The following is a 144,179-nucleotide window of genomic DNA, read 5'->3' as shown; positions in this document are numbered from 1 at the left end:
GAATAGAGCATTAGCTTTCTAATCAGACAAGATTAGGTGGGAGTTCAGTGTTGAAGGTGTTGAAGCTCCTCATGATGATTGCAAAAGTCTTCAATTTGCCTTAAGTGAAAATTGATGAAGAAATATGAAGAGGTGCCATAGCTATCACACAGAACATAGCTCTACTTCTTCTCAAATAAATGGCAATATAGCTGTTGATACCAGCAGGAAGGAGAACTGAGTCAATATTTTTTGAACAGCAAAATTTCTTCATAGAATTTCTTTTACTTTAATGTAGCTGGCACATATAACTACAAAGAAATAAAATTTACAGGAAATATGATGGACCAGTAAAAATTATCTTTGATCTAGGGCCAAAAACATGAGGAACAAACTAAAAATATTTTAGCCAAAAAAATTTCTGATGTTCGTCATTAAAAAAGTAGGACAACACTCTCTCCAAGTTTGAAGGTGACACCTGCTTTATAATCAGTGTATATCTTGTAGTATTTAAGCAGAGGAACACCAGTGCAGACTGCAATAATACTGAACCAAAGTAGCGCAAGACTAAACTGGTATCAGTCTTAACTATGAAAAGAATATTGTGACATCTCAGTGTCAGTTATTCTTCTGGCAAATAATTTGGATTATGAAGTATTGTGACTTTTTGGAGGGAATAAAATGTTGTTTAGGGGATTGGTTGAGATGCTTTGTGTTTATACATTTTGCTGTAGAGCAGAAAGACCAGTTAATTTAATTCAATAAGCTTTACCAATTAATAGGCACGCTGTATGAGAAACTAAAGCATGCACTTGGTTGCTGAAAAACTATTTATCTTACTAGCTTTTTGAGTTAGTAAGTAGGTTAATTCACAATGTACCAGCAAATACAATATAGCCTGGAAAATGTCAGGCTATAAACTGAAGCAGTGGAAATACCGAAGATTTCTGAGTGTGTTTATGACATAACTCTTGTAGGTGAGATATGGAGTAAACTGAAAGGAGACCCAAAATCAATCATATACACTTTTCAGTTCCTGCTACCCAGCATGTCATTTTTATGCAAGCACATATGCAAAATCAGTATTATTATTTCATTTCTTCTGATGTATCTAGGCCACAAGTGAGTACCCTTTCTGTATAACTGCATCATTGCCATTGTAATCACAAGTTAAATTCTACTATTTTGGACAACAGCTGACTGTTTTCCTAAGTACTCTTCTGTGGATGCAGAACATTTATTCTCCATTCCACTCCTCCTCAGACACCATCTCAGTAACGTTTCTTTCATCTTCATTCATAAAGATGCAAATATTGGACTTTTCAGAAATAGCAGAGAGCCTACACCAGCGGTGAGAAAGACACTGAAAAAATTGTTGTGATTCAAATTATGCTCATCTTCCTCTCCTTGGTTCTGAAAAAAAACCCACCATGAGTTTCACTGCATAGTTTTGGTGTTCTACAGTTGGAAATGTAACAAGCTTCTGTGATAACATACTTCTATGCTTTGCTTGCATATATACATTTGCTTTGCTTATTTGTTTCTGTAGGATCTGCTGGGCAACATGGTAGGATATACTTAGGAGTGAAATCTTTTGACAAGTTGAACAGACACAGACAGGTGAAGCTCAAGATCCTGTGAGAGATTCATTTTGCTGATTTTAATCACATTAGGTTATCTGTGCTATGTATCCTAAACTGTGATATTCAGATGGAATGATGTTAGTGATTTATGCCACAAAAGGCTGTGCCAATTTACCTTTGTATTCGAGATCTATATGTGATAAGGAAGAGTAAACTACTAGGATTATAGCAATAAACTGTGAGACTAAGATAGCTTTTTGCCTTTGTCCACCTGAGAATTACAGAAACTATCTGATTATTGCACATGTTGAAATGACTTACAGTTGTTATAGTGAATCATCCTTTCATGTGGGAGAAAGAAAATGAAAACTGAAATTATGCATGTGATGGTCACCTCCCATTTTTAAAATATTTACCATTTGTATTCGCTGTTTGCCAAATGCAGCCATTTGGAACAGAAGTTGTTGCACAAAATTCAGTAGAGGCCTTTTATTTTGTAGCTACTGAGAAGTTCCAAGCAAGGCAAAATGTTTGAGCAGATCACAAAGTGCTGCTGAACACCTTCATGGCATGTTAGTATCTTCTAAATATTATATTGGTTGTCTGTTCATAATCCTTCTGGGAACATAATCCTGTTCCCAGATCTTACTTGGCATTACCTTCTCCTTTTCTCTGCCTTATTTTTCCCTTCTCCTGCATGTACATGTTTGCATACACTGGTGCATGATTTCTTATGACCCACCTGAGCAGGGTTGAGGATTTATACACAACTGGTCAGGAATCAGGATGTGGTTTTCTAAATTCATTGTGTGTGTTTGTCTTTTCAGGGTGGTAAATCAGAGCTTGTGGTTTGCACTGGAAATCTGATAGATGTATTCTGGTGTGATGAAATAGGGTTACATAGGAGAACAGTGCGTGCCAAACTTCTGTAGCTTGGGCTTTCACCATTTACTTTGCAGATTCAAGATCAATTTCTCTCACAAATGGTTGCTCATTGCTTTTCATTCTACAAATACATATAAGTTTCAACATGCATTGTACACGTGTGTTCAGTTTTCTGAGATCTAAAGCTGGAGTTTTGCCAGGTCTATTTACATCCACAAAAGGTCTTGGAGACTGTCTTTAAGTCAGTTTGTAAGAAAGTTACTGACTTGCACAAGAATAAATGGAGCCTTTATAGGATCCTCTCACAGACTCCCATTTTGAGCTTGAAAAGAGATATTTTTGAAAAAAAAATTTATTAACTTTTTCAGGCATCACGGAACCACAGATTCATCCATGTTGGAAGAGATCTTCAAGATCATCAAGTCCAACAGCACCACCATAATCACTCCTAAACCATATCCCAAAGTTCCTCATCCAGATGCCTTCTGAACACTTCCAAAAACAGTGATTACATCACTTCCCTGGGCAATTTACTCCAATGCCTAAGCTCTCTTTCAGTTTAAAAAATATTTATAATATCTAATCAGAACCTCCAAATATTAACCTTAGAAAGTAGTATTTAACAACTTTCATACAATGTGCTTAAATCCAAAGATCAAAAGAAATTTTGGCTAAGTGCGTAGTGCACTTACTTGGGGTGATGAGGCATCCTGACCCACCCACCTGAATAGGACAGTCCCTCTGCAAAAAAATCTGTGGGAAACTCTGACCAGAGGATGTAAATTGAAGCTGCAATATACGTTAACATTGAATTTGAAATCAGACTTTTAAAAGGGCATCACTATTTCTTTAAAGCTCGGACCACAATACAGTTATTGGGGTCTCTGTAAAGATGTCACTTTCTGTAGGTGTCCCTGAGATGTACCCAGCCATATTCAGAGCTGAACCTTTACTCTTCTTGAACACTTACTGAGGTAAATTGGTAGAAATGAAAGGGCCCCACGCACATATGAATCTCTGAGACTTGTACAAGTACAAAAGAAATTGCTTTCAAAGAATATATCAGAATTGAAGACAAAAGCAGTTTCAAACTTGTTATATGAAAAATTTAAATAATTAATTGAATTATCCTTGAAGTTCTGTTAACAACTTAAAAAGATTCTGCCCATTCTGCCCTTGTCATGCATCCCAGTGGGAGAAGAATTCTAGGAGTCCCATGTTCTCCATTTGTCAGTCAAAATGAGAGTATCCTATTTTATTGATTATTACACTTTTTGTTACATAGTAGTGAAGACACTTTTGTTTTTGTTTCAAAGTGGTTTACTCTTCCTTATAATTAAGTGGTGATTAAAATACACTTCATATTATGTCACTATTTCTTTAAAGAGTGGCACTTACTTTAGGGGTAGGAGAAGCCCATAAAATAATGACAACCAGCTGTGATAGGATCATTCCTCTAGTCAATTCCTTTGGTATCAAAAGGTCATTTATTTTTCTTTGTTCAGGAGTCACACTGTAAAAAGGCAGTTCACATCTACATAGTATACTGTAGATTGAGAGCTTAAGGAAGGCATACAAGAAACAGACTTTGTTATTATTCTCTTAGAAAACACAGCTTACTGATACAATGTAGGAACCTTCTTGGCATTCTCAGCTGTTTTATGTGGGTAGGAGTTTTCCCATGGATAACAAATTTTTCTGTAATAACTTTTTATAATTACTCAATAAGTGATAATTTACTCATTATCACTTATTGTTACATTTATACATCTTCTACATTCTGCATGTGCTAGATACAAGATATTTCATTTCTCCCTCCCCTTCCCCTTTTGCTGTAAGGCACTGTTTTTAAGTTCAGACAAGATACTATCCTAATAAAGATACATGCACTTGGTTGTAGACTTGAGCTTTCCAGACATTGATAAGCCTCTGATTCAGTTACAGCATAGTGGAGACAATCTACAAAGATTTGTTGGCACTGTACTAACACCGCAGGAGCTGGCAGTGCAGAGGAAGGAGGTATGTCAGTTTTCCCACTCGTCATTCTGTCAGCTAGGCAGATCACAAAGAAAATGTGTGTGGGTATTCAGGGAAAGAACTGATCCTGATTTGGTTGCTGTGCTTGTATCTGCCAATAATTTCCTACATGAGCTTGTCACTCAAGGATGACATTTGTAATACTTGTGAGAGTTTCTAATTAAGGTCCTAAGTTCACCTTTCTGAGGGGGATTAAATAAGTCCTTGGCTGGAGAAAGCTAGATGGAGACAAAAATCTAGTATGTGTTTGTCTTCTACTGCTTTTCTCATGATTCATATGATCCTTAGCAAATTTGACTCCTTGCCTAAAAAAGTCCTGTAAGTGTAATTCTGGGGCTCTTGTGGGCTGCTAGAGGTCTAATTCCTCATGTTCTTACCACTTCTTCACACCCACAGCCCATTGATGGGGCTGTGTAAAAGCATGTGCCTAGCTGTCCACAAAGCAGCTACTTTTAACCTGCATCTCTGAGGAGCTATAGTGCTGGCACAAAGTAGCCTCACCAACCTGATGTGAGATTAATACCTGTCTGGGCTGTGCCTTGGTAGGGGTCTCTCCTCTGCTGGGAAAATTCCCAGGCTATGGTATGAAGATACCAGCTTGAAGTTGGGCATCCTCACATACACTGACAAATACCAAGTTCAGGAAACTCAAGGCTAGTAATGTGTTTGCAAAGAATATAAGGATTCATCTTACCTCCCAGTTATAAGCTGTATGAGGTACTCAGCAAGGAGCTGAACTTGAACTTCTGACTGTTTAAAACCATGTGAATTTGTAACATAGGGAGCTGACTCCAAGGAATCCAAGGATGTAGGGGGAGGGATCCTTATTGCCAAGCCACCACAATTCCCACTGTCATTGTTTTGGCTGTCAGAAAGATTGGAGGGGTTTAGAGCTAGGCCCTGCTCTAACAAGAGTCTAGATTTCTTTAGTATCTATTATGGCATCCCAAGAACAATCCTATTCGGGAGAGTGGATCCTGGCAAGAACTTCGGCAGCAGGTAACTGCAGGCTAGACATGACAGCCTAAGGAACATTTGAGCATGTAACTCCCAAGTCCAGTCCATGAATTTCTAGGATATGTATGTCAGATTACCTGACACAATCCACAGGATTCAAATATCAAATCTATTTCCCAGAATGAATCAAAAACTGCTTTTCTGAAATGCTGAAATCTGGCAAATAGTTTTGAGTGAAGTTTCCCATGAAACTTAGGTATTAATATAAAAATATAATACATAGGAAAGATGGACATGGATTTGGAAGTAGCAACTACTTGCAAGGATAGTAAAAATTCTGTTTCACAAATAAAATTCTGAGAGTTTTAGAAAATAAAGCATTTGCTATTTAAAGCAGAACATGAAAGAAAAATGATTGACTACAGGGACAAGTATATTTCATTAAAAGATCTCAACACATTCAGAGATGTTAGGCAAGAGCATTGTTATGTCATTTTTTTTTTAATAAAAAGAATGCATAAAACCACTAACTTTTCTTCAGAGTTTTCCAAGAACTGCAGAATTCTTACTAAGCAAAAAGACAAAGTCCCACTAAGTCAACAGCAATGAAGACTTGGCTGGTTTCTTGACAGAGATAAAAATTTGACTGAAGAGAAGCTTGTGACTCCAGAAATAAACTAACTGAAACTGAAGTAGGTGGTTTCAGTTGGCTTGATTTCAGTGGAGAGATTCTTCACTTTTGAGTGGAAAGACTGGGGCAGAAAGATGGAGTATAAAGTATTTACCATTCCACTATTTACCATCACATCTAGAAACTGCCTAATGACCTTGTACATGGTACAAAAAAAAGCTTTCGTGACTGGATGACTTATATAAATCAAGATACATTACAGATGATGTCTCCTACCCCCATGTATTGCAATAGAATATAAAAATAATTTTGAATTACTGGACTTTCACATAGCACCAAGAAGGTAATTATATTCTTCTATTATTATATTCTAGGTGGCAGGAAGAAATGGATATGCCTTTGTGTTTGCTATGGTAGTCAGATTGTTATTAAAAATATACTGCTGGATTGCTGGACAATAATTATGATAAAGCCAGAGAAGTTGAGAATTATTACAGACCTGAGTAAGGTCCTTAAATTTAAGCATTACATGATGAAAATTGTTCAGGGAGAGATTTTAAACTCTGCATGCCAAAAAAGTTTTGATAGCATTGGTTATATATTAAAAAAACCCCACAGGAATACAGCAGTTTTCTTTGCTATGTTTCTATTTATGGGACTTTCCTTCAGTATAGCCTTGGTAGTAAGGCACACTGATATAGGTCTTTCAGAGAGAAAGTAAGTATTAGTGTGTTCTTCATTTATGATGAACTTGGTGACAGTGGTGGGCTGTATAATGCTGTGGTAGGTATGAAAGAAAAGAGCTTGCCAATGAAGGGAAGCAAATGCCAGACAGAACTGAATGAGATTAATTTGAGACTCAATTATTAAAAGAAGGCACAAGAGAAAGGTGAAGGCACACATGTGCCAACTGAGAGGTTGTGAAACCTTCCGGATACTTAATAGCATATTTCAGTCAATTAATCCTTTAATTGCTAAAGCTAAATGTTTCCCTTAAAATTTGCTAGAACTAAATGTTTCCCTCAAAATCCCTGGACTGACATTACAAAACAAAGTGAAACTGATGAGGAAGAGAGAAGCTGGAAGAAATAATGTTTTAAAAATGGACAACAGGAATGTATTCTGAATTTGCTTCTAAATGAATCCTACTATCTTAATCACATGCCATCTGGAATTCCTTTTTAAAACATTGTCTAATTGTGTTTAAAAAATGGTGAATAAAGGTTTTAAAAAGGTTCAAACAGGAAAACTTTCAAGTGGCTGCTTGGGTCTGAGGTCATTGGGAGTTCCATATAGTCCTGTAAAGTAAAATTTACATTTTAGAGAATGATAATACTATTACAGAATTGATTGTTAAATGTGAAAAGCAAGCACAGACAGAAACTTGTGAGGCATATTTTTGACAAATGACACATAGTGAAAGCAAGGAGCTGTTTGAACAGGATTCTGAAGGTAATACTACCCAAGACACCCAAGTTTTTAGAGCAAAATTTGAAAATCTCAAAAGAAAACCACATAATGATGCAATATGAAGGTCTTTAGAGAGAAATTGTAGATAGTTGCTTAACAGATGATTTTCCAAGCAGCTGGAGACAGGGAAATATTCTGGGGTTAAAGAGATGGAATTGCTCACTAAAATGGCATTCTGTACAAAGTGACATTCGCATTTCCTAATTCCCAGGAAATAGTTCTAAGCCTATGTTACAGTCACAAACCACTTTAATTCCATCAGATTTAGATAGGCAAGTCAGAAATTTTCTGTAGCAATGAATGATTCAGATTTATCAGTCTGATTTCTCTAATGGATTCTTATCTCTTCTGACAATTAAACTGGGAAAACTACTGGAGAAGTGGAATAAAGGATTCTCTCTTCTCAAGGTGTGCTGAAAATTGCTCTTTAGAATTTATGTTTGCACTCTTCTAAAAAGGATTCAGGAAATCAGTCAGATGTAAAAGTTCCTGTGTTAGAAATATGCTTTTAAGTTCAAAACTGGAATAATTGTCATTTTCAGGGTCTTGTTTAGAGGATTTTCTGAACATCAGATTCATCCTTTTAACACCCAATTTTGCCTTTGTTTACAGTATCTACACTTACATCTGCACATAGCAGTATATCTGTATATATCAATATAAATGTAAATTACAGTATCTACAAATACATCTAGAGATATACCTGATATTAGTGAGATATGCAGTAGGCAACATGATCTATTGCCTCTTGCTTCTCTCTTTTTTTAAAAGTTGAAAATACCATTTTCCAATTATTTGAATGGAATCCAAACAGTGGTGAAGGAAACTCAGGGGAAGAACAAAGAGTTTACTCTGGGGTCTAAAGTACTCACTCCTCTACCCATCTTTTCCCTCAATAGCAGTGTTTGGATGTGAAACCCCTCCCCTTTCTCAAGTTTGCACTTCAGAAGTGTCAACTTCATGTTCCTCCTTATTTTTTAGCTGTGTATTAGAAAATGCAAGTGTTCTTGAGGAAGGCTGTTCTTTGGCTGATGCCTTCCCTCTGTGTACCACGATATTATGGCAGCAGGGTGGGGAAGCACTTCTGTGTTTGGAATACATTAGGTGCATCCTGCAGATTTTCATGCTTAAACTGCTTAGGAAAATACCACAATGCACAGGGAGCACCAACAGAAATAACATGTTTTTTCGACAGACAGGGCATCAACTGCTGTTTTTTATTTTTCACAGCCATGTGCGCTATAGTACCACAGTATATGTGTGTCACATGCTCTCCTGACATTTTGAAAATTAAATGTTTATAAATTTAAAACCAAAATTTAAAAGGTATATCAACCTTTATCTAAATGGTAAGCAGCCTACCACATCCACATCAGTCCTCCACAAAGGCAACACTTTAATATGCTGTATGCAGGAGAGTTTTCCAGTAAAAATTCTGCTTTTGGATACTGCTACCATCTCCAGACAAAGGAATGCCATGCCACTGATAAGCCTGGGTGTTTGCAAGTCATTTGTGCTGGGAGAGGAAGGCAGTTTCGTCACCTGAGTTAAATGAAAGAGTTAAAATGTAGTCTTGATAGATAAACCTGTTATGGGAAAAATTGAAAAGTATTTAAAAACCCTGCTTTATAATTATAACCTATTCTATAGGATTATATCTAAGCTAAATACTCAGATTTTGTAGACAAAATTTCCTCTGTAGGTTCAAAAGCTTCTCAGAGTCCTTTTGTTTTCAGATTATGTATATTTTTTCCTTTCTATTATCAGAGCAAAATATGATATGTTTTTAGGGAAAAAAATGGGATTTTAAAGAGAAATACTGAAAAACATTTTATTATTTTTGCTATTTCATTTCAAATACATAGTTGATTTTCTTTCAAATTTTAAGCTAATTTATGACTTTCTTGAGAGTCAAAAAAATGACTGGAAGTTGTTTCTTTCTACCAATTGTAATGAAGGCAAGTACCTTTCTTAGGGAAGCAAATCCTCAGGTGCCTGCCTGAAGCGAGGTTCTTTTTTTACAGGGGAGCAGAGGAAAGAGGGGCTCAGGAGCTTCCCCTGCCTCGGGCAGCTTGTGAAAATACCAAGAAGAATTGCAACCTTTTTGTGGATGGAGCTGGAAGAGCCTGCTTTGCATTCCTGATCCTTTGGAATGATACAGAAACTGTTTTAACAGATTAACTCTCAGTGTTACCTGAGAACTATGTCAATACTTGATCTATGCTAATAAAGAATTAGTCAGTATGTAGAAATTACATTATTTTTCAGTACAATTCTGCATTCCTTACTAGAATAATAAAGATTTCATGACTAAGTTGAAATCTGAACAAGAATTCTCTTGAACTTTAAATACTTGAGGCAGATGTAGGGTGTGTAAAAAAGGGTACATTTAAAAATAAATTATTTTAAGATTAACAGGAAAAATCTGCTAGTTGTTTAAAACCCTTAGTTTGTATGAGTCCTAATAAAAAGTACTTTTCACATTTTAATGTGTCTCTTTCAAGTACCTTAGAGCAAAATTGAAAACTAGCAATTCATCAGAACAAAAATACCTGCAAGAAAGATACTACCAATAGCAGGTTTCATGTTTTGTTGTGGAAATTTGATAAATGGAACTTTGAAATATACACTTGAGATTGGGATCAGATTTTCAGAAGAAGAGTCTCATGCAATTTGGGCATTTGAAATTTGGAGAAGAAAAAATTATCTATACCATAATGTTTTGAGTATTAACACAAAAGTGCGAAGTCTGGTTCAGTGGAAACTGATATATATGTTTGAGCCCATGTACTTTACATGGGCTCAAAAAAGCTTATTCATGATAGACTGGATTTATTTTACTTTGCTGGATTAAAGGCAGTACTAGAAACAGCAGTCAGAGTTTTTGCAAAGTCAGGTTCTTAGATAGGAAAGCAGGTGTTTTCTACAGCACGTGAGGAATAAAAGTGAGAGCTGGGGAAAAAAGGGGAAGGTTTTTCTGGGTTTAGAGATGCCATTCCTGTCGTGTAAATATCCAGCATCCGTAGGTATAAGCATTTGTAGTGGAAAATGTTAAGATACTGAAAATCAGAAAAAACTTTGGAACAAGAGATGTCAACAATAAGTGAAACTACTTTATAAGAGAAAAACCTGAATCGATGACAAATCGATAGAAAAATAATTTAATTATAGACCCTACAGTTTCTGTATTGCATTCATAAGAAATATTTTCGCCTCCTCTTCCTCCTCTTTTACACTTATGCTCCTTCCTTGCTTTGCTTCTTTTTCTTCCTACCAAATAAATATTATTTTCTAATATGTGATTGTTTTGGCATAACATGCTCCATATATCATCTTAGTAATATATAAATGACTATACTTACTGAAGCTTTATATTAATTATCTTTGTAAAAAACATGTATTGAGAGATGGATAGGAATTTGGAAATTAATGTAAAATTTAGAAATTATTAAGCTCAGAAGAGATTAGATGGAAAGAATGCTGTCAGCACGCTGGGGGATGGCTGGTTTCCAGCAGGAAAAAAACTGGATCCTGAAACCAGAGAGCTGCTACTATAGCCTTCCACTTCAAAATAAGAGAGACAATATAGAATGCTTTTATGAGCTTAAGTGCTATGTTTCCTGCAAACTTAAAGCACAGAGGTATAGCGGGATACACCCAGGAACAGTGGCAAAAATTGCAGAGCTTCAAAGAGGCACCACAGTGTGTGCTTTTCTGTGATTGCAGCTACCCTATGCTTTCACAGCCTGTGCATAGAGGCTGACACGGAAATTTCAGTCTCTTCTCTCCTAAAAGCTAGTTGCAAACCAGAATAGAAAAGGCTCTATTCCTACCACTCTGCCCTCTCCATGAAGAGTGAGATTTTTCCAAGCACTTCAGGCAATATGAGAGCAATCACAGAATTTCAAAGAGGACAAAGAAGGCATTGAAAAGAGGAGTGAGAAGAGCTTCAAGAACACTGAAAAATGAGTGCAAATAAGCTACATTGACCTGTAGAATAAAATGAAGTGATTCAGCTGCTTCCACAATGTATTTTTCACTTCTGAATTGGGGTCTGAAGAGAGGGGTTTTTTTGGAGATTTTTGCTTCTATAATGTAGAGCTTTGAGGACCAAAAGGAAGTGGCATGTGTAACATCACTGAAAACATTATGGTAAAAAAGATATGTAAACATTTAATTTCATTGTAAAATAACTCTTTCCAAGTACTTGACTTAGGATAACAACCTCCTCAACAATGATTCCAGAAGCTGCTGTGCCTGCTAGATTTACAAGTTTGTTTCAGTACTCAGAGTGGAGATGTTTGGTGCATAAGGGATCTGACTCTCAGGGGAAACTGACACAGATGCAAAAGGTAGGAGTCAGCTCAGATCCTGATAATTTTTCACTGAAAGCCATGCTCTGAATTGTTCATGCTGAATATCTCATTCTATATGAAGACAATGCAGTGATTAGGAGCGCCCTCAAGGCTTTCATAGGTGGGAACACGGACCCTGTGAGCAGTTTCTAAAAATACAGACCTCTGGCACTCTGCAGTGCAAACCGAACACTCTCAAGCTAGACTGGAAACAATATTTTATTGTTTGGTTTTCCTGATGGAATTGTCTTTCATTGAAGCTAGGGTGAAATTATTTTTCCAAAATACAAGGATTATGTCACTGTTACAATTTTCAACAGATTTCTTGACAGTGCAGTTACAAAGACAGCATGGAAAGAAATGTGTATTCCTTTCTTCCACAGGGAGCAGGGAAGATAATCTAGAACTGGTTGGGAAAGTAAAGTAAAGTGGACACTTTACTTTTTTTTTCTTTGATATCTTTATAAAAGTTGTATCATACCAAAAGTTCAGTTAGAGCAGACTGCTTTAGTTCCACTGAAATCAAAGGCATAACACAAAAGCCTCTGCCTCTATATATAGATATTGTCAAAGAGTCTGCTGTGTTGCTTAGTTGTTTGATGCTGTTTGCCTTATATGAGTGATACACACAATTTACTCTCTTCCCCTGCCCCCTCGGTGGTAAGCAATGAACCTACACAGCCCCTGAAGGCAGAGGCAGTGAGAGATCAGAGGGCTGGGAGTCAGAACCTGACCAAGTGATTGTTTCAATCATTTGCAAATTGTTCCACAGTATTTATTGCTTTCTTTGGAGTTTCTTGGATCTTCTTACAGCAGTCTTAATTTGAGATAATTAACATTTAAGGAAGAGTTTATCAGATTTTGTTTATTTGTTTCAAAGCTTTTTCTTGTGGTTGGGGTTTTTTTCTATTTAAAAAGTTACTTTATTTGTAATATTCTCTATAACAAATGTACATTGGTTTGCTTAGTAGAATCAGTGGTTAGCTGCTATTGTATTCTGCCTGAGTTTGCTATACCATTCCGTAACTTAGTATAAAACTACTCATTTTAAACAGCACAAGATAAAATTGTCACCTATACTAGGGTATTAAAATATCCTAAAAAAATTAAAAGCTTACACTGGTGCATTTTATCCTCTTGAACTGCTAGCTTGCCCATTACCTGTGGTGCAAAAAACAGGGAGATACAAGACATACATAATTTTAAACTCAATTTTTTCCCTCTTCCTTCTCTCCTGTCTCTGTCTTTCAGAAGACAAAAGATCAAAAAAACTTACTACAGAAATACAAGCATCTCAGTTAAGAACTTCTGAAGTTACAGCATGAGCAGGAAAAGACTTTGAATGAACTTCCTGTTCTGCTTGTTTTCTGCCAAACAGAGACAATTTTATTAGGATATATCAAGATGAAGGATGGAAGAATCTGGATCTTATCTAGTTTCAAACCAAAGAATTGACTGAATGAATTAACCTTGAAGATACTATAGTGATCCTAAACCATGTATTAAAGCATGACTACTCCAACATTTTATTCCAACATATCGAGGTTTTTCAAGTGAGATAAATAAGGAGAAAATAAGCAGCAACTAACTTACTGAGATAATAACTGGATGAAACATTTATTGCTGTGAAATGAATCACACAGGAGAGTTTCAGAAGCAGAACCTGGAAACAGGTCTGTCTTCATATACATGGTGATTTATTCGAACGTTCAACTGAATTTCAGACCTTCTGAAAGAAAAAGTGGACTGTTTTTTCATTAAAGATATGACTGTATGAAGTTATAAAAATAAACTTTTTTATTCACTTATACTAGATTGACAATATACTGAATATTTTCAAAAAGAAATTATTCAACTCAATTGGAAAACCTGATGGAATGGGATGGAAGTATTTAAAATATTACTATCTGCTATTCAGTTTGTAATAACTCTAATTATTATAAATTTTTTAAAATATTTGTTGGCCATAAACTTCATTCAGTACCCAAATCCTGTATACATCTATATTCAAAAAACCATTTTACTTTGGAGGAGTTCAAATAAAATGTTAGTGAGTTAAGAGAGATGACACAAGCAAGGCATTTCTATTCAGTTCTTCCTTTCTTAATTTAATAGATTTTTTCTATAATTAAGATAGCTTTTACACATGTTTTTTCACCCATAGGTCTTAGAGGATGTAATAAAACAGTATTATTTATATATATATAAATATATTATGCAATTAATTACATGGAAGACATGCTTGGTCAATCACAAATGACTGGACTTAATATAATGGTCCCTTTGTTCTTAAAAATCTTGGTGTATTTTCACTTAGTTTACAAATGAAGGTACAGAGGATGGAAATTAGTCAGCTGAGAGAGATGCAGCACAAAACAGAGCAGAGGTGACACATCTCTTTTTTCTGCATTGAACACTCTCAATCTCTTGTAGAATTTTGACAAAAATTGTGTGTTCTAGCAAAAGTTAGCAGTGTGGCTAGGGTGCCTGAGTGTCATGGACAAAATCAGAGTAGGTGCTTCTGCTTACTGAATTAATAACTCTGGGGCTGGTAAGCAGCACTTGTTGCAGTGCCAAGTCCCCCGTGGTGACATTTGGGTTGCAGATCAATAACTTAGAAGACCATAATTACTCAGAAGCCATTGCAGTGGATCAACAGAACGTTATTTTCTGGCAGGAGAAATTTTAATCTGTTGTGCCAAAGGTGATTGCAGCACTGACTTTATAAAGTTACCTGAACTCTATCAATCTATCCAGTCAGTGACATCCAGAGATGAATTTTGCTATTGTCCACATATTTGTGCACATTATGGGCTAAATATTGTGTATATTTAAAGATGAGTCCTGGTGCTACCCTGTGCTCCAGATAATCCTTTGCACACAACTATTCTCCAATAGGGCTGTCCTTCTTTGCCCATTTTAGCTACTACTTCCAGTACTTTTCCCATTTTTTTAGGGAGATCCATGCTGCTCCATGTGGCAGCTAACAGGCTGCACTAAAAGCCAATTAAGATTTTAGGATGCTTTGTGGCTAAAGGGGAGAGTTCAGGTTTCCCAGGTGCTCCTAGTATGAACATCAAGGTACAAAATTCAAATTGTCAGAAATGGTCATTGTCAGAGGTGGGCTTATGCATGTAGATATTTTCATTTTCCTCTTTGTCTTTCCACTCAGTAATGCACAGAAGTCCTTTTTATAGTTAATTATTATTGTTCTTTTAATTAAGCAGTAACTATTGCGAAGAGATACTAATAACCTGCAAAAAATTGCCATGCAAAGTAACAAAAGCAACAAGAAGTCTGCTGGAATGCTGCACTCTGAAACTTAGTTGCTTAATTTGTTGAGAAATTTCCTCTATAGTAAAACCCTAAATTGAAAACAACTTTCTTAATTTTTTTTTTTACTTTTTTTAAACTTTTTTTTGTTTCGGGAAAGGCTACTGGAATTTAGATAAATCACATATAGTTTGCCCTTTTCTGAGGTAAAATTCCTGTCCAAGTATTTGCAAAAGATAATCCATTGAGAAGCAAAAGAGAAGTCTCTCACTGAGTTTAGAAATCAACAAAATGTGTTAGTCAATTCAGAAGCTTATATTATAAGTGGGAGTCTTTTATGATGAATAAATGAATAAGAGTATCTTTTATGTCTGAATAGAAAATTAAGTACGTTAAAGAACTCTCTGACTTCATTGTCATGTAGGTTGGTTGCTGAGAGATGATCCCTTTAGACTATTTTTTAGGTTGTATAGACCAAAGCTTCAGTGTGGAATCAAAAAGGAAATAATTGTAGAAGACAGCAATTGAAAAATCATTGTAGCTTCTACTCATTATAAAAAAAATCATCTAGTAAATATTCCATTGTGTCCCTTTTGGACTTATTGGTTTAGTGTTTTAAATTGCATTTGATGCAGAATCACCTGAAGTGAATCAGTCCAGATGCCAGAGGTAACTAAGGGAGCTCTGTAATGGGAAGGAAATCCTAGAAGAGATGACAAGATGTGGAAATAATTTATGCCACTTTTTATTTGAGAAATAGCTTATATCTAAAATCATATTGCAGCTCAAAACAATCACTAATGGGAGCTACATTTGACAAACTGTGCCCGTCAAATGTGGAATATTCTTCTGCAAACTTACGACATTGGTATAAATCTGTTTGTCCTATCCTTCATCCCTGTTGTGCCTTTTCATTCAGTCATCCTTAGCAAAAACTTTTTGACTGACTCATTACAGCCAGTCCCTATGCTTTCTCAGGAAAGGAAAAGGTCTGTATTTTAGTTGGCTTGCAGCATGGCTGCTGGACTTTGGTCTGTTTGCAGAGTTCTTGCAGGCAGAGACAATTCACGAGCAGCCACACAGCAAATTGGCTCTATGGAGGTACTGGATGGTCCAAGAGCCATCCAGCTGACTCAGTGTGGAAGGCAGACTGTCCCAGAAGTAATGGATAGACTGTCCCTAGGGTGATACTTATAGTATCTAAAATAACCATTTTAGACACTCATACTCTCTAAAATAACCTATTTAAATGTTCATGAGATCTTAGCTACTCTCCAGTGTACTAGAAATCAGGATTATAGAATTATTTCTGTAAGTAATGGTTGAGCAGTGGCACAAACAAGTTGTGGTAAAACAGGATGACATTGACAGGGAGGAATAATGCAAATATATATCTACTTGGTGTGTTTAACATTTAAAAATATTAATAAAATATTGCTGCTTGTAACGCATAGATATGTCTGTTACCTGGGATCCATCTGTGCATTTCCATCAAGGAAAGACTGACCTCTCCTATACAGCATCTCTCAGACTTATCTGTTGGCAAGAAGAAAGTAAAACTGGTGGAATATATTAGCCTTTTCTTGCTTAGTAAGAATCTTTCCATAATACACATTCACAACATGGCTACACTTTCAACTTCAAATGCAAATTAATGCTATTTGTTTTTTAGGTTGCTTCTCATCTCTGTTAACCTGTGGAATCCAGCACACACTTTTTTTGGTGTGGCGAATTTTGTCAAGATGTCTGATTGTTGTCAAGATGTATTCTACATCTAATTGTCAATTTTATTATACTTTGCATCTCTAGAAATATTTCCATTCCTCTTCCATCATTTCCTCCTCACTGTGAGGTTTAAGCAAGCACAGGTGAAAATTAAGGCTGTCATTTACAAGTGAAAAAGGTGTATGGCTCTTCTTGACACTAGAGAAGAATAGCCATTAAATTGCTCCTAAATGCACAATACAAAGTCTGTGAAATTATATGCTGGTTAGGCAGCTGGAGCATTTGCAACATCTTCATAATAGCTTAAAAATTTCATTACTCTGAATGAGAAACTATCTCTATGAAATCCAAGCATTTAAATCAGCATATGTTGTAAGCAGGCTTGGCAATGTGGCTCAACCTATTTAAAGCTCAATATCTCTTTCTTCTGGGTTCTAAATCCAAAACCTGTTAAAAAACGCTGTGGGCTACCAAACATCACACAAATATATCAGCAGTACTGGTCTTAGACATTCTAGGAGATCAGGCAAATCACTTCCATACTTTGTTCCTCATTCCCATATCTACTATATATATTCTTTTCCATTACATTTTATAAAAATCTTTTTTTCTAGTAAGAGCTACATTTCCTATATGTTATAAAAAGGAAATACCTTGCAACTACAAAAAAATTGTCCTGTTACATGGAGAAAGGTCTTCATTCAGTGTTCCTACAACACATTACCTTAGTGATAGGAGGTGTTACTAGTTAGTTTTCCCAATGATCCCTAGGATGTGGACCTGAATATTTAATCCTTAAAGGGAGGATTAGAGTCTGCATTTTCAGTGATAAGTAAAAGAAATTAATTATTTCCTTGATTCTATCAGGCTCTTCCATGATACTCAACAGTAAAAGCAGTTTTGTAGCAAGACTTCTGCAGTTCGCCAAGTGGTCATCCAGATTTCTGCTCAGGTAGCCTGGAAGCTCATATAGCCCATGGACAGAATTCAGATATTCAGAATTCAATTGACAAATCAGAAATTTTTGCTGGGGCACCAAGGATTTTCTGTTACCCGTCCATGATGGGTTGTTCCCACTGTAGAGAGGTTAACCAAAATGCTCATTTCTTTGTTTACATCTGGGCCACAGCCTAAGGCCCTTATTCAAAGTGAGTTTGTCTAAGGACTAATTAAGGGCTAAGCTGAGAAAACACTAAAATAACAGGGAGAATGAAGCAAGTTTTCTAAGCCCCACATTTCCTGTCCACCTTATGCCAGACCAGCAAAAGGACTTGTTGTGTTGGTCACATCTACTCTTGTAGCTTTCAACTTTATTAACACTGACTAACTCTTTTTGTTAGCCACAGATGAAATTTTAAAACTGGCTGGTGCAAAATGTTCCTTTAACTATGTTACTTAATAAACCCCAAACTGAAATGTTTTATGTCTTGCTGCTCTTGCTTTGGAAATAGCTTAACTGGTCAGAAACTCTGTACTTATAAAATATCCAATGCATGGATTGGAAACTGTGCAGGGATTATCTTTCTTCTTTAGCACACTGTTATTCCATTTGAAATAAAAAAATATTTTTGAAACACACTGGTAGATCTTGTGTTATTGAGTTTTTTAAAACACATAATCTGTAGTTCCATTTAGCCTAGCAGTCTCTCATTAAAAAAAATATTTAATGAAGTGTTTTCAAAATTTGGTTGGAGAGGGGAATCTGATTGTTTGGACATTGTTATAGCCATGTAAATGTGCTGAAAACATTTAAAAGAAAAATTACCTGATCTTGCAGGCGTTTAGAGAGCAATATTACCTGAGATAACAAATGTCAAGGCTTGCTGCTGTTGTCTGAAAAAGAATAGATATGCTATTGCTCTGCAAATCTCAAAGCTAATTTCTAAGACAGATTCAGGCAGCAAATGTGTACTTTTAAAAGGAACAGAATGAGCTGGATCATTTTTTCATTCTTTCACTCTTTTGTTTATGCAAAGTTCTGAATGGAGAAGTCTACAGCACAGGCCTATGTGAGAGATTCCACAGGAAGATGTCTTGGCTTAGAGGTCACTGAGTATCATTGTTTTTCCCTTTTCAGTCACAAATGCCACAACACAACTCAGCAGCACTCTAAGGCTGGGACTGAAAGAGTGTTCTAAGAAGAAATAAGTACAGATGGGTTGTGGAAGTTTAATTAAGCTAAATTGATGCCATGGGAGAGCCTTAGAAGTGCATTTCTTAAGTGCTTACTCAAATATCCTTTAGGGTCTGTCCTTGAGAGGTGTGGTGATCCTGTCAAGACTGTGAGAATATGTTGGGAGGGGTAAACAACATAAAGGGACTTAAACACCAGCTGGTACTTAAAGCAAAGCAGTTAAAATCTGAGATAACTCATCATTTACAGCTGCAAGTAGAGGATTTTTGCAGATTTAAAAAATAATACTAGTTTTGAGCAGAAGAAACTGGTAAGGCTTGTTAGTTTAAGATTGATTAATTTATTTGTTATAAAAGCAGGATTTCAGAATTAAGGTAAGACTTTGAAAGAATTAAGTTCCTAAGTGAAAAAGCAGTTGAGATCCTGTGTATTCCTGGTCCTACTATTTGTAGTCCTAGTGTATTTTTTGTAATTTTACATAATTGTCCTCTGAAGTGTAGTACAGAGAGTTACATAAACTCAAGTTTGAGCTACCAATTGTATTAGCCATTGTGGGACATGCGTAACTCCCTTCAAGTCAGCACAGTTTAGATGATGTTTGACTGACTGCCTGAGAGATTGCTAAACTTGGAGCTATAAATACACGGTGTGTTTGTATGTGACTGTAAGTGTTGGCTAATTTTCCTTTCCTGCTAACCCCACAATCTTCCTGTCACTGACACATAATCTGTCTTGGAGGCACTCTTCTCTCCTCATACTGGTGCTGTGACTCGAGCTCTGACTACTGCAAGGGTCACTTTGGGAAGAACTGTGCTCAAGTGCGACAGGATCGTGGCCACATTTACAGATAGCAAGTCTTGAACCTTTCCAATTCTGGTGATGGGCTGCTTATGTGGAAAGAACAGGCAATGATGCAAGGTCTAGACCCCCTTTATGAATTAATGGTCTACAATGTGTGTCTTTCTTTGGCCCTAGGTGACCAGGCTATGAGAGACCTAAGACATACTTCAAGAACATTGAGTGCTTCAGGTTAGGAAACTGTAGACAGTGTTACAGATACAGATTTTTCCTCCAAACAGACTTAAAATTAATAAAAAGCAGGTACTGTCAAACTAATTCTTACAAAATCAACAACGTATGGAAGACGCAGCAGTTGTGCTCTGCTGAGTTGTGAGAGAATTCCCATTTACTTTAACTGTCCAATACTGCACCCCAGAGGTGAAAGAGCATTGCCAACATTCCAACATGAAAGAAACCAAAGCACAGTGCTCCAGTGCACTTTTGGCCTTCAGTGCTTACTTTAAGCGCCATTGAGGAAAATTCTGACCATTCAAAACCATTCTGTGTATTGCCATTAAATTCCTGATTTGCATTTGAGAATTAATACTGTGCTTTGTTTGGGACAAAGGAATTAGCTGCTGCAAGTGCCACTGCATTGCTAGTGAAACCCTGACTAACTGGTGCCAGATGGTTAAAAGTGGGGTGTGTCAGTAGCTTCTCATCAAAGTGTGTCCTGAAGATGTATCTCAGCTCTGTTTTGACATCAGCCCGAGTACTCAAACACCAAACAATGGTGGAATTCCAGCTAGACCTGTGTTTGTAAATCACTTTCATCTTTATTCCCTTCCTCATCACATACTCTTTCAGGGCCTCTGAAGTTTGCTGAGTGGAACTGAAATCCAAAAGCAGCCTGGAGACCAGAATATAGGTCAGATTCGTGTTTGAGTCTCAGCGAGTTTGTGATGTTTCAGTTGTTTGTGGTGCTGGATTTAGCTGCTCAGAGACAGATATCTTCTCCAGACATGGCACTGCAGACTGCTTGCAAGGCCTGTTGAACCTGGTAGTCTGTGCAAGCTCTGCCAAATCTGCTGAAGTTCAGGCAGTGACCAATCTGGAAGCTAAATGCACCTGTGTTAGCCCCAGAATTAACTGGAATATATGTATCATACTTACTAAAAGTAATAATGAACATATATTACAAATAAAGATGAAACAGAACCTCCTGATGGATGTGATTATGGCTGGTGCAAAAGAGAGTTCCAGATTACTCTTTGTGAAAAGACCAGTGCCATGTGAAAACAGTGCTTTTAGCAAGGTACGTAGTAAATATTGTTTGGGGAGCAGAGCAGGTGGTGTCAGAGGTAAATTTTTGTTCCTAGGTGTTTGATTCACAGTGTGGCCTTGGCAAAATTGGATAATGCCTCTTTATTTTCTCAGGCATTTTCCCTCTTTTTGATAAACAGTCTTCTTAAATGGAAGATATAATCTAAAAGCAAAGTATCAGCACTGCTGCCATTCTGTTGTCTTCTATTATTCTTTTGATTCTCTCTGGTGAACATACTTCACTGCACAAAGCTTGCAGTCATTTTCATTATCTGTCTTCCTTTTGACTGACAAGCCATTTTCTAGAAATGTCTGTCTCTACAAAATAAGCACTTACTATATCCAATGTTCATAAAATGTAGTTAATTTTACCAGGATTTGGGAGCCCTGCAAACTTGTGGATGGGACGTGCCTTCCATCCTCACTGATAGCATCCTATTCCTGTACCTTGTGTTGCTCATTTTATACTGCATGCATGCAAGTAATGACTTCCTAAGTTTCAGGGAGGCATGCCAGCCAGGTCCTTCTGCCTTAATTAGATAAGTATAAATGTTACCATACTGAAACCAGGGAGAGTGTAATTTCTGTAATAGTTTTCATATGTGGGAAAACAGTCAGTTCCTTTTGGAACTAAACAGTCTCAAATGTTGAAGAACTCCAAAGTGGGGCTTTTGTTCATAATCCTTGGTAACCCCGAGGTTTCAATGTAAGAAGCTGAGAACTTGCTACTGTCATGGATATTGGGGTAAATATCTTCCATTCCTCATTCGGCCTAGATGATTTTAAGTGAATATCAAGACTGTCTAGATACTGGTTTTGCATAAAATCCTATTTTCTGGATTAAGGAAATTCTGTCTTTAAAAGCATCCTCTTACAAATTAGCCTTCAAATGGTATTTCTTTATAATTCACCACTGAGTTTTATTTAAAACCTGAAAAAATAAGCAAATTACTTGGAAGGAAAATGACATGAAATGGAAAGTCCAGACCTATTTTGTAAGAATAAATATAATCTCTGAAATTGTCCACTCTTTTTTTTAGCTATTAAGTAACCTGTAGCTGTCTTTCCCTCGTTTTGGAACACCTACACATCAGCCTTCTCCAGTTTAACTCAATTGTCAGTTCTTCAATAAATACAGCTTCAGGTTTCTTCTGTAAGGCATTACTTACATACACAATATAAAGAGATGCTGTATATAAAACTCTTCCCAGCATAGTAAAGACATTGTGTGCAGTTATAGCTGATTGTAACACATCAACGGATGTTCAAAATCAACTGAAGTTTGCCCTTAGTTACAGTCAGTTAAACATTATCCTCTGCCTGAAAAGATACCAAAAGACCGTAGTTCTTTCTCCTAGATCCTCAACTTTCCGCCTACCTTGGAGTAAAAAGTCAGTGAGTCGGAATAAGAAGAATGTTATTGATGGTCTGTGCTCTTTTTTGTAATTTTCTTCTGAAAAGAATGCCTTCTTTCACACATTCTGGTTTTATCTTTGTATTTTTTCCTTTTGTACACTGATGCACAACACAGTTTCTTCCTTTTTTTGAAAATTTAAATGGTGAAAAAGTTGAATAAATGAGGTAATGTATTTAAGTTTTGTTAAATTGTATTAATACAGAAGACAGTTTTAGAGCTCAAGGCTTTCTTCCTAATATAAATTGTAGAATCGAACTTATCATATTGCCCTCTGGTGGTGAAAGTCCCATGAAATGGGAGTTTAAAATACCTTTAATACCATGAGGGAAATACCATGTCAAGGAATTAAATTGACAAAACACAATTATTGCCACAATGATATTACAGTTCAATATTAAACAGCATTTTCTGCTCTTGTTGAATACAACATCGTTCAATTGATAGAGATTTGGTTGGAACAATTGCAAATATAATTTTGAGATAAACAGTAGTCATTTTACCGTCTTAAAAACTTCCAGTATGATCATTTGTCCTTATAGCCTTGCAGTATAATCATTTACAAGAGAGGGTTTGATTTTAAAGAGGAGATAACAATATAGTCATCTTTCTTATGACACAAACAATATGTCTGCAATAAAACATGAATAGATATAATGAGAACAGTTTTCTGCTATTTGTATAAAGGGCTATAAACTGTGGTAATCTGGTTTTTGCAGATAGTTTTCCAGTCTCCAGCAGAACTCACTACAGATTGCAACTAGAAGATCAATATTTTAAATGTACTCACTTGTACTTTCCTAGAATGCATAAACAGAAATAAATGATGAACAACCAACAATAAGGTGCCACATTTCACACTAATATGCATTTTTTACTCTGCTGTGAAGCTGCTGGAATGTGCTAGGCTCTGCACCACTTTAGGGAGCAGGCACCTCTCACTTAAGCAGACTACTTACATTACTTTCTGTGAGAAAACAAAATAGAATTTTCTCCCTATTAGTCAGTGTATAAATTTTTAATCTTGCAGTTGTGTATTTTTACATATTTATTTGCTCCCGGCAGTGGAATTCTCTTTCTGTGAAAAGAAGAACCACAGATGATGGTTTAAACACATCTGAACATGGAAGAGTTTCAAAACATCTGGCTCCTAAAATCACTCCTGAATGTCCACCTCTGATTGAAAGTGAAACCATCAGGGCAGCCAAGCAAGGCTATGATCAAAGAGATGCCACCTCCATTTTGTACATAGTTCAGATAGGAAATAAGCTTCAGATAAGCAGCAAGCTACTTTGGTATGCCTAAATATAAAAAGAAAATTAATGTGTCATCTAAATGAAATCTTTAAAGTGGAAAAGTGTGCTGTTTGTCAAAACAGAAAAAGTGTGCTGTGTGTCAAAAGCTTTCTTTTTGAGGCTTTTCTGGTGGGTTTTTTGTTTGTTTGTTTTGGGTGGTTTTTGGTTGGTTGGCTGGTTGTGGTTTGCTGGTTTGTTTTTTTGTTTGTTTCTGGTTTTGTTGTTGTTGTTTTATTTTGTTTGTTTGGTTGGTTTTTGGGTTGGGTTGGGGGTTTTTTCCCCTCTCCCACTGTTATTTATAAATATGTATTTCCAATTTGACTTTAAAATTAGAGAAAATGAGGTGAAACGCATGTGATGCTTATGTCTGCAGTCAGGTTGGAAGTTTGGAGCGGAGTGGACTCCAGTGTATTTTGGGGTTTTGTCTCTTCTTGGGTCTCTCACCCATCCAGTCACCACAAACTTTGTAGTGGGGATATGGTCAGAGCAGCCTCATAGCAGGTGGAGGAATTAAATTCCTGCATGCCCTGGTGGAGAATGTGAGCACCAGCCCACGGCTGCTGTTCCTCAGGAACTCTTACACACGACTCACCGAGGACGTTGTGCTTTCCAGTGTGCTTCCAGTTTAAAAGTTGAAAATCTGAAGGTAATGGAAATATCCTTGAAGTTGCTGGGCATTTTCAAGGGCAAGAAAGGTCTGTTGACGTTCCTCATAAAGCATCAGTGTTGCAATGCAGCTTATTTCCATCTCCCTCTATTACACACATTTGGGTAGTTACAGAGTATACCTGAAGTAGGCTGAGGAACCCAGCAGTGTTGCATCAGATGTAACTAGGAAAAAAAATATCTGCCATAAAGCTAAGCTTTTCAGAAACTCTGTTGAGATTGTTGCTTTAATTTGGAACATGTCTGAAGGTACATCTTTGCCTGTCTAGCACCTACCACACAGGAGGCATTTAGCCCCCAAGGGAAAGAGCCCAACAGCCGAGCTACACTGTTACACTGAAAGCCCAAGTAAAGTTGATTTAGTTGAAGTTGTAAGTGCAAAAGTAGACCAAAATAAACAGCTACCTCAGTGGCAGTCATTCCTTTTTTTTAACATTTGTGTCCTGCTTCATCTGTTTTGTTTCCTCTCCTGAACACTAAGCACTGTGGCTGCCATTGGGCTTAAAGCCAGCAGGAGATTTCCATTGTACAACAACTGGCTATATTCTTATCACTTGGCCTCTTGTCATTCCTCTCTCCTTCCTCACTCTTCCTTATTTTCCAAGAGCTTTGCTTGGCCTGCTGAATGCTCAAAGCTTTGCTGGCAGCTGAACAGGGGAGCCTGACCCAGCCCCAGCCTGAGAAACAGCAGTTCCTAAAGGGCTGCAAATGCCAGCTGCCCTTCTTGTGACCCCTGTAGCATGAACATACTGCCTTGTGTCTCATTTCAGCCCAAGTGCCCCAGGATTTACTGTAGCGTGAGATTAATCTTGCCTCTGTGTAGAAAGGCTGGGGTTAGAGTGATTTATGGTAACAGGACCCTTTGAAAAGACCAACAGAACAAGAAAAACCACATTGTTGGTTTCCTGTACTCTTGGAATTTTGTGTACCACTTGCATTGTGTTTGGGTAAGGACAATCAGTCTGACTACCACATTTTGACACTAGGAAATACTTCTATTTTCTTCAGCAGCCATGCAAGAGAAGAACCCCGTGGGCTTTTCCACAAAAGACATATTTGATGCAGCGAGCTGCATGCATTGGGAGTGATGCCTGCCCATTTCTCCTCTTTATGCTGTAAGAACCATGCATGCTCAGTGCCCAAAGGTTACTCACAGAAATTAAGTGGAGACCCAACTGTGGACAACTTCCTATACAGTGCTAGCAGCCATTACTCCGTGGGGCTAAAGATCCCAGAACTGAGTTAGAAGAGAATGACACATGAAGGAGGAATGAGACAACACACATATGAATCCTTTCATTTGATCTGAAGCAGACATGCAAGCTCAGTCTGTCTGCATAGTACAGAAGGTGATAGGCAAGAATTTGCATTTTTGATTTTTCTGTGTGTGATACACACATCTTTCCTCTAGGTGTCTTGCATGGGTCTTATCCCTAGTGGAGAAGCTAAAAACTTACAGTTGGGAATCGGGAATGGATTGTGTTGGACTACACTCTGCTCAAACTTTTCAAAAATAATTCTCCCTTCCCATTGGAAACCAGTCTCTCTGTAGCATTCTGCTTACTTCCACAGACTTGTCTGTGGTGTATTTTTCCTGGAGAGGATACAAAGAGTTGGAAAGGAATCTGGAGAAAGTATGTGTTGTACATCAAAGGGATTTGGAAGTGACATACAGTGATCATCTAGTCCAGCTGCCAGACCACTTCAGGGATGACCGAAAGTTAAAGCCTGTTATTAAGGGCAGTGTCCAATGCCTCTTGAACATTGACAGATTTGGGGCATTGACCACCTCTCCAGGACGCCGGTGTTTGACCACAGTCCCACTAGAGAAATGCCTCCTGATGTCCAGTCTGAACCTGCATAGGGCAGCTTTGAATCAGTATAGTCCTTGATTACCAGTATAGTCCTTGATGCCCTAAAAAGTCTTAGCTTTGAAAGAAACATTTTAGAGTGATCTATACACAGAAACTGGAAATTCTAAATTTTGCAAATTTACATAAAATTAAACCTCCCCATTTCTAGATGCTGCCGATCACCTTGTTCTCTGATGTGTTGAACAAGTTTAGCAAGAGGTGTCTTTTTCTCTCAGTCTCTTCGAAGAGCTACAACTCTGTTGAGTAAAGTGATAAAACCAGTTTTTTAAAACTGCTCTTTGGGTCTATGAGTACATTTGTGTATTAGCATGGGTTTGTCAGAGCTCTTTTATGCTAATTCAGATTATTTGTGAATTTCATAAATCTTGTTTCTACAACATAAGAACTTTATAACTCTGGTGAAAACTCAGCCTGTAGTGAAAAAAGGCAGATTCAGCTGCTTTACCTTACAAATGTTGTGCACTCAGAGCACTCAGACAGAAATTTCCTGTAGTTCACACAGTGTACAAAATCTGCTTTCCTTTGTCCACAAGAATCATATTACTAAAATGTTGATCTAGAGGCAAAGTGTGAATTGTGTTTTCCTGCACAAAGCCTTGGCAAAGGAACTTTCAGGGCAGCTAGACATAGAATTGAAAAGTTAGGCATAGAGCTGCACTGCAATAACTATAGATTCACATTGGGTCCAGCATGAATTTTAGTTTCTCTGTTCAGGTTTTCTAATACGGAAACCAAACCCCCAAGGTGATTATCTGTGTAGCTTTCAATCCCACCATCTCTCTGATGTGAAGTAGCCTACAAGATCAATCCTGTACAGAGGTTGAAAAGTAGAGAGAGAATAATGCTTAAACCATTATTTGAACAGAACAGCTGATTAAACACCTGTCAGGGCAGAATATATACTGTAATCCCAAGAAAATCAACAGAGGTTGAAACTGAGCTAGGCTCTAGGTGAACTTGGTGTTTTATGTTTGGAACATTCTAATTTCTTAATTACATGAGATGATCTTAGCTCTAAGCTGGCACCTTTTTGTGATCTGCATGCCTCTTCATGTCTTTATACTGATAGATCACAAACTGAGTCCCTCTGATCCACCCTCCTTGCATACATTCATTTCTCTCCTTGCTCTCTTATGAAATTCATTGATCACATACTCCCACCCAAACCACTTTATCTTTGTTTCCAACACATTGCTGAACATTTCCAGGCATTACCACTTCACTACTATTTAACCTTTCACTGGCCCATAGAGGTAGGTGCTGGTTTTGCTTTGCTTTCAGGACTTGTTGTTTCTAGTTCTGAGCAAGGGATGTTCCACCCAGCTAATAACAATATTCAGAATTTGAATATCACCATGTTCTGTTCTGTGGTCATCCCAACTCTTTGCCACACCAGCCACTCCCTTGGCTCCAAATCCCCCAGCCCCCTGTTATTTTGAATTTATGTTTGTCCAAAAACCCCTCTTTTGCTCTGCACCTTAGGTAATTTTAAAGGCACAGCACAGTTTTATCAAGCTTTATGCATAATTTAGATTATAGGAGATTAATGGCATCTCCTGTCATATGTGGGATGCAAAATTGTTGGATGCTTGGGGTGAGGCTGATTAGCATGAATACATCATCTGTAGTTTCTTAACATTCAATTCTGAAGCCAGTAATAGGGTTTTTTGTCCCGCTAAGGTGAGAGGAAATGCTGCTGGAAACACAGACCTGCTGAGGTCTTTAGGGACAGACAAAGTTGTATCTGCTCCCTTGGCTCATGAGACCTATATATCCTGCCACCCTGAATGCATCAAGGTTAAAAATGGCCAGAGGCAATTTTTGTGGTGATGAGGAGGGTTGCACTTCAGCAACTCCCTGTCTCTGCTGTATGTTTTAGTTTTCCTGCCTTGTTTGTATTTTGCTTCTCAGGTTTTCAGGAACAAATCAATCTCTAATGTTCAGAAAGCATTTCAAAGATGCCAGCACATGACTGGCACTTATCTGTTGCTATTATAAAAATGAGTTTTCCACCTCTGTCAAGCATGGCATAATCAGCCCCCACCCACTCCCAGGGCACTCCCGCCAGTGCTGGCCTCTCCCAGGTGGCAGAGCAGAGAGCTCTGCCCTGCTGGGCCTGCTCACTGAGCCACCCCATTCTACATCTGACTCATGCATTTTTATGCTGGCTGAATAATTACTCTTTGAGATTACAAGATTCCAACCTATGCATGGCACAGATTTCTTACTCCAAGCTGACAATAAATGTTGGATGCATGAATCCTGTATGGACTGGAAAGGGAGGGGTGGGGTTGCTTTGTGGCACTTGGTTCCCACATCTGATGATACAAAACTTATAAAGCATTTGGTGCCAGAAGCTGGATTTTCACAGAACAGCCAAAGGTGCCATGGCTGAGCTTCTCTGTGGGGGAAATGTGGTTGTAAATATGACTTGGACACAGCAATCTATGAAGACAGTGAGGTATTTACTTGAGTAAACTTGAGTGAGCTTGAAAGGATCAGACTGAGTCAGATTTGTTATTTCTGGCAGAAATAGGTTCCCAAGGTGAATCTAGTAATTTCAAGGCATCTGCTTGTAGATTTAGACAGCACAATTTAGCATATCCTTAGCCTAGAGAAATCTTCCCCACCTGATCTCCCCTGTTATAAATGGCACTTACTTCAATCAGGAAAACAGAAGAGCTGTGAAATGTGCAAACAGCCTCTTCAAAGATCTAGTTACTTATTGCTCAAGAGGACAATAAAAGTTTAATGGAAAATGTCAGGATCCATGCAGAACAACAAGCTCACTGTGCTGGCTTAAGTAAGGATGCTGGCACATCTGGCATGAGGGCTGTATCTGAGTTTGCTGATGTCTTTTTTAGGTAAGTGCCCTATTGTGAGCAGTTGACTGGTTGCTGTGGCCTTTGGAAGCTCACAGGTAGATCCTGCACCTTTAATCCTGTGCAGGTCAGAGCACAATATCCTATTGTCTCCTCACCACCTTGCAGGAGTAACTCTGTGTCCGAACCAAGATGATTTATTTCCCTTATAAAATCACTCAGGTGTGAACTGAGAAGGTCATTGATCATGTGAGGGAAATTCAACATAGTCCACTTCTATGGCACTGACTCTCTGACAGAAAATAAACATAATTACATTCCATATTCTTTCTTGTGTTGGAAGATGTCCTGCAAAATATTACTGCATTCTCTTTCTCACTTTCCCATCCCCCTCCCTTTTTTCCTTTTCCTCTGTCTGACACTGAGTTTTAATGAAGATATTGTTTCCAGTAAGATGGTGGGTATATTTGTTTCATGAGCCTGTTCCAATGTGCCATTTAACTGTTCTACTATTTTCTTTTTCAGCCTCTGGATAACAAAGTTATTAGTATTTGACAAATTTTTCATCCTTGGATTAAAATATATCAGTAAATAGAACGTCAGCTGCAAAGAGGAACTATCAGGAATGTACTGGGATTTAGAGACTTGGTTTGTTTCTTTTTCCCTTTCCCTGAGCAGTAATTACTGAGGTAAGTGAAACTTCTGGGAACTGTTATTTCAGATCGAATTTTAACTACTTGGGGAAGATACCAGGGAAGATATCAGGCTCATGCCTGACTGAAGCATAAACAAGAATAAATATGGAATACTCCTGGGAGTGGAGGACTCCCAGGGAAGGCAGACAGTAAAGTGTTAATGCTAGGTTTTATGCCCCTTACATTTGGGTAACAAAACATTACATAAATAAAGTGATGGCTGCTAATCTTTTTATCTGGGACAGGGTAATCTCCTTCCCTGAGGAGGTATACTCAAAGGACATTTCAGGTCCAATTTTACTTTCCTTTCTGGAGAGAGAGGTGTTTACAGCACTATCACTGGGAAAACAGAGCTCAAGTCTTTAAGGGTAAAATATACCCCAGTCCCTATGGTCATTGCTGTGAGACCATTGCCATTAGACCTGGCTCCTATAGTGTGACTGGGGGGGGGCAGGAGGGGAGGAGAAAGGGAAGGGGAAGAGGAGGAAAATCTGATTGAATTCCACCCTGAGCTTTTCATTACACCTGAAAGCACCCTGAGCTTTTCATTACACTGAAATCAGTACTTCTGTAAGCAGTTAAGTTCAGAGTGTGACCCACAGGGATCTCAAACTATACAGTTGTACTCAGAAATGAGTGGAAAAAAGCAGCTGAAAGGTCTCTTGGATTTTTGCAAGAAGATGCTTTCAAATAGGACAGATTCTGAATTCTCACATGACAAAGAAAGAGAGTTTCTGTAGCCTTTTAAGCTGCAAAAAACAGAGGTTTTTCCTTCTGTGTTGCCAAGTGAGCCTGGATTCCTAAAACCCCGTGAGACAACCTGTCACTGTTTAACATGGAGTGTCAGAAAGTGGGAAGCTTAAAAAGCTGCCTGGAACTGGAACACACCCTCATTCTAACCTGTGATTGTTGCAGGACAACATCCTTTCTATCTTGTTTCTTTTAAACACAGGGTAGCAGAAGGTGAGATGAGAGCAAGTCGCTGAAAGTCCTCCTGTCATTGAGCAGCAGAAGAGAGTAGGGGTGGGGATTGCAGCATTTGCTGAGACAGATAAACAGAGGGGTTAATGTTAACAAGTGGCTAATAAGGTACAGCTGCCACCTGGGGAGTGTCTCTTGCATCAGATATTCAGGCACTTTCATCCTGGCTGCTCAGACAACAAGACTGGAATTCAAGTCTGTAAACTGATGCAACAATGCTTCTGGAGCTGACAGCAAGGGATTAGTGTTACCTCTTTGATGGAAGGGAGTGAAAGAAGAACTCCAAAACATATAGTTTAGTATCTGAATTAGAATACAATGTGGACCTCAGGAATAAATCAGTGTTGCAGAAAAATGTGTGAGATAGGTGAAATTTGCTGGCAAAATGATAAACTGACCCTTTAAAAAACCCCCCAAACCTAGAAAGTGCTTGTATTTTACTAGGGCTTCTACGTGGGGAAAGGCTTAATGAGAAAAAACATTAGGAATCCCTTCAGCACAGGGTGTGAGATCTTGGAGCATGACAAGGCTCGGATTTCCCAAGCAAAGTCTCTAAGTGTTTGTATTCTAAATTTTTTTATGTGAGCATTTTTTATGCACTATCTTCTGAACATCTCTTTTGTTTATTGCATATGGAACCATGGGATAAGTATTTATCTTATCTTACATGGAATTATGAAAAATTTGTGGGCAGACAGTGTTACACAGCTGCTCAGCAGCAATTTACAGGGATCTCTCTCCTCTAGAAAAAACAGGGTACTTTGTGACCAAGCAGGCAGTCATGGCTGGTTAGCCCTGTGATGGGTTCTTAAAGGAAGGCTGGAAGTGTAAAGTTGTGTATTAAAACCTTATTTGAATTTTCTTTGAATAATTTTGGCTGCCTTAGAAACTGTTAGATATTTTGTGCTGTTCATAAATGAAACAAGTGTATTAGCTGCCTTATGCACTATTTACAAAATGTAAATTTGCCTGTGTTAATAATAATTCTTTTGAAGTAGTAACCATGAAGTAGTAATAATGAACTCTGTAGAGTGGTTGAATAGACTTAAGTTTTCAAGTCTGTGGCATCAGGGCTTCAGATATGTAGACCAGAGGAAAAAAATAAATACTTCAAATGGACAGCTGGTCAATCTATTTGATCAGTACCCAGTTAAATATTTGCTTCATAATAAGGCTCATTTTGTGTATATTTCTTTGTATGAGCACATATGCCCCTGTGCACTTGTTGTACAACAAATATTCACTGTACTAGTTATCATGTTTCATTCATGTTTCAAACAGGAATTACCTGTTTTTAGATAAAACATAATAAATAGATTGCTATTTAAAATAATTTTATTGAATAAATTAGAGAAAATCCCTGAAAGATATGAAATAAAATGCACACTTGTAAAACATGCTATTAAGAGGGGCTGAGACAGTGGGGTTGTTTGAATGTCAAGGAAGAAGACAGTGAAACAGCCACAGTCTATCCATGTAGCAAGACATTACAAAATGTTGATCAATAATTTTCTCTCTTGTGAAAAAAAAAAACCAAGATAAACCAGCACTTTTTGTTGCAGAGGGAGCTTGGAATGAACAGTAGGAGACACTTCTAACTGGAGTATAACACTGGGTTAATTTTGAAGATTTTTACAGCCATGATAGTTTTTGAAAGCAGGTTAATCTGTCAAAGACAGTGTTGGTTGTGCTGATCTTGTCTAGACTGCACAGATCCCTCTGAAGCCCCATGGATGTGACACCAAGCCCAGGCTGTGCTTAGGACAATGTAAGACTTGGCAAACTTCAGAAGGAAGCCAGATGAGATGAGATGAGGTGTGAAACAGGATAAAACGCAGTGTAAACTCAGGAGGAACAGATCAATCCAAACTTGACACATCATTTTCTTTCTAAATACAAGTAATTTTCTTGACAAGAATAATTTACTGGATCTCTTTTTTTTTTTTAATATTCAATATAATGTCTGATCTTAAAGAAAACTATTAACTGCATTGAAGAAGATTTGTTTGAACTGTGCAGGAGTTTGAGACAGTTTTAAAGAGGAAAAGAGTGACATTGAAGGCGAGGGAGGTACTGGTAAAGTATCTCATTTGCAACCAGTCTTAACAATTCTGTTACTGACTTTGAGATAAAAAGAATTCAAGTACTGATGCAATGCAATGAAATTCATTTGAGCAAAGTGCAAAGTCATTGCTCTTAGGGAGACATAACAAGGATTTCTGCTATATATTTGGAGATAATTAGTTGAAAATGTTTAAAGGATGACTACGTGTAGAGAGAATGAGATGCTAGTAAAACAGTAAATGAGATTTTGGGGTGTGTCAGTAAAGTATTTGGTAGCTATTAGAAAGAATATGGTTTTTTGTGCATCCTAAACTTCATCTGAAATACCATTTGCAGTTTTGGTCACCTATATGCAAGAAGGGTCAGGACTCAGAAGCACAATCAGGGGAGCAGAGATACATGGGAATAATCTGAAAAAGTTTGCTTAGTCCAGAAAAAGGCTGAAAGGGAAACCTGTAAGTCAACAAAGGAAGTGAGAAGAGGTACTTACAGGCTAGAAAGCATACAGAACAGGAACAAATAATTTTAAAAAATAGGATGTCAAAAGGAAATTCCTAACCATTGGGTACTTTAATAAACAGCTTCCTAATTATAAAGGTGGAGGTAAAAAGTGAAATCCTAACTGCTTTTAAAACAGAGCTTGGTAAATTCATGACAGGAGATATATGGGTTGCTATCACTGGTAGGAAGTCTCCTGCTTCCTTGACTTCCTGCACTCCATTAATAAACAAAAATGTCTTTTGTTTCCCCATGCTGCTGTGGTAACTGGGATGAGGGCTGCCATCCTGGATCAGACCTCCATGGTCCGTCTCATTTGGTAATTTGATTTTGGCAACAATTGCAAGCTAAAGTTTCAGACAAAGTACAAAACTTCTAAACACAACATGTGTTCCTGGGGGATTTCTCTCCTACTCAGCATAAGGACAATAGTAGATGTCCCGAGGGAAAAGAATTTCTACCTCTAACAAAAACTTATATGTGATTCTATCTGTTGTGAGTAAGACAGTTCTTTGTGTCTTTATAAACTGGAATTTTATAAACATGGATTCAACAGAATCCATGGAAACTCCTGGATTCTGCTGAAATCTTCACCTCAATATAATCTGAAGTAACTAACTGCAGTGTGTGAATTTTCAGCCTTTCATTTCATGGACTGCAACTTTGCTTCTTCATTGGAGGAGGACATAAATGATGCATCTTTACACTTAATGGAGGCCTTGGCCTCTTCTTTAGTAGCACTCCAGTTAGGTCTACTCCTTCCTATCAGCTGCGAGGAGTCTTTCCATTCCTCCAGTACAATTTCTCTTCATAGAATTCACAGCATCACAGAACACCCTGAGTTAGAAGGGACCCATCAGGGTCATCAAGTCCAACTCCTGCCCCTGCACAGCACACCCCAAGAGTCACACCCTGTGCCTGAGAGTGTTCTAGAACTCTCTCAGGCTGGTGCTGTGACCACTTCTCTCAGGAGCCTGTTCCAATGCTCAGTCACCCTCTGAAGAACCTTTTCCTGATACCCAACCTAAACCTCCCCTGACACAACTTCAGGCCATTTCCTTGGGTTTTTCACTACTCACCACAGAGCAGACATCAGTGCCTGCCCCTCCTCTTCCCCTCATGAGGGAGTTGTAGCTGCAGTGAGGTCTCCTCTCAGTCTCTTCCAGGTTGAACAGACCAAGAGACCTCAGCCACTCCTCACACAACTTCTCCTCCTCACTCTTCAGCATCCTCATGACCCTCCTTTGGACACTGTCTAATGGCTTCATGTCTTTTTCATGGTGTGGCACCCAAAGCTGCCCCCAGCACTCGAGGTGAGGCTGCCCCGGTGAAGAGCAGAGCAGGACAATCCCCTCCCTTGCCTGGCTGGTGATGCTGGGCCTGATGCCCCCAGGACAGGGTTGGCCCTCCTGGCTGCCAGGGCACTGCTGGCTCGTGTTCAGCTCACCACTGACCAGGAGCCCCAGGTCCCTTTCCACAGTGCTGCTTTCCAGCACCTCATTCTCCACTCTGTCTGTGCATCCAGGACTGCCCTGCCCCAAATGCAGAATCCAGAACTTCCTCTTGTGAAAATAAACGTGGTTGGTGCTTGTCCACCTCTCTAATTTACCAGGTTTCTCTACAGGGCCTCTCTGACCTCAAGGGAGTTTTGCCTTTCTTGAAAGGCTTTTTTGCTGTTGTATAGTTTTTGAACTAATATAGTGAAAGATGAACAATGAGGAGTTTTTATTTAACCCACTGAAAAAAAAAAAAAACCTCCACAACTATTTTCTACTATTATCCATCCTTTCAGAGTTTGGATTTTTTTGATACTGCATTTCATACTGCTAGTTCTTTTTTTTTTTAGAAAATTGTAGTTAAAAAAGATACTAATTCCTTAAATCTGAATAATGAAAAGTGAAAATTAGGTTCATAAATTCTGAGCTGGATTTTCACACATCTCTTGTACTGAGTGCCGTGTCCAAAGGTAACACAATTAGTCAGGAAAATCTGTACTTTTACTACTTTTAAAAACAAGACAATTGTGTAGAAACCATTATTTTGCAGGTCATGTATCAGGGTTGTCCTTCCACAACACTCTTATACACATGAGAAAGGCCCACGGCAAGTAATTGTCTTAAAAATCAATTGACATCTCTATACTTCATTTAAGTTTTTTGCTTCATTTGAAAGGTAAGCAGAATTCAGATTAAAAGACTGACACAAATAATCTTCAGAGGAAAATGCTAGGAAAGGTCATAAGTCAGTAAATTTTTCTCATGACTGAGCATGTACTATCCAAAGAGGAAACTCGAGGAAAAGCTGTCTGGAACTGCTGACGATGTTTCAGTTTAGGACCACAAGGTGTCAGGCAGAACGCAGAATTCACCCTGCCTGAACAATGTGAATTTCATCCTGGCAAAGACTACAAATCCACCTAAGGAAGGGATGTGGAAACAAGCTCCCAGCTCTGGACTTGCTTTATCTGCAGGGCTGTGTGTCACATCTATTGCTCAAGCTTCCTTTGCACATCTCTGTGTTGTGCAGCTTCTGGATAAAAGCACTCTGCTGAAAGCAGAGCCTCACTGGTTTAGTGAGCTTAAAACCACAAAATCTCTAGCATGTGGGAGCTAACAAATTCTTGTTCTAGCTGCTTCTCACCTCAACCAATTTCATGACACAAGGATAGATATCTACTGCCCAGTCTCTGAGAGGGACTTCCAGGAGCTCTCTTGCTTAACAGGCAATGTACCTTAATGTACAAAACCCATCAGTCTGAGCTCTAGAAATAAGAGTCAGGAGAGAAAACTGTGTAAAGGAGGAGAGAGACAAAAGGGAAAGAAATCAAATGAACAGAGCTGCTATCCTTTGTACTCTGCTATAAATTAGTGCATTGTTCTGTGATGTCAGCTGAAGGCATGTTTAATCTTGGCTAATCAGGCCAATGAATGATGTCTACAAGACTGGGTTATAACTATTTACAGCACTCACCTTCTCAGGGGAGGAAAAGGGATTTCTCAGGGAAAGGGATTTCTCGGGAAGAGGGATTTCTCAGGAAATCACAAGTCTCACAATGTCCCATACACTTGGCACATTGGTTAGAACAGCAGCATCACATTATGTATGCCATTTCTACACATCTTAATGCTAGGTTTTCTAAGTATCCTGCTTTTAATCAAGTGCTTTCAAAGACTTACTACCCAAAGATGAAAATCCACAAAATATTTGAACAAGAACATTAAAATGATAATTTGTGTTGGAAAGTAATAATAATAATTTGGTTTATTAAAAATAGTTTGTATTAATGACTTTTTAAATGGAGCTTTGCAACAATTGGTTCTAACAGTACTTTCATTAAGAGATTAATTACTTCACCAGGTTGCTGTCTTTCTTTATCTATTTGCTTTCTCCAAGCAAAGAAGTGAAATTCTGAAAAAAAATCTGGCTTCTGGAGAGGTTTTTTTTCCCACAGTCCCAATAATTGCATGAGTTCTTTAAGAGAATTGCATATTCTTTAAGAATATTGCATACAGTGGAGGAAGCATAACAGAAGTAGTGTTTTGGGAAACTGCATGTAAACGAGTTGAAGTCCCCCTGCTCCAGACTTTGAACTTTGTCTGCATAAATGGACCATCTGGAAAACAGCAGAATATAAATTTACATCTGTGTATTGTACTTACCAGGCTGCTCCACTGGATTTTCTGAAATTAAGGAACTGCAAAGCAAGAGATGAGAAGATGTGATATTTTATTCAGCATCTCACCTGGTATTTCTTGCATGATGGTGCATACTGGCAGCTCTTGGGAGTGGGTCTTGCTGCTCCAAGCCTAGAGGAGAGGTCTGTGCTTGGGGAAGTCATGTCAGTTTTGTAAAAGGTTTAAAAAAGGAATTTTGAAACATGCTGCAAAAGAGAAGGATAGCAGATTTACACATGAACACACACAATATCACAAGTGGGAAGGCAGAAAATAGTTTTTCCCAAAACATATGAATCATCAATTTGCAGCTCCAGAATGACTGCTTTATGCAAGATGCATAACTTTCAGGAATGTGTCAGTGAAGTGGAAAGTGACTGAAGGAATTACTGTGTCATAGAATACTTATTAGCAGATAACAGAATGAGCTGTGCTATGTTGCCTAAATTCTTGCTGTTGTTTGACAGATGGAAAAATAAACACATTAGAAATCTCCTGCAAGATCAGACCACTGTTTTGTGAAAGCATGTGAGCTGCCACTTCTCTGGGTGGCTTCAGTACCTTTCAAAGTTGTTGTATTAAGGGTGCTGGGGCTTGTGTCCTTCCTTAGTACTATTTTAGTACCTCTTTTAGGCCTGTTTCTGAATGTATATAATCTCTTTTTTGAAGCTGTTGATACTGTTGCCTCAGAGTTCACTACCCACTTTGTAAAGCTGTACTCCTTAACCAGTTTAAATTCTATTTTAAAGTACTTGCCCAGGTCCCTCTATGACTAGTGTTGTTTGATATGGTGATTAACAGTTCTACCTTTACTTTATCTGTTTCCTTCTTGTTTTTGTTTTACTTCATCATACAGCTTCTGCAGTTAAGAACTTTTTGTATCTCCCAGATTTTTGCATCATCTTTTGTGAATGTTTTACTTTGTATTCATGTCTATGCAGTTCTCTTAATTTCTCTACATCCTCCTTGAAACATCCTAAGGGATTTGAGGTGTGTCTGCACCAAGGACCTTACCTAGAAGAAAAATTATATCCTCTTTTTTCCTTGTTCTGAATACCTTGGCTGGTGATTCCCAGCATCTTGCTGCCTTATTTTGGCTGTTCATTGATTCCAGCAAACAGCAGCAACTCTGAGATCCTTATTTTTAGTTTTGTGTTCAGCATTCTGTTGTTGCCATTTAGAATTTTTTTTTCCCATAAGGGCGCAATTTTGTATTTTTTTCTTAAGGGAAGATGACCTGGAAAACTTTCACCCATTCAGATTTGTGGACCACTTCTGGAATTTGATGCCGTTGTCAAGGAACACAACTACTTTAGAGAAGCAAGATGTTATTTTATCACTTACAGAGATTGGCACTGCAAATTTCTTGTCCAAGGAATTGACAAAACTGTTCAATAAAATTAGTCCCCAAACATTTTTTGTGTGGACTCACTTTAAATGCTTCTTACTGAGAAGTGTTAGTTAAATGCCACCACTTGTTTCTCATCTTATAACAAGGTTTAAATTTATAAAGAACCTATCTTTCAGTTCATGGCAACTTATTTTCTCTACTAGCCTTTGATGTAGGACATTATCTGTAGCTTTCTGAAAATTTAGATACTTGCATCCACTGGTGCAACTAGTTTCCTTCCTAGTGCACCCAAAGAAGTCCAGGAGGTCCATGAGACAGATTTTCCTGACACAGCTTTTCTCTTTGTTGGAATTCTATCAGTTGCTTAGCAATATTTTCCTATGTTTGCTCATGTGCTGAGTGGGTTTGTGTTAATATCTTACCATGGCAGGGAGTCAGAGTTGGTGCTCTTGTTCCCAATATCTCCCCTGCACCTTTTTACCCTTTCAATTCTCCCTCTCTTGTGTTCACAGCTGAGCTTATATTTGGAGAATGCTTTACCCACCAGACTAAAGTATACTATGGAAAGTAATGAATTGAAAGGAAAGAGGGAGCAAGCGAAGCTTGACTGCAGTTTATTGGTGATGGCTCTGAAACAGAAGAGCTGCTTTGTGCTGGCAGTGAACAAAGTCCAGGCCAGGTTCTTGGAATTATATTTACAATTTTAAAATACTTATTTGTATTTTTAGCAGACAGTGCACTTTTTTAATTGTGGAGTTTCATGGTAGTTTGATAAATGCTGAACTGTGAAAAACCTGCTGCCTTTGACAAAGAGAGTAATTGCAAGGAAGATCAATATTTTATGGACTAAATTTTGAGGGGTGTAATTTTAGTAGGATTTGGTATTACTGATACCTAATTTTCAAAATCATGACCTGAGTCCTTTTGAGTCTGTCTTAAAAATAGTAATTTTGAACTCTTTTTCTTTGTATTCTGGTCCTTTGTGTCATGGGATGTTTTTAGATGGTGCTAAGTGCTGGGAATGAATCTGAAGACAGTGTAGGCTAAATTCTGCCAATTCTGTCTCTAGGAGTTTGCAATACACTACTAGCACTGCAAGTATTGGCAGTGCTGCTTGTTTGTAAAGGAACAGCTTAGGTCCCAGCCAGAGGCCACACAGCATTTGCTTCACAGAATCACAGAACTGTTTAGGTTGGAGGAAACCTCTATGGCCATCGAGTCCGACCCTTAAACCAGCACTGCCAACTCCATGGCTAAACCATATCCCCAGGTGCCACATTCACACAGCTCTAAAAAAACTCACAAAGTGACTTCACCACTTCCCTGGCAGCCCTTCTAATGCTTTGCAACCCTTTCCATGGACAAATTTTCCCTAATATCTGATCTAAACCTCCCCTAGTGCAACACGAGGTCATTTCATCTCATTCTGTCCCGTGTTACCTGGGAGAAGAGACCAGCCCCTCCCCTTCCACAAGCTCCTTTCAGTTGTAGAGAATGGAGCCTGTCCTGAGCCTTGTTTTCTCCAGGCTAAACACCCCCAGCTCCCTCAGCTGCTCCTCACCCTTTTGACATGAGTTGTATCTAAGGTACACTCTACACGCTTCAACAGGGACATGATTTGGCAGGTACAGATTCCAAGTGTGCAAACCTACCATTTTCATAAAACCTTGGGGTTCATCAGATTACAAGAGAGAACCCTTCAAAGAGAGACAACTGAGACTGGAAGGCAGATTAGTACTGTGTGAAATCTGCTGTGTTGGCTGAATAGGCCTTACACACGAGGGAATGTTTTCGGAACTTTGGCACACATTTTCCCCAAGACACCTTCATCTTGCCTGAGAGGTGCTCAAAGAAAGCAGACACAATGAACACAAAAACCAAAGAATCAGTGTGAGAATGACAGTGTTACACTAAACCTCTTAGAGGCTGTGTAAACAGAGGACAAGATGAACGAGTATATCCTTTATGTGACTAAGCATAATAATAGTAATAATAACAGCAACAAGAAAATTCTGCATCTGAACAAATGTTAAATGTGGCGCTCAATACATTAAGTGCTGTGTTCAAAAGATCACCAGAGCATTTAGCTTAATTTTTTTACTTGGATGCAGAATGTGCCTTGTAAGAAACATTTGCCACACGATGGCAGCATAATCCAGCGAGACAGAAAATTTGGCTGTCATTGCTGGGAAACTGCAGTTTTTAGGCGGCTGATTGTTGCAGAGCCACAGTACATCTCAAAACGAAGTGCTGGCAGCCGCTGAATAGCTCCTTTGCACTGTGCGGGCTAAGTGGCACAGTGGGTTAGTACTGTCGGCTTTTTCTTCTGGAGACTCGGGCTTACATCCTGGCCGAGCCTGCAAATGAAAGCAAGTTGGGTGGTCTCATCCCAGTCCCCATTTGTGCCTATCACAAAACGACCGAGCAATTTGGCATGGCCAGGGGCTGCTGCCTGGGAGAGGAGCAGGACTGGAATAGGAGGGGGACTGCAGGTTACGAGCAAGGTGAACTGGAAGACTTGTGAAGGGAAGAATTACAGTCACCATCTGCCAGTGTTACTACCATTATTCGGAATATATTTGCAAAGTAGGGCTTGAAATCCAACTCAGATCATTATTTTATCTTTCTCTCTTTGCTACTCATGGTGGTTTTGCCAGTGGAAGGAGCCAGGGAGCACTACATGATTTGGCCTGTTTTCAGGTATAATTATGAAGAATTAATTAATCTAATTTCTGTTTTGAAGAGAGGGTAGAGTAAATTCTTACATTCACCCAAGTAACTAGAGCACAGGAGATAGAAGTGCAAGAGTACTACACAAAACTTCAGGGTCTGGATGATCCCTGAGATATGTCCCAGGTATCTGTGTCAGCCCCATTGTACAGGCTCTCCACAATCTCAGTTCCTCTGGAACCCTGGTGCCAGGGCAATGCTGTTTCCATATTTCATTGGTCAGGAACCAAAACTCAGAAAGGCTGAGTCATTTTGAAAACTGAGAATACTCCTGAGACATGAATCTGGGTATGTGAAGACCTATTGTGGGGGACCTCTTGATGGAGAAGCTGTGAAAACAATGAGTAAAGCCATGAGAGCAAGTGGGACAGCTGGAAAGAGGAATGTGGTACTGTAGAAAATGGGAAACTGATTCAGATTCTGAAAAAGAAATGATGCAGAAAATGAACACAAGTTTAGGAGCCTGAGAAATAGTAACAATAGTGGACAAATATCAGAAGAGAGTTCATTTTTTATCATTTTAATCAAGTATCAAAGCTCTAAAAAAAGCTAATAGTACAATGAAGAATAAACTCCAAGTAATCGGGAAAACCAGAAAAATGTGCAGTGTCTGGAGAAAGGAAGTTGTAAAGAACAAAGAAAAAGCATGAATATAAAAATATACTGCTGAAAAATGCAGTTTTTGAGGCAAGTACTTGTGAAGCTGTGCCAACTTCTATAAATACAATTGGCTTTAAAGTGAGGAGATATTATAGAAAAGTTGAAACATTTCATTTTGGTATTTTCCTAACAAAATGATTCAACATTTTATTTCCAAGTTCAGTTCATTTTACAGCTGAGTTTGTTTTAATTTAAAAAGAGTAAAAGCAATCTAAAACTGAGATAGTTTTTTTTTTAAGCAACAAAAAGTTGTTTCAATGATTCCCTGGAAGAATTATTCTCCCCAGTTTTTCAGTTCAATCACTGAAGTGAAAAATCAATTATTTGTGCAGCCCTAGTTGTGTAATGAGGCATGTTCAAGTGAAACTTTGGTTAGAGATGCGGGTACTCCTGTCTAAAAATTTGGAATTTTAGATATGTCTGTGTGTCTCAGAGACATCTGAGGAGCTGGGTGGGGGAAGTGGAAAAGGAAAGGGCTCATCATGAAGGGTTATATCCCCTGACTACTGCTCTGTTATCTGTAGAAATCTTGTTGCCTCTCTGATGCTGCAAATCTGAGTTTTCAGTTTTTCGTGGACATGTGGAAGTCTTCTTCCACCTTATCCATGCTTCCAGAATAAGCCAATCCCTTTAGAAAGAGGGAAATCCAAGCAGGTAGTGATCTCTCAGTTAATCTTAGAATTTTTGTCTTGTCCTGGGAAATGGCTGGTCACACCAGAACCAAGTTGGTCATGCACTGATATCCCAACTAGGACACTGTTGATCACATGAGAAGCAAGATACGCTTTTCAGTACCATTTCTGTTGTAACTTTATTAAAACAAGCAAGGGTTAGCTGAAAAAAATTGCCTTAAATTTCTGGTCTGTTGTGCCTGCATTGGAACACAAATGTCACTTGTGCGAATTCAGTCCTTCAGAAGAAATACTCTCCTGTGCCAGGAGTTCATTTTCCACATGCATAATCACTTTGCTTTTCACTGGCCACACACCGTTACAGAGACATGAGTTCTTGCCTGAGAATGGCATTGCTGGTTTGTTCTGCAACTTCTAAATGAAAATATTGCTGGAAAATTATGGAATACCAGAGATCTCACATCGGCATGAGGGCACGGCAGAGTAAGCAAGGCCACTGTGCCACCAACATCTCCAAGTGAGATGCTGGAGCATGGCCAGAGAAGGGCGGTGGAGCTGGGGAAGGGTCTGGAGGTCAAGTCATGTGAAGAGTGTCTGAGGGAGCTGGGAGTGTTTAACCAGAGAAGAGGAAGCTCAAGGGGAATCTTATCACTCTCTGCAACTCCCTGAAAGGTAAGTATAGCCAGGCAGGGTTGTCTCTCCTCCCAACTGACAAGTGACAGAATGAGAGGAAATGAGAGGAAGCTGAGGCAAGGGAGGTTCAGGTTGGGCATCAGGAAATATTTCTTTACAGAAAAGGTTGTCAAGTATTGGAACGGGCTGCCCAGGAAGATGTTGGAGTCATCATCCCTGGAGGTGCTCAGGAAAAGGATGGACATGGCACTCAGTACCATGGTCTAGTTGACAAAATATTGATCAGTCAAAGGCTGGACTCAATGGTCTTGGAGATATTTTCCAACCTAAATGTTTCTGTGATACACTAGTCCTCTTTCTTTACACTCTTTCCATCATGACAGTAGTTCCAGAGACACAAATATACCTACCTGGATCGGGTGAATGAAAATGCATGTAACTAGAAATAAAATTGTTAAAGGTAATGTTCATGTGCCCTGTAACACCATGCCTTCTCTGAACCTTTTTCATCTCCAATTTTTTCACAAAATTTGTTTACACTTAAAACACCACAGATGTATTCGTAGAGGTCATTGTTTGGTGTTTTGCTGAAGTATGTTCAGGAAGGCAGGACTTCTCCCAGCTGTCTCCATTTGCTCCAAACAACACAACTTCCCAGATGCAAGTGGTTCAGCTTGTATCTTCTGTACCTTTTCAGTGCCTATGATGAGATATTCACTTCCATTAGATGATAACTGCTAGCTGAAGGTTTTGCCAATGAACTCAGTATCATAAACCACTTTCATGGGCATAATAGTGGATTGTCTATGAAGGTTGTAATGTTATAAAGCTGAATTTCGGGTTTGGATCATCCAATTATGCTTGTTGTTGTTGTTGTTATTGTTGGCTTTGTGGGTTTTTTAGTTTTCTGGTTTTTTTACATTTTTCAGACATTAATACACATTTATAAACTTGAATTTGAATGAACTTTGGTGGGGTAAAAACTGGTTCCTTTAATTCTTAATGTTTCTGCCTCCCACCGTTTACTTCTTTATTTTTGATCATGAAACTAAGTAAGTATTTGTAGTGAAGAAGCCCTGTTCAAAGCCCCGTTGTACAAAATGGCCTGTAATTCCTGAAATCCCATACTATGAGTTCCTCATCTCTGGGTTTGTGCAAAGCTTGTATTACAGAGCCTTTGAAAGAAGTCTAAATCACAATAAGAGCAGTAATGTAAAACTATTTTTATTGAAAATACATCTACAAAGTAATGTTTCTCAATCCACTCTGGGTGCATACCAATGCAGAACCAGTGAGGGATGGGGAAGGGAATCTTTCTATAATACCTGATTTCCATAAGAAACAAAGTTAGTATAAAAAAGATCACATTCTTTGTGACACAATTCATTTTTCTCAGCTGATGTCATAGAAAGACAGCCTTTTACATTGTCTTTGCAATGTATTTCCAAACAAAATCTTAACAAAAATTTAAAATGTTATGCCATAAATTCTACAGTTAATGTTTATACACACATTCTGAATACAGTATCTATATAAAAATATCTCTAATTATATATCAGAAAATGCCTGTCTGTATCCTAGATTTGCATTCTGTTAGCAAAAAAAAAAAAAACCAAAACAAAACCAAAAATTAAAAAAAAACAACCCATATTTTCTTTCTGTCATTCATTTAGAGATTCATTTAGAGCTTTCTTGGTTTGATGCTTAGTAACCTATATTAAACCCTGCTCACTTCATTCACTTGAGAGTTCTTGCTCATATTTTCTGAATTACTCAGCTGGAGAAGATTGACAGGAATTTTCAGTCCCAAAAAACCAATCTTGCCAGGGAAAAAGTTTGTCTTTGACCAGCATGCTAACATTTCCACTACAGTTACTTGTACACCTTATTGATAGACTTTAAGTGAAAAATGCAACATATTGAATGTTTTTTGAATGGCAGCTGGGACAATGCAAAGGGATCCTTCATTTCTGTCATCAGAATTATTTTGGCAAGGGGGCAAATAAAGAAGAAAGCTGAATATTTCCATAAAACAGATCATTGAAAATTATTGTGCCTGTCCATGTATTATTTTTCTTGCTCCCAACTGCATCTTCATTATAAAACTTTCTGGTTTAACCTCTCTAATAATGCAAGGAAAAAGGAAAAAGTACATAATTTGTATTGCTAGAAAAGGACTTTTTCAGGGAATAATCTTGAGCAAAAGAGCCACTGTATTACAAGTGCATTGTTTTCTTTTTTTCATTCTTTCCTTATCTATTGTCTGAAATTTGCCTACAATATTTCATTTTAAAAATCCTTTCTAATTAAAATTTCAACATATATTATAGTATTTATTATTTTTCAATTTTCATATCTTTTCCTAATAAAATACGAAAACATCCATTAATTTTATTTTCTAAAGGCTTTTATCTTCTTTTTCAGGTGCTACTGGTAAACTCTCTAGGAATTAAAAAATTCACATTAAGACAGGGAGCCTTCTCCAGATGGCAAAATGTAAATCCAGTTCATACCTCTATAATTTATTAGTGGATCATAATTTGGGAGGTTTCCAATCAGAAAACCTCTGCTGGTCTCAGGGATTCAGATTCAGAATGCAGCCCATTTAGGAGCTGAACATCTCACCCTCTGCACCTTCTGTAGAAGGCTGGCATTGCCTTCTTATAATTGCTTATTAAGTAGCTCATTAGTGCATCCAGAGCGTGCAAATTTTTTCATCCAGAGATGAAGACACATTTTCTGTCCCAGACCAGGGCCTTGCTCCTACAAACACACACACAGATTGTTTAACTGGGTTGTGATGTTGAAATTAAGGGAGCAAATCCAGATTGGAAGTACATACATGCATATGTAAATGTTTGTGAGTCAGTGGGAGCCAACTAGGCTAAATTTTTATAAAGATCAGCTGAATCTAATTCAAAAAACTGTCTAGATAAAATAACTTTCTCAGAAATATTTCATCTCAGCTGGTAAAAGTGCTGATTTGGGGGTATTTTCTTTTCTTTATTTATATATCTTCCCCCTTTTTATCCCCTCAATTAATCTCCTGCTTTTGATTTTCCTGCTACTATTTGAACAATAATATAACACTAGAGAAAAAAAAATCAGATAAAATACCAAAAGTCCTGTTAATTTACTTAGCTGGATGCAGTTATCAAGTTAGAAGGGTCGATTGTGTGTTTATAGATGTTAGGAATTTTGCAACAGGTATTTAAAAAAATAAAACCATTTTCAGGCTCTGTTATCTGTTTTTACTTTCCAGTTCATAAAAAAAAAAAAAGAAAAAAAAAGATTCACAGGACTGAGTAACATATACACAATCTCTTTTTTTATCCCCAGTTAGCATATGTCTAGCAGGACCAGTGTTGTTGCCTGTTAATTTTTTTTAAGTGGGAAGCCAACATATACCATGATCGCTGCTAGTTTGGAATATATTTTCATTAATTCTTTCCAGTGCGAGCATAAAGGGAGAAATCAAGGAATGGATGAAGTTGGTGAATTCAAGATATAAATCGCCGGAAAAAGTGTGTGTTTTCCCACACTTGTAGTGTTGAACTCACGCTTTTTCTAGCCTACATCTTGGTTTCAGTATCTATTGGTTTCTCATTCTCATTTTCTTGCGAGATCAGTTGGTATGGTTTCTTCATTTCATTCTCCTCTATCACGGAATTGCCCATCTCAGCATCCCTATTCTTCAGCTCGTGCCGTGATAAATGTTCAACAATTCCTGCTCCAATGGAGTCTCCCAAGACGTTGGTAGTGGTACGAAGACGATCCCTAGGGAAAAAGGCAGTGAGTGACTCCATCCCTTGCTCAGGGAAGCAAGCAGACTAGGTGCTAAAATGGCCCTCAAATAGGTACCAGGTGAGTCACCTCTTTTATATACATTCGCTCATCTGAACTCTTAACGTCATGATTTCTTCTACAGACATTTACAAATACAGCGGGACATGGAGTCACAAAGTGTGTTAATACTGTTAGCAACTTCACAGCAAGAAATGGTCATGTGGTGAGGATGGCAAAGGGAGCATATGGGTTCTTGGAGGCATTTTGATACTCTTGGGTATCAAGAGTTTGGGTTTATATCCTCTAAACGTGTAAGCCAGCAAGAATTTACCTTGTTAGTCTTTACCTTGTTTTACCTTGACCTTGTTTTACCTTGACCTTGTTTTACCTTGACCTTGTTTTACCTTGACTTTGTTTGTCTCCTGACCATAAAATATGATATATAATTCAGGGTGGAATTGTGCAGGAATGACTCAAATTAAAACAAAAAGTCATCTCTCTCAGAGGGCTGTGCCCAGCAGTTGTAGAAGGCAGCTTGACAAGGAGTGACTGGCAGTGTCACTAGGAAAGCACCCACCAACATCAGGTGGTTGGATAACCATTGGAAGGCATTATGTTCTGATAACAACACAGGGAACTTCTTCCAGGGATCACTTGAGAAGATTGAAAGGTAAAAGCCCCCAGAAAGGCTAAATAATAGCTGTTAGATGAAATAGAGGTTGGAAAAAGATTTCCTTTCATTTATTTCCGGGACCTAGGTATATATATTTAAAGATGCCTGTCATCTACAGATAGATGAATGGAAAAACTGAGGGGCAATACTTTGTGCTGTCAACTACACAATTATTTTTAATTTCTGCTTTCATGGGGTAGACAGATGAACCTTTCCTAGATTAGATAGTCAGCAAGGCTGTAAGGAATTGGATCTGATTCAGTTCTGAGTCTGATTTAGTGAAAAGTTTTCATTGTCATACTACAAAAAATAAAAGAATAAAGCAATTCTTTGCTTATTTAATTACAGTGTATCTGAAAGTTTTCTTAGTATCTGAACAATACAGGTTTCCATGTAAAAAAATTTGCATGCAAAAGGAACCATAATTAAGCAATACCCCTCACCATCTGCTTTAAGAAAATACCTTACTAGCAAGAAATAGTGATTCTTTTTAACACTTGTTTAAAAAGTGTTAAACTGCCCTCCAGAGCAAAGCAGTGTAATATAGCCACAATGTGCCTGGCTATTTCACTTCCAAACATGTTCTAAGCCTTTAACAATAAAAAATACTTACAAGAACCAGTCCACTGCGATGATAAGAGTGATATCATCCGTAGGCAAACCTACTGATGTGAGAACAATGACCATGGTGACCAGTCCAGCTTGAGGAATGCCTGCAGCCCCAATACTGGCAGCTGTAGCAGTGATGCTGTGCAAAAAGATGACAAGAACAATTAACTGATTTCTGCAATTAAACTGTAATAAAAGCTCTCCTTATCATCTGTCAAACTATAAAACGAGATATAAAGCAAGAAGGCATTTACTCAGCATTAAATAAAAAGATGAGCCTAATCCCTTATCTGAACACCCTGTAGCTGCAGGGGACTATGACCCTTGATCCAAAGTGTTTCACTAAATCTCTATCCAGAAACCTTGAAACATAATTTTGTTAGTGATAAATTCCCAGCTAGATGCCAAGGGCCAGAAAAAACCATTATAGTTACATGTCCCCACCCACTGAAAAAACTCTCTCCACAAGCTCAAACGTGTTAAAAGAAAAGTTGAGGAGGTAGTTCTGTCCTGGCGGACCTAACACATGAACTTTGCTCTCTGTCCATCTCAGTATAACTTCATGCCAGGTGAAGTCTCTGTGCTCCAGCAGGTGCTGTTCTGGCATCAGAAAACAGAAAGCTGCCAGAAACCCTGAGTCATACAGTCCAGTGACTTCATAGAAATATCCTTGTTCACACCTGGTACAGGGGGAAGTTGTTTTCTCAGGTGGTTTGCCAGGAAGCAGCCCTAGTACTAATGAATGTGAAACAATTTCCTTGGAGGGTGAAGGCAGAGTTTTGCCTTAGGTTAATGAATATTGAAATAAACTGGTGGCTTTTATGGAGCACTATATCTGAACTTTCAGTGCTCCTATGTGATAGATATGTGTCTTTGTCCCACAATGCCCACTTGACCCCTTGCTGATTTTCCTTTCTTCTGCACAAATACCCATCACCCTTTTTCCTTAAGTTGTGATAAACAGAATGAAATTAAAGCAGATCAGTTATTATTGAATGCTATAAGTAGTGGGTTGTTTGCTGTTATATTTCAAACAAGAAGGGTTGTGTGCATGAAAACATAACCTGTGTTCACCATTTCCATCAGATTATGTAATAAAATTGTATTACTGTTCCTTACACAGCTAGCCCTGATAGTCTTCTGAAAACAGGAAAACACTTCCTCCTCTAGCAATAACACTGTGATGGCTTTATGCTCCAGCTTTGTACATGCATTATAAACTATTTGGTACTCATTATAAGTCTGTAGGTCCCAACAGCTGCATGAGCTCTTAAGAAAGAAAAATTTGAAACTAATTAGATTTTGTACTTGTCTTTAAAGTAGTAACAGGTGCATCATGTTAAAGTTTTGCTAAAAGTTTATCTAAATGAGAATATGTGCTGGAGGTCCGTCTGTGTGAGGATGTAAATTACTGATAATATGATAATGTAGCAGTTCATTTTTTAAGTTCTAGACACTTTTGGTTAATCCCACTTAAACCAGGAAGGGGTCATCACAAAGGCACATTTATTAAATGTAGGTGACAGTGGTTTCCATACCTGATTGTGATAATCTGTCCAAAGTTCAGATCAAAGTTGTTGACCTGTGCAATGAAAATTGCAGCCAAAGCCTCATATAAAGCAGTTCCATCCATATTAATTGTAGCACCAACTGGGAGTACAAATCTTGTAACTCGTTTGTCCACTCCATTTATTTCTTCTAGACACTTAAATGTAACAGGTAGTGTTGCAGAACTGAAACAGAAAGAAAAAAGATAATATATAATATAAATTCTGTAAAGAGGGAAAGAGAAGAATGTCACATTATAATCACAAGACGGTTTTGTCTTAGTTTTTATGTGATCTACCAGAATACCAGAATAGGGTTTCTTTTTTAATGCAAATACTGAATTTAAGCATTTCTAATGGTGAAGGTTCTCCTAATGCTCTTGGAATCCTTTTCCAACTGTTAATTACTACTATTTTCTATGTAATCCCTAATCTGAATGTGTCTAAGTTTAGTGTTCCATCACAAGGTTCTTCAGCCAGGCATGGGAATCTATCTAAATTCCTGCTTCTCAGGTTTAAGTCATGGAGCTGGGCTTGAATCATCTCTAAGCATTGCTTTCTTGAAGGTATACTAATTGGACTATTCAAACCTTCAGTAACAAGCTTGTTTTCTCTTCTGGTTTGTGGGCTCTCCTGCAAAAGGCATTTTGATTGATGGTTACATTATTTTCCCATCTATGGGCTAACACCAGTAGGCAGCTAGGCACTGAATAGTCACTTATTTGCCTCCACACCTTGATGGGACAGGCAAAACAGAAAGGAACAGTAAGAACAAGAAAATGGAGGGGTTGAGAATAAAAATGTTTAGTAAGTGTGGGAGAAGTTTGAAAGAAGCGCAGAAGAAAATAAAACAATACAAGTGATAATTAGGCACCACTCCCACAGATGGACCAGTGGCCAGCATGCTCTGGAGTAATACGTGGCCAGCCTTCCTGAAATCCTTTTTCCCCTGTCATTGCTGACTATGATGTATGTACATGGAATATCTATTTACTTACTTTGGTTCATCTGTCTGGCCCTGTGCCCTCCCAACCCACTGTGGACCCCTCAACTCACTGTGGGGGCAGAATGAGAGTCAGAGAAGATCTTGATGCTGTAAAAATACTTAGCAACACCTAAAATGTCAACATATGATCATTGTTGTTTTGGCTAAAAATATAAAACTTGGCAATATATGAGTAGCTATGAAGAAAGTTAACTACATGTCTTGGATGTCTTCATCTGATCACACCAAAGTAAAGAGGTTTTCCAAGACACAGCAATTCAGGCTACTTGATCCCACTGAAACTTTCATTGCTAAATACTCAGCAGACTTTCAAGTCTTGGAAAACTCTATCAATATTGATAAAATACTGACCAAAAATAAAGAGGGGTTGTGGAAAATTGTGTTAGAAAAATATTTTTGCTGACAGTCATCTTACAGTTGAATTCTAAATGGTTTTTTAATCCACTTGCAGTATAGTATGCTGTCTTGCATCAGCCTAGGTTTTTACTTCAAAATAATCTCAAACACCAAGGACTTGAATTTAGCATCACAGAATATCTGACTGAAACCTCCTATCTTGAGGACACTTTTTAGAAATCTACCAAAATGGCTGCTGTTTTATGAAAGGTCAAATGGTATTGAAATGTATACTTTATTGTAATGTTTCTTTCTGTCATAGATGCAAACAGTTTTTAAAATTCACATGACATAACTGATCACCTGCAAGAGCAAAAGTGGCATTTCTGTTGTAGGTTCTGTATCCATAATTGGCTATCAGGATTTTGGGCACAAAATGTCAGCTGCCAATAGGAATCCCTCAGGACTTCTCTGTTTGCTGCTCCATTTTGCCATGCATATTCTTTGCTAGCTCTATCCTTCATTATCAAGCCATTACAAACTACCTAGAATATCAAACATTAAACAAAATTGTTTCTTAAACCAGTAATACTAAAAAAAAAGATATGGCTTTAAAATATTTTGTTATACCTGGAAGATGTTCCCAAAGCTGTGACTAATGCCTGTATTAAGCCTCCAATAAATACCCACGGATTCTTCCGAGTGATCACGAAGTAGAGAAGAGGTAGGACAATGACAGCATGAATTAGCAAGCCAATGATAACTGTTACAGTGTACATGGCAAGCTGACCACCAATCACACCCATATCTTCCATCTCAACAATTTTCCCAGCAATCAAGAAGAGAATTCCAAGTGGAGCATACCTGCAAGTAAGAAATCAAAATAGCATTATAAAAAAGTAGAGATTTGGTCCCCCACCGTCCTGTTTTGTTTATATGCAAAAATGCAGACTTTCACTGTTAGGATGCTCCTATTCAGGAGCAGCTCAAAAATTTAACTCTTCAACTCCTAACAATTCGACCTGGATTGAACCACAGCAGTGAGTGTTTTTGGTGGGTTCAGTGGATTCCAGATCTGGTGAGGGTTTCAAGATGCCTTTTGGACAGGTAGGGAAATGAATTCTTGTTGGAATTCAAGTGTAATATAAAAGCTAGTTTAGCCAATCCTGTTATAATTCTGCCTGTGTGAATGAAGGCTAAACTGATATATGTGTACTATACCAAGCACCCAGTTCTATTCCAGTGCTGTTTCCCACAGGGAAAGGAAGTTTCCTTAGGGAAGGAACCCACACAGAAGTCTGATAACTTCTGAAGATTTCAAGCTGCTTCTGATCCAAAGATTTTTACCTTTTTATATTTTTCACATATTTGCAGCTTTGTAGCTTTGGCTATAGCTTCTAATATTTTTCCTACCTTTCTTCCCTACATTTATGAACAATAAGCTAACCTTATAAAAGCTAACCTAAATATTGTTTAGTTTTATTCCAAGAGGAGTACAAGGGTGTTCTCCTTTCCAACCAGAATCTGGACCAGACATATCAAAAGTGGGGCAAAAGAAACCTCTAGACTGTGTCCAGTGTGGCAGTACCCCAGGAATAATTACCTAAACAAATAATCTTTTAATTGGACAGTGTATGATAAGTATAATAATGGACTAACCATATAAAAATGGTAGAATTAATACACCACGTGCGACTTTTGACATATGGTGTACCTGAAAGGTTTCAACTATAGATTTGCTTTTACATTCACTCTAATGTTTTTGGGAAGGTCTGTCTATTTTCCAGGCATCAATTCTGGCTATGTTACATTTCATCCAATGGGATGATACATTCATCACCATGAAGAAATCCGTATGTCAAAAGTTGGCTGCACAGGTGGGATGAGCTGCTTTTGCTTATCAGGAAGCACAGCTAGAGGTGAAGAAAGAGCTGGTGCTGAGCATTAAACTTGAACATAATTCTGCTGCAGCAGTAATTTAGGTACAGCCCTACTCCTATAAATGTCCACTTGCCTTCTCACAGTAAGATACCATGGAATGGAATCTATCCACTGCATCTCAACTGCCCTTTATGTGATCAAGTCCCTGTGGAAACTTATCTGAAGCCACTGCTTTAACATTTTAAATGTGCTTGTGGAGGAGAAAAGATTTTAGTTAATGGAGCAAATATACTTATTTTTGGTTTCATATCTAGTGTATATGTGTGCTCCTCAATAGACTCTTGTAGTTGATTTGGTTTTTACCTGTAGTAAAGAAGGCAACAAGACATAATTTCTTTTCAAAGTTAAGCTTCTACCTGGAGAATAATGAATCTTAAATTTTTGAGAAGATTTCATACCTTGAGGGAAAAGGTATTTATTTACCTACTGAATACAATAAAGAAAGCAGGAAAATTACGTGTATGTGTGAGCAGTGCAGCTACAATGCAAGGACGTACATGTAAACCCCACAACTACAGAAACCAGTTGTGTTGGAAAATTATGATAACAAGGTCTTGCTGTGTAGAAATAAGATTATGGGAGAGGTTTGTCAGTTTCCTTTAATGAATTCAGATTAGTATGTAAGGAAACTTCAACAGCTTACTGCTGTGAGTGCTGTCTTTATGAAGACATAGAGTAAGACTGATAAGGGTAGCAACTTCTGCCATGGACCCTGATTTTTCTCATGTCAAAAGTGAAACCCACTGAAAGAGTTGGTATGTTTGGGCAGATTATGGTCACAGAGAGTTACAGCTCTTGGGTTCGATCATGAAAAAAGTTCCAAGGTAGATACAATCTTATTGTCTGACTTTTTGCCAAAAAGATTCTTGCTACTCAGTGCCTGGCTGTGATGAAAAAATATTGTTAGTAGCTGAAAAAGGAATTTATTGAAGAGGCACTTACCACATGATTAGAGCTACCAATCTCATGATAGCCTCATTAAGGCTATCAAAGAAGTCTTTCAACGCCTGACCTTGCTCCCTCATGCTCCCAATCACCAGGCCAAAGCTTATTGAGAACACCACCAAGCCAAGGGCATTCACTCCATTCACAGAACCTGGAACAGGAACGATTTCCTCTTTCATTCGGGTGAGAGCTTCCATTGCTTCTGACACGTTGCTTATTATGGAAGTCACTGTGGATGTGTCATTGGGTGGAATAGCTACTTTAAACTTTCTCTTTTCATAGTTGGTTTTGAACTGTTAAAACAAAAATAAAAGAAAGATAAAAATTCAGTGAATCATATCAAACAAAGTTTAAAATCACAAATTAAATTATTATTTATCTAGGTAAAATGTATTATGATGAATATTTGGTTTTCCTGAAAACAACAAAAGTCCTATTAACTTCAAAAACTGAATCCTCAGCTTTAGCTTCTGGAAATAATTTTCTCCTAAATAGACTGAAGTCAAAGATGCAAATTTGTTGTGCTCCTATATTCTGTAAAAAAACTATTGACTCTTAATTTGCATTTTATATAAATTGCCATTTTTCCTAACAACAAAATTCTAAATGTTTATAGTCCTTTTTTGGCTAGTGAGAATATTTTCTTGTGCTCTGGACTTTCTTTATTTCTTCATCTTTTTGTACTAAAAAAAATAAGACTGAAGTTAGCTTAAATATAACATACCTCTTTTTTCTTTTGTTATGGCAAGCCATTAGTTTGCTTTGCAGAAATATCACCACATTTCTTAATTAGAGAAAGGGTTATACTTTAAATGGTTCCTTTATGGAACAGACAATTCACTTTCTAAATCTCAATACGGTCCTAAATGTCTGCTTTGAAAACCAGCCTTTCACCCCGAAATGTTTTTCCAAAGAGAAATTTACAGCCTGAATATTTCTATCTGGACTCAAAAAGCCCTGCAGCTCTGTCCTGGTTAAATTTTGTTGAACACAAAGCATACTGAATATCACTAGGATGTTCCTCATGTGTCTCAGGATGCTTAGTCCATTAAAGCAGCAGAATGTTGGTGTTGAGGTTATTCAACAACTTTGGATTTTTTTTTTCTTTTCTTATTCTTTTTTTTTTTTTTTGGAGCTACCAGGAAAGCTCCAATTATCCTTACTGATATCTGGAGACCTGTTGAACACTTCAGAAGTACTTGAGTGAAATGAAGCAATTATGACCAAGATGGGAAACCTGAGTATCATCATCTTTCAACACTAGCCTGATTTAATGTTACTTTCTGCACCTGAATAGTTTTACGCACTCCTTCCACATATTTGAGGTACCCCCTAAAGGCTCTAAGTCTCTCAGAATGTCAAATAAAACCTGGTAACTGGACATTTATGGAAGGTTTCTGAATAATATGTACCAGAAACAAGATTCATGAAGGTCAGATGCTCTTGAGTTTTGAATAAAATTTGCTAAAATCTTTCAAGATTTGGGCTGTACAGAAGTCAGCTGAGAGCTGTGTGAGCAGTTGGCTGACAAGGAAAAGCCCAGTTCCACTGCCTCACCCACTCACATCCAACCTGTGATAATTCTTCTTTGATTTGCTAGTGAGACAATTCTACTTTTTAAAAAGTGACAGAAATCTCACCAAGCAAAAAATGTCACCATTTCTTGCATAAAGCCTGGGGAAGTGAATCAGCTCAACTGGCTGTTGAAGTGTCAGAGAGGGAAGAACACAGACTGGAATTGCACAACCATGGAAGAAGGGGTGTCTCTTTAAGTAACATAGGGGTATTAAAATGTAAATGGAAAAGTAATATAAGTACTCATTAAAGTGTTTTTTATTCTGTCTTGTCAGGAATATCAAAATACTGCCTACCAATTTACATCAAACACTGTGGGTTTTTTGGTTTTGTTTTGGTTTTTTTTTGGGAGGGGGTGTCCGATTTGTTTTTGTTTTTCTTTTTTCTTTTTTCTTTTCCTTTTTTCCTTTTCCCTTTCCCTTTCTCTTTCCCTATCTTATTCTCTTTCCTTGTCTCCAGGTGTGGTAATTGTATTACATTTCTATTTTTATTGCTGTTTTTCAATAGGAAAAAAACCTTAGGTGCAAGTTCATTAATGCAAATGTCTGTAACTATTTTGCATTTGCAGGCACACAGATTAGATGAAAGTAGGAAAGCAAGCTATTTAATGAGTTCTGGAACAATAAGGTCTGGAATTAAAACCTAATTTCTTATGAAATTTCCTATTAATTTCCCATTTTCCCTAGCACATCATAACTTACTTGGTTCTGAATCTCCTCCATTATGCTCAGGTTCTTCTCTCATCCCTACCTGGAAGGTCAAAAGTGTGAAACAGCTGTAGGACAGAGTTGGATGTGTGCTGCCTGCCTGTTGGAACAGGCCATGAGCTAAGTCACAAACCACTTTTCCATCAGAGGCACCATGACCTTTACCTGTCTGAGAATTGCCCCCCTCGTGTCAGATCAGGTCAGAGTTGCCCATGTGGCTACAAAATTGTGGTGGGGGACTGAGGAGGTGTTGGGAGTTATATGGGAAAAAGTATAATCACACAAAGGTTTTACCTTCAAAAAGCTGTGTTAGAAAGAATTTTAGGTGGTAATAAGAATATGTCTTCATTTTATGGTCATTCTGCAATTCTGTTGCAGCAGGAACATGCCTTTAATTCATTACTTAGGTCTCTTTTGGGGTATAATATGGATTTTAAGACCTCACTCAGCTAAGTCCTTTTCCATTTCAGCCACAAGAGTGTCCACAGAGATGTAGGTCTTTTCTGTTTGCTCACTTATTCATCAGACTTAAGTATTCAGAAATATTACTACAGAAAATAATAGTCTTTCTGGAACCCCTCCCAGAGCAGAGGAGAAACAGCTTATTCAGAGTGAGATTAAAAACATTAATCTAACCAGCAGAAACCAGAGCAACTTTATTTCCACTGAAATATTTACTAGAGCTGCTCTTTCTTCCATTATAGCTGACTGAGCACCAGGAGATCCCTGTGGATATGCCTGCTGTGGATCTGTCTTATGCACAAAGTTGTCTATCAAAAGCCATGAGAAGTTTCGTGGTGAAGCAAAAGAAATCAAGGCAAACCAGACACAGGGAACACAAGAGATGTATCTACTGAGGAAAAAAGTGTGAGGTGTTGGTTGAGTTTTATCCTTATTATTGTTTTTTCAAATGACATGAAAGGCAGAACATAAGATTGCTTGGCCACCTCAAAACATATTTTCTGCGTGTGAAATGGTGAAAAAGCCATTGATCATAGGAAGTGACTGGATGAGGGACCACCTTCAGGATGTTAGAAATTGCTTTGAAATAGCTGAGTTAATAGCAGGGTTGATTATTACTGCTCTGCAGAGTAACTGGCGGTAAGAGTTAATTTTTTGAGCTTTTATGATATTCGTATTTTCAGCAGATCTCTATCTCAGTGGCAATCAGAGTTATCAGCTTTTAATGTACCTGAAACTGACAGTTTAATTTCACATTGTGATTCTGCTGATTCTTGTTTCTTTGCAACTTTCAGAAATAGAAGAAATTAGGCAAAATAAACTACTCATTGTAGCCTTAAGGGTCTCAGAAGAGAGAACAGAGGTCCAGACACTGATGATATGTGATGGGCTAGGCAATATTACTGAAGTCCTATAATTTTGGGAGAATATAATTTCATTAAACCTCCAGGAAGAGGTATTTTTGCCTGGTAAGATTTTAGATGCAAAATACTTATAATTTTTCTTTAAATTCATGTACTGAGAACGACTGAGGAGTAAGATAAATGTTATTTGAATGTATTAATTTGAACAGCCTTCTATGAACAATCATATCGGCAAGTAAAATGCAAAAGTAATGAATTTCTGGACTTTTTTTACAAGACATGGTGATAATGATCAACTGGAAAATTAATTTTAATTAACTTAGCTTACTATGAAATAGACAATATAGACAATATAGATTTTGTATTGAATAATATGATGAATCAGTTGTTCACACTTTGATTATTATTCTGGTTTTATTAATGATACAAGATACCCTATCATTTGACTTAGATATATTGAAGGACTTTTGGAGAAGCAATATTATAACCTGGCAGCAGCGTATCCCATTGGTTTAACTTGCAGAAAAGGTGACTGCAATGGTAGCTATTCTGAAAGTTCATAATTCACTGTCATAATTTACTCTGTCATTAGTACTGTCTGCGCTAAGTCTGTATGATGATGCAGCATTTGGTGAATAATGATTTTAAAAGTAACAAGTTTGCTTAAATGCAGCCCCCCAAAATTAAAAAAAATAGAGATATTCCATCTTCTTCTTGTTTTTTTTTCCTTTGCTCTCCATATGGATATGTGTGAATGCATTCTAAATTTTCTGTGTAAGAGTTGATGACACAAGTCATAATATATCTTAATTACCCCAAATTATCATGAAAAATAGACACCATATATTAGTTAGTATTCATTTCTGGATGTGTGATTAACACTTACAATTCCCATGATAATGACAAGTTCAGGAAAGAATATATAATTAAAAATATCTCAGAAGAAATGCAGTTATCAGATGCAGTTCTTTAGGCTTCAGCTGGCATCAAATTCTACCCATTCACACCAGAGTGACCCTCACCAAATTTTTAGGTTGATTCTGTTTCTCTTGATTTTGCAAGTTTGCTTGTGTTTCTTCTGCCCTTTGATAGACCTCCAAAGCACAGCGTGAAGAACAAGATACTTAAAGCAGTATCTGCTTAACAAGCAGACTGCTCACTACTGCTCAGCCCCAGGCTAGACAGCATTTTTTAATTTAGCAAAGAAAGAGAAATGAAGAGATAGATAGTGGCCAGAGCTGAAATATAAACCCAAAGATTTCTTTAGATCTCCCTAAACTGGGGTGAATGTAGGGGCACAGAGAAAAATTTTAACAAAGTAATCTAATTTTAGGTAAGTGTGGAAGATTCACCTGCGGTCAATCTATTCAGATTCTCTTGTTACTCATAAAAATGACAAAAGCCTCATGAGACCCGTGCATAGTGAATGTCGTGACAGGTCATATGAAAACACCTATCATCAGAAAGCAGGTTATTTAGATTAATAATCTGCTGTTCAACAATCAGCCTGAGAAGTCTGAGGGTACCCAATGAGTTCTTTGTCTCAGTCTTCATTGTCTGGCATATCTCCCCATAACTCTCAATCCCTGAATCTCCAGGTGGAATTCGGAGGAGCCAAGTCCCTCCCACTTTAAGCAAAGATTTGGAAGCACCTAATGAAATTGAATGGATGTATACAGGACATGAAAAAATTCATCCCAGGATCTTGAGGGAACAAAACCACTCTCCATCATATTTGAAAATTCATGTCAGTCAAGTGGAAAATGGAAATACCTGGGAAAGAAAAGGTGCAAAGATGGAGGATGAGGAGAAATAAAAGAAAGGGGAGGCAACTTTCTGTGAGGGGAGGCCTCACAGTCTTGTTGGGAAGAAACAGAAAAGGGAATCCAAAGGACCAAACTGAAAGAAGAACAGTAGAAAATTTAGGAAGACATTTCCTAGATAAGTTCTAAGGTTCCAGTCCCCCTCCAGGACTTTGTCTCCCAGCAGCAACCATATAAAAACATTGCCAACTCCACTTAAAATCCCTCCCACTCTGGTTATGCTCTCCATTTAATGTCACACCTTCCAGTGCTTCCAGTACAAACTGGGAAACAAACCTGCCTAAGAATGCTGCAGGACATGATGTGCACATCTGATCTATCCAAAGATGAAATTTAAATGTGCAGTACATATTCCAGTGATGATTTCCAGGTGTGTGAAGCTGTGGCATGGTTACACCGTTGAGTGTGGACAGCTATGAGAAGTACTGTGTTCTGACCATCAGACACAGTGTTACACAAACAGATTTGTGCCAGATGGCTCATTCCTCTTCATAAATCTTCTGAGAAACATGTGAAATAATGGATGAAAACTTTTGGAAAGAAAATTGTGGGGTCAGATGTACAAAATCATCTGGATACCTAAGAATATTACACATACTTGTATGCTAAGATCTTTTTTTTAACGAATCTGCTACAACAAAAAAACTTCTATGTAAAAATCTAGGGTTTGGTACCAAGTTCAAAAAGTAATGGTATGAAAAATTTAAAATGCTGGTACTTTGTTAAATCTTGGTACTGCTGCTGAAAGTCAGTAAAAATTTTCACTGAATATGTCTGGTTTTTCTAGATTGTTTTTCAAAACTCCCTTAGGCTTTAAAGCACATGAGAAATACAAGGTACTTAAATGTTAACATAATCTACAGGATATCTTTAATTAAGAACATAGGATTAGAACTGCTAGTTACCAAGCCAAGTTTTCTGTTACAGTAGAATACTATCAAAAGAATTTTTTAAACTGTATTGGAAAACTGCTGAAGTGTTCCTATAACTCCTAAATGAAGATGTTTTCAGGAATTCAACTTCAAGTTGTGTAGGGTTAAAAACACCACTAATTTCCAGTTTAAATTAATTTCTTTTTGCATGTTTTTATCTTATTTACCTCTGTTCTCACTTTTTTTTTTTTTTGGTAGTTGAATAGTTTCTCAGTAATTTTTTTGCTCTATATGTTGTGTTCTTTTGATAATTCCAACAACTCCTCTCTTAACTATGTTAATTTTGCATGAATCTATGAATGAAGAAAACTGAATATACTCATTATCCTAAATGGTCACATTCCTCTGGCCTTAGTTCATGTCTTGGTGTTCTGTCACCTAATGTATATCCTAGAGCTGAATTGAACATTTTTGGTGTTTTTGATGATTATTTGCTATGGTAAAGAAGAAATTACTGTAGCTTCTAAATGTTTATTTCACATGTGTTGAAGAGCTACTAGGAGGTAACCAAACATGCAAACATGTCCAAGAGCAGAGTCATTTGTTGATATGACTTTATAGTATTATGTTGTGCCAGGGTCTTATTACCTTCGTTGGCATTTTTTTGATATCTCAACACAAAGTGCTTGGACTTTCTTGTCATCTGTAAACTTAACTGTGTGCATCTTTTGGCAATGTCATTCATAAAAATATCAACTGATTTACTCCCATCCCTTCAGCAACTTCCATTGCTATCTCCACAAATTTTAAAATTCTTAAAGACCCCAGTGCAACTATTTCACTTTTGTCATCTTAAAAACACTACTGTTTCTCAGAAGTCAACCCCCCCCCAAAAAACCAAAATACAAAACTTCAACCAAAACAAACAATAACAAAACCAACAAGGAAATTGGAAAAAAAAAAAGAAAGAGGAAATGAGCAATATTATGGAAGAAAGATGGTAAAATTTATGTTTCAGATATCTTTATGGTTTTGGTAGTAGGTTTGTTTTGTGTGTTTTTCTTTTTTGTTTATACTTTTCCCTTTAAGGCATTTATAGCCTTCACTACAACCGAGATCAAACTAATGGCCTGTTATCTGCCTAAATAATTTCCTGAATCTTTTTGAAACTGCAGTCTGGAAGACACTTTGATTGCTCTCAAGAGCTCTAGATAATAACTTCCAAACTTGAGAGATTTATGAAAAATACTTTCTGCTACGTCCATAACTTTATGCCCTAATTATTTCATTGTTTTGAGATAAAGATCATATCATTCCTGTACTTTATTACATTACATTCTTTGAATTTATTTCTAGTTTAGATATAGACTTTTGCATTTCTATACTGCTCTTCTGCTTCTCTGTACTGAGTTCATCAACATCCTTGCTGAAGACAGAGGCATGGCATTTGGACCTGGGTCTAGTTTGCTTTTCAATCTTTAATCTAGAAATCTTTAATGCAGAAAGTGACTCCTTTTTACTGGTTTCTGTTTATACAGCTAAAGATAATGCTACAATTTCTTTTCAATTCTTCTGCAAGATGTAAGTCAGCTGGATTTTGGAAAGTTTATACTTTTTGCTCTTCTTGACCTCCACATTTTGGCTTTTTTTATTGCTACAACAGCAACTGGTAAATAATATCGGTTCAAGATTATGTGATGTCAATATGAAGCAATTAGATTATGGAAAGACACATTCTAGGTTTCATTGAATCACTAATGTCCTCATTTTTGAAAAAAACAATGGGTCTATTATTTTCTCCATAGTACAGCTAAGAATAAGATGGGGCTAATGATAGAGGATTTTGAAAAGCAATGTAAAAAAAGCACTCCTAAGGACTTCTACTGTAGGTGGCAGGAAGATCTTAATTTGCTTTTTTTGTTTATGTCCATACATTTTTTTCTTCTGTTTCCAACCAATGCATATTTGTATTGTGGCATCCTTGAAAATCTTCCAGTCTTTGCACAGATGGTGAAAATCTCAGTATCTCCCAGTTTAACACCATACTGTTTTAGAAAAGCTGAATTCACTCTAACGAACCTTGCTGTCAACTTATGAATTTGACATTTTGAAAAAAGTAATTTTTTGATTTGCCAAACTGTGTGGGTTTTCTTCACTTTCATAGCAAACACTGTTGTCTCAATATGATTGAAAACAAAGCATAGATTTGGTTGGTTTAGTTCAGGGAATTTTTTTTTTGACATCTGGCAGCAAATGTAAGTTATGTTCCCGCTGTAAGTAGATATTCCTAAGGCAAGTGTGGTTACATTTAATTTCTTACTTCTTCATGTTTTGTTTGGAATTAAAAAGAAAAAATTACCTGTTTAAAGCAAGCTTCCACCAGATTTGGAGGGAACATATTTCTGTGAAAGAGAAAGAAAATAATATGAGAATAATATGATAATAATTCCTTTAGTAAGGACACAGCTAATAAAAGAATTAGAGAGCTAATTTTTGAGGAATCCTAAGAATAATATGTGATTACATATTCAATGAGTAGAGCTTTGCATGTAGCATTTGCCTGGTTAGCTTTACCAGGATGAAATGTAGGATTGGATAGTTCCTGGCAATTAGAATCTCTGTACTCAGTATTGTATAACACATCTGGTTATGGAGAAGTATATTAGCTAAATTACTAAAAGTACAAAGCTCTATGGGCTTACTTTTAATTTTGTACTTATGAATGCATTATTAATCCAAATTAATAAATAATTTAATAATATTTAATATATTTCAAGTTCTCAAACAATTTTTGCATTTGTATTGTCTAGTACTTAATGGTATTTATTACTTGATTTAGTCTTGTTGTGGTTATACCCAAATCTTTCTGAGGTTTGAGTATTCTATAATAATAATAATACATACACGTGTCTGTACATTTGTTGCAGATAGGGGTTTGTTTGTTTTCCTTTGTTTTGTGCATTTCTGAGGGCTTTAGAAGCAGCCTAACTGAATAAATCTTGAGGAATCTGAGTGCAAACCTCTTCATGGAGGTTTCTGTAGTGCCCCTTTCTGGCAGCGTGATCCTTGGAGGCCTTTCTCCCTGTCTCCGGATTCTCCAAATGGGTTAGTGGAGCACAAAATTTTGGTGGTTTTACCTGTGGAAAAGCTCCTGAGTTCAAAACCTCAGCTTCCCTACTCCCTGGAATATATCTGTGACATATTAGCTCTGTAAAAGAGGTACTGCAGATTCTCTGAGCGAGGACAAAACAAGATTTTATGTCTGTGCCCTCTATCTCAAGCATTTTACTTGCCTGTTCATGAAAGTCATTTCCCATTCATATAAATGGAATAAATTGAGTAGATGCACCCAGATTGGTGGCTACAATTCAGAATTAAAATAAATAAGTAAGTAGGGATTCAGGTGAAGTAAGAAAACTATTGGAAGTTGGAAGGGGAGGAATTTAGTAATAAGGTCTGTGCTATGGAAGGAGGAAAAAATAGCCATGCAGATGGGTATGTGCAGATAGCAGAACAAAGGTCTTTCTTTTGAGAGAGAGAGGGGAAAAGAAAGAAGGAAGGAAGGAAGGAAGGAAGGAAGGAAGGAAGGAAGGAAGGAAGGAAGGAAGGAAGGAAGGAAGGAAGGAAGGAAGGAAGGAAGGAAGGAAGGAAGGAAGGAAGGAAGGAAGGAAGGAAGGAAGGAAGGAAGGAAGGAAGGAAGGAAGGAAGGAAGGAAGGAAGGAAGGAAGGAAGGAAGGAAGGAAGGAAGGAAGGAAGGAAGGAAGGAAGGAAGGAAGGAAGGAAGGAAAGAAAGAAAGAAAGAAAGAAAGAAAGAAAGAAAGAAAGAAAGAAAGAAAGAAAGAAAGAAAGAAAGAAAGAAAGAAAGAAAGAAAGAAAGAAAGAAAGAAAGAAAGAAAGAAAGAAAGAAAGAAAGAAAGAAAAAGAAAAAGAAAAAGTCTTCCTTTTAGTATTAAAAGCAATTTCTTCCTTGCAACAGCTAGATTTGGAAGTAAATCCATATCACACAGTTGAAAGGAATTTGGCAACTTTATGCAATCACTGTTTAAAATTCTCTACTTTTGTTCTCTGTGAGTCTAACATTAAAATAGCTATTGGTACAGAAAATGTGCAATATCATAGCCATACCTGATTAAATCAAGAAAGGCATCTGCTGCTGTCACTTGCACAATTTTGCCTTCTCTGTGCATGTTTTCCTTCGTACCTTTCCCGGGGTGGATGATGACCACAATGATTATGCCAATCAGTACAGCAATGATTGTAGTGCTCATGTAGTAGACTACTGCTCGTACTCCCATCTTTCCTGAGGCTTTACTATCCAGGGCAGCAATTCCTAGTGGATTTAAGCACAATGACATTTACCTGATACAGTTGTGAGTAAAGAGTATGAACTAAGCATGATGAAAACAGTTCTGTGGGAAGAGTTTTGATGATCACACTTAAAACTACCCAAGGCAAGATGTCCCTCATTTGCAGCTCATACTGTCATTGTCATAATCTTAAAGTAAAGGTTATTGGTCTGATGCAGTGTGGCACTCCATATATACTAGTGAGAGAATTCATGGTTTCTGATCAATGTAGTTACCATAGTCTGAAAAATGTGCTGCACATAATTTATAATTGTAAGATAGAAAAGTGAGTACTCTTAAGTAATGTTGATAATGTTTGCAACAATTAACATGTATGAAGAGTTGTCTTTAGTCCCCAATGGGCAACCTCAGATTACCTCTCTCCCAAGCTGTGGGAGTTTAAAACAGATTAAATGCTGTTTCAGAAAATCCTTACCATTGCATGAATAAACCTTTATAGTCTTTCATAAACTTTGCAGAACTTGCAACATTAATCCTAATTCTTGGCTCTATTTGGATCTTCTGTGAATATTAGGGTGCTCCCTAGGGCATCTTCTATAGTGTTTGTTCATCAGATTGCACTGATGAATGGCTGCAATGTGTTTTCTAATAGAAGGTGCAGCTCTGCCAGGGAAAGAGCTCTGAGTCTCTGAGAGGGAATGTCTCATGAGGGCTGTCAGAAATGGAAATGCTCTTTCTCTTTCCAGCAGATGCAGATAAGTCTCAAAGTCCCACTCCTCCTTCTCCTTGCTATTTGCCCATTCTCCATCAGGAGGGCTGTGTCTGCCTCAAAGCAGTGCTCGTGCTTCTTGTTGCAATCAAGCTTTCAAAGTGCAGAATGAAAAATGGGGTTAGAAAAGGATTTTTAGCTTTATTATCTCCTCCTATGTGGAATTGCCTAGTCCATGCTTCCTAAGATTCCCTACACATTTATATGGATGCTAACTTTGAACATATAAAATATAAAAAAACCTGACCAACTTCTGCTTTGGGTGCCTGTCTCAGAGGAGAAAGCATTTAAAATAAGGCAAGAGGACCACAGGAATAATATGGAAACTTGAATCATTGCCTGGCAAAACTAGAAGTTTTAAAAATTATTGTAGATATACAATACTTCTGTTTGTCTTCTCAAGGAGGAGATACATTCTCTTGGAGCTACAGTGAAAGCACTCTAGTCCCTGATGTGGCTGAGATCAAGGATGTGTCCCAGGCTCTGATCAAATCTCCGAAGTATAAAACCAATCACATGCTTTATACTTACCCTTTCAGTTCAGCTTTTTTCATTTTCTGCCCTTTTGGCAGAGACCATTAGAGTCAGTAAGATTTGTACCCACAAAAGGAGTTGCAAACAGACATCACTAGATTCACACACTGAATTGTTTGGTTTATGTGTGTGCCATTGTAGTGGAAGAACAAAGTGTCCAGCAAGAAACTGAGCGTGGAAATCCAACATTAGAAGCATTTGATCCTTCATTTCTCTACTCAGCTTTTCAATCTGTATAACTGCATTATTATGTTCATCGTATGTTTACATTTATTATTTGAAATGCTGTGAGGAAAATGGTAAATACTAGCGAGTTACAAATAGCTTTTCAAGTTTTACAAACAGGAAGTCCTGTAACCCTCTTATTTGTGGATGGAAGATTGATTTTTTTAGAGTCCTCAAGTAAAGTAAATTTGAAATAATGCAAATGCTGTTAGCCAAAAAAAGAAATAAAGTTAATAATTATGGAAAATTTAGATCTGCTATCAAACTGCACAGCACATATCTCAGACAGCATTTGTTACAAATTTTATTTTTAAAGTATTAATATGGCACTTAAAATAAAACATAACTTACAAAGTGAAAGATTGAATGTTTACATACTAGTCCAGTCAATTTAATTTTTGTAAATACAATTGGTTTCTTTCTGTTCTTACTTTTTCTTTCTAAAGTAACAACAATGGTCTATCTATTTTTTTCATTTTGGATAAGATTTTTGAAACTTGTTTCACAACCTGAACACAAACAGTTAAACTGTACAGTTTAGTAGGAATGTTTGGAAATGCAGAGATTTTGAATCAGTCAGCTCCCAGTATTCTGCTCTTTACAGATAATAGATTCAGGACCAGAGGCTGAGCACTGTCATTCTTAGAGGATTTGTAAGCACACCTGCCTGTGCTTTAACCAAGCCTGATTTTTTTTTTGTACTTTACCCCTTATGAAGATTGAACCTCCTACACTCCAAAAGTCAGTGGGGCACACCTTACCAAAAAAGATTGCTGTTTTGAAGGATTAGATATTTTGATCCTAATTTTTTCTTGGGCTGATTCTAGGATTGAGTGGTGAACTATGTGCGAGCAGTATGTCAGGGAGCAGGAGTGATCTCTTATCTTTGCAAGCTGCTTTCCAGCCTGGCTTCCCGGGGTGCCCTCTGGCTGGGACTACATTGCTCCTTGTTTTAGGTTGCTCAGTCTCATTCCTGCTCTTGCTATCATATAATTTATTTCTTAGCTTGGACATAGGGAACAGCAATTCCTCTCTTCTTGAGCTGTAACTGCTTGTGGTACGTATAGCAGAAGGCATTCAAAGCAGAAGGATGACAGGCCTAAGTATGAACAAAAACTGTATGAGGGGGAAACAAGTGCTCACCTCTGAGAGCCCTTGCTGGGGACCTGCTGGGCAGTCTCCCCTCCCACTGCTATTAATGGGAACTGGGCAAACTGCAAAAGCTTCCAGCATACCAACAACAACAGTTGCCTAAAATAATATTTAAAATGCATTTTTAAAACACGGGAAAATGAGAGGGGTTGTTTCCTTTGCATTTTAAGATGTTGACAAGACTCCTTAGAACTGAATGGGGCTCTGGAAAGGTCCCCAGAGCTTTCATGTGTCACAAAGCATTGTATCCTCAGTGTGTCTTTTCACAGTCAGCCAGCAAAACCCCCATTGTCCCGCGGGAGATGTATGTGCCCCTTTCATCCTGCTCGCTGCTCTCTCCTCCTCACTGCTGGCTCCAGCACCTCTGCCTCCTCTCTCCCTCCCCTTCCCCAGGGGGCCTGGGAAACTTTGCCGTGCCACCAGTCCCCACGCACAGGGATGCCTTGAGGTTGTCAAGGGGATCTGGAGCAGAGCCCCTGCAATTTCTCCCAGCGTGTGCACTCACACAACATGAATGGGAATGATTTTTTAAGTACTGATGGGGAGGCTGGGGAGAAGGAAGGGGAGAAAAGAAAGAAGGGGGTAGGCATAAGTCTGCAGAACTGCAAAACACCCCCAGGCTTTTTACCCCGTCTTCTTCCTTCACCTACCCCTTCCCTCCCTTGGGAAGTAACACTGTGTGTGAAATAAGGACATGAGAAGGAGTTCTCCAGAGTGTCACAAAGCGAAGCACTATTTTATTAACAAAGATACTAGAGAAAAAATGAAAATATTTTAGAATATAGGAAAGGCAAGGAGAAGGTAAATATATAATTAAAAGGGAAGAAAGAGAGAGAAAAGACGCAGGGAAAAGGAGAAAAAAAATCTAGTTAGGAGGACTTTACCAATTCTGAATTGTTAATCTGGTAGTTCTGATTGCTCATCTGACTTGATCACTGTTGTGTAAATTGGCATGAGCTATTGATTCTATGACTCATCATGAATAACTACTATATTATGAATAGTCACAATATTATGACTACTTTTATGTCAATTATATTTTATTTATGATTTTCTATTATACGGAATTCTAGAATTTACCAAATCCAGAGTTACTACATATCAAAAGCATGCTGCACATAACCTATGTGCAGCATAGATATATGCTTTTATAAGATTGGATTATAGCACACTAAAATGGGCACACTAATGCAGAGGGATGGTACTGTACTCCTGGAAGATCAAGCATAAAATACACTGAGCATGTTTTTTTTAGATAATGTTTAAGACAAAGCTTTGAATCTGTTTGTTCAAGAATAAATTCCAAGGAATTGTTTTAAAAACTGGAATGTAGAACCTATGCTAGAAGTCCTACAGCTTCAGAATACCAGAATACTTTCTCCCTTTAATTAGCACAATAGAATCAATGGAATAAATTGATTTGTGCAGAACAGTCCAATGTCCTCAATGAGCTATTTCAGTCTGAGATTGGAGTTTATGCCTAATTTTCCCTCTTACAGTACTTGAAAGTTTCTACCTGTAGTATTTTCCTTTTTTCTTTTAAGAAGCACTAAACATATTATATAATTAGATGCAAAATGCTTTTTTCCCACAACAGTAACTGGTCAGCAGCTGGTATGCCTGAAGCCCTGTTTCTGTGTGTAAACTCCTAGTCAGCAAAGCATCCTTGGGTTTATATTTGGCTCCAAAATTAATCACTAACTAACAAACCAGAGCCCATAAATAGTAGCTTTTAAATAGGATCTCTTTTCTTACACTCCAAAGTAAATAGCAACCCTCTGAGGAAAAGCAGTCATTATGTAGGATTGATTCTAGTATTTTGGGTGATTTTATCTTTCCTCAGGGCAAGCAAGACTGACACTGGGAGTAGAGGGTGTGCATGTGAGCATATACATTTATGCATGCCTATAATTTTAGTTTGAAAATGGTTAAAATGTTCAGCCACTGCTTATCATATTAAAAGTCCCTGTTTCTGAACATTTTTGGTGCCCTTTAAAAACTTCTGAATAAACTAAGCAGTTTATGTGTTTTCTTTCTTACACTAAAATTATTGCAGTTTTAAGCGTTTTCCCCTAGTGCTTTTAGATTTTTGTTTCTTTAAAATACATAATGCCTTTTGATGCGTAATGATAAGCATTTTAAATATTTTCAGTTGGGGCTGAAATGCCCATCTAGGCCAACTAGACTTCAGGACTGACCAAAAATTAAAGTTGTTAATGGCATTGACTTCCTCAACACCGACAGGTAGGGGTTATTGGCCACCTGTCTGGGAAGCTTGCTCCAGTGTGCTGCCTCCCGCACTGAGAGGCCAGCCCTTCAGCCTCCTTTTCTCCAAACTGGACAAACCCAAAGTCCTCAGTCACTCCTCACGAGATATTGGTCACTCTTCTCAGTAGGGGAAAAATCGTGTGCTCAGAGCCCAGGTGCAGGCTCTTGGCTGAGCTGTCACCGACATGGGGCTCCCATCTGTGGGCACAGGACCCAACACCTCCAGGTCAGGATTCTGACAAGATATAGCAACATGTTGATGAAAATGCATAAAATAATGAGGCAGTTCTGAACGAGCATGTAGAAAAAGCTGCCCATTCTGGTCCTTATACATGCTGACTTCTTGAAACAAAAAAAAGAGGATTCCTATGACCATGATGAATTCTTTCTCTATTCAGCATATTAGAATTGAATTGATGGCACTTCCTTGCCAATGGAGATTTTTATATAAATTCCCTTTAGATGTTTTGAGCTAAGTTTTTATACACAAAACATTATGAACAGAGCATCTTTTTATTCCTAATTATTTTCCTGTTTACTTTTTTATGGTCTCTTCATTAGGAAATTGCAGTTGCTTGTTAAGGACTCCTATGGTGGAGCAGCAATAATGGCAACTGTTGACTCAGGAGTGTTGCCCTAATTTTGTTTCTTTAAGGTTGTCTTTCACTCTCCTAATGAAGCAGTCTAAAATGAGCTACTCCCACCCCCTACATCCACTAAGCACTGTGTGATGAGTAAACTCTCAGTGTGAGACCATGAGAACAATCCCTTTTGTGTATGTTGATGAGGATTTGTGGAAATTAAGAACACTGCGCAAGGTCACGGTAAAATATGCTGACAGAAAATTTGTAAGGAAAACAGTTAGGTAAAGGCAGTGGAGGTATTGCCCAAGTTTAATTAACATGATTAAGCACTAGAGCTTTATTCTAATAGCAGCTGAATATGTCCTCTGTGGTTCTGAGCATTCCCAGAAAACAAAAGTTAAATTTAGGCTTTGACATTTGGGCCCTTCCCAAGATCAGGTTCAAATTTTACCCTAATTCTAGATTGGAGTTTTTAATAATGGTAACAGTAAAATTATAAAATTGCAAAGAAAAAAGACATGAATATTTTCAAAGAACTATATGGATAGGTGAAGTTCAGCAATATTAAATCAATATGGCTAATGACTTACTGAAGCCACTTAAAATATATGTCTGAAATACAGCCATTTTGAATAAACTGATAAGTTGCTCCCAAATATCAATTCAACTTAACTTTGTTTAGATATGAATTTTTAGATAATGAAATTAGATATCACATTATTTTTTTCCAGTTCTGTTAAGAACAGTGGGTAAATAGAGGAAAATTAGCAGCTGTACTTGATCCAAAATTATGTGACCGTGATTAAGCCAAGCTGACTAATGAAACCCATGGCTGGGATATAGTAATGCAATTCAAAGAGCCAATTAAATGGCTAAGAGTGGCTCCTAAATGACTAGCCTTGCCCCACAGCAGTGGTCCTGCCCCATCCTTGCCCAAAAAGGATCAGCTTTGGATTTTGTAGGGTTAGTTTTTTCTGATAATTTGTCATTTTGAATTACCCCAGAATTGGGTCATGTGAACACCAGAACTTCTACAAAGGAAGCAGAAGGAAAGTGTCCGGGGCAGAAAACTAGCAAACACCTGCTTTTTTAGCTACAGTTTATTCCTTAGAAGGAGAATGTTTGTGAAACCCTGGCACAATAATGTCTGAACATCATTGAATGTTATAAATGGAAGAGATCCAAATAATCTTTAGTGGCTTTAAGTGAGTTTTACCTTTCAGTTAACCATGAATAATAAAAGACTCTCTTGTTGTGGTTCATCACTGAGTAATGCTCTTTCAGCAAAATAGCTTCACTTTATGAAACTTAATCTTTTGTGTGTGCTTGAAAGTATTTCTTGGGCCATCAAGTTTAGCCTTCTAATACAGCAGAGAAATACATTCTAGAGTATTGGTTAAAAACTTACTGAGCTTGAGGTTCAAACCAATAGCAACTTTTATCCCAACAATTTCCATGTTTGGATAGTCCACAGCCTTACTCTCTTTTTAGTTTGCTTATTTCAGTGGAAAAATAATTTGATTGGTCAGTGTCCAGATGGAGACCCATGATGGATGGTGTCCCTCAGGAGTCTGTGCTGGTATCAGGCCTGTTTGACATTTTCATCAATGACACAGTGGGATTGAGTGCAGCCTCAGTAGGTTTGCAGATGACACCAAGGAGAGAGGTGTTTGACATGCCCGAGGAACAAGACGTCATCCAGAGGGACCTGGACAAGCTCAAGGCGTGGGCCCAGGTGAACATCATGAGGTTTAAACAAGACCATGTGCAAAGTGCTGCATCTGGGTCAGGGCAGCCCTGGGTATCAGCACAGGCTGGGCATGAACAGACCCAGAGCCCTGCCCAGAAAGACTTGGTGGGTGAGAGGCTGGACATGAGCCAGCAAAAGAAGCATAACCAGCAAGTCAAGAGAGGTGATTTTCCACCTCCACTCTGCCCTCATGAGATTCCACCTGCATGGGAGTGGAGCACTGCATCCACCTTTTGGGTCCTCAGCACAAAAGAGACATTAGAGCAGGTCCAGGGGCCACAAGGGTATCAGAGGGACAGGGCACATCTTGTTTGTGGACAAGCTGCGAGAGTTGGGGCTAATCAGTCTGGAGAGCAGAAGGCTCTGGGGAGACCTTTCAGCACCTTCTAGTACATAAAGGAGGCCAGTAAGAGAGATGGGGAGAGACTTTTTAGTAAAGTATGTTATTACAGGAAGAGTGCTAATGGTTTTAAAGTGGCCAGATTGAGGTTGGACATAAAAAAGAACTTTTTTACAATGAGGGACATGAAACACTCTCGGCCAGAGAGATGGTGTCTCTCCCATCCATGCAAACTGTCAAGGTCAGGATGGAGAGGGCTCTGAGTACCCTTATCTAGCTGAAGCTGTCCCAGCTGATTGCACTGGGTTGGACTAGTTGACCTTAAAGGCCCCTTCTGATGAAAACTGTTCTACATTTCTTCCTTTAAAATTCTTCTCTCTGTCAGTGTGAGTCACTGAGGGCAGGGAAGAATTTCATAAACCTCCCCTTTACTCTGCTTGTTCTTGCTAAAGTATTTATAAACAATGAAGTATAGCACCTGGTAAAATGAAATATGTCAATATAAAACAGTGCTTCTACTGAGTGTTAATGATGCTTACATTACTAAATGAAAGCTCCTACAGGATTATGCTCTTCTGTTCTGAAAAGTGTAGTTGGCTTGCTTCTCAGGTTTGCAGTATAACAGGATACATTTGAAGAACCAGTAGGAAAGCACATTTCCTGAAACACATCTGCCTGAGAAGGACCCTGCTGCGGGGCTGTTGAGATACTCATTTAACTCTTCGCATTATTCCGTCTTTTGCTCACAGTATTGGAATGTGACAAACAATATGCTTTTTGAAGGGAAACTAGGGAGTAATTTATCTTCTTTATGTGTGCTAAGCAGAGCAGGAGGGAGATGCAAGCAGGGATTCACAGCAAGCCATGGAGCAGTGATTAGTAACAGCTGACAGTCTCAAACCAAGACTCTCTTTCTTTGGTTACTTCATTGTAATAACAGAGTACAAAGAACTGACTGTCTTCAAGCCAAGAATCAGAGACCCAGGAACACAGAAAATAGCAGCTCAAAATTTTTTTTGGTAACAAAACACTATTGCTACCTGCACAGTGCAATTCTAAAAAGACATCCTTTTATGCCCAGGCACTTGAACTAAGCTTTCCTGGAAATGAGATTCTTATGTTGGACATAAAGCTGATTATTTTCTGTGTAAGGAGTGAAAGAAATAAGTATATTTGTTTATGAAAAGGCATAATATAACACGGTAAATTAGTTCAGTTTAATCAGGAAACAAGTTTATTTTGGTAGCTGCTAAGCCAAAGCACATTCAATTAGTTTAAATCCTAAAGTGCATGTTGTTGCAAGACTGAAATAAATATGATAGTAGTTGTGCGACTTTTATCTTATTCCCTGAGGATGAAATACTAGTTTTCATTTATTTTGAATGTATTGCCAAAAAATACCTGCCTTAAGCATGAAATGCACGCCATCCTATGAAGTGATACAAGCGATAAAGTTACCTTTGCTTTCTGGATGGTGTTGAGCACATTACTCAGTGCTCCACAAAAATCCCTAATGCAATTTCTCAAAATACATGTGCAAACTTTTAATTTGCTAAAATGCTGGTCTAAGTTTTGGCAGACTGTGTCAAGAGCTCTTCACAGACATGTATTTGTATGTGCAGCACTTATTAAACAACATTCCACAAATGTACAGTGCTTCTTTTATCTGACTGGCTCTATAGAGTGCGATGAAGCTGCTAACTATTTACTCTACTAAATCACTCCTGATGTACGTTAGTTGCTGCTGAAAAAATAGTGAGAAATTAGAGGTATCCATAAGTAGCTGGTAGTGCAGTCTAGTGTAAAAAATAATTTGCTTTTACATCTTGGGTATGTAACAAGTGCCTGAAGAGACACTTACATGAATTGCTAGAAAAATTGATACAGTTCTAGTCAGAGTGGTGCAAGATTTAAAGAATGGGAAATTAAGCTTCTCCCCTAAAAAAAGAGAGATAGACGTCTCTATTTATGTGCAAAACTACATGGGTTTTGGGGCATGGGATTGTTCTGATCATTAACTGGTCAGAGTTCTATGCTGGAGACATCACCTTCTCACTTAAAATATGATTCAGAATTGTTGTCAAACCTGTTCATGGCTTTTTCACTGAAACTTCCAATAATAGACTCTACTGCAATGGTAATATCTTATTTGGATGTTTGTCCACTAGGATCTGACACTAGTTAAGTTAATTTTATAGAGTTCATGCAGCAACCATTGTTTGAAAGGAAGCTTTGCCCAGTTGCATGTGACTCGATAAAGAGTTGAATCAATGGTAGTGTGTGACTAATGCATCTGGTAACATCATAGCCTTTGGTTTTCTGCTTGGATTTTTAATTTTAGCACAATTTTTAAAACATTGAGAGCACTGTTTGTTAATTCATCTATACTAAGATAATTTGGAAACAAACGGTGTGACGTTGCCTTTAGGTATGTATGAGAATTGGCTTTTTTGAGTAATTTGAAGTTCCACTTGTAACTGTTCACTCACTAAAGAACTTTTCATGGTTTTTGTTGTTGCAGTAGCTACAATCTATTCTTGCAACAGTTTATTAATAATAAAAATAGCCCTGCTTTGTTGTTTTGTTCGTTTTAATAAATCTTGTCAGTGATAGAATGCCGATTTGTGCATCTGTGTCCGACCTAAAAGTTCTAAGTGTTCGTTTTGCTTTCATCTAGCAGTTCATTCATCTGCTGCTGTTTTACCCATTGATCTTCCATGAGCTGCTCATGGAGCTAGTGGGTTTTTTGGTGTATGTTGCACACACTCTGCTGGTGTTTACATCTCCTCATGAACCTTTTAGTTTATTACATTCCTCTCCATGTGCCCTGCATTTTTCAGTCTGTACTGTTTTACAGCACCCTGTATGCTTCTGTGGAGCATTCCTTGCTGACTTTTCTTCTTTCACACTTCCAGTATAATTTTAACCCCCTCCAAGTTCAGTTGCTATCTGCACTGTAGCAACAAAAATTGCTTTCAGTGAAACTCCATGGTACCACTGCTATGCTGCTCCCCACAGTGATAAGAGTTAGCTCAGTTATCTCTCTATGACAGTGATCTTGGTGTAACAGCTTCACAGTCTGCAGAGGTTTGTCCTGAAAGACATTATACCCAAGCCTGTGCTGACATTTGTACAGGACCTAAAGTAGTGATGCCTCAGTTCCTCTGAGAGTTCAGGCACAAATAAGGTGCGCCACTACACAGTATCTATTCATGTCAAAAGGAAATACACAGAGCTCTTTCATGTCTCTAGGTCATTTTTTGAACTAGAAACTACAGAGCAGTAACTAATTAGACCATACAGACTACTTTAGGATCCTTTTTTTAAAGAATCACAAGGACTTGCATTTGACAAAAGAAACAATGCACATAAACTTGTTGATAAAAAAAAATTAATCCTGTCTTGATAAAGAATGTAGAAACAATTTGAGACTTCCTTTATCATATACAATATTCTATTTCAAGGGAATGGTATTTGATACAGAAATTGTTAGAAAAAAATTGTATAGATATGATTAAATTTCTGAACTTGTAGCCTTTTAAAATGCCACTAATCCAATAATCCATTAGTTAATATGTTAATAATAAATGAGAATATCCTAAGGCATAACATGATAGCATTTTTCTTTTTTTTCATAGGAGTAAATCAGAACCTAATTACACTCTAAATTCACCCCAAAAAAATTAATTAGTAACAATCAAATCAAGCTTAAGAAAAAAATAGCTTCTATTTGTGAATTTAAGGTCCTCTGGTAATATGCCATATGAATACTAAGGAGTCATTACTTTAGCTGCAATTAGTCTATTATGTTTTCAATTGTCATTATAATTTGGAGGGGTTTTTTCACAATTCAGTAATGATGTTAAGGCTCTTCTGAGAACTCATTAAGAAAGTGTGGAATTGGAGTTTCATGTGAACAGGCTTTTGTTTTCCTTCTTTTCTCTCTTTTGTTTCAATGACCTCTTGAACTTTGGGTCACTGATTCAGTTACAGCCTTGCAAGATCAAAGACATACATATTTTTCTTTGTATTTCTTCATCTTACAGACTTGTACGAGGGAATGGAAAGAAGTTAATACTTACCCTGAATGCCTGACAGTAGCAATCAGTACTTTTTAATAATATTATTACACTCTTTTCAGGATGTTACAGTGCTAAGTACAGATGAAAAAGAGGGTTTGGCATCCACAATTCAAGTGCTATACAGTTGCCATCTGGACACTATCTGCTTGTTGGCAGGATTCAGAATATGAATCTCTATGACAGGTCAGAAGTATCAAGAAAATATCAGCTGATTTCAAACTAAACACGTGGAAGAGAAGAGAGGGGTTTTTTAGGTTACCCTTATTGCTGGACTGTGGTGTTCTGCAGAACAGAAAACTAACCTTTTTTTTTTTTTTAACCAACAAGTAATCATCCTATATCAAATTTGAAAGGTTTATTTTCTAATGGATGATGGTCCTTTGCACAGGTTCATTGGCCATGAGACAGATGTTAACCAGGCTTAGTAAGAACACATTCTATAACTTGGTTTTCAGAGTCTGGGGAATTAAGACGTACTGAAATTGTAAAATCTGGACAAAGCTGATTTTCAGTGCAAGAATGAATTAGTGCATTAATGAAATAACCATTCTTTAGGTGAACTCTTGACCAAAACCTACTTTCTCTCTAGCTCTGAAAAGAAACTATATTCACTGGAGAAGCTCTGATTTTATCTAAGTATTCAGAAATAAGTTAGAAGTGGGTGGTGAAACTTCAGAATTAAGTATTCAGCTTTGCATGTGAGTAAAGAGAAAATAGAGAGCTGTTTATGGTGGGAAGAATCAGACTCATTATGTTAGCGGCAGTGCAAATAGTGTATTTCTAATGTTATGCTGTACTTTTGTTTTTCTTATCTACCACCAGTAAAGAGCTACTTGTACTATTGTCTAAGGATGAAAAAACGCATTTATCTGAAAAAGAGTTGATCCTGTTTAAGTATACAATTATAACAAACCAAGGTCTCATTCTGAAAATGCAATGAATTGAGGCATATAAATAAATATTTTTGTTAAAGTACTTTGTCTGAAAACCTCTTCACAACTTGTGATACACTTGAAGCCCTTCAAGATCTTCAGTGAAGTAGAGAAGATGAATATTGCTGGAAGATTAATACCAGATCTGGTAAATCAGGAACTAGAAGTCATGTTCTTCAAATACTGGAACACTGGTTTTGGGTAAATCCCAAAATTTTTTCAAACAAGTGCTCTCTGTATTGTGACTCTTGAGTTTTCGGAATACAGTTGGGATCTATTTGTGAGCTTTATTTTACAACCAGAGGCCCAGAATTTAGTTTGCTTTGATTTTTTACTTCCAGAGATGATGCTTCTTTAAGAATAACATTAAGACCTGAAAGCTTCTGTTGGCACAAATGTTGAGTTTTCTTTATTTGCATATTAATTCCTCAGTCTTAGAATTGAATTGCTATTCAACTGTGTGAAGCTGTAAAGAACTTTATCTTTTCCTTTCTACATGACAGTACTTTTATCTCTCTTTTTTTTCCCCCACAAGTCTCCCTCTATTCCAGTAGTTTTTACTTGTCTTTTAGATCATCATTTGTATATCTTCCTTTGATAGACTCCTGTAGAGAATAGGGTCTTTTCAAGATGCTATTGATAGAAGGAATGCACAGAACTTCTGTGTCTGATAACCCAATGAACCAATATTTCAGAGCTTGTCATCCCAGGTGCCTTTCTTGCTAGTTTGCTAGACGTAAGTGTGCCCACACTAAAAGGAGCTGAAAGTGTGGGGAGTACTAAACTGCCTTTTTTTTAAAGAGCATGCAAACCTCTGAGGAATTAATGTTTGTATAGATTAGACATGCCCCTTTTCCTTTGGAAATACTGTGCTTTGCAACAAGGCACACTTGATCAAAATCAAAACCACTAAAAATACAAACTCTGTAGGAGGGATACAGTATGGGGGTAAATGAGGATAGTATAGAATGTAATCTTATCCCATAAAGAGTTGTAGCTGAACCAATTACTAAAGATTAGGGGCAGGCTTGATGACAACAGGCCACACCTGTGCCAAATAAGAACAGTATTATAAAAGAGTGGATGATTAGAGTGGATGAGTGGAGTTAGATGATTACTGCAAGGAAGAGTCAGTTCTTAGGGGAGCTGCCTGTGGGAGACATCAAGGACGTACGAGGCTCTGGCGATATGGAATCCTCGCACTATAACGATAATAGAACTCTTGATATATAGGACAACATCTGTTGACCTGAGGAACAGTCAGACAGACAACTGGAGAAAGGACTGCCTTGAGGACAGGTAGAGGTCTGTAAATTTCTTTCTACCCATTTCTGGAATTCAAATGGCACTTGCTGCCTTGCAGAGACTAATAGATGTGATTTTAGGTAAACTGATACACACTGCAGCTTTGCTGCAGTGTGTATCAGTGGCATCATTCTGTCAAACCTGGGAAGACCAAGTCCTAGAGAGAATCAAAGGAAAAAGGCCATGTGGAATGGAGAAATGTGGCACCAGAGGTCCAAGTGAACTATCTGATGCAGTGCATGGAAGTGGCAAATTATGCCCAGACTTAGCTCAAACTGATGCTTTCTGGGGTAAGCCCCCATCACAAAATCCCAGTCATTTCTGGGGTCACCAGAGCTTCTTACCAAACTTCAGCAGGGTAAAAGCTGAACCCCAGACTCACCCCAGAGAAACAGATCTGACTCTGTGAGTCTGAAAAAGTTTGCACCAAGAGACTTTCTACCCAATTAAAGAAGACTGGCAACTCTGTAAGGAGATTCTAGGCTGCAGCAAATACTTTGCAATGTTCATGACTGTCTCAGGCATTCATCTGGAGGCAACATTGCAACACAGGAATAAGGAGAAGTTATTCTACCATTCTGTCAGCCATGTCTCTGTGAAAAGTTAAGAACTAGGGAAAGGAACTATGATACAACTGGAAAACAATTCCTATCAGTGAGGCCAGCTCTTATATACTTGCAATGATTATCTTTTGAGACATTCTCCACACCATGTACAACAGCATCATTTATATTTTGGTGCATTTGTTTCTCAAGATCTGAACAGGATGATATAGAATGTGTTCAGAAACAACGTATAAGTAAAGAAAAAATTATGCACTACCAGGAATGTCTGGATGTAAAGAATTTTAGCACATGCAGGAAGTGCTTTTTCACTCCCTGACATATAACTCAAATCCCAGATACTGCTAGTCCTCAGTTGTATATATAGTCCCAAGAAACTATTAGAGATTTTTGTTCTGAGAGTTTGTTTTCTCCTTCTTATTCTCAACCAGTGAGAGCTGTGACCTGTGGCTAGAATGCTAGGATGAAAAATTATCTGGGAAGCCTTCCTCCTCATCCAGACAATCCAACATGTTACTGGAATCCAGACCCAAAGCTCGAGTCCTGCAAGTCTTTGTAAGTCCTGTAATTCTTGTCCACAGTGGCTTTCCTCATTTTCCATTGCTCAGAATTCAGGTGGAATTTCCACCAATGCTTTCAGTACCTCTGTCTCCAGTGATGGTGACAATGATGGATCTACCTTATAGAAGTTCATAATCCAGATACATGTTTGAAGGACAGTATGTAGTAGATCCAACAATTACTTTTGAGAATTAAATGGAAATAATGTTAGAGGTCAACAACTGTCAGTTATCAAAAAGCAAAAAAAAGAGTGAAAACAAGGCTAGAGGAACTAATGACAGTATATGTTTTTGAAAGTGACAATATTCTGTAAGTTTTAAAATGATCTGTGTAACTGGTGCAATTCTTCAGAAAGTACTTTGTGCCTTATCGCATTTCACAGTGCTGATGAAACAATGAAAGGTATTACTTCTCCTGGTGTGCAAGTACTTCCAGTAACATCCCTGCCATTTCCAAAATTCAGCCTCAGGAATTTTCTTCCTTGGATTCTTTCAGTTTTCACAAGCAGTTACAGCAAAGACAGACTGGCAAGAAAGAAAATATGATGGAATTGTGCTATATTTGAATGTAGGAAATGAGAATGTGAATCACGGTGTCCAAGGGAGAGTTAAGGAGGTGAAAGGAGTAGGAAAGTGAAAGCTGATAAAGCCTGAAAGAAGCCTGCAGGTAGGTAACTATGCCCACATTTTCTGTTGTTGTTATATTTTGATATTGTAATAATGGTTCTTACACTGTTGCTATTTGTAAATTTCCCAGAAGTGGAATAATTAAGAGCTACCAATTCTGTTCTGCATGGCAGCTTGCTTTGGCTGTTTTATTTTGAAGTCCAATTTCATGCCAATGGAGTGAGTTAATGTCTGGGTAAGGTGAGATGACTCTTAAATCCTGGAATTGTTTGTTTCCTTGGTTTTGAACTGCTTCTTGAAGAGCTGTGCGTGCCATAAAGCTGAAACTGTATACAGTAGTCAATGCCTCGGAGTAATTGGTAGGTGAAATCTTAGCAAGTGAGACATACTTTCAATCTGTAAAGAAATTCTAAGGAGTGCAAAACCAACATAAAACTATGGGATATAAATTAGTCCAGAGGTTGTCCAACCCATTTGTCTTCACATTAATCTGACAACAGGCTCTCACTGAGAGACTAAGAGGAAAAGAAAAAGATAGACTAAATTGCCCTTGTTTGCCCTCCCTGAAACAAAGGAGCACTGGGATCTAGGGCCTTGCTAAATTGCTAGTTTCCAAATTTATTAGCCAGTGATGACTGTATCTGCAAACTCTTTTAATTTAATTTTAATTTGAAACTATTAACATAATCGAACTGAATTGTGTAATGTGAAAAAGTACTTCCTTTTCTTTAATATAAATGCATGCTCTTGTTATTTGTTAGGACACCCTATTTTTCCTTTATTGTGAAATATAGTTAGGAGATATAATAATAAATAGCCACTGCATTATAGCTTCTGCAAGGAATTAATGATTTCTGAGGACTTTTACAGCAACTTCTGTGTCTGTATTTTTTCAAGCCAAAGAAATGAAGTCTGTTTAATTCCTCCCTGTCCTTCACTGGAACTTCATTCTAGCCCTGTCACCCTCTCTGGACTGCTCACAGTGAGTCTGAGAACTCTTGTCTGTACTAATGCCCATTGGAGAACTCCTGACTAGGTGTAGCACATTTCCCTTTCCAGGGTGTATTACTTTGCACTTGCCACCATTCTAGTTCACCTGTCACGTTATCACAGACTCATTCATTATTGAAGACATCATTCTTTACAGTTTCAGTATTCAATATCCTGAACAAAATGCTTGTTCAGTGTCCTAATTCTCAAAATGCTGAGAGTTGGTTTTGCATTTTGGACATTTTGCTGTACAAAATTTCCATTTACAAACGAATGTAACTGACTTTAAAGCTGTATTTTTAATATTTTTGAGGTTTTTTTTGTGTTTCAGGTCTGCTGTTTTTCTATAACCAACAGAGAACAGTTTGTATTAAACTCAAAAAAGTGTTTTAAGTTTTCCTTAATACATTTTCAGTCCTTCTGCCTTTGACTGAAATGTTAAGAAAAAGACAATGTGGTTTTACAATGGTCCACCAGTGCTCAGGCAAGATGCTTTAATTTTTGTGTTCTTTCAAACAGTTTTTGCTTTGTCAGCAAGCAAAGTATTGATGTTATGCATTTGAACTAAGATATAAAAGCAAAACTAATCTTTGTGGGTGGGAGGTTGTCCCTATTGTTAATTCACCTGGAATCTTATGCAGAATGCAGACTAAATAAAAGTATAACAACCTGTTATTCAATACTTTGGGCAGCAACTAAACTTATATTTTGCGATGAAGTTTAAATCAGTCTTCAATTAAGGACCACTAGCTAAATTGAATTATTTTAGAGGAGCCTTTAAGTTCTACTATCTTTAGATATTGTAGACTTTGTTCTTGATCACCCCTGCTGTTTCTGCTGCTCTCACAGACTAAGACTTCAAAAACCATGCTGCTCTGTACTTTCTGCTTTTGAATGCTCTGTGTCTTGCTTAGGTTTCCTCTTTTATGGTATCTTACACAGACTCTTATTTTGCGTGGGAATTTAGTCTCTGCTGTTATTGCATTTTAATTCTTGGTCAAATCTGACTAAGAATTCACTTAGAATTGTTCTCATAAGCTCTTGTGACGATAGATTTTTGCGTATTCCATATTGCCAAATTGTTTCAGAAATGGCTCAGAAATGAGTTAATATTTAATTTTATGAACTTTTCTGGAGTCCTTGCTTTTAGTACTTGTATAGGTTGAGATTATGGCAGTTTTTGAGGAAGATGTTCTACCCAAAGATATATTTATTGTACAAATACTTACAACATTTCATCATGATTTTCTGGCTTCCATGCCTTGTAAAATGCTAGGTACAGTTTATTTCCTAACTGATTGCCAGCACACTCAGAATCTGAACATAGTTTCTTTAGTATTCTTATACGAAAGTTGATGTTTCTAGGTGCTGAATACTTCCTAAGCTACCTTTTTTCCTTCTGATTTTTTTAAGTGCAACTGCCTGTTATTTAAACTCAGAATTTAACTTTAAAAGTATTTTCCAAAATATTTAAGATTATGTGACATAATTATGGAACATTTACTGCTCGCATTGCCTTAAAACTGCAGAGTGTAACAATTTAAGAAGGTTCCAATCTTGTCACCTATGAGTACCTATATAAGTAATGATTATTAAAGACTATATGCCAGACTTGATAGACACTTGTTTTGTACAGAAATTCATCTACTGAAGGGAAGGTCTTTAAAATAGTTTTATTATAGATGAGTGCTTGTATATTTTTAGCTGCTGTTGGCCTAAATCTAGTATAAAGGTGCTATTCTGAGATGAAACTGTTTCTGAACTTGGATCAATATTTGTAACATTTCTTCAATTGATTTTTTAACCTGACAAGATATTCTGTTTACAAGATGGCTGGATCTCTACTAACTTTGTAGTTTATATGCCCACACTTTAAGACAGTCTCTGTTTTGGACACACACAAATCAGAGCATGACTTTTCCTTTATTTTCTTTAGGTATGTAAATGTTCAAATTAAATAACTGTGTCGTTGTTATGTAAATTGCATATGCAAATATCCATATGAATGCATGAAATCATTTGTGCATGAAATGTACAAGTGCATAAAATTAAAGCTGCCATGTAGTTCAGCTTTTACAATATTGATGTGCTTACAAAGCTTTGGGTGGCAGAGAAAGAGGAAAGAGTTGCCTAGAAAGAAAATAAGTTACTTTTAAAATAACATTTTATGCCTTAAAAGAAAGCCATAAATGAAAAAATAATACACCCTTAGGATGTCCATGAATTTGTTACTCATAGTAGGCTTCATACTAGAGGACATGTGTATAGTCTCCTCTACAGAGACATCCCAATACAAATACATAGGCAGTTCAAATTCACTGACAATCTCAGAAGTGCTTTACTCAGAGAATTTGTTAATTCTTTTCCCTATAACTGGAGTCAGCTGAAATGAATGTAAAACTTTTTATTGATTTGGTGGGTATTAATTATTCTGACTTCTAAAATTCTTCTACAGACCATCAAAAATTAGAATTTTTGAAAAATCAGAAAATGTGCCAAAATTTAGAATTTGGAAAATGGGTTCATTGCTCTGGTGGCTGGCTAAACTGACCAAATACTACATAAATGCTTCTTGGGTTTTGTGTATGAACTATATTAACTGAATCAGGAATGCCGTATTTCTTAAACTTTTCTTAAACACAGAAGTGTAAGACTGACTTTTATTAATGTTTTTACCTTCCAGCTTAACTGTGAGTGCTTAGATGTTTCACAGGTACTGGTTATGTGCCTGTTTTGCCAGAATGAATTACAGGGAATTATTGCTAGGTCTCTCCTCTTTTTTTTTTTTTCCCTGGGAGAGAATTAACTGGCTCCACAGGTCTGTTCTGCCTGAATGAGAGACCTTCCATCTGTTGAAATTACCATAAATATTGTAGCTGATATGAGACAGCACCTGGGGCCTCGTAGTAGGTGGCAGACTTTTTTTCTACAGCACACTTGTCAGCCAGCAGACAGGAGAATACAGGAATTACTTAGAGGCTTCAAGCAGTATGGGTCCTTCAACAAACCTAGACACACGCTGCTTTCACAGCCCCTTTTTTGAAGGGATGATGCACAGGTCCCTCCCTGTTGTGTGCTCTGATGTGAAAGGTTGAGATGAGCAAATTAAAAATTCTGGCCCTTTAAGTTTACTGCTATTAATTTATTATGATAATAAAGGAGATTGCTATTGTAAAAAAAAGTAAGATTAACATAAGTTAGGAGTTTGATATGATTGATAGCATTTGCATCTAGTTACACTTCAAGGGTCTTTTACTTTTTCATTCCAACATTAAAAAGGCAAATATAAAACCTAATTTCTTAAGTTTAATAACATAAGACTCTTTTCTAGAATTATGTCTTTACAGAAGATAGTGTACATCTGCTGTCTGGATGTGGGAGGCTGAGTCACTGTGTCACAGTCCCCTGTCATACCCTAATTTAAGTCCATCATTGTAACTAAAATAGCTATATGGATCTGTTGAGCTATCCTTCATGCCTTTACTAAAATTTCCATCACATACAATCATCTTCTTTTCTGCCTAATAGCTATTAAAAAACCTAAGAACACTTCACCAGCAGTCCATCTGAAGGGAGAAAGAAAGCAGAGATGGAGAAGGAAAACATGATTTGCCTAAGATTATAAAAAATGTCACAGCACTGACTTTCCACATTTTACATCCACGAGTAGCATTTGGGAAAAAAATGGCTTTTCTGCAGTAGAATATGCTCATGTCCAGATGCTGCATTTTTCCTGACTTAGATAAGGGCGTGACTTGGAGACTATGTCAAGTTCAGTTGTTTGAACGTTACCCTTGTTCATTGTAGGCAATTTTAAGCAACTGCAGCTACCACTTGTCTGTTAGTTGTGAACCCTGAGAGTGCTTTGTTTTATTACTTAAGTAATTTTGTGTGTTTTATTTTATCTCATTGAGGTTAAACACCTTATTCCTTACTGGATGTTTTTAACAGGCACCATCCACTGAATTCCTTTGATAGCTAAACTCAAAAGCATTGTATGCACTTCTGAGTTTGCTTAAGAAGATTCCATCCATGGAAATCCCAGCTTTCTTCTCTTTGGCAACACTTTCCATAGTTTGTGTAGCAGTAACTACTATGAACATTTTCATAAAGTTTCAGGAAAAATTCCTGTGTCTCTGAGTCTGCCCCAAACAAAATCACTCGTGTTTCATGCAGTACTCAGTGTTGTTGACTGTTATTGAAAACCAGAGGCAGGGAAGTTTGTTTCTTCCAGAACCCACTAACAATAGCTACATTATTTGAGTTACAAAGTTAAAAAATTTAAACTAAGATATTATACAAACTACATATTAAAATGCTCTTCTTCTTTCAAGTAAATTTTCCATGCTCATTCTTTTAAACTGTTTTTCCACACAGCCTTCTATTTTTGGCAGGGGATCCATGGTCTGTGTTTGTACAGAACCTTTCACACAAAATCCTGGTAAGTGGTTAAGACTTATTTGCTCCATATTAGTGTTATCCCCATAAGCAGTTTGGACAATCAATATTGTCTAGTGCACAGTGTGTTGTACTGGTGCTCACAAATGGGCTTTTTGCTTGGTTCTGTAATTGCTGTATAATCCTTGGTGAGCCAGCAGACCTCAGTTTTACTGTGTCTGTACTCCTATTCTCCTTCCCTATCTTGATGTATGTTAGTAAACAAACTGTACACTTACTGTTCTGCAGCATGCAGCAAAAATTAGTGCCAGATCTAGAATGGGCTTCTTATGCTTTGCTATGATTTACCAGACAAAGATATCTGAAATAATTGCACAGAATTTAATACCAGTTCACTTGCACTTAAAAGTAGTTGTCCCTGTAAAAGTAAATTCCAAGCTCTTAAAATTTTGTGGAAGGAGAAGTCTATTAAACTGAACTATGTCTAGAACTGTGCAAAATATCTGCAAATAACCCTCACAAAATTTCTCCAGCTTTAATATTTCTCACTAATATTATGTTAAAACTATGTTCTTCATAAAGATTTGTTGTGAATCATTTTCATGAAGGGATTTCAGGAAATTAATGGTTTTGTTAAGAAAAGATACCTCATTCTGACTGCATTATATTCACTCAATAATTGAAACATGCAGAAAAAATTTGTGGGACAGTTTTAAGGACTGGACTTTCAATTTCATTATCATCTTGCTATAACAGCTAAAAAAATGTTAATGCACAGTGCTCTTATTGCTAGTGCAATTTTCTCTGGCTTTGGCTATTTCATGGTGAGTTGAATTGCTATCATATTCATATATATTTGTTTTATATACCTTTTAGGGACAATGTGTATTTTAAAATAATTGTGTAAAGCAATTTCATGACATATGCTTCAAGCTGTAATGAAATGAGAAAACATAAAATATTTTTTCTCTTATAACTGCTGCAAATTCAAAACAGAAAGAGCAAAATTGCCAGCTTTCTGTTTGTATAGGAATTCATATTTAAGACTTGGCCATAATACAATCCAAACTGGAATTTATTTATTTGGTTATTTACATTTCCTCTCATATACCATGTTATAATTTTTCCTTTGACTTTATATGACATCCCCATTGGGAATGCTGACATAGGAGTTCTCTCATTTTAAAGATTGTAGACAATAAAGCCCAACATAGAGGATGGAGTTGAATTTATGTCTAGACCACAAAAATAAATAATATAGACATTCATAAAATCATATTTTCCTATAAACATGAAAATATGTTGAATGATATGCAAATAACCTCCATTTTCTCCCAAGCAGACGTTAGTACATGCCTGGTAAAACACACGTCAGAAGATAAAATCTCATGGAGAAAGCTGCACACCTGCTTGAACCACAGGCAATGGGGGTAAGTCATAAGGCAAATGTGACTAAAAACCTCTGAAAGTGATCCTGTATTGCTTCTTTCATGAAATACAGAAACCAGGGTTAAAGAAACTTGACTGGATTGACTTCATCTTGCATAGTTTATTTTCCTGAGGTCTGTGAATAACCATTAGTACTGTTTACCTGAATAGCACAAGTCTTCAGTTTCTCAATTTTCCTTTTATTTCTGTAACACTATAACAGTGCATTAACTATTAGTTGGATTTTATCGTTCTAACTTCTTTGACAATCACAAAGTTGGCAAGGGAATGTAACCATCCCTAGCCTGTTTCTAATACCACAGAGACCATAGTTTATGGTTTTGCCACAGTTACATCCATCACACTCGCATAAATATAAAAACCCACAATATAATTTCTAGGAGACACTGTTGCTCCTGCAAACAGCAAAATATTTATTCAAATAATTGACAACTGAAAGAAACAAGTATGTTATCAGGATGAAGACCTGGAGGAGTCACCTTGCGATTAGTTAAGAGGCATCCACTTTGTTTGACACAAAAAATACAGGAAATAAGAGAATTGCCTTCAATATATTGAGTAGTCTGAAGACTAACTTGAGAAGTATAAGACTTTACTCCACTGAATTATCCTATAACATGTAAAAAAAGAATTCAAGCATGCATAAAATTGCACAGTAGTACACCTGCAAAAGTTATATTTAATTATTATTTTGATATTCACTAATGCCTATATGTTCATTTTAGTATGAGAGTTCTGCAGCAAATATGTAAAAACATCCTTCTTACAAAAACAATTTGTATGCTAAATGAGGCATTGTTCAGTGTAGAAAGGAGTTTTTTTCCACAAGTTTTAGAATAATATGTAAAAGTATTTTATTCCCATGAGAAAGAGTATAGTCCTGCAGTACTGAATGATTCTTAAAAAGAAATTAAATCTGCCATTTGTGAATTGCATTGAGTTTTCTCTGATTGCTCCCTACCAGCTAAAGAAGTTTAAAATGTTATTCACCTTGAAAATTACTGTCTCTACTTCAAAGGGATCTCTAAGTATAATCCACTTAATATCCACTTAATATTATAAGGTATATGGATGGTAGGAAGACAAATCTTACCAATAGAGATGATTTCTCTTTGCCAAATGCTTTTCTATAATAAAGAAAATTATCGTTATGAAAAAAAGGATAAAGGGCTTTAAAGGGAAAGAAAAACACATAAAAAGAAGGGTATTGTTTGAATCCAGAGAATGAAGATCCTTTTCAGAATAGGATTACTTGGAAACTCATTTTTCTGCTATTTCACAAAATCTCTACTGAGAGCTGGTTACACAGCAAATGAGATCATTTCATCAAAAGTCCAGCTCCTTGTGATGCTTGTGACCCTCTTAGATGAATTTGCTGATCTTTACCTGAGCGAAGTTTTTCTACCTAGATTATTGAAAATCATTCAAATCCCTGTATAGGATGATCTACTTAGTTTCCTGATTTACCTTGAGCTCTCTCAGAGAACCAGTGTGATTGCAGAGTTATAAGGAATTGAGAACTGAACAGATACATTTTTCTGAAATAATTCATCCTGCAAAATTGAGCAACAGTGCCAGCTGACATTGAAAAGGGGTAAATATCTCTCCTTTTTTACTTTTAATGGTTCTTTTATCAGTTTCCTGCTAACCCATGGAATTCTGCAGGTGAAAGGGACAAGAAGATGAGAGAATGCATGACATGTAACAAAACTATATATTGGTTGGGAATAAAACCTACCCTTACTTCTCCTACAAAACTTATACTCCCTAGTTGCAGTGTTCATTTAAGTTTCAGTATCCATATAATGTGTATGCATAGAAACAAACTTCACTTTTTTTTCTTGAAATATAAGAAGGCAAACGATTTTTTTAATTGTGAATACCTGAGTTTTCTGCTGTTGAATGAACAGCTTATACACACTTCCTTTGATTTCGCTGAACATGGGAGTCTCTGTTCATTTGCATTTTTAAGAGATCTTTATATTAACATATTTGACAATCAATTAAATAGAGAACAACTTATTATCTGGATTCTCGGTCAATCAAGGCAGTGTATTTGTGTTTTAGATACTAGGACTGCACAGTGGGTGATTTCAATTAAGTTCTCCAAGCTGTCTATAGACTAAAATACATACCTTCTTCTCTTCAGATAACTGAAATAATAAATACATCACAGGTATATCCTAAACATTCATCACAAATCTGAGAGGTCCTCCACAAAACTTGGGTGGAATGCCAAGGCATACATCACCATAAGAAACTAAATATTATATCACTAGTTAGAGGAGCAACTTGGTAAAGAGCATTCAAAACTTATTAGAGCTTCTGACCAGAAGACAACAAAACAGAACTGATGGAATTAAGTTTCTTCCAAACTTTCCATCCAATCCCATCTATCCCCTATGGACATGGGCACATTGGAGTGGGTCCAGAGGAAGTAATGAAAACGATCAGAGGACTGAAATGAGTCCTGTCATGAGGACAGGCTAAGAGCATTGGGGTTGCTCAGCCTAGAGAAGAGAAGGTTCCAGGGACACCTTAGAACTCCTTCCAGTACTTGAAGGGCCTAAAGAGGACTTGTAGTGATAGGAGAGGAAATGGCTTAAACTAAAAGAAGGTAGTTTAGATTAGATATCAGGAATAAAATCTTTTACTATAAGTGTGATGGAGCACTAGCACAGGTTGCCCAAAGAACTTGTGGATAACCCATCCCTGGCAGTGTCAGAGAACAAGCTGGATGGGGCTCTGAGCAATCTGCTCTAGTAGGAGGTGTCCCTGCCCGTGGCAGGAGGATTGGAACCAGATTTTTAGGTACCTTCCAACCTAAACAATTCTATAATAGGATTCCATTTTTTCTAATCTATTGCTGGAAAACTAGGAGGCAGACAGATGTTTTGCATATCTGTGGTTACAGGCGTGTGTTATTGCCCACAATCAACAGTTTCAACTTTCTTGGGTTTTGGCACTGTGTTTCTGAGATATGTTATCTTTGATAATAATAGGACACTGCGGAGGAAATATCTGTTCAGATAGTAAAAGAAGAGAGTGGAGTACAGAGTCAGCTTCATAGCAGCTGCATATAGTAGCTTGTACTGTTAGTCTGTCTATGAATTTGGAAAACCATCCTTCATTTTCTCTGTATATTAATTCAAACCTCTTATTACATTTTCTCTAAAGCAGCAATAGCAATGCCATGGCTTTCTGCAGATTATAACACTTTTAGGACATAGAATGTTCACTTTTTAGATTTTGGTGTGTACATCTTTGTAAAATTATTCAAGAGAGGGTGTGTGGGGGTGTATTTTGTTTTGTTTTTTCTTTGTTTACCTGTGACTAAACTGGATACAATTAGTGGCAGGACCAGCATCTGCAGCATTCTCATGAGTAGTTCTCCTGGAAACGAAAAGTATTTCACTTCCCGATAGCTCATCTTATATGATCGAAGAGAAAATCCCAGGATTACACCTGAAGGGAGGGAAAAGAGATATCGTTACTCAGTCCTTTAAAGAAGCAATAGCATCTGAACATGAACATCTATAAAGTATCTGAAAAAGCATCAATACTGGACATATCTAATTGTAACCTGCAGTCTTTACTATGATGATTTACTTTCTCTGGTATCATCTACTACTATGAGTAGCCCTCCTGAAAATGTTAAGTTTATTGCCATTTAGGAATGGTGTTCCCAATTTAGTGTTCCCAGTGAAACACTGCAAACCACGCCCCACTTGCTCAGTCCCCTTCTCCCTCCCCCTGTGGTGGGATAGGGAGGAGAACCAGAGGCACAAAATGTAGACACCATGTATCGAGGCAAAAGCATTTTACTGAAGACAGCAATGAAATAAGAAAAAGAACAGTAATAGTTTTAATAATGAAGTGCAGAAGAGGTGAATGATTCACAGACAAGTGTTCACCATGCAGAAATCCTAAACATGCTCCAAGAGCCAGAAGGGGCCCCTTCCCCTGACCCCAAAAGTTAGATCAGGCTTTATAGAATAACCCCTGGGTCCTGGCTGTGCCCCCTCCTGGCTATTGCAAAAATTAACTCTCTCCTGGCCAGAATCAGCACAGTTATTTAGAATGATTTTTGTGCTGCTATTTTTTAGAATCTGGATTACTGTCAAAGGTATACCTTGAGTGCTAATGAAGCGATCCCTGCTACTACAGCCAAGTGTCTTGAATTCTGACATTTTGAGTGTAATCCTATATGCAATGCAAATGCATACTAGCTACCAGTCTTCAGAAGTCTTGTCCGTGCCTGTCTACTCTGTGGGCCTGATCCTACAGATGTGCTTCAGATTAAAGGAGATAACCAGGACAGACATATTTGAGAATCCCCTTGTGGTTTAGTCTTTTCACAGTCAAAAAGGAAGCAGGAGGCAAGCATCTCTACCCATGCCTACCTTCAGGAACACTGACACTTGCAAAGAAGCAGATAATCAGGGTTGAAAGGCCTTATTGGATGATTAAGTGGTGGGTTTCAATGCCTGAGGGACAGGAGCAGGGGAATGCCTGGAGCCATTTATCTTGCTGGGAACAGATAAATGGTGCTTGAGATACATTTACAAATGGAAATCATAGGTGGGCTCATGTGTGGGAACCTAAACTTCCCAGCCACAACCTTGAAGATTTTGTCCTGTATTTGCCACCAACTGCTTTGCTTGCATATTTATTTAGTTATTTGGTTAGCTGACATGACCAGTTGCAATTTGCAATTGTTAAATGGCTTGGTGCCTGTCTGATGTAGGACTGCTATACCCAGCCAAATAACACATGGCTTTATCTGGAACACATTAACCATACACATGGCGAAACTCAACTATTTCTCCTTTCCCTTCAAGACTCCATGTTCTTCACCACTGCCTGGTACTAGCATTTGGGTAAATTCTGTGTAGAAAGCTGGATCAGGCAACTGATCCTGCTGCAAACCACAGTGGGTTTGCAGCAAAAGAATTTATTTTACTGGGTTAATTTTTAGCCAGGTCAATTCCCTGATGCAATTATTTTGTATGGCTACTCAGGGGTTGGTGCCTTCTCTGGTAGATATGTGCCTCAGAGAAGAGCAGTATAGCTCTTTTTAAAAGATAGGCAGACTCAGGTTTCATAAAATGTTTTATAAAGCTGCTCCTCAGTGATGTTAGGCAGCAGAACATTCCAGATCCACTCTAGATCATGTTGGGTCTTGAGTACATTCTGAAAATGCTGCAGCATCGAACAATTTTGACAACTGCTAGTTCCAATTCTTAGTCTTTGTGGTTTTGCTTTTTTTTAAAGACTGATTTTTGATTGGTACTCCATAGAGCAGATAATATCTTCATGCCAAATTTTGCTAGTTAAAATATGCTGTCATGCCTCCTACACCAGATTATTGACATCTGCTGGAGAAAGGAAACATCTGTAACTCTCAGTTTAGTGACCTCTGTTTGATCATGATTTAGGGACTTTACCAGGTTGGTTAAGCTAGAGGAGTCCAGAAATATCTTGTGTAGAACAGAAAATAGAACTCTTCTAGGGAATAGTGTTACAGAATGGAGAGAAAAGTAACTAGAGTGCAAATGACACCAAGCATGGAGTTGGTGTTATGGAAAAGAGTAGCAGGACTAGAAGGCATTTGTTTAGTCTCATTCATGTTCTGTGGTCTCAGGTAGCTAAAGTGCGTTTTGCATAAATTTTTTTGGGGGGTAAAATTACATAATAAAGTGCATAGAAGAAGGGCCTCTGGATAATTCTTGTTTAAAAGACCTGCCTGAGAGTTTCCCTTCTTTTCAAAAAAGTTTTAAATTCTGCTGCTGAGTTACTCATTATTTTCTTTTTTTTATGAGAAACACATTTCTCAGATATAAAGAATCCATCTGGACTTTTGTTTCTGCACTTAATGAGCACTACATTTTGACAACTGGGTAACAAGCAAACAGAGCTAGATTGGTTTCTTACTTAGGCCACAGTTCTGCAATTAGTTCCACATGAATTAATCCCTGCACTAGTACAAAGCCTCACTGAGGTTGGTAAGGGTTTCTGAGGCTGCTATAAGCACTAGTCCTTATGCTATGCTGTAAGGGCTTGATTATCTGTCCCACTACCATCCAAGCAGCACAAAGTGGCCTGAGATGGCTGTTTGAATGAATATTATTGGAGTTTCTAAAGTCCCACGTAAACCTGTTGAGCCAAAAATTATTGACTGTTTTTTGTCCTAATGTGCTCTGTGCATAATTACAGGGTTTCCCAGCATTGCAGTTTACAGAAAGAATTTCTGCAATGTGAAAAGAAATGTGCCCTGGTAGTGTATTATGTTGAAATGGGTCAATACACAACAGCTACTAATTCCTCAGCCTTAATCTTAGCACTGCTATTGATCTCTATGCAGCCATGCCCAAGATATGAGAACCTTTCTCTGACTCAGTTTCGCCTGCTTGAAATATAGATACAGCAGTAGCTGTTTCACAGATATTTCTGGAAAGTGATTGTGTTCATACAGAACAAGAAGAAATTTAGACAAATTATTCCTCCTTGTAGGGTTTGATAATGAATGCAAGACAGCATGATTTTACCAGTCCCTCTTGATTTTAGAATAAATTAAGATTGAACTTTATTTTCTGTTCCAAGTCTGAATAACTAAATAGTGGGTATATATATAAATAGGGTATAATATCCCATCTGACAAAGTTTATTTAACAAAATTCTTGAGACAGAAAACTCAAATTTGGCAAAGTAGCTTTGTCTTTGAATTAGCTTCTTAGAACCAACATTCACAGGCTTGAAATGGTGAGATAGCAGCATATGATGATGATGTAAAAATAGGCACAATGGCAAAGCATCAAAATAAAGTCCTGAACCAAGACCTGGTAGGAGGTACTAAACCTTTGGGAGGGGTGCAGTATTCCAACAACCATCCACTACTTTGTGTGTGGCAGGAGTTTTTGTGCTTCACGACCAAGACTCGGAAGATTACATACTGGAACTGGCCTTTCTCAGCAAAAGTTTCAAGTTTCAGGTTAATTCTGAAAATTGTAATGAGACAAAGCCTTGTGTGAAACAAGCTCCCACAACCTGTTGTGCAGGTTTCTGTGTACCCTTTGTAACAGAAACGATCAACTAATCAACACTTTCAAAACCTGACTTCTCAAATGTTTACTAGTGTTCCATTTCTGCACTGCAGCAAAGAGTAATTTATCCACAGAATTTGGGCTTTTTCTGGACAAAAATCAGTAGTGCCTGTTCAAGTTAACACGTAAGTTAACAAGAATTCTATACATGTGTTTAGTGTATAACAGGACAATATTGTTAAATAATTTATACAGTTTATAATGAAAAAGCAAATTAGCTTAGAGTTATAAAAGGATTTTTGAGGTGTTCTTGATATAGTGATAGTTTAGTATATGGAAAAATTTATTTTTCCACTATAGTGATAAAGTTAAGTTTATGGAAAAATTTATTTGTAGATGATCCTGATGATAATCAGAACAACCTAAAAAGCTAAAATTTTTGCATTGATTTTATATCAATGTTTTTGTGAATCAAAATGAAATTCAAGATGTATGAATACAGTGAAGAGAGGACTTAAAACTTGCAAGAAGCAGAAGGTGGAAATAATTCTGGCAGTTAGGATAATGGAAAGGAAATGGCAAAATGGTACTTTGGATTTGGAATTCTTTATTCCAAAAATAGGACTACATTGATGAATGGCCTATGGTCTTCACTTCTGGTCACTGGGTACCAGAAAGAAAACAATTAAGTCTTCATGTTGGACTTTAACAATTATAGGGATACTTGTATGGCTAAAAAAACCTACACAACCTTCTATACAAAATGTCTTTAATGGATTAACATCAAAGTGTGATGAAGTAAGCAATAAAGTCAGGGTCTAAGTTATTGAAATGAATTCTTATGAGCTTCTGGTCTCAATCTTATTTCAGAGTTACACAGGAATCAAGACTGTAGAGTTATCTCAAACTTACACTTTTTTACAATGCCCATGCTGTCTGCTGCATTTTCAAGCAAGAAGTGTGGAATTCTGACAGTTGTACTTCTCAATTGACCAAACATCACTTAAACATATTTCAAGAGAAAATTACTATTTTTTATATCAATAATGGAGCAAGAGCTGCTTTGTCTTTATCAGCGCTTGCCAGCTCAGCCAGAACATACAACTAAGAGTTATATACGCTTCTGCTTTTTACTGTAAATCTCAGAACACTGTTAAAGGAGGTCCATATCAATATCCTTTCCCTAAATATATGTGGTACAGAATTACTTCTTCTTTTCCAGTAGAAAATAGAAAACTTCAAAAATAACTGGAAAAAAAAAAAACTGTTATGCTGAGTAGAATGCTGTTCTAAACTAACAGCTGTTAATAGTTCAGTTCCAGAAAACCTTGTAACCAGCAAGCAAATAACATTTTGTTCTATAACAGCAATTGGGCAAGAGCCATGAAGGGAATCAGGCTTCTGCCAGTTTAATGGGACATTGTATATTTTTGTTAGCTCCACAGCCATTTCATTCCTACATTCCTGCAGAGCTCTGGAGCGACTGCTTTTGTTCTTTGGGTCATTTGTTATTGCTTAATTTACCATTTTGTTCTGACACCTTTTCTTTTAACAGCCAGCTTCAGATAAGTCCACAACTGTATTTACTTGAGACAAACAGGAAAATTACTTCTCTGTTGATAAGAAATACTTCAAGTTGCTGGCAAAATCTCTTTCTTAATTTCTTTCCCTGCTTGCCACAAGAATCACCCAATTTGCTCAGCATGACTTTGATTTTCATAATTCTTGTTTCAGAATTTTATATTGAATCTTCACCCCCTAGTACACTTGGTGTATCACACCTGCCCTTTCTTTGCTTTCTGGTTTTCCTTATGTAGGTAGGAATGTGTGTTCCCTTTGAAACCATTTTATTGAACATAAATGCCAGGTTATAACTGTGTGATGACACTGCAGCAGAGAGTTTAAGGACCTGTGCTCCAAGTTGCCACATTAGAATCTATAGTAAAGTGGAATATGTGTTGATTTGGACACAAGCAGCTCCCTCTCGTTTGCCTGAGACATACTGAGAGTAGTCATGGGAGAAATAATGTGGAAGAGCTAGATATACTAGACATGACTGGGATCCAGAAAAGATCTGGGATCTGCAAAAAGGGACATGGCAGAGAAAAGCAGATTTATAGCAAAGTAAGAGTCATGGTGATGTCAGAGAGCTGTCCTCTGCATCAGAAGAGAAGTCAGTGTGTAACCTTTGCTCAGGGGCCACAGGAGTACCATGGAGCTCACAACTGTGCTGGGGAGACAGAGTCACAGTCCTATAGTCACAGTGCCTCAGGACCACCTGAACCTGACCCTGAAGGTTTGCTTTACCCTGGAAGAGAGATTGTTTTCCCCCAAAAAAACCCCACCAGCCTTCTAACAACAGTATTCAGTTACAATTTGCAAAGATGCAGAGGCATTTTATCATAAAAGTGTATTGTGGACATTTAGAGCTAGATTAACAGAGATACATGGGCCCTCAATTCCCAGCTCAGAGTCAAACACTCTGCCTGACATCTTCTGCCCAGCTCTGGAGGAGCCTGAATTTCTGACACATCTTTATATCTATAGCTATAAAACACTTGCATGTTGCCTTTACTTGCAGACATAGCATCTCCTCCTTGGATTTTGTGGACAGAAAACATGCAAGTGGAGAGGGGAGTCTGAAGCTGTAAGAATTGATGTGCAAAAGCACCATTTGACCAGAGGTCAAAACTGGATACAAAATCTGAGGACAGCTTCTGAGTGCTGCTAAAAAGGCTTTTTAGAAACTATTGAAATTTGTCCTTTGCTATTTCTTTGCTCTAGTGTTAAGACTCATACATTTTTTCCCTTTTGTCTCTAGTTGTTTGGCTCATTTCCCTGTCTTCCCCAATTAGGAGGTAATTTTGTTCCTTTGAGAACATGTCCAAAAAATTGTTCTCATTTTATCCAACTTCAACTTCTCTGTTTGCCTTTAACTGTTTTTAAATTTTTTTCACTTGTTTTCCTTGAACTGTTTCTGTGTTTACCTCTTGTTTGTAATTGATTTCTCACTTCTTTTTTTAAATTTTAAAAAAAATTTTATTTCCAGACAAGCAATTGCATGGCATTAGTAGCAGATTTGGAATGAAGAGTTTTCACTGCTGGCACCGAAGCAGACTGTTCTTAATGGAATAGGGACATTATTCATGATTTCATCTCAGACAAGAGACTTCATTGAAAGACAAACTATGCCTAGTTTATGTACTCTCGTTAGTCTCTGAGCTATATTAAAAAAATACTTTTAATGCAAAAAATAACAAAAAATTCCATGAACAGGAATAATATCTTACTATGCATATATAAAAGCTCAGACATTCACAGTATATATCAGATTATATTTTATGTAGTATTACTTAGACTTAAGATACTACTCAGTGCTTTACAAAGTTACTGTAATAGCTGTTCCTTTCATGCCTGGTTTTACTTTGCTGCTTCATGTTCATGACTAAAGTTAATGTATTTACTCCTATAAAATATAGATCAAAACAGATAAGAAAGCTGCTCTCTCAAAGTTTATAGGGTACCTTTCCTGCTTTACATTTCTTTCTTTCCTCTTTTTCCTTGGTGAGAAGTTGACATTGTCCTTACCAGCACTGAATTCTACTTTTCCCTACTGTGGTTTCAGCTGCTAATCCATATTATTTTGTCTTTTTGACAGTATAGCTGCACAAAGGAATTGCAGACAGTGAGACTGAGACCACTCAGGTCCAAGAACTTTATGCAAACATTCACAGAAAAGAGAGCGCTATTCTGAGGAATTTTAGTATAGTTTGACCAAGATCTTGAAGCTGGATATGGACAGTTACCTTTGTTTTTTTTAATTCCAGCTTAGACACATGCTACAAAGAGTTCATTTTAGGCTGGACTATCTTGATATGCAGTTAAGCACCATCATGAGCAGGACATTCAAATTATGCATACATATCCCTATGGAGCTAGTCCACCTTTTAATTCCTACAAAACCACCTTTTAATTTAGCTTAGTGCTGGTAATCTAAATCTGTAAATGACTTGTTTGACACTGAGGTTTAAGTATTTTGTTGAATCAAGATATGGCCATGCCAGAACTATCTGGATCAGGGAACATATGGCAGACTTAGTTAAAAAATTTCTTTTTTGTCCAATATTTTGCTGAGACTTGCAAACAACCAGGATAGACTGAGGGGGAGCATTTCTCCTCGTAGAACATAAGATTTTTGCCAAATTAGGTGTAAGCTTCACCATAACACTTTTTTTTTAATGTTCGATTTGTTCGGTGAATTCTTTCCATAAGAAAATCAGGCTCATGGCTGAAGTTCGTGGAATCATGTTACCATTTTCTTAAAACGATAGCTGGGATGCTTTCAGTCCCTCGCTGTTTGATTATGAGCCACTTCATCCCTGAAATCCTCAGTATGACTGTGAAACTATTCACATATAGAACCCTCCATCTATTTCTTTTACTTGCCAACAGCCCCTTCCAAAACATGAATTTCCAGAAGTGTTTAATTTCAGTTGATTAAAATTTCAGTTGATTAAAATCACACCTTACTTCTTGTGAGTTAACTCATCTTGAAGATACATTGTAGCATATTTATTAATTTAGACCCAGCCTCCATAACGACACCTCTCTTCCAACTGTTCGGTGTTATTCTGAATGGTAGAATTTTCCTATCTTAAAGGTCACAAAAATGGCACAGGGAAACTTACACCTGGAATAATACTTAGTTACACAGTAAGTACCTGAGTCCAGACTATGACCTTTTAAGTCCCTCCAGATAAAAAAAAGCTTTGCTCTGGAAATCTATGAAGTTGATGGGCACTACTCCATTTGCTTTAGAAGATTCCTAGTTCTCACCCTTCTGCTTGTGTTTTTCTCAGATCTGCCATGACCTAAACATCTATTTGCCTAATTCCAGGCTAAATCCTGAAGGACTAGCAACTGAACACAACTGTCACACAGAATGCACTGAATCATCTGGACTTGGCATACCCTGTGTCCCTGTTCTTGCTCCAAGGGCTGCTTCACAGCCTGGGGCTTCCTGTTATAGGTGAGCCTTTTAGTCATTAGGTTAAACACAATGCTGCCTTTCTGCTCTCTTAGCATATGCATTCATCCTTAGAAGTCTTACATTTCCCTCTGCCTAAAACCACAGCTTTGAAAGGAATGGTGGAATTGCCTCCTCCTGTAACTTCCCTTTTGAGAGGAAGAGAATAACCTAGCTCCTCAAGTGCTGCTGACAGCATTCCCATCTGGGCTTCTGCACCTCCGCTGGGTGAAAATGTCTGGCATGGTCGTGACTCAGAAAGGAGTGGGAGTAGGAATGCAAACCTGTTTGTTTGTTTGTTTGTTTGACTGCCTGTGTTCCCCCTGGAAGTTTTGGGCAGTTACATGCTTAGGTCATGGACTTTTGCAGCTACCCAGCTGAGTCTCCTTGCTCTAGCTCATGCACTAAAAAGACACACAGCTCTGAGATTTAGGTTCCATGGGCAGCTTCCTTTGCTTGCATTTTAGACTTTGAAGAACTTGATTGCACATCCGTATCTGTTTAATATATGGATTCCCAAGTCAAAAAAATTTTAAAAGACATCAAAATATATGTAGTAGACTTACTTGTCAACTACCTTTGGTTAGTACTCCCAGAAATTCCCTGATTATTGGTCCTATAATACAAAGGCAATTCTACTCTTTTACTTTCATTTAGCCTTGTGCATGGTAAAATCAAAGCATTTACTGCAGCCAGTTTGAGGGGCCAGATTATGTTGCAGTGTAAAAGATGCTTAAAATTTAAGCCCCATCTTTTATAGATTTTGTTCTGAATAAATCAATTTACAGTTATACCAAGTTACAGTAAAAAGTGAAAAACAAGCACACACTTTGTAACTCTCAAGCTTATTTCTATTTATGGTCTTCTACCCATGCCAATAGAATATATATACACACACATGCTAAATTTCAAGCAAGATATTGCATTTTTTTAATGCAGAGAATAGAAAGGGAATTCAAAAGGTGAATAAAACTCATGCTAAAAGAAAGGATGTGGGAGAAAAACCAGGAAATATGAGTAGCAGTAACATATTTTACTATCCTGATTCTCCTCTGATCCTTCTGGCTTTCTTTGCCTCTTTTCTAGCATTTAATTATTTTCCTTTTCACTGTTGTGCAGCTAATCACACCTATTATTTTACTCTTTTATTTTAAAAAGTCCCATGAAACCTAGAATGAAAATAAGTTTCTCTTGTATGGATTTTAAAGGGTTACACACCATGTGGTTTCATTGTGTTGATTGGAAGTGCAGACACTGGCTATACAACTTCAAGTCTGGTAGGTTGACATAATAAATGCAATAATCCAGCTTTTACTAAAATTCCTCTGAAATAATTTCCATTTATTCTTTTACTATTTTCCATAGTTTATTCCCTACTCTATACCATATATATATTTTGTATCCATTAATAATTTAAGACTTCTTGGTGAGGAGCTTAGGTGTTCTCTAATATACGTTGTAGACGCCGCAGAATATTCTGTGAACAACAGAGATGGAGAAATTTATATGGGAGACAGAAATTTCTTATTGCTCCTTACTAAGTACTTTTTAAACACCAGTTGCACTGCCTTATTGCTCCAAAGGTCCAGTTAAACTGAATTGTAATATGCTGTGAAAAACAAAAAATTATGATCTATGCTAAATCCCATTGAATCATAGAGCCAGAGGCTGGAACAGACCTCTAAGATCACCAAGTTCAAGTCATAACCCAGCACTGCCAAGCCCACCACTAAACCATGACCCAAAGTGCCACATCTACACAGCTTTTAAGTGTCTGCAGGAATGGTGGCTCCCTCAGATGCCCTGCTTCCCAGGGCAGACTGTTTCAGCGTTTGACAACCCATTCAATGAAAGAATTTTTTCCAAAATCCAAACTAGACACCCTCTGACACATCTCCAGACCTTTTCCTCTTGTCCTGTCCCTTGTTATCTGTGAGAAGAGGCCAATCCCCACCTGGCTAAGGCCTCCTTTCAGAGAATTGTAGAGAGTGAGAAGGTCCCCTGAGACTCCTTTTCTCCAGGAGAAAAGCTGCTAAAACCTCGCAGCTCCCTCAGATTTTCCTCACAGGACTTGTGCTCCAGACCCTTCCCCAGCTTTATTGTCTGTCTCTGGAGTTGCTGCAGCACCACAGTGTCTGCCTTGTTGTAAGTTTACTTATTATATGATTACTGGGTTTTAATTAAAAATGAAATTAAATATAAAATTTTAAGGGAATGCACAGCAAACAAAAGGACTTTAGAGGATTGTCAGAGGATGTGCACAACTAATGTGACTACAAGGATTATTTCATGAAGCTGGTGGTTGCAAAGGACCTGATTTTCCTTCAGCAAGGCATGAAAAATAGAAAAAATTAGTGTGTCTCAGCTATGGATCTAGATGTCTATGCTACAATACAGCACAAATTATCCCAGTGCCTGCATTTTTATCTTACTTTTTTGTAGCAGCCTTTTCAACATCTAGAATATCTAGCCCCTTTGTTTATTTCTCTTTTATATTGGATTTATTAGTATAGTTTTTCAAATGCACTTAAAGATACGAATTTTATAAAAACATTTTTTCTATGATATATAATCCCTGGAACTTTCAGATGCCTGGCTATTTCAAGGAATTTTGTCAGAATTTTAAGCTAAATGAATATTTTCAGGAATTCATGAACAACTGAACATACCATCTTCTGCCACACCTTCATTGTGGCCAGCTCAAAAGCATTTCATCTCCAATGACATCTTGTTCTAGCTTTACAAGTGCCAGTAAGGATCCAACAATGTTAAATATTTATTCAGCATACAAATCACTGGCATCTTGCTTATGATTTTGTGCTGCTTTTCAGTCACCACAGCAATTATAGTCCCTGTCTACTGAAAAAATGGAAAGGGTTGGCAAGCCTTAATATAGTTTATTTAATGTTTATGTGCCTTTTCTGACCCCTTTCAGGATCAACACAAAAGTTTTCTTGAGAATCCTTGAGATAACTACTGTTTCAGTTGACCATACTGTAATGGCATTCAGAGAATTTTCTTGTAAAAATCTCTGAGAAACCACATCCTAAATGCCCCACACAGTTACTGCCATGCCTTTCGCCTAGGATAGCTTTGAATTTTGATTTGTAAGAAGCATTACTATGTATATACATTTTTTTTAACTTCTAGAGAGAATTTTGAGAATATTAACAGCCTTTTTTCAATCTGTATGAAGAGTGGAATGAATGAATGTTTCTCTGGACTGTTTTATGACCATTGAGACATACTGCTTTTGAGCACCACTTTGCAAGTCCACTGATTTGACAGTTTAGAGCGTTAGGATAGAAATAAGCTGATATTTGGCTTTTAAAGATTTTGCATCTTTACTGTGCATTTATGCACAGGTGCTCTCTCCAGAATGCTTTATTGTTTTTCATGAGGTAGCCAAGTTTATTGTTGTTACTCTGTGCCATGTACGGCAGTTCAACAATCATTGCTGTTTCATTTCAGTAACACCAAAATGAATTGTGGTAAGAAATGTGGATTGTGATAATACATTAACATTATTTTATTTTGCTGTTAAACTAGAGTACTGTTTGTATTTCGCAGTCTGACTTTTACTGGTGTCTTAATGGCAGAATTAAAGTTCTTTGCATTTCTATACTTTTCCTTACTTTTGAAAAGAATAATCTCTTTTGGAGCTTTAAGTGTCACTCTGAGTTTTATGGTGTCTGTTCATGCTTCTTTTTCTTCCAAAATTAAAGCTATTTTATACTTGAAAAAAAAGGTTTTGTTTAGCAAATTTTTCAGACTATTACTTAGGAAGGCTTTGTCACTCAGTGAGAAATCAATTGTGTCGGTCAGGTTCTTTAGGAGAGCCCTGAGACAGAGTCAGCCTCTGAGGTCAGCATAAAAATAATTAATTTCTCTTTAACTGCAGCCAGCTGTCTTGATTTTCTTGCATATATCTTATCTCCTTTTTTTTTGTATAATCTCTCTATTTATACTTTAACTTATTCTTTTACCTAAAACTCAGGTCCCATAGCTGTTTCTCCTTCAGTGATGGATCTTCACTTTGTTCTCATGCAAATTTTACAAATGCGGCACTAGGATTTGTCACAGAGTTCAATGTCAATATATAGTGAAGTCAAATACTCTTCTCTGGGTATGTCAGCCTCACCCTTAAGTGGATACGGAAATCTGTCAATAGCAGAAAAGGTGGTGCTTCAACACACAAGGCTGCTGGTTTTGTGGGCATTATCCTGAGTTTTGTCTACCTGCCTATCACAGACTTGTACCTCATAGGTATTTAAACTCTTGTTCAGACAGGGATTCTCTCGAGATAGGAGAATTTCATATCCTGTGCTCCTTCGCACAGCTTTTCACTGTTTAGATATTTTAAGGGCTCTGTGGGTGTTTTGCCTTCTGTGTCACGAAGGATCCTTTCAAGGCTTTATTTATCTCTTTGCTTTTTTCTTCAGGGAAAAGGGGCAAGGCAAGAACTGTCTTCTTCCTGTTCTTTTAGCTAGGTTTTTTTGGTAAATACTGGAAAGCTTTGGAATCTCCCACATGGTGTGTGCTGTTGCAGAACAGAGGTAGTACAGGTTTATCTATATTTCACACCTATTGTGAGATTGCTGGCAATTACAGAAGCCTGGCTTCAATGACACAGCCAGACCTGCATTCCCTCTTCCCTTTGGGGAAACAGGGAGTCAGAAAAAATGGATCCATCCCCCTCCGCCTTGAATGTCCCAGCAGACAACTGCAACATGTATAATATAAGTCTGGCAAAAGGATTTTAGCTAGTGAATTGGAGCTTAATGATTATGCAGAAACTCCTTTTCATAGTACTTGCTTCACAGCCTCCTCTGTTTCAATTAAAACAGCATTTCACTGCAGACAGCTTCTGAGGATCTCTGCTCAGCAGTGCTCTGTATCTCGGTCTTGTCCTTCAGTACAAGTTCAGAACACACAGGAGATTCTTTGGCATTTAGAATCCTGTCAGAGTCTGGGTTCCTGTGCCATTTTTGAGAAAATAGGATGTGAGAATGAAGGCTGGCTGATAAAGGAAGTGTATCTGAAAGGAAGGAGTTTTTGGGGACAGGATGATGGTTCTGAGTAGCGTGGGAGAGCCTTAGATTTTGCCAGTAATTTGGCTAGCACTTCAAAGTTTGTGAGACTTCCTGCAGATTTTCTATGAGCCACCATGTTTCCTACACTACCCTCAAGTGCTCCTGGTCATTGTGATATTCTCAATTTGCCAGTGGTCAGCCTCAAAAATTTGTCTTACAGGATTGCTCTCATCTACTGAGTCTTGGCAAGATTGACTACAGAAAACTCATTCATAATATCTTTATGTGGTTAAGGAAAATGTGAAAAATTGCATCATAATTCACTTTTTGACTATGCTTGTCTCCAAGTTTCTCGAAGGGCTTGAGAAAAGTTTAAATTTCACAAAAAATATTAACAATTTTTATGACAATGTGCTAGTCAGACCCTACCTATGCAGAAGGTGTAGTCTGAAGGACATTCCATGCATTTTTATGGGAATAGAGAATAATTCTAAGTATTTTTCAACATGAATTATACCTTCTTGCATCTTCATCACTACATTTTTAATGAATAATTGGCTTAGTATGGTAATGGCTAGTGAATTTAGTTTAGAATTTAGCTTAGAATCAGAGTAACAACAGAATGGCTATATAAATGTCTGTATTTCTCCTTGTCATGTGAATACCAGAAAAACCTCACCCTATTTGCAAAATATCTGTTGTATATGTATACAACAGAGAGAATTGCATGTTGTAGTTTCCCACTTCATAACTAAGGGCAAGTTCCCACTTCAACACAAGCTCAAGCCCCCACTATAAACTACAGTACTGGAACTAAGATAAGATCCTATGCACTTAACCTCTACTGAAATCAATCCTGCTCAGCAAAGAAATAGGAAATGCTCTATTAAAAAAGGCTTTTTCATGTTTATCCCTTGACTAAAGGGATGTGAAAAAAATGTCTCTGAAGAAATGTTGCTCTCTCTAAATAAAATGTTTTCCTGAGTATGGTGTCTATGAAAATTTCTGGACTGACAGCTCTAAGAATTGTCATCTGTCTGTTAGATCACAGACATTAAGCATTATTTCTTGTAAATGATTCAACCCTGGCTCGAGTATAGTTTGGTTTTCACTTAGACTCATATCCAAGCACCTCAAATGGGAGAGCTAATTGGCGGGCTAATTCTGCAACAATGATTATTGTCTCCTAGGGAGGGGATCAAGCCCACTATCTAATATTCCACAGACCACCAAACAACTGAATGATGAGAACAACTGATGAGAACAACTGATGAGAACAACTTAGTCCTTGCCATACTAGACAGATGGAGTTCCACCACTGAGTGTTTCCCAACCACTTTAGCCATCTGTTCCCTACTTCTGAGTATTTCCACAACAGCAAAAAACTCTCAAAAGCCCCAAATATTACCTTTTTATAACCATGAAATTACTGCTCTAATCATACCGCAAAATTACTCCACAAATAACAGATATAAGAATAATTTTGAGCATTTTGTGATAATAACAAGTAGACTTTTTCTTCTACATGTTATACTAGATATATCTACAGGTTCATGAGCAGAATTGGAGCAGCCAGCTTATCCTAGGCTGCACATTTTCATCAGTTCTCCAACTTGTGTCCCAGTGCCAATTGATCCTCTGCTGTAGGTGGTACTGGAGTAGTGGGCAGAGTGTCAGTAGTTACCTAAAATTATTTGGAACCAGCAATAATAGCAAAACCACTTGTCAGTCTACATTTCATTTCCATATTGACAAATCTGTGGGAGCCCTACTGGATGTAGATGACAGAGAAAAAATTGCAAAAAGAATTTTTTTTTCACATGCTGTCTAGAAAAATAACAATCAAAGAATTGTGTTCTTTGTGGTTGGACAGTGTTTCAAAACTAGCTTGATTTGCTCTGCCTTTTCTGACTATTGTAGATAAAACACCTGATTTTTTCACCCAATATTAATGGGACTTTTACATCTGTAAAGTTCTTAGTTAGGAATTAAAAACATTTACGATCAAATGCTGTTTATAAATATCAGAAACTGAAGTTACTGCTTTAGCAAAGAAGTACTTTATTTTACCAATAGGCAAATTAATATAAATGTCTCCCAAGAAAAGACCATCAAACCTGAAATTAATTTGAAATAACAGTGCTGATGTGGTATCAAGCAACAATAATGGTAGAGCCCTAAAATTTCAATTCCTGTAAGAGCTGCAGAAACACAGCAAGCAGACCTATATAGAATAGCACTATTAAGGACATTAGGGCCTACATTGGCAAAGGATATAGACCATCATCTTTAGGTGCTTACATATGGTTTTTCACCATCATCATGATCAGATTCACAATTTTGTATTTTAAATGAATGGGAAAAGTGAAAGCCGTACAGTAAAGCCATTAAGTTCTTGCTCACCCTATAAAGAGTGTTTATTTCATGAAATATGGTGTCACTTTGACAATCTCTAGTTAAAGAAAAATTATCTTAAGTGATCATGTAATAATTTAAAGAAAAATTATTTTTATTATTTATGCAAGTTTTAAAAATTGCATGTTTTTCTCAGCAGATTCTCTTTCTAATGCTAATTCAAAGTATGTAGCAATATTTTGGTGCATTCCAAATCTAAAGGCTGTTTGATGTACTGGATTCCTCTCAGTATACTCTTAAAAGGCATTTATTCAGGTGCTATCTTTCAGTCCTTTGAATAAGTAACACTGCCATTGTTGCCCAAATTGCATCTGAAAGATGCATGTGTAAGATTGTGAGTGGCTGAAGGAGAATAAGCTTAGGTTTGCCTTTATCAGGGGAAAACTGAAAAGACTGAGGCTGTATTTATTTCATGCCTTTGCTTAGAAATGTCTTCTCATCTCGTTCATTGAGAGTTTCTGTTCATCATTGCAAAGTGATAATTTTTTGATAGTTTAGGTGAAAAAAAGTTGCTTCCTGGGCATTTTGCGGCAACTGGCTCTGGTAGGAAAAGATACAATTGAAAGCATTCAATTTAGTTATTGTATCTGACTCTTTAAGGGAAGAACTCATAACACAGCTATTCTGGTTGGTTTTTCTCACCAAAATTCTTCTTAGGAATTACTAGAATAATTTAATGGCTCTTCCTTAAACTTCATGCAGCTGTCAAAGCCAAAACTCTCCAAGCCAGAACTTTCTTATCAGTGCAGAAGAATTTGGAAACTCATTTGTAATGCAAATCAGCCAGTCACATCGTCATTGTCAAATGCACTGGAGAACAGAATATTCCTATTGAACAAATTACTCACCAAGAATCACAGCCACAACGGTGAAGAGCACAAAGGCATTCCTCATTAAATAACTTTTAACATCGTCCTTTGTTATGCTCTGCACTTTTTTTTTTGCCAAAAGAGTACGTTTCCGGACTCCTTGTTGAATTCGCTCCATCCTACTTCCAGGTTTTGGGTCTTCTCCGTTACCTTTAGTCATTTATCTTGCTGAAAGCTTTCTTTTATAATTAATTTCTGTCAGTATCCCTTCAGAAAAGTGGAGCACTCTTTTCAGTGGGAGTTACTGGAGAAACCTGCAAGACAAGAAATATCAAACACTGCAGTAAGATTTTAGGGGAATGATTAGCTATATATTTACATTGAAGCAAATATTCTTCATGTTTCAGTAAAACTTGTATTATTCTTAATATCTAAGCAGTTTTTGATGCAGAACCTCAATGACTTCGAAGGAAGGATTACATGGACTGATAGATGAGTGTCCCATGTCTTCAGATATGAACTGCTGTCATGCTCTAAAGCCCAGGAGTGACTTTAAAAAATATTTGCTATTGATACATAAATGTAAAATCAGTACAAATCATACCAACTTAAGGTATATGTTTAAAACTCTCTGTCAGGCTTGATCTTGTACTTTTTAACAGGCCATTAATATTTGAAAAAAAATCTAGCTCATCTTTACATTAACCATTGAAGAGAAATATTTTGCTCAAAATGGTACATTTAAATTGTTCTACATTTCAAATGTTTTTAAATGATTGAATGCATTGTCTCAATTCCTTCTTTTCACATGGAAAAAGGCAGCAGCAATAGTTTATTTATCCCTCAACCACTATTTAGAAGATATGCCTATGACAGCTTTATGTTGATAACATTCATCTTTTAGCTGTATAAACTACTCCAAGCACATCTGTAAAACATCAGAAGTAATATCCCACTTAACTTGTTCCTTCAGACAGTAATACCAGCTCACATTGCAGAGTAATGCTTAGCTTGTCCTGATAGCAATTATGAACATATATCACAGAATCACAGACTATGCTGAGTTGGAAGGGACACATCAGGATCACGGAGTTCAAATCCTGGACCTGTGCAGGACAACCCAAGAACCACACCATGTCTGACTTTAAGAAATCATGCTCTGAATCAACCTTAAAATGTTTCAATATGAAACGTTTTTCATTAAGGTATTACTTTTTATTTTAGATGGTGTGGGTTTGTTTTGATGGCTGCTGGGTATGAGTTTGTTTAGTAATGGAGACTCTTCAAAGGTATTTTCCAGGCTGAGAATACAATTTTCTGAAGTCTTAGTCTATATACACTGGCATGCTTTTTAAAAAGTAATTATTAACGAATAAATGTATAAACCTAGGTGCTTTTGCTGAAATCAGTCTCTGTTTATAGACAGCTCAACTCTAACACCTCATATTAAATAAATTTAGTGCCAAAACACTTTTTTTTTTCCGGAAGCATTTAAAATATAAATACACTGTGGTTTCAGCCAGCACGTTTTATGCAAAATCGCATGTTGTAACAAGTTTATTTTGGTGGATTTTGATCCCTGCTTTTACCATATGTTTCAAGACAGTTCACTTTAGCACTTTAGTGTAATATCCTCCCTGAATTTTAACAGAACGCTATAAACTTTGCTGCTTTAAGGAGTGGAAACAGAAATTTTGAGACCTAGCTAAATACTTAAATTAGTAAGGCTTCTACAGTGGACACGACTGCTGTATGGAAGTAGGATTCCACCCTGCCCCCCCCCCCCGACCGATTAATGTACGCATTAAAAAAAGAAAAAAAAAAGAAAAAAAACCAAAAACCAACCAACCAAACAAAAAAAAAACACCAAAAAAAAAAAACCAAAAACAAAAGAGAAAAAAAAAAAGAAAAAAGAGGAAAAAAAAAAAAAAGAGAGAGAGAGAGAGAGATCGTTCACAGTGCCTTTTCTTTCCAGGATGTTTAGCAGCTTATCTGTCCTGCACAATTTACATCAAGATCAAGAAAGAACATGGGCGCAGCCAAAAGATTAATCAATCAAAAGACAAATCGATTAATTAGGACACAGAGGCACAGAGTGAAGGATGAAGGATGCCTCCCCCCCGCTCGGACCCTCGCTGCAGGACAGGGCAGGAGAGGGCAGGACAGGAGAGGAGAGGACAGGACAGGACAGGAGAGGAGAGCACAGGAGAGGAGAGGAGAGGAGAGCACAGGACGGGCTCACCTGGTCGGAGCTGCCGTGCCCTCGGGAGCGCGCCGGATGGGGCAGGGGCGGGCGGGGAGCGCGGAGCTGCGGAGCCGGGCGGGCGGCAGGGGGAAAACTGACATCTGCATGTGCTCCCGAGTACGGCAACTTACTATCCCTGTAACTTAAGGAAAGGGGAGGAGACTGCCGGCCCAGCGCCGGGGAAAAAAAAAAAAAAAAAAAAAAAAAGGACAAAACCAACCCACCACGAACCGCGCATCAGCAGAGAGGGGAGGAAAACGGGGCTTCTGGAATATTGATTAGTCTTGGCACAGTGAAAGCAGGGTCACTTTCTTTGTTTTTTCCTTTTAGACCACTTTCACGCTTTGTCAGTTCAGCTTCGTTAGAAATGACAAATCAGGATCCGGGAAGAATTGAAGGATCGCACACACACAGGGCAGGGGAGGCTGGAGCGCCTTTTCCTTAGACATTCCAGGCTGGACATCTGAAAATCCTAAACATAATTATGTAACACTAGCCCTGTGCTTTTTAAAACAAATGATAAAATATCTGAGCATGCCACTTTGTTCTAAAAACAGGCATGGTGTGAAAGCTATCACATATTTTCTAATTCTTGAAGACAGCTATCCAAGATCTACTCTTCCCAGGGTGGGGAACCAGGCATATCTTTCAGAAGCAACTGGAGCATTATCAAGGAAAGAGAAAAACATGATCAGTTATAATCCTTTGTATGTTTCTTGTAGATATTCAAAATACATAGTAAGACTTGCCTCTTGTTTGGCACTTTAAACTCACAGACAGCAAGCCCATTCAGCCTGTTTCAATAACAGAGAATGAATGAATGAAAAGTATAAAATATCCACTTTTGAGAAATAAGTGCCATTCAGTTTTTCTAGCATTTCAAAGTATGCGTTGTTGAAAAGGTATTTGTTGATGGGAATCAGGGGAATTCCCAAAGAACTTTCCTTTTTAGAAAAACACTTTCATTTTAAGCATTGGTAAAGTCAGGTTAAAATATTCCATAATTATATTTTAGTGCATCTTTAAAGGGATCGAAAGTATTTTCTTATAGACGAATATTGTAAATCAAAAGGAACATGATTTTATGTTAAATATATAATTAATCTCTATATAATTCTCTATATATTCATCTTTAAAGGTTTGTTTATAAATGATGTTGATATTCAAATTATTTTCCTGAGAAGTCATTTTAAGTAGACAGGAAAAAGACCTATGTACAATACTCAAAAAGAATAGATAGGTGCAAAATAAAATTAAGAGAAGATTTACTTCCACATAGTCAGAGTAATGGTTTTGCTATAGTGTTTTCCAATTTGAATGTGATTCAAATAATGATGTATAATGTAGAGAAAAAAATCTAAAATCTGATAATTTCAAATTTTCTTATGATTAATGTAGGTTTGAGATTGTTTTGTGTACCATGGAATCTTGCTCTTTGGCATCTAACTTAAGAAAGAAAACATCTAAGTCAACTTATTAATTGACTTTTAAAATGAATAAAAAACATTGACAGCTTGTGTTGCAAAGACAGAAACACATGTTGTATTTTCTTGCACCTGGCATCTTAAATGTCTATCTCATTTTTATTGTTCGTGGTGCAGTTTTTAAATACTTTCACTATTTTTTCTGTAGATGTGGACTGACCTTTTAATGAACCTTTGCCCTCTAGCAATCTGCTTGTTTGATCTTTCTTTTTGGAGCATGGCTTGCTTTCTGCAAAACCTCCCATACAGTCCTGCCCTCTGCTCATATGAATAGCTATGATACATTTGATTTAAGGGGACAGGGCTGGGTCCCAGTGAGGTGGTCCAAAAGTATGTAATGATTTCATTAATACTGGAGTCCATGAGAAATGAGGATAATCCTGTGAGAAAATTAACTATTCAGTGAGACAAAATTAAAATAAACAATAATCAGTTGGAGAGCTCAGCTTAACTTCAACAGTGATACTTCCATTATCTCTCTGAGAACAACAGACACTATTACACACTTCTTACATAAACAGAATATTAAGAGCTTTTATGGCAATATGTTCCAAATTTTCTGTCTTTTTTCCTTTCTCCTTCATCTTCTGACATTCATTTATTTTATTGATTTTAACTTTCAAGAGTATTATCCTTTATATTATAAAACCCCATGTATTTTAGATATCTCTGGACAGCAAAAAAAGAGTCAAGTAAGTTCATAGCATGGTGTCTTTCTGCAACACATCTAATTAAAATGCACTGGATTTTCTCTTTATAGATACAGTAGATTTAACAGATTTAGTATGCAGTATTTAATACTAGGGCTAGGACAAATTTAAAATGTTATTGGTAATGTTCTTTTACCTGTAGCATTTCCAGCAGTGTTAGTTTCTAGGAAGACCAATTTAGAAGTTAGACAAATTGTAGATTTTAGACTGGATTAGCCAAGGCAAAAAATACACAAAAACTTTGTTATGTTTTGTAGAGTGACACAGAGGGGCAGCCATCAGTGCAACCACCAATTTTACATAGATGAAATAACCTCTACATGCTTCAGGTGGTAGGCTTTCCTCATAAAAACTGACAAGGAATTTACCTAAGGCCTGTGTCTGTGTTGACATACTAGCTCAGCACTCTAATCTGTGCTTTGTATTCCAGTTTCAGCCCTTTGATAATGCCCCAGGTAGCCTGCAGAGCAGTGAAGTGCAAGTGCAGGGCAAGGACTGGCTCTGACTTGGACCTCGTCCTCCCAAGCAGTGTGGATTCAGCTGGCTGAAATCGTGTTGTGGCAAACCCAAGCACTGTGTTGCTGTGGCTGACAAAGTCTGTCACTAAATGCAATTTGCACAGTATCTCAGTGCCTTTGTAAAATAAGTAAAGGTATTAGAGGGGAAGCTGCTGTTCCAACACAAAGTATTGTTATTTTCAGCTGACAAGAGCTATCAAACAAAAACCCAGGGAAGCCAGTTGTAGCAAATCCAAAAAGTGGAAATGAAGCAACCAATTGTACAATTCTTTAATTTCCTAGATAGCAATAAGTGTGGCATGAGACTGCATGGATCCCAGCTGAAATAAATTTCAAGATTCAAAGTAACACAGGTTTCACATTAATAAATCAGCACTATTAATTAATACTGGCTGAATATCTGAAGTGTTGGAGTTTTACTTAGAAGCTCAGTGAAATACTGTTGATAGCATAATGGTAAAATGGGAGTAAAATTCTTGTGAAAGAATATGTTTATTCATGGTAAATGGCATGCCAGTTTGTCCCAGACTTCAATTAAGCTGGACAAAATAAGAAAATATATTACTCCCTTTCAAGCCGCAATCCAGCTTAGAACTGTTTATTACCATTATACACTGTTGTATCAGTGAAGAAGCTGAGTCTCTAAGAGGTCGAATTTAATCCATACAAGTTAGCAAATATTTGGCAAAGCTAAGCCTTAGGCTCCTGAATATTTTCACAGGATGATGACATGGTTTTCTTTCTGAGATACTTGGTTGGCTCTTGCTCTTTTGAGCATGATAAGATGAGTAGGATAAATTGAGGTTTAGTGTTTGTTTCTTTTCAAATATCAAAGGGGAATTTGATGAATACCTCCATTTTGGCCAGCCAAATGTGAGGCAGCCAAATTTTGCCAGCATGTGCACTACAACTACAGAGCATGGGCTCTGTTCTGTTAGCAAGTATGAATTGCTGTAGGAAAAGATCTGCAGATCCATAGCTGGTTCTGAGTACAAAGTTTGCAGAATCTGCACATTGTAACACTGAATTGCTTCTAACATCATTTTGTGCTCCAAACACCTTTTAGTGCTTTGACTGTATGATCTGGTTTTGTTTCTCCTACAGGAATCCAGTTCCCACCTTCTAAGACCACTCCATGAAATGAATCAAGCATGTCTTGGTCACTTCTAGAGGAAACTGCTTCTACTGATTACACTGAATTTCAGTTTATCTTTGAGATGCTGTAAACCATTGGTCAAGTTCACTTTTCAAAAAAACCCCCAAGTCACTGTTAAAATGTTCTGTTGATGGTAAGGATCAAATTATTTTAGAAAATGCTACTATTCTGCCAAAAAACATTTTAAAAGTAAAGTTTTTTGCCTAACATAGGATGAACGACTTGCAGTACAAGCCAATTGAATCAGCAGGACTTCGATTTTTCAGTGATCTGTTTCTGTTTTTCTATTTAGTGTCCCATTAGAGTCTTAACGTTGCTCACTCAAGCCAGCCAACAAATCCTCCTGCATTTCAAGGTCTTGTGCTGTGAGAATAAATGTGATTTTATGCTTTTGAGCTCTGTCAGTAGTCAGTCGGAAGTCACACACAAAAAAGGCGGCATTCCTTTTCTGTTCTGTGAAAATTCCCAGCAGAGAAACACGAACCTTTAGTATCTCCACTCAGCATCATGGGCTGTCTGAGCCTTAACACACACTGTATGTCTGACTGCAGCTGAATAGACAACCTTGTTTCCTTTCAACACAGGGCGTCAGATCAGCACTCACTCCTGGGAGAAGGGGGGAGGGAAATGAAGTTACACCAGCAGAGGATGTGGCTCGTGAACTTTTCCCCTAACTGTCTTATCAAGGATGTGAATGTCTGTACGTACAATGGGGCGATTCTCACCAAAGAATAAGCAAGGTTGTCTAGGAAGGATTGGGGATAGGATGGGACTGTGTCATTGTAAGAAATCGAATGGGATCTCATCGGTAGCTGATTGCATTTCAGATGCAAACGCCTGTACACTATGGCTTCACTGGCTTTCCCACAGCCAGTGGCAACCACTTAAATGGGTGCTGGGGAAGAGGCAGGTTCATTTAAAAAGTTAATGCTGCATTGTGGCTAGTTACAAAAGAGCATGGCATTGGAGCCAGAAATTTGCTACCCCCTGTCGCTCAGGTCCCTCTTGGTTTCCTCTTCCCGATTTCCTTTTTTTTTAAAGCCTTTTCTCTGATCAGCTGCTGAACTTCAGTAGCTTGTGAACCAGCAGAGCTTCTGAGAGTGCCCTGGGGATGCTCCAGCAGAGAGTACTCCATGCCACGGGTACTTTAAAACCTGACCTCCAATCCCTGCCTGTCACAGTGGTGACAGAGCAATGGTCCCACATAGGTCCTAATTTGGGACCATTTTTGGGTCCATCATTTTTGGGTGTCCCACTGGCTGAACTGTTTTCTGTCTTAGTTCCCAGACTTGCTGTTGAAGTAGCCCCTTTCTTGGATCCTGTGTTGTTTATATTGGATATTCTTTAAACAAGGTACAGGCTTATCATTAGCACATGCGTTAGCTTGTACAACAGATTGGTCTCCGATTATTTTTTCCTTTTCCTCTGCCTTTTTTTTTTTTCTTGACATGTCCTCCTTACAAAGCAAAGGCAGAAAGGTGAGAAACAAGACTAAAGAGACATGGGCATTTCTGAATTAGAATATGGTATTATCTACATGAAGCACTTTTCATAAAAATCATTGTTTTTCATTTGACATTTTTGTCCATAGTTATTTTTATAACGAAAAAATAATTTATCAGCTGTTTAATACATCCTAGTTTGTTATTAGTATAGCAAGTAAGATAAATACAGAAAAAACCACTCATTTGTATGAAGTTCATTTAAGGAAACTAATTTATCAGGAGCAGTAAGTTACCATGACTTTTTAAATAGGCATTTACTACTATGGAATCATAATTACTGCAATCAAGACACACAAAAATCTTTTGTAAAAATAATTATAATTTAAAAGCACGCAGCTCAAAGTTGCTGCTATAATAATGACTATAATAGCAACTGTTTAGCATTTGGACATTTTTTTGGCAGGAGGGCTTTGCATTGTTTATTGTGAGAAAGAAACAGGCTCTGAGAAAACATGCAAATTTTCAGCAAAGGAAAAAGCAGTATCAGGTTTGCAAAACAGAGTGGCAGAAAGTCTGTTTTGCTTCCATATCTTTAGTTCACATAGGCTAGGATGATTTAAAGTAATTGGGTTCTTTTAGACGATATCTGTTTAATATACTACAGCAGATCTCAAAATATCTGTTTCATAGTATCCCTGGCATCCAGACACTTAGGCTGTGTGGTGATCAGCATTTATTTTCTTGCTGTGTTTTTCATTCTGAAATTCCATTCTCTGTTGGGATCCAGAGTTCACAGAACTCATTGGTAATCAGCAATTAGCTGAAAACAGGAACAGTCCTTTAATATTTATTACTTATTGTTCTCGTTGAAATATGATCAAATGCCTGTCATCATATATATAGAAAAGTATTATAGTGTGAACAAGTATGTTTCAAAGGAAAGATGGCATGTCACTGGTATGATATATTACTTCAATTTTTTTCTGTCTGCACTCATTTCTTTACTCAGCTTCTGGGAGGATACAAATATTATTGTTGTACGAAGAAGTTCAGATCATTGTAATTAAATATTAATTACAATCACAAAAAAGATACATTGAATCCACATTTTAATGCCCTCTTTCTGTAACAAGACAAAGAATTGATACACTGCACATTGTTTTTATTTAGATTTCTGTGACAGACAATGAAAGCTTTTCTGACATATATTATAAATGCATCTATAGAAAGAAAACAAACAGTAGTCTTTTCATTTGGACCAGAAATCGTTAAAAGAAAGATGTAAATCAAATCTCTCTCCCATAATATAGTATCCGATCCCTCATTTACAGATTCACTAATTGCTACATCTCAGATTTGTTTTCATGCTATCAGTTACTCCATCCATTCTGCTCCATTCTGAACTTCTACTCCAAGACAAGTTAACTTAATGTCCTCATCCCCCCTTGCCCTTTTTCCTTGGTAAAACAACTACTCCCCACATTTTTGCAGGTTCACTTCTTTCCTTCTTCCTTTACTTCCATTTATTCTATCTCAATTTATGGCCTTAGCCCACCACTAGTTTCCTTTGAGTCAGAGAAAAATGACTCAGAACAGGTCTTGTTTTAATTTTAATCAATGAATCCAAGTTTTGAGGGAGAGTTAGACTTTGGTCCTACTTGGTTCTTAGATACCTATTCCAAACCATTCCTTATTTTATGAGCTTTATTTGGGTAGTTTGTAATACTCCTTTTTCCTCTGTTCACTCATGTTATTTTCTCCTTCTTTTTTTTCCTGTCATTTTGTTCTTTTTCTTTAGTTCATTGTATCTTCTTTTTCACCTTTAGCTTTCACATGTGTTCCACTTATACCAGCTCTCAGTGGTTTGGGAGGCAGCTTGAAGGTGTCACTCATCCTGATGTGGATCCATGGAGGAGTTTGTACCATAAACGTGTAGCCTGGAGTGTCTCCACAGACAGTGGATATGCACTTGCATAGCTGCATGCTGAAAACTGGTTAGTTAGAAATCTCTCCCTCCTCCAACTAAACAATGATAGAGGGTATGGACAGGGGAACAGATTTCCCTTCTAAACTGCAAGGATGTCAACTCTTCCCTTCCAAACAGAGGTGCCTCTTCTGCCTACAGATTGCATGCAGAAAGAAAATTATTTTAATTAATTTGTTAAACCAAAGGGAATGTCAGAGCGAACAGCCAGATGCCTTTCAAAACAAAAACATTTAGGCCAAAATAAGGGGAAATAAGAGACAATGCGTTTGAAAATGCTGCTTTATACAAGCCTTTCACATGGCTCCAAAAATGTCTGTATTTCTTCCAGTTATGTCTACCACCTAGTGTTAACTTCAGAATGGTGATGTATTGGGTGCTTTGCTTAGCCATGCTCTGAATGGCTCCCATTCACCACGAGTCTCAGCTCACTCCATATGCAGGCAAAACTCCCAGTGAAGACAATGCGAGTCCAGGTCCCCTGACTCACATTTTGCTCAGGCAAAACCCCCATTGTCCAGTGATTGCTTTGCTCAATGAGCAGTGATTCAGAAGTGCTGAATAGGAACCCAGTCAGCTGTGCTTTGATATTATTTTCCTGATGATTCATTAATTCTGTGAAATCATTATAAATGTCTTCGTAGAGTTACCCAGTAATTTTTGTTTGGACTAAATGTTAAAAACACATCACCTGTGAGAAGAGGGCATTTTGGGAGAAGTATCATTAAAACAGTATTTTTTCTGAGATCTGAATACTTATAAAGTATTTCTTACTCCTGACTTCCTCTAGGCCAAGGAATATGAGAGCATTTAATTCTTTGATCAAGTTCCTGATAAATTATTAAAGAGTGAGTTCCAGTGATTCAATAACACAAAACAGGAGAATAAAATGAGAGATGAGTGAAATGAGATGATCACATTCAGTTGCTTTTGTCATGCTGTATTCAAACAGTTTAAAACAAGTTATGAGAACTTTTTAAAATCACAAGCTACTAAAGTCTACAGTGGTTCAGTAACAAATGAGACTCAGAACTCCTGTTTGCACAAAAAACATAAACAGATGAAATCTTAGTGGACTGTAGGATTAACATTTTATTTTGAAGGATCTATGTGAATACCATGAAAATCAAACGTGCTTTATCTCAGGTTAAAATTTTTAATTTTCTATTTCCCCTGTTTTATCAGGGATGTGAGAGGAGCTTCATTCCTTTCTTTCCTGATACCTCAGGGCTTTCTTAATGTGGTGCAAAATAAGTTTAAAATGCTTCTGATTTCCCTTCCCACTAATTTCACTGAGTGAAATGTACAACAATGTACTACAGAATTATGCTTTATATAGATATGTGGCATAACCCTTAATGTATTTCATTTTCCTTACCAGAAACTCCAGGAACCCTATCTAACAGTGAGTCCCATCTTCCACAGAGAAGTTCCTGCTCTGTAAGGTGTGGGATCAGTGATCCAGAAAAGGCAGCTTTCTGCCTATCACAGAACTTTTCTTTGTTCACATTAAAAATATTGAGCAGATATTTAGTAAAAGCCCCTCAAATCCTCAAAACTTACAACATAGTGCAGGGGTCACGAATCACTTTGTGTGTTTCAGATGGATGCATTAATAGAGACTGTATTAAACAGAAATATCAAGATAATTTGGAAATCCATTTTTTTCCAGTAATCAAGGATGGATGTCATCGAGGTACTTGATTTCCATCACCAATAGTTTTGCTTTCATTTGGATCCTTGTGTAAGAACACTTGAGACATAGAGAATGTAGAATATTTCAACACTCTTCATCCTGCTTTATTAGATCTCTGCTGATGACTCTTTTCATTGAAGAGTTTTTACTTACTTTTTACAGCATTTTGAGATGCTTTTTTTATACCAGATATAATCTTTCCCTACTGGACTCTTGTAGTGGATGCAAGTTAAGGACCACAGGCCTTCTTCCCATCCCAAATATTGATTTCCTCAAATTTCTTCAAGAAAACACAAACTAAGATCACAAACTTCCATACAAGTTTGAAAAGTAAAAATAAACTCAGTTTTTTCTACTGTGTCAGACTGTTTTCTGAAGTTATTCCTCTGAAGCCACATTGGTACATGTAAAAGGACCTATCCCACCTATGTTCATAAGTTATCTGTGTGTTGCAGCCCTTAAATTACTCTCTTTTGCAGCTGTGATTATGTAGATATTTTACAGTAAAAAACTGTCTGAAGAGGAGCACAATAAATCTTCATGGTCTCTCTTGAATTTTAAATTTTAAAAAAATTTACTACTAAACTGCCTTTCATAGGGAGGTTTCAGGTCTGGATTGCTAAGCACTGTTAGAGGAATTTACAGTCCTATTCATTTTCTGAGAGCTTCCCCTATGGGTCCTGAAGAAGGAACATATCCACTTCCTACTGAAGGACATCAGGTCATGATAATATTCCCTCCCAGACTCACCACTTCAGAACTTTTCTCTTCATTCTGGTACTTTTACCACAGTGCAATATAATAGGGTACTCATACATAATTTCTAGATGAGGTCTTAGTAGCCAGAATAAATAGCAATCTTCATGCAGCAAGATAATTTCTGCCTCTCTTTTTTCTTTGGCTTTTCCCTCTCTCTCTTTTTAATAGCAAAATAAACAGAATCTTTCAGTTATTTCCAAGTACTAATTATGAATTCCACCACCTGCCAAATTAATTCTGAGTTAGAAGGTTCTGAGGTAATATTTAATCATCATAAAAAGATAACAGAAGTTGTCCATTCTTCTAGTAGAGATGAATCAACATATTTCTACACTCTAATGTTAAGATCACTTGCAGATAAAAGTTTATGATTTAGAAGTTTATGATTTTACTTGGTATTAGTATAAGTCAGCATCTGTGACATGTTGAAAGCTAGATGTTTTGAGAAGCTATCACTGTGGAAGATCCTGCGAAAATTTTGCCAAGCAGATGATTTCAGTCTTGTTCCGAAGATATTCTTTAATCTGACAAAAAGTATTAATGTATCCATTGATTGCTTTGGGCATTTCTTAAGAAAAGATCTTTCAAACATACTTTTACCCTCATGAATATTCTGTAGGTGGCCATTTGATTACATTACTTGCCAGAAAAAATCCACACAAGAGAACACTTTCCTGACATCTGTATTTAGCCTGCAAAATTTGCAATTTTGTTTCAAGAGCTATATGTGGCTTTTGAATGAATCTTTGGCCAACTAGTGAGACTACTGGAATATAACCTGGGCTGCAAGGTCATCTACAAATTGTTAGGAATGTTCCTATTTCAAAACTCTTTGTTGCTTTGTAACTTGGACCAAATCACAAAAGCATCAGAGACAGGTGGCAATCAAAGACAGGAAGGTGCAGCTGGTGGTAGAAATGTGGTCAGAGCTGAGAGAAGATGACCCTTTAGAAGATCTGTCTCTGCCTGTCTCAACCAGCACCTCAACTCAATTGGCACAGGACAGAGAAATATTTCCAGAGAAGCAAAGGATGGCTCTGCCTGTTTACTTGCCCCTTCCTCCTGCTATCCACCGATCAAAAAGATCCTGAATGAAACATCAGTGAAATCTGGATGCTGCCATAGAATGAGCACAATGCTGTGATTCTAAACCCTGTCTTCAATATTCAAAGAACCTCATATGTGCTAATCTTAAAACTATTCTTCTCATACTAACCTCTTTGAAGCCTTTCACTCTCTGGACAGGAATGGTAGTTCTAACACAGGGCAGAGAAAGCAGACACAGTTTTACTTGGAATTAATGAGAGCAGCCAGACCTGAGGAGGTTATGTCCTGCCAGCATTGCAATGCTAATAATATCCTTCTATTCCTGAATTTGTACCAAAACAAACAATCAAATAAGAGCCTTGCCCCTACTAACACTACTTTTTCCTTTTCTAACAATATATGGTCAGGTCATTCCCTGACTTTTTTCTATACTCAAGTGTGTGAAAGTCAGTACTTGCCCTCATTTCTGAATCACAGGAGTGCTGTGTAAACCACAAAACTGGTCAGTGATTACACAAATAGAAAAGTTCTGAACTGATGGATTTGTAAGAAAAGTCTTAAAAGGGATCATCAAAGAATAAATGCACTAGTACCACATTTATATTCTATTTCTCTGGTTTTACTGACACTGGTTTATTTACTTAAATTGACTTGATCGTGACATTTGGAAAATGTTTTTTACGTATTTTGAGGCTCTCAGTATAGCATTCTGTAGCATATTTGAACAAGAGTCTTGCAGATAGGAAAACATTAACTTCTCCCTGTAGGCACTCCTGCATTTTAACACTGTAAATTCTAAGAAGAGTGAAACAAATTTGTTATTAGGAAAGTTTAGTATTGCAATACTTTTGCCATAGATACTCTAATAACATTTTTGGAGAGACTGTTCAGAATAGCTACAACACAACTTTTAAACTAGACATTCTCCAGAGTACAGAAAATCTTCCAAACCTCTCACTTCCAGCATGTTAATCCATCACTGATTATATTACACACATATGAAAATTGAGGGAGAAATCTCTCAGCTGCATTTTTGCAACTTCATTAATGTCATTCTGCCTTTCCTTTTTATACTTGCCTCTCGCTTTTGCTCACAAATGTGGTAATGAGTGAAATCTTCTTGGTAAGAATCTACAATGACTTTGCATAGTTAAAGTGGTTTTGTTTTCCTATTCTTCATTGTTTTCCTGATAAATCTGCACTTTGATCTTGAAGCTGCCTTACCCCTGGCACAGCTCTCATTCCAGTGGTGCCTGTGGATTCTTTGTGAATGAAGAGTAGAAAGTTGAGTTTCTAAGCACATGAAAATGTGAGAGTTGCAATTCAGATGAAGTCAAGAAAGTTGTTGTTTGGTTTTCAGAAAAATGTGTATCCTTTGAGCAAACTCAGAGAAAAAATCATTACATTTCACACATCTCGCTGCAAGAGCTATGAATTTCTTCCCAGATCTACTGCAAAGAAAATTAGTATAAAACTTAGTTGTAAGTTAGCTGAAAAAGTGAAACTGGATTGAAACAGCTATCCTGGTATTTCTCATCATTATGATATCTTCTATCAAAATTTAAAAACAGGGCAATCAAAATGACTTTAGAAAAATATCTGTTTACTGCAGATCAGTTTCAAATTGAAGTCCTAATTACATTATAACAGTGAAAACAGACAATTCAAATTATTTGCATTTCATTTGCCTCACAGGTTTTATGTGAAATACTATTCCTACAGAATGCAGCCTGCTCAGTGGCAGGGAGCTGGTGACTGAGGGGTCAGGGAGAGCCGTTTTCCTGGAACACTGCATTATGAGGGTACATTTTAGATACACTTTGATAACAGCATACACCATAGTGTATGGAAATAAAAGGCAATAAGAAACAAAATAGACATTTTAAAACTAGATTTCTCCTTCTGGGATCTTTTATCAAGTTGAGAAAACATATTTCCATCAGCTGTTGTGGGTTTAGAAATGCTTTATTTTTGAGGGAAAAGGCAATGGGACCCCCACAAAGATCTTTTTATTCAGAACATTTGCACTAGAATAATAAATACAGCACTTACCTATGGCATGATATGGTTGTGCTGCTTCTTATTTTTCATTCCATATTAGTGTTTACAAAGGTTGATATGTTGGCACAGCAGGAATCTTATGTTTGCCCTCTAGCCATATACACTCCTGGGTCATACAGCAACCACACTGGGAGCTCCCTGGTAGCCTGCCAAAAACCTCAATCCTGCAATCAAAAGAAATATTTTCTTCATGGACAAGAGGTAATTCAGTCTCTGTGTGTGTTTGGTTTGGTGCTAGTGTGATGAGCAGTTTAGAAAACACTCTGTATTTGCATGGTGATTTCATAACTCCATATGGGCAGTGGAGCCAGAACGCTCACAGGGATTTGTGTTCCAGGTACTTATTGCCATGACCATGGCATCTGCAGATTCTGCATGTTCAAAAATCCACATTTGACTGCGTATATCAGGAGGTTTGGTTTCTGACTATGAGACCAGCTCATATTGGGCTGCAAAAAACTACAGCATCCTGTGTGTGCTAAAGTGCACCCAAATTTGGCGATGGCTTCCTTGTGCTGAGATTGACGTACTGGGAGATTAAGGACAAGGAGGTCTTTTAGAAGAAATAGAAGGAATGTATTTCATTTTTATATGGATTTAAAATCTGATGACAAATGCTGAAGAGCCTCAGCAGACTAAGCCCAGCCTGATGATATCTTGTTGGGATGGCCTGATAATGAAGGGAGATAAAGCATCTCAGAGAATCCAGATAGCACCCAGGTCCCCAGGGCGGGTTGGGCCTTTTGTGTCATTTAACCACAGAAAAGAGACAGACTGTGCCCTGAAGGGCTTTCTGTCTGAAGACATGGAATAGAGTAGGTTGTACCAAACAGATCAATTTGCGGGGGAATTGGCTCTGTTGTAACATTTTCATGGCATGCACTCTCTGTCTCTTCTCCTGAGTCTGGAGACTGGGGAGGAAGTACCTTTAAAATGAATAAAGGGATGGGAAACAGCAACAAAATCTTTATAGCTGGAAATCTGCCAGGAGGCTGAGGCCTTACAGGGGGATTTGGTGGAAGATAAAATATGTCTGGTTATTTATTGCAATTTTATGAGGCGGGCTTTTCAAACCACAACTATCATGGTACAGGAAGTTTTAATTGTGTTTAGAATTTTGGTGATAAAAGGAAAAAAGAAGAGATATAAGGTTCTCAGAGCAACAGGTATTATTTATGGTGTCATTACTTTATCAACTTCAATTACTGTAAATTAGCCTGGACCTCTGCTTTGAATTGTTGGGATTTATTATTTGAGATGGACATGAGTTCAAGTTTCCCACTGAATCCTGTGAATTTGTCTCAATTTGCCTGAAATGTTTTAAAAGGTGCTTGCAGGAAAGCTCTGCTGGCAAGAGAGAAAGTGTGGCAAACACTGGGAGGGGTGCACCAGTGAGTAGCCAAGGACAAATAGGAGTTGTAGCAGTGTGAGCTGGCACAGCTGTAGCCAGAAAGGACAGACAGCTCCTGTGTGCCCTAAAATATATTCGAGTACAAGCAGGTATCTCCAGTGGAGCATGCCAGCTCAGCAGGGAACATGTGGAAAAAGCAACAGCAGAGAAGTAGAACAATCTCACTGCCTGCCCAGTGGTGCAGATGACACAGTTTGGCTCCGATATAAACTGCGTGTTTTCCAGACAGGGTTCAACATCTTCATATAGCCACACTGAGTAAAAAGCTGGGGAGACCTGGCTGGCATTTGTACTGTGCAGGAATTTAATATCATATGGCTGTACTGATAGGGTTCAAAATTTTTCTGTTTTCTGCTGTGTTAAACAAATAGAACAGAGAATACTTCTCTACTGTTTGGAGAGACATATTTCAAATGCAATTTACTAATATTTCTATAAGAGACTCGGGGTAGAAGATGGAGTGCTAACTTTTTTTTCCTGCTTTGGAATTTTGATGTCTTTGTTGTAAAAGTACTTTTGTAAAAGTATGGAAAAAAGTACTTTTCTTCAGGACTTGTGATATTGTCTTTCCTTTTTAGTAGTAAAGATAATTTAATTTCCTTTTGGTTGGTTTCTGCTATGCAAACACAGTAACTTTTACATAACTCTTTATGATGGTGACTCTAGCAAATGAATGCAATGTGTCCTCGTCTTTGTTAAGCTGTTATAGTTGACTGTCATCATTCATTTTTTTTCACACTGCTGTGACTTTGGGACAGCTGCTGAACATTTTTTGGTTCCATTGATAGGTTTGCACAATCTCCCTACCTGCATTAGCCTCCAGGGTTCACTGTAAAATGCTTATAAAAGGCAATTAAGCAGACTGGGCATGTGAAAGCTTCAATAATAAACTCTGCTGACCTTTCTGGACGGTGCATCTTTGATCATTTTATCTTGATTTTCTCAACAGCTCTTTTTCTCAGAGTTGTTTTTTCTTGGCTCTTCTCTTGGCAGAACAGCTGCTTCTCTCTGGCCAGTGGGTATGGCCTTCTTTTATTTATTCTTGCCTTTAACTTTTGTAGGGCAGCCAGATACATGGGGATGGGTGTTATATAACAAATACAATAAATAAATAAAGCCCAATTTGCAACGTTTTTGCTGTCCACAGTGAAAGCTGTGGTCATGGAGAAAGGAGTTCATTACACAAAAATGCCCTGTTTGATCCTGTTGGGGCAAATGGCTAAAAAACGGGAGGATAGTTTGAATATAAAGCTCAAAAGCTGAAAAGCAAAATTAGGAGAAACTCAACTGGTTTAGGAATAACTACTAGACTTGTTGAGTGATTTTGTTAAAAACTAAATTTGAAGCATAGAATATCTCTTTAGACTAAACAAGTCACTGAATTTAGATTTAAATTCTTAATCCTTCCGAATTTAAAATGGCTGAAACTCAGGTTGCTGCTGGCACTGGCCACTGAGAAGCAATGCCAGAGTCTCAGTGTACTGTGGAAAGTTGATTATGCAGAGCCAAAAGACTGATCAAGGATTCACGCACTGCAAGCAGTCACTGAGTTTATTTGAAACACTAGGATAGATTTTATAGTGTTTAGAACATTAAAAGGGTTTGAAAGAGGAGGTCAGCAGGGTCTGTTTTTGCAGTAGGCTCTGGGGCTTGAGAAGAGGCCTTTGCTAGTGTTGCCAGACTTTCCAGATGCTTTTAAAGACTAAAGACTTTCTTCCCAGCTTTCACCTCTACAATAATTCTCTTGCCCTTTCCCCTACCATTTCCCATTTTGCCCTTTCATTAGTCCCTCTTTCTTTCTTCCCATGTCATTACTTCTCCCTGCTCCTTCTCATTACATCTCTTCCCTTCCCATTCTTATTATTCTCTTTAGTCTTTGGGATCAAATACTATTTGTATTATTTTTCCCTTAGGGAGTAAGAGCTAAGTTGCCATCTTGAGTGGAGAGTGTCTCCTAAGGTGGATGGTAAAGTATAAGAGATCCATAATTGTTTTCTTTAAAATCAGAGTAAGAGAGGCCTGATGATAAAATTTAAGTGTACTGTCCAAACAGAAGCTTTGCTGTTGCTGGCCTTGTAACTCAGTGTCTTAAGTAGCTTTATCTCTGTTAGGAGCAGCATATTTTCACAAGATATGTTAGTGTGCCCTTGCAGAAGGCCAACCACATTAACAAAATGACTTTTAGACTGTAACCAGTAGGTCAAAGGAGCCCATTATTCCCCTTTGTTTGGCACTAGCTATACCTCAGTGTCAAGCCTTGCACTCCCAAGTGCGAGAAAGACATTGACATGCTGGAGAAGTCCATCCAAGAGCTGTGAAGCTGATCATGGGCTCATGTCACATATGAGGAAATAACTGGGGCAGTTCTGCCTTCAAAAGAGGGAAAAAAAGAGGCAGATCTTACTGCTCTCTTGAAATATTTCACTCTGGGGAGATGTAGAGAAGACAGATGCATTCTCTTCCCAGAGGTGCCCAGTGGAAGGACAGAGGGCAATGAGCACAAGTTGGAACAAGGGACTTCATGAGATTTTTTTAATGAGGTGGTGATAGACTTTGAAATAGGAACCAGAGAAGTTGTGGAGTCCATCAGTGGAGATATTCAAAATTTCACTGGACAAGGCCTTGCTGCACAAGGCCTTCAATCACGCCGATTTGTCATTGTGTTGACATATGCTTGACTTGTGTTGAGGGCATTACCTCAAAAGTCATAAAAGGATGTAATTTGGGCAGCAGCATACTACAGATAAAAACCACAAGCCAGCTAACAAACAATAAGGGGGATCAAAATTATCTTCAGATACCAAATTTATATTTTGCTGAAGTGAATGTAATGTTCTTCAAAGATGGCCTGAGATGTGCATTATTGCAGAGTGGACTCAAGGCTTCTTCCAATCCCTGTCTTGAAATCCACCAGGGCAGACTTGGACATTAGAGTGTAGACCACAGGGTATGTATTCATGCTGGAAGTGAATTTCTCACACAGGCACACAGTGGCTTTTCTTTTGAAAAGCGTAAAATGTGACATATAAAGAATACCAAAGCAAAGATGTTGCTGATACAGGGAGAAAAAATACTCAGATCTTGCAGGGCAGTGGTGCATTACTTCTTGCACTCCAGATATCAATATTACCACAATTCAATCACTATTAAAAGCATCTCTTCACCCTGTTAGTAAACTTAAAGCAACACAAGTATTTGATGAAGGAAAACAATGAGTCCATTTGGATCTGAAGTCACAAAAGAACAAACTTGGAGTAGTACATGCAATTCCTAAGCATCAGAATTAGGCTTGCATAATAAAAAATTTTTAAAGAAACGGATCTTTAGTATATACAAAAAAGATGCTCTGAACACAACCAGTTTCAACAGGAGTTAATTTGAAGACCTTTGCCACTTTATTTCCTTATGGTTCCTGTTGAGAATTTAGCTTTAGGAGATAGAATTAGAGAGTGTTCTGTTTTTGTAACTGTGTAAACTTAAACTTTGTAAGGGAACAGCCTAGGAGAAGTCTGATCTTGTGAATAAAAATGGCTAGGAAACTAGTCATGCCAGCTACAGGAATAATTTGTTATTAAGATATCCTAATTCAGTGGTCTAGAAGGAATTCAAATTACTGGGCAAATTTGGAGAAGATAAGAATGAGATCATTTACACCCACTTCTGTGCTGCATAAACCCTCAGGACAAATTCTTTTCTTCACTCAGAATTTCCATCTCTGAATAAATATTAACTTCACTTTCTCTACTGCAGAGCACACCTTCCCCCCCCCCCCCCCCCTTTTTTCTCCCCTTTTTTATTTCTTTGTTTCTTCTAAGGACTTAGGCACAGGGATGTCTTGCTGAGGGTTCCAAGTGGCCTCAGGTGAGAGCTGCATAGCTGAAAGTGCATCTGGAATGCAGAGCATGTCAAGTTTGGACAGGTAAATCATTTTGGTTTAAAACATTTGATACTGCAGATGTTGCTTAAAACAAATGTAAACATTCAAATTCTGCAAAAATTACACTTTGAGTGCCTAAATTCTTCTTTTGATTTTCCCAAAGATGGGGACTAAAAACAAAAGAGGCATCAATAAGGTTTTTGAGGCTTCCCAAACATTGGAAAGGGAATGATTCTTGTCCTGCAACCACACTTAGAGACATGAGAGATGCAAAAAAGAAAACAGGGCTTATTTAATTAATGCTTGAAATTTATTTCTATTCTGCCTCATCTTCTTCTGAATGGGTAAAATAAGAAATTGTAGAATCTGTGACTTCAGTATCTGCATAACATGATTAAAGCATTAGCGATGACTACACACAGTCATTTTATTTACACACAAGTTGTTTCAGCTGAGGGTTGTGTGTGAAAATGCAGGAAATGCCATTACTAGAACTCAATTACTAGAAATCACATCCTCAGTGACATTTAGAGAATCTTGGACAAATATTTCTTTTCAGGCTTTTCCTTTGGTCTGAAGTTTTCCTTTGGCAACATGAAAAACAGGTTCTTTTATTTTGCATTTGTTAGCACTTGGATGTCTATAAAGACTCCTAACAATAAGTAGGCAATGGAGTGAATGCCTTAAAACCTGGAGAAACTTTTTAGGACTAACTAAGGTTGCATGTTAAGTTCTGAAACTGAGGAAAAATAAAGAAAGAGATACTATTTAGTACTCTCTACTCAGAGATTTGTGTATCCAGACTAAAGTAAGAGTCCAAAGAAGAAGAAGAGGATAAGGTCATAGCTATACTCCACGGGGTTGACAGAGTGAAAAAAAAAAATCTGTTTGAATGTATCTGCTCTTGTGTTGGGACAGATTATTTCTAGGCAGAACAAGCATTAAAATATTGCAGACAGCAATACAAAGTGAAATAATTTTACAGAAAGAGGGTTTATATTGACAGAATTAACTGCATATATATTTTTAAAAAAATCTCATTTCTCTTTCCCACATGATTTTTTAATTATCTCATTTACCTGATGAAAACCAGGATGCTTTCTATAGACATCTTTATTGACTCTATAAAAACCAAAGTACTCCAAACAGGTTTCACAATTATCTTTCTTGTGTGATATAACACCAAAATAGCCCCCTCCCTGAAAACAGAGCACAACCAGCATTTTCCAGTGACAAGGAAAGTGTTTAAATCATTAGATTGCTGTGCTAAAGATAAAACTACCAGTCTTTACTTACATTATTTTACACTTTTAGGAGAAAACAATGATCTGCGTGTCAGTGTTGAAATTCTCAACTTTAGTTTTTGTTGTTAACAGCTGGTGTGATTTAAGCTATACCTCAAACAGTTCTGACATTCCAGCAGCAAGTCCAGCCCGTCTCCTCTTTGCTGCCTGTATTGTCCTGCCCTTGTCTCACTTCTCTGACTCCCTTGCCCTCCTCAGTGTTTTGCACATTATGTGGGTGGGTGCAGAGACAGTGGGATGATCTGATGGGAATGCAGTTTTTTTCCCCCTGTAATGTTGGTTTACGTCAGTTCAGCTTCCTGATAGGGGTGACTGCAGTGCCAAGAAAGAACCATTGCTAATGCAAGGGAAGGAGCAAACACCCACAGGCCAAGAGGAGAGCTGTTCTGCCTGTTAGCAGCACCCATGTTTAGCTACCCTTAGCTGTACCATTATATATCCTTAATCTGCAGTGCCTTGATTTCTGTAAGCCTTTGCTCAGCCTGCTGTCCAAAGTCTTTTTTTTTGCCAGAATGAATTCCAGCCAAGCTAAACAGTTGGCGAGTTTGAGGGACTGATCTGGCTGAGAATTAACTTGTGGCATCAATAACAAAACTGCAAATTTTCAGCTCACCTCCATGACTAGGAAGTGTCTCCCCAGGTAAATGTGTCAGCACCTCATGTGTCCTAGGGCTCTGAGTTCTGAAGTTTCATAACTGCAGGTTTCAGGCAGGCAAGGCACAGAATTCTGGGATTTTTTTTTCCTTAGCATTTCCTGCCCCCTGGTTGTATTGCCTTATTCTTGGACTGGGTGCTACTTACAATTGTCTAATTCCGTCTCAGTCACTGTATAGGGAATTCATCAGCACCTTGGATTCTTACTTTTAGGCACTGAAGCATTAAGCATTGCAATACCAAACTAATTCTTTGGATCTCACCTCATGATTGACATTAGCAAACAGCTCAGGAAAGATTGTAGAAAGTACTTCAATGACTTTTAATATCATGTTTTATTGTGGTGACAGGGGTGGAGAAAAGGAGTCAAATATTTCTATGTGATTACTTTTGTCTGTAAAGTAGTCCAGGTAATTTGTCAGCTCAGACCTGACATCACCTAAAGGTGTTTTTCAGAGAATAGTTTTTGAAATAAGCCCATGTTTTTGAACAATGCTACCTCTTACCAGAATGTGACATCTTCTCAGTCTTCATATATGATGAACAAAAAAAAGATTATCTGATTTCCTAGCTGAATATATTGCTTTCTCAACTAGGTTTTCATTGGTTTGTTTGGCTGTTAAGAGTATATTATAAATCTATGTGGAATAAATGGCTTCCTTGTGTGTTAGCCATAAATTCCGAGTTTAGACTCCTGTTACAAAGTAACTAATGTAAAAATTATCTGTGATACTCCTGGGCTGCTTAATCTGCAGGTCACATAGAGACTTCTTGAAAATGAAGAAAGAAGTTATGAGAAGAAAAAAGTTGCCATTTTTTGGTTTTTGTTTTGGCAGATCTTGGTTGTTAGTTTGGCAGATTAAAAACCCCACTCTATTTGTATCAAGAGAGATCATACGTTGCTAACTCTCTAGGGGAGAGAGTTTCAGAGTTTATATACTTTCCCTTCTGTCAACCTCTACTCTACTCACCTAAAGATCCGCCTTTCATGTCTTACAGCATGTCTTTTAAGCATTACAAAAGACTTGCCCATGCTGGCAGCTGAAGCATCCCATTACTTCATGGACAGCCTGAAGGTGTTCACAGAGATAGTATGTGCTCTCAAAAGGGTCACACCTTCCAGTGCTCTGTCCTCAAACTGTCTTCTTACTCAGCCTCAATCTGTACCCTTCCTCCTAAAGTTACGGTTTCTGCTAACATAACCTAATAAGGATGGTGACACTTTCAGGGAAGGTTTATCACTTCTACATAATTTATAAAAACATAAAGACAGAAATGCCTAGGTTGAAAAGTCTTCAGTCCAGGAAACAGATGAAACCTGCTAAGAGCTATCAATTTTTTAAATGAGTAGAGTACAGCTTTCTACCCTGTGACTTGGAATTTAATTTGAAACTTAAAGCCTAAATTGAAACAGAATATTTATAAATATGGCCAAAAACCAACATGTTTGGGTTATTTTGAGCCTTCTGAGACTGAACACATTAGCGATTAAATATTCCTGTAATAGATTTTGGTTACGTGTCTTTTAACCGAAGATTTAAGATAATTTGGTGTCTCTCATAGAACATTTCTGAACTATAAGGCAATGATTTTTTTTTTTTTTTCCACATTTGCCATGGCTAGGAACAAGTATAAAGTGGTACCATGCCTATGCTATCAACTGCATTTCATGACACTACGTGCACTGTGTCTGCATCTCTAAGTGAGGTTTCTGTGTCTCAGTCTTCCCTCTGTAAAATGTTTGCTTGGCTCATTTGACTGTCTGTACAGAAGTTTTTTGAAATGAAATACACTAAGAATTATTGTACTTATAACTTGAATGATTTCTATGTAGCTTGTAAAAACAGTGATGGTACCAGATTTTAAATTAACGTCTATTTAAATGAAGGGTTTTTTTGTCAGCAGTGAGAATTGAAAAGAGCTATGCAGAAGTGGGAAACTTAACCTTTTACCCCTTTCATGGGGTAAATTAAGATAGTCTGATTAATTTTCTTAGCTTTTCCTCCTTAATCAGGCCTGAGCCTTAACTCACTGAGTGAGAAAGGGGAATGGAATCTGGTCTTGCAACAAGTGAGCTGGAGTAAAAATGTTTTATCTTCCTGCAATTTAGTGCAAGATGTGTTTCCTTTTATTTTTTTCTCTTTTCTTTTTTTTTAACGTTTCTTTTCTAGCGTCAGTTTACTAAGTGTTGCTATAGCAGTCAGTGTTGTCATAGTAATTGTAAACATGTGAATTATATGACCAAAAGCTGGAAGAGGTAGAGCACATAAGCAGCAGCCCTGTGGGCAGTTCCTGTCACTACCAGAGAGTGAAGGGAGCATTTAAAAAAACCAAAACCCATGAGTACTCACCAACCATAAGTGGCACATAAAAATAAATAGAGGTTTCCATTGACCAGGATTCAGTTAGAGGTGATGGGTCTCACTATTGCAGTCAGAGCTGCAGTCATTTCACAAACCCCCCACACTATCTACTGTTGCCTTTCTCTGGAATTACATTCAGGCCTGTTTGTAATGCACCAGTACTCAGAGGAAAATAATAGTTATTAGAACCTGCTTCATGATCTTGTTTTTCATTTCTGCTGTGTGACAGGGTAAATTTGTATGCTTCCATGAATAATTTTTCCTTTTTTTCCTTTCCCTAAGAATTCTGAAGACCCCATTCAGAAGCTGCAATTTTTATCCAGACAAAAAGCAGCTAATAAGGTCTAGCATTTTCTTGGTAATTTGGAAAGCTGGACTTCATGCCCAGGGTTTTATAACATAAAAGATGTAACAAGGTATAATAACACTCAGTATTAAACAAAAAGTGTTCAGCTGAATAAAAAAGAAAAATAAAAAGAAAAGAAAATCAGACACAATGCATCCTCCCTCAGCTTTCTGACTTGCTGGGGCTGGAAGGGAGCTGTGGAACTGCTTGGATGGCCTCTGTGGAATGGAAGAGATGTGTGAACCAGGCACCTTAATTCCTCTTTGTGGATTCTTGTGCTTGCTTTACCAGCAAAAATGCAAAGTATGTCTGCATGGAAGTGTGTTTTAAAAGAAACCACAAATCATTGTAGTATGCCAGGAACAAGAGCTACAACTCTCAGAAGTAAATACCATTGATAAAAGGAAAAGTGATCCTATCTTTTCCACTTGTCTGAATATTATTTCAGATATATATGCTACGTATGGAGATTGCTCCAGCGTCAGTTTTTACTCCTGTTATTGAAATTAAAATGCTAAATATGAAATTATTAAAGAAATCAGCCATAAAGTTGATGTTGCATGGAAATTTGAAGAATACTGCAATGAAGTTACAGTCAAAAAAGTCAGGTAATAAATGGGAGGCATGCTCTGACTTGCCAGTACTAATACTTTTATAAAGAGAACTTTGGAGAATTTGAACGCAGGCAAAATTTTCCATAGCTAGTTCTATCTGAGAGACTTTTGCAACCTCAATGAATTTAATTTTGAAACTAAGATCTCACAAAAAGCCCAGATATTTAAAAAGTAAACTACAAGAAGAAAATAATCAAATTTAGTAGGCTGAAACAGATATAGTTCTATAAAAATTATTTCAAAATAAATTAATACAAGGATAACACTTGCCTGTTTTTTCCAACTTTCTTAGTTGGTCTAATAAAGACCAGTTTCCCCTTTCTATTACTTGCCCATTACTTCATCCATTTATATCCAAGGTATCAAGGCCTTCTACAGTAATATAAAATTCTGTAAAACTTCTCCATCAGGGAGGTGCCAAAAACTGATACGTGTGACTTACATTTAATATGACACCTTTAATATAATCATTGACTACTTAGATGACTAACAGGCAGTAGGTGTAAATTATTGATTTTGTATTGCTGGAAGACACAAATTCTGCTAACACTGTGTTCATTTACTAAAATGTTGGTGCAGCAAAATTTACTGGAGGACATTCCCACCCTTTTGTTGGTATTTCTTGTACTTCAGAGCATAAAAGGAAGGTGCATACCTTTCTCATTTTCCTCTTTAATTCTGCCTGCCTTTTATGGTTTTTCAGTCGTGTTTAGAAGCTGCAGGCAATCCAGCTCCATTGGCTGAATTCCTGCAGTAATTTTATATAATAGGTGTTGGTCTGCCATAGGGCAGCTTTGGACAGCATGTTGCTGTTCTCTGTTTAGGTTTGTTCCTTTACTAGCACAATACACTAGTGAAATAGATAGCAGGGAAATGCTGTATTTCTAACCAGGCTTGCATGAAACAAATACCACCAAAAATATACAGCAGGTAATACATGAAAGGTAGTTTTTATATTTGTCATGAAGTACTGTGTGCTTGGACAGGAACATGAAATATATTTTTCTTTGTTAATCAGAAAAATTTGAAAAAACCCCAGCAAAAAAAAGATTCATCTCTGTCTAATTTTTCCCCATTATCTATGTTCCAGAACATTCACAAAGCTTCCTAAAATCATTTTTGTAGAAGAGATATCCACCCGGAAATGAGTGAGTATTTTATCTACCAACCAGTCATAGAAATTATTTTAGTGAAGAAATATTAGAAAGATGTAGAATAACAGCAAAATCTGTAATTTTATAAACAACCTAGAAGTCAATATCAGAAACCATAAAGAAATCTGTAACTATCTTCTCATTCATAGCATTCATAGGTAATTCTTGAAGGAAATGCTTGATATTCATTGTTTTGTTTTGGTTTGGGTTTTTTTGGTTTTTTTGGGTTTTTTTGTTTGTTTGTTTGGGGTTTTTTTTTGCTGTTGGTTCTTCACCTACATAATCAGAAATACTGCCTTCTCAAATGGAAAAAAGTCTTGATTTTTCAGAAAGAACAGAGCATGAATCATGTTAATCAAAAGTATTTCATTAAATATATCTAAATTAATGTAATCAGAATCTGCAATTGAATCTGAATATCAGATAAGGTTTAATGTTATATATGGTTTCTAATTTGATTTAGAGAAAATAGTTTATGCACATTCAGACAAAAGTACTTTCAGTTAATTTATAGAATGGCAGAAAAAAGGGCAAGGGTAGTGGTTTTGACATCTTTAAAGAGATGGAATAGATGAAACCTTTTGAATGAATTTAAATGTTTTGATTTAAATTTTGGTTTCAGATGTGATCTTGAGGGAGCATACCTGCACAGTAGTCAACTACTTGAAACCTTCAACAAACCCACAGCTGAGTCTTCATGGCATTTATCGCCTCCAGTCCCAGTAACGGGTATGGATTTTTCTGGTTTATTTACTGATTTTGTAGGCCACACTTTCTTGCAGCACTATCCATGGAATAGTGTCAATCTGGAGGAAAGAATTAGGCAAAAGAACGGCCCATGAATTACCTATAACCCAAGTGATCTTCATTTCTTTTCTCCAAATAGGTAAAATCAAGATACCAAAGAAAAATACCTATCCCTCTAAGAAAATCTGTTATTCATGATGTTCACAACCTGAAGAGTGATGATATGTTAAAATTAATAAATATTCATAAATTAGCATTCATACAAAGAGATGCTACAACACTGTTTTATACTCTGCTGTACAGGTTAATATTACTCACTTCATTACCATAACAAAGCATTATTTTATTCTGTAGGTCAGACATGAAAACAGAGATTACTTTTAATAAAAGATAGGCTGAACTAAGTAAAGAGTTTTGATATTGGAACAAAGGAAAAGGCATAATGTTTTGGCTTGATACTGGCCAGATGCCAGGCCCTCACCCAAGCTGCTCACTGACTCCTCACCACAGCTGGACAGGAGAGAGAAAATGTAAGGAAGGTTCCATGGGTTGAGATAAGGACCAGGACAGATCACTCACCAAACACCATCACAGACAAAACAGGCTCAACTTAGAGATATGAAGTGAATTTTTACTAACGAAATCAGACCAGGATAATGAGAAGTAAAACCCTTAGAAACACCTTTCCCACCTCATTCCCTCCTTCCATCTACCTCCTACCCCAGCAGTGCAAGGAGACAGGTAATGGGGGTTGTGGTCAGTTCATCACCCAGGGCTTCTCTCACTGCTGAGGGAGAGGAATCACTCCCCTGCTGCACCATGGGGTCCCTCCCATGGGTGTCAGTTCTCCATGAACTTCTCCAGCATGGCACCACCTCAGGGACAGCAGCTCCCTGCAAATTACTGCAGTGTGAGTCCATCCCATGGGCAACAGCACCCCTCAAACATTGGGTCACTCTTCAGTGGGGTGCAGTCCTTCAGGGACAGGCTGCTCCAGCCTGGGGCAGGGCCCTCTTCCCACAGGTCTCCCTCAGGCCCTTCTCAGGCACCCACCTGCTCTGCTGTGCTCCTCCAGGGGCTGCAGGTGGATCTCTGCTTTCCTGTGCACCTCCCTGTGCTGCAGGGGCACAGCTGCCTCACCCAGGGCTGCGCCAGGGGCTGCAGGGGAATCTCTGCTCTGGGGCCTGGAGCAGCTCCTGCCCCTCCTCCTTCACTGACCCTGTGTCTGCTGAGCTGTTCTTCTTACATGCTCTTACTCCACTCTTCTCTGCTCAGTATTACAACTGCACCAGAATTTTGGTTTGATTTTGTTGTGGTGTGTTTTATGTTTGTTCGGTTTCCCCCCCATTGTTCTCTCAGAAGGTCCTGCCCTGTTACCAGTTTGTGTCAACCCCCAAACCCCTCCCCAGTTGTCTTGGTTACTAAATGTATCTTTCTTGTTCCCCACCCCTGGCTGCCTGCCTGTCACTCGACACCCCTGCCTCCTTTTCTAGAAAGTTCGGGCCAGGGTGTCGGGTGATTGGGTTAGGGGCCAGGGTCCCTCCCACAACTGTGTTTGATTGGTTCTCCGATTGTGCCAATCCTTAATGTATCCTTCTCTGATTTGCTATCTTTCACCCCTCCCACCCTCTTTAAAACACGAGGCTTTCCCTGCTTCAGGGCTCTCAGCTTCTTCCTTGCTAGCCCCGCATCCCCTGCCAGTAAAACCTCCTACCCCGAAGAGACTGAGAGTCGCCTCTTCCTTTTGTCCTACGACCTTGGAGAACCCCAGCGGCCGACGTCCGCAAGGCTTGGCATTGCCTTGGGCACAAGGCCCTGACTTCGTGTTGGGGAAGTGCCTTACTGGCTGGAGGTTGGCTGGACACTCATCTAGCCTGGCTTTTTTGCTTTTTATTCAGCCACCGCTCCATGATTTCTTCTTAGATATGTTACCAGAGAGACATTACCACAATTTCAAATTGGCCCAGCTTTGGCCAGCAGCACCTCCATCTTTGGAGCCACCAGGGACTGGCTTTGCTGGACATGGAAGAAGCTTCTGGCAGCTTCTCGCAGAAGCCACACCTGCAGTTCCCTCCTGCTACCAAAACCAGGCCATGCAAAACCAATACACATAAAAAGAATTTTCCTGGAATGTTTTAGGTACAGTTAAACCCATGTCTATTGGAAGGCAACATTATCTATGGAAATCTGGAAACTTATATTAGGCCCTCATTTTCAGTTCTAAAGGCCAAGAGTGATGTCAGAGAGCATGTGTAGAGTGAAAAAGTATATACTGGTTGCATGCATCATCCAGATTATCATGAATATTTTCCTAAGGTTTCAAATTTTCAGGCATGCCTTTTCAGACTATCTAATGCTGATCATTAGACATCTAGAATCCTGTCTCCTATTAGAGTCTAGAAGGAAAATACTGTAATATGGGTTTTTCAAATACTGTACAGCTGTACAGCTGCTTGGACAGACTATGAAGAGAAGTACCAATGTATATTTACATTTAATCTGCATCTCTTTAAGGGTGTATAAATTTGCAATATTTATACTGTGCATAAGCTGATTTCCCAAAACATAGATTTTACTCAAATTGCTAACTTTAGTTAAAATGAAAAATATCTGGTTCCCATGTGATTCCCATCTGCAGATTTGAAAATATTTCACAGAGTAACTCATTATCGTTTCTTTATTTTACAGATAGAGAAACCACAGCGAGAAGAAAAAACAGGACTTTGGGTTGATTGTTTCGTAATATTTCTGTATGTCCTTTAACATAGATGGCTTCAGTTATTTTATGTCACAAATATTGCTTTTGCTGTGTAGGGGGAAGAGCAAGTGTCAAGTTATCAAATAACATATCAAAAATAGTATTTATACTGAGAGAAGAATTATGTAAGAAAGGCATTCATCTTCTAAAACTGACTTCAGTAAACAGAGAATAAGAGGGTGTGTATGCTTATAGTGATGGGTTTTCTTAAGGTGATTTTTTTTTTAAATGACCCATTCACAGCTATTTGGGAATGTTTCAACAACACAGTCCTTCTGTGCCTTGTTATTTAACAAAATAGAAGTGAAATTTCTTCTTCACCTTTGCTCCAATTCTTTGAACAGTTTTTAGTTCTTCTTCAACGAGAAGTAACAGATAAATCCATATCATTTTAGAATAAAAAGACAGAAATCTCTTTCACATGACTTAGATGCTTGAACTATTAGCAAATAATCCAAACACACCATTTCAGTTACCTCAAAGTTTTTCAGACTGAGGCTAAGGAAGCTGAATAAGAAAATTGACAACACCTTGAAAATATAAATATTTATTTGTAAATTTACCAGAGTCATAATCCAACCTTTTTTTATCTCAAATCTGTCAAACAGGCTGACAATGGGCAAAATTCTTGGCATACGATGTTCAGACATGATACATAAAAATGACTTTTAAAATTAAGCTCTCACAATCTTTTAGTCTTTCAGCTCACTTTATTTCAATCAGGTTGAATAACTCTATCCGTGTTCCAGGATTTTTTCCTCATTTTCAGTTACACATGATATACATTAAACATATTGGAAAGAATCATAGGTCAATTATTTATGACTCAAATCAACTCTAGATACATGCACAAAGTAGAGCTCTGCCAAGCCTCTGTCACATACCAGTATCGCATTTCTAACAATAAATAATCAAGAGTCTTGAAAATTTAAAAGTCCAGTAAAATTTCAGTACTCTTTTTACATTGCTCAGAATTTATAAATAATGATGGTTTAATTGTTTGTGCTTTGAAAGCAGAGTAGCAGAAAGTAAGATTAATAACTTTTTTTAAGCCTAACACTGATTTTCCAGTAACACAGTGTAAAGTGTCATCTTGCAGCTGCTCAGACCTTTCTAATCAGAGAAAATGCTTTAGGTGTTGACAGATTAACCACATCCTATGTTGGCCTGCAATCTAAGCAGGTCCCTCAAATTATTCTGATAGGTTCAGCAGTTGTATGTCATAGCCTGGAAAAAGTGTTTGCTCTAGCCACGTTAGCATTTCAGCTCATAGCAGTTTCTCTGAGCTAATCTCACACACGATCTCAGTGATGCTACTTGAATGACATATGATGTCAAGCCCTTGCCTCATCTGAATAGTGATAATATTTACAGCACTGTTCTTAAAGTAGGGTTATTACCTCTGTGTCTTTGCCAAGGTTAAAAGGAAAAAGAATGAAAAGACCATCCAGCCAGGTTACCATCTTTGCACTCTCCACCAAGTTGTTGCCCATCATAAAATGACTGTGCCCTCTTCACAGGCCATGGGGCTGAGGGTCATTCCAGAAAATGACAAAGATTTCACTCATCTTCCATGAAATTTTAAATCTACTGCTTATCTTATATTAAAACCCATCAAATGTTTGCAGATTTCGAGCCAGGCTTAATGTTTTTAAGAATTTCATTAAAATGTCCTTCTAAAATATTTTGTAATTATTTTCTTAATTTAGAAGTGGCACTTGCAACTAGGATTTTACTTTTATGATCTCAATTTGATAAAAAAATCTGGTTTCAGTTTGGGGATTTTGTGGGTTTTTTGTTTTGGTTTGGTTTTTTTTCTGAGCATTATACTTTATGTCTTTATTTTTATTTTGTTCGTTCATTCATTCCAAGCACTTTAAACTACTTCACTGCTGTTGGAAGCATCACAGAGTATTCCAGAGCTGACAACATGAGGATGAGGACTATACTCTGTGGGATGGAAACACGATTGTTTCATGTTCTGACAGCAGAAGGGCTTAAGTTTGTTTGGCAATATTGAATACAGAGCAGACCAAATAACTTTTCACACATAACCTCGAGATTACTGTATAGCTGCCATAGGTATCACTATATTTTTCTGACCTCACAGTCCCATAACATTAGAAATTTTACTTTTATTATGGGCAGCTGCACATCTGGTAAACATTGAAACAAGTATTCCATCCACTCTGCCTAGGCAGTCTTTAAAGGGGAAAAATGAAGCCAGGTTCTGGAAGAGTAGGCATGGAGTATTGTGGTCTGTAGAGTGGATCTTGTTTCTGAGTTATGTGACAATTCCTGTATTTTGTGTAGATCAAGATGACCCTCAATTTTTTGCAAAAAAATGATTATTTTGTTATTGGACTATGGAGTAGAAGTGACAGGTACAGTGTCTGCTACCAACTTTGCAAGGGAAGCTTAGTGTGACCTAAATCCTTTCAATTTAAGGGTCTCTTTATCTACAAATATGGTCTAAGCAGAGAGATCTTTTCTAGATCTGAAAAATGCTCTGAGAACCAGGAACATAAGCTAGCTATTGTTATTTCACAGTGCATTTCAGCAAGACAGATCCCAAAATAATTAGCAGGCCATGTAGTTTAAATTAGTCTTCTCCAAGAGGAAATTACTTAGAAGATAAGGGCTAAGCTGTACCAGAGTAACATCCACATCTGCAGTCAGGCAAGGGGAACTCCATATTCCCTGCCAGCCCTTAGCTCTGTTCCACAGACATCATAACAAGATGTACTTCAGAATACAAACTGAAGCCATGTGGTGACTTTTGGTAAATAAGACAGATTTTCCAAAATTAAATTTGTCAGAATACCCAGTCATCTTTTTTCAAAAAATGCTAAAAGGGGAGATTCTCAAATGCTGAGGGCAATGACAGAGATATATCTGTGATTAGATTCTGGCAACTTTTGAAGATGATTTCTTACACCATCATCCCATTTACAGTACATACTATAAAGCTATCCAAAAAAAAACCAAACCAGCTTAAGCCATTAACATAATTAAAATACCAAAAGGCAATTTTCTGTGAGAAAGCCTTACTTCTCTGAGCATAAATCTAATTCTTTGATAAAATAAACTGTTTTAAAAAATAACTGTACTTCATGAAAGTGCGTGTTTAGAGTCCCAAGTACTGTTTGATTTTGTACAAGCAATTTAAAGTACAATTAGCAGTAAAATAGCCAGTTGTTAAGGCCACCAATAAATTAAAGCCAGAATACAATGGTGACTTGTGCTTAGTATGCAGATCATACAACCCCCAACTGCAGAGGCCAGCATTAGGATTCTGGACACCTGGTCTGCTCTGGCGGTGAATAAAGAGCAGGGCTGAATGTTGGGCTTCAGTCGTGCACTTCTGGTGGTTAATCCTCTTTGTAACGGTCGATTTACATGTTAGAAGATCTAAAAGAGAGGAAGTACAGTGTCTGGCTTTGAGTCTTGGTTCAAGAGATTTCTGTTCATCTTCCTATCGCAGGAATTGCAATTTATTGCCCGCTACTTTGTAGCTTGCTTTGAAAAATTTCCGTATGCCATACAGTGATTTAGCAATCCACAACCATGAATACAGTGCAGATTGTTTGCATGCTGTGTTTTTTACAGCTGAAAATAAGGCTGTTCATAATATATATTAGAAACTGAATATTGTCTACGTAGTGTAACAGCAATATTGACTATAACTCAAATATGGAAAAAAAAATGTTCAGGTGAGTCTCAAGCAACTACATTCATAATGCGTAATATATTCATGCCTGAATGAAATAATTCTGCTTATCAGTTAAAAAAAAATATTACTAAGCCAGTTATAAAAATGCTTGAAGTTCAACAGTCAGTCACATTGAGTCACACAATAGGCAAAAATGTGTTAGGGTAACCCAAAACCATGAAGGTGCCATCCATATCTTAGAGGGTCTATGCTCTAAAATAAGCCTGTGAGTGGAAGTACAAACCTCAGTGCTCCCATGATCACCAAACTGCCCCCTGAGACCTCTGTGCTCGCCTGACTGGCCTTTACAGCAGAGGATTGGATATAGATCATTCTTAAGGTCCCTTTCAACGCAAACCATTCTATGATCTCTGAGTCTGTGACTTTTCTTCTGAATCAAACAGTGCCCTGATGAAGGACAGGGAAGTCACACAAGAAACCATCATGCTGGCCAGCCCAGCTTCTCTCCTGGGCTTTGCCATGGCTCCTGCACGAGGAGCACTTGTTAGCATTCAACAACATGTGCATGGCTGAACGTGCTGTGGTTTCATTCAGTCTCCATCAAGTCACTTCAGTCTCAAACATCGCTTTGGTCTCAGACTGACTCAGACTGTGCTTCTTTTTTGATGGCCACTCATTTTCTCCCCAGGTGTTTTGTGTTCCTCTGGGTCTCTCTTTCTCACAACAAGTTCTTTTGGCCAGCACTTCAATTACTGACATCTGCTTGAGTCTGCACTTCTGTCAGGTATTTCCTGTGCCTCTTACCTTTTCCAGTGCAGCCAAGCACACAGATGAGATTTTGTTTGTAGCTCGTTAGTGGCAAAATATGGTATGTTATGCTAGATGCTGAATGACTGCTAGTGAATGCATTTTTGATCTAAGAAGACTTCAGACTGCACTCAAGCTGATAGGTATGTCAGCTGCTGCCCACTCAGTCAAAATGTGGAAACAAGTGCACTTATTGTTCTTTGACTGATGGCTGAAACAGTGACACATCATCCAAACACAAAACCTGGAGAATGATTTGGATTCATCTGCAAACAAGGCCACTCTGGTTTCCCCAATTAGGAAAGAAATGTTTGCCAGAAATTTTTGAAGCACAAATGCAGCTAACATATGACACTGACTCCAGCTTGCCTCGCTGTTTCTGAGTGAACTCAACCTTTGCAATGTGAGCAGATGAAGGATGATGACAGACTACCTTTTCAGTATCTAAAGACTCATCTGTTTGTAGATCACTGTCTGAGATTTTGGGTTCTTGCTGTGTCTTGTAGAATATCTATAAAAGGGAAGATGAAAACATAGGTGTGTGTATGTAATAAAACTATCTAAAGAGCAGAGGGACGGCGGAAACATTCACATACTGTGACACAAGCAAATAGAGAGGGTAAGAGACTTATTTTCTGTGTGCTGTCTGGAAAGATAACTTAGGGCTTGTGAGCAAGGAATTCCTTGAACTAGTTGGATCTTAATGCAGTCAATGAAAAGGGAGTTCCTATCAATTCTGTGTTAAAAAAGAAATTACTTAAAAAGGAAACAAACCAGCAACATTCCATCTTTTTTTTTTTTTCTTCTTTTTTTTTTAAATTGTAGTTCAAGACAATCTGGGCTGTGTTTATATTCTGGTGGCCACAATGGATAATAGTATTTTTCTCTGTTAATGAAGTGTAGTGCCCATGAATACTTCTGTAATTTTCAGAGGAAAAAGGTTGGACTAGCTTATAAATGCTTGTTTTCTGATCAAATTCGTGACCAACACTATTACAAAAATACAGCTTTTGGTTTTATTACAAATATTTTTAGTTCAGCCATATAGTGCTGGCTTCTTTTGAGAATGAATGCCTATTGCTTTGATAGCTTTCTTCATTCATAATTTTTTTGAGACAGATATGCAGATCTCTGGTGATCGATATAATAAAAGTTTTATGGTATTTTGGAATCTTTGGGAAATTTCTTGGGTTTTTTTGCTGTTTTGGACTGCATCTGCTACTTTTATCAGAGACGAACAGAATTCATAAAACTACAAAAGAAGTTACTGTTTGGCATTTCCCCAAATATAGTTAATTTAAATAATTTCAAATAATTACAATCAATTGTTTAATCAAAGTGAAAAAGATGTGAACAAATCAATAGAGTGGGAAAAATTTGAAAATGAAAGGTCAAGTACAAAATTAATCTCAGGGGAAACTTGTCCAATAAATAATTTCAGAGGTTTTGAAAACAAAATAGAGATTTCTGTAAGTGCATTTCATATTTTGTTATTATTTTTAAATCACTTTTCTGCATTTAATGGAAAAGAAGCAAAACACATGAAAGCAAGGGATCTTGTTTTAGGCAAAATATTATCTAGCTCTTTATTAGGTGAACTGAAGGATGAGTTGTTCACTCAGTCCCATAGACTGACTTCATGACATACTGATGTACAGCTCTGCCACAGTGGCAAGAAAACCCCATCAGGAATCAAAACTATTTGACAAAGATTTCCAAAGTTAGTTAATATTTGCCTTATCTTATTTTGTTTTCAATTGTGTCATCCAAACCTTTAGAGATCTATCAGTGAGATTCTCCTTTCATTTATGTCTATCCAAAAATATTGTCATTGGTGCTTAGTTTCCATTAACTCAATCTTTAAGGATAAACAAACTTATATTAATAAGAGGTTCAAAAGTGAGGCGACACTTCTATTAAAAAATAATTAAAAATTAAA

The 144,179-nt window shown here is 37.6% G+C and overlaps 1 protein-coding gene across 1 annotated transcript; it reads right to left on the bottom strand.

Annotated features, from left to right (window-relative positions):
• Nucleotides 1–44,329: 44,329 nt before the first annotated feature.
• On the bottom strand, nt 44,330–109,780 carry SLC1A3 (solute carrier family 1 member 3). Its single transcript, XM_066568606.1, has 10 exons — nt 109,670–109,780; nt 107,467–107,741; nt 90,429–90,566; nt 64,392–64,596; nt 62,626–62,668; nt 53,962–54,257; nt 51,709–51,942; nt 49,728–49,922; nt 48,194–48,328; nt 44,330–46,898 (listed from the first exon to the last, which is right to left on the bottom strand). Exons 2-10 carry the CDS (start codon nt 107,645–107,647, stop codon nt 46,694–46,696), a joined length of 1,632 nt encoding a protein of 543 aa, XP_066424703.1. The 5' UTR covers nt 107,648–107,741; nt 109,670–109,780; the 3' UTR covers nt 44,330–46,693.
• Nucleotides 109,781–144,179: the final 34,399 nt, after the last annotated feature.

The sequence above is a fragment of the Molothrus aeneus genome, chromosome Z (genome assembly GCF_037042795.1).
Source record: "Molothrus aeneus isolate 106 chromosome Z, BPBGC_Maene_1.0, whole genome shotgun sequence".
Taxonomy (NCBI): Eukaryota; Metazoa; Chordata; class Aves; order Passeriformes; family Icteridae; genus Molothrus; species Molothrus aeneus.
The sequence above is the reverse complement of the archived record's forward strand: the minus strand, read 5'-3'. Positions and strand labels throughout refer to the sequence as shown.

What these genes read in the sequence shown, in the direction of transcription:
- SLC1A3 (XM_066568606.1), bottom strand. Translation starts at nt 107,647, where the DNA reads ATGACTAAAGGTAACGGAGAAGACCCAAAACCTGGAAGTAGGATGGAG. An exon ending in GCCTTTCTTGATTTAATCAG is followed by an intron (nt 62,669 to 64,391) that starts GTATGGCTATGA and finishes TCTCTTTCACAG; the next exon opens with AAATATGTTCCCTCCAAATC. An exon ending in GCTTTGGGAACATCTTCCAG is followed by an intron (nt 49,923 to 51,708) that starts GTATAACAAAAT and finishes TTTCTGTTTCAG; the next exon opens with TTCTGCAACACTACCTGTTA.